Source organism: Sabethes cyaneus, chromosome 2, assembly GCF_943734655.1.
Source record: "Sabethes cyaneus chromosome 2, idSabCyanKW18_F2, whole genome shotgun sequence".
Classification (NCBI taxonomy): domain Eukaryota; kingdom Metazoa; phylum Arthropoda; class Insecta; order Diptera; family Culicidae; genus Sabethes; species Sabethes cyaneus.
Window position 1 is genome coordinate 134,765,662 of NC_071354.1, and position 105,394 is coordinate 134,871,055.

At 38.5% G+C, this 105,394-nt stretch overlaps 1 protein-coding gene, 1 long non-coding RNA gene and 1 pseudogene across 2 annotated transcripts; all 3 read right to left on the reverse strand.

Annotated features, from left to right (window-relative positions):
- Positions 1–2,824: 2,824 nt before the first annotated feature.
- On the reverse strand, positions 2,825–59,019 carry LOC128737049 (uncharacterized). The gene is made up of 3 exons (XR_008412022.1): positions 58,758–59,019; positions 47,712–47,807; positions 2,825–3,703 (listed from the first exon to the last, which is right to left on the reverse strand). It is a non-coding gene; the product is annotated as an uncharacterized LOC128737049 (long non-coding RNA).
- Positions 59,020–64,202: 5,183 nt separating this feature from the next.
- On the reverse strand, positions 64,203–67,742 carry LOC128736035 (G2/mitotic-specific cyclin-B). Its single transcript, XM_053830520.1, has 6 exons — positions 67,698–67,742; positions 66,924–67,439; positions 66,692–66,871; positions 66,522–66,638; positions 66,140–66,466; positions 64,203–64,487 (listed from the first exon to the last, which is right to left on the reverse strand). The coding sequence occupies exons 1-6, from the start codon at positions 67,731–67,733 to the stop codon at positions 64,203–64,205; spliced, it is 1,461 nt and encodes a 486-aa protein (XP_053686495.1). The 5' UTR covers positions 67,734–67,742.
- A 5,830-nt stretch (positions 67,743–73,572) lies between these two features.
- Positions 73,573–75,689, reverse strand: LOC128736036 (ATP-dependent zinc metalloprotease YME1L-like; annotated as a pseudogene).
- Between the last annotated feature and the right edge of the window lie 29,705 nt (positions 75,690–105,394).

Below are 105,394 nucleotides of genomic sequence, written 5' to 3' on the forward strand. Positions count from 1 at the left end.
GTTTTACCTTTGTTATACTATATAACAAAGGTTTAGAAATTGGTCGAAAAACGCGAAATAGAACCAAGGCCCGGAGGGCCAAGTGTCATATACCAATCGATAGGGTTCGACGAATTGAGCAATGTCTGTATGTGTGTGTGTGTGTGTATGTATGTGTGTGCAGCTCATTTTCAATCGCCTGTTTCTCGGAGATGGCTGAACCGATTCAACCGCTATTACTTTTGTTTGAAAGGTATTTATGCCTAGTATATCACTATTTAGTTGTTTCACGGTACGACTTTTCGTTTAAAAGTTATAGGCAAAAATGTGAAAACTACGTGACACGGTTTTTTCCGAAACTACACAACCAATTTTAATGATCTTAGTACCAAATGAAAGCTCTTGCTATCGCTAAACTTTTTACCAAGTTTCATTGAAAACCAATATGCAGTTTAAAAGTTACACTTAAAAAACCAGTTTTGACAAGGTCCAAATGATCGCCTGTTTCTCAGAGATGTCCAAACCGATTTATGCGCTATTAGTTTCATTTGAAAGGTAATATAGCCGGATAGATCACTATTGAATTGTTTTTTGATTGGACGTTTAGTTTGAAAGTTATGAGCAACTGTATACACCACACCAAAATTAACTGTAATATATAATGATTTTAACTAAGTTAGTTTCCCTAATTTCAACTATTTTAATGTCAAACGAGAGGTTTTGACACTTCAAATATATATGCAAAATTTCATAAGAATTGGTTTTTCCGATCAAAAGATATTAACCCTCGAACACTCGCGCCAACATTTGTAACACGGTTATTCGCGTGCACAATAGCCCAACACCAAAGAAAACGTGCGCACTAGAGTTTTGACTAGGAAAAATTGGTTTTAAGTTTATCGAACCTTTGGAAGAGTTTTTTGAAATTGAAAGCTCTATCGTCTGGTAGAATTTAAATTTTGACTAATCCCCCTAAAAGTGAAATAAAAAAATTATTTTCCTTCAGTTTCAATATAACACATTAATGTGTTCTGCAAAGTTATAGGGCATATTATTGCAAGAAATTTTGCTGAAGTTAGTAACCTTCTATCTCTTCAGCGAAGATAGAGAAATCTTATATATTGTACATGCACTTGTAAAATTAGTTTTTTTATTTTATCTCTTTTTGTAATTGTTGTATGACTTTTTCATGCATTACAAAGTTGTGCAAATAGTAAAAATACACAAAATTGCTGAATATAGTATACCTATATGTCTGCTTGTTTAGGATCTGTAGAACTCTGATTATAAAAAACGCCCTAATTTTGACTCCGAATTATTCGACTACCAACACACGGATACATTTTAAACATTTCATATTTGCTGATAGTTTTGCTGCATACAGACATTTCTATATGAAGAAACGAGAGAAAATGCCAGTTGAGGCCAATTGCGGTACACCTCACGTGCTGCTTGCTTCGTTTCTGTGATGTCGGTTTATGCTGATGTATTTTCCTAACAATTTAAAGTATTAATGCGTCGAATAATTCTGCCATTTTGCTCATAACAAGTTTATTGAAGAACATACGTTAGTTAAATAATGATTTGTAACTATATAACTATATGGTATTCAAAAACCTACACATGTTGTATAAAATACAACAGCGTGAGTAACCGAAGGTTAATAAAAATTGATGAAATTTATTCAAGAAAACTTTATTGATGTGAATCAAATAGAATGGCATTACAGGAAATTATACATAGTTCAAAAACCTATAAACTAGACCTTTACTACGCATTGAAAAAATAATATTTCTTCTTACAACTTACTTTTACTTGTACTTACCCACATTAGTAACAACTTACTCAGCAATTTCATGAGAAAAGGAACTATCAAAATTTATAAGTGCTTCTATTTAGTTCAAATTTTGTAAACTTATTCCATTTCCAAAAATTTTATGTAAACCAACGCACAATGCAACGTTAACCAATAGATGAATTATTTTCCGAAGACGTGGCGATTTCTATCTCAAATAGCAAGTAATACCGTATAACAAAGGTTCCTTTCACCACTAGGTGGATTAAATCAGGTTTTTTACATTAAAAATGAATATGAATATACAACAAACTCGCTGTAATTTTTTCTTTTTGAAAATAAGACTCGTAATTTTTAATTTGGCGCCTAGGGTAGCGCTTTCTGAGAAAGAGTGCTCCCAAAAAACGCGATTTTGATTGGGTTTCACATAGAAAGGAAACCAAGGGAATAACTGCAGAATGCTCGCTGCTATGTGTCTTCGTGTGCGTTTGTGTGTTTTCGTGGAAGAAAGTCACATTCTACCGCCAGGTTCGCTAGTATCTGTAGAAGGTAGCAAAAACTCGAGTATCACACTTTTGTCATTTCTGGTTGCTGTAACCTATTTTTAACTGAAATTAGTCATTATTCGGTTACCACAACTAGTTTAGAACAACTGTGCTAGTAGGAAATCTCATGTTTGGATTTTAACTTCCACTGCTGTTCTGTGGAATAACGCAAGCAACTAGCGAATTTGGTCCACGTTAATTCTGGAAGAATTTCCAATCCGGATTGAATAAGCGATGAATTTAGCGAATTTGCTAAAAGTAGTACAACCACCCCATCGACATCTCTATATCGAGCTGCAGCGACAGCATGTCCTGGGCTCAAAATTTGACAGCGGGCCCAAATCAATCTGCTGGCAGTCGAGTGAAACGAAGTGATGAAATGCTATCTCATGTTCGCACACACGAGATGATGGCGGCGAAAACATGGTTGCCTGCCGATGGGGTGAGTACAACGGTGATTTCTGATACCTAATACCACAGAGAACAGACTAACAGGCTCGCAGAAAATAATCACGCGCATTTATTTTCCAAATGTTTGATTTGATATAATACTTAAGAGCTACGTTATAGAAATCCCTTGCATGTTGAATAATGTTTATGTGAAAGCTCCTTACCATTCGAAATATTTTTACGACTACAGCAATCTTCTTGGCAATTACAGTATTAACTGATTTGTGATCATTGGTTTTTAATCAAATACTTCTAACATTAAATCTATTGTTTTAATCCTAATTTTTTTTTAATAGGAAAGCAATAATCGGTTGTGTAACTTTTAGTTCGTGCAAAAGTATTGCGTTTTTCAAATTACTTATTTTCTTTAATAACCCCTTTTGTTGTACTTATCATGTTCCCGTTTAACCAATCGGTTTCGGGAATTTTTCACAATCTTTTTTTCTCATGAACATAACATTTCTCAAGAACAAAACATTTGCAAACTATCAATTTATATTTTTCGACTTCCATCTGATAGTGTTGATGAGATTGCAATGGATAGTGTTTTTTATATGAAGTCGAAAAATCTAAGTTCGACTGTTTGAGTATATTTCTAGAATTCTTTGTGACCGTGAATAGTATCTATTCAACTTCTTTTAAATACCTACTACCAATAACACAAAACAAATATCACGAGTTGGAAAATGTATTGATTCTATCATCAGAACGACTATTTGATCCTCTGTAGAATTATAAAAATCAATAATTCACTAAAGTAGTTGCAGCATTGTTCAGCCGAAAACGGAAAATAAACGTTCAAGAATACAATCCCATGTTTGCTACTGACGGGCTCTTGTTCCGTCCGTTTTAGGTTGATCATCGTTACATTTTATCGGCAAATCGTCCCTGCGGTAAAGGATGAATAAATCGTAGCCGCCTGGATTCTCATAGTCTGAAATAAATATAACAATAGCAAGTTAATTCAATTTCACAATTTACTTCTTCAAATTACTAAGAATTATAATTTTTATCCTAATATAAGGCAAACATATACTCTTTCTCAAGAAATAAGTCATTTTTAAATAAAACCTATTGCATTCAACGGGAAAATAGTTCTAGTTTTTCTGAAATATTTGGTTAATCAAGCAAAAGGAACCAAAATTGGCATGTGGGGGTTTTTGGAGGTAAGATGTTTTTCTATGGGGTACTGAGACCCCTTCTTCTTCTAAGAGGGCGGGCTTCCATACAAATGAAATACAAATTTCCTCATAACTCTAGAACTAATCAAGCAAATGGAACCTAATTTGACATGTGGGGTTTTAGAACGCAGAAATTTTTTCAATGGTATAATGAAACCCATCCGTCTTTTAACAGGGGAAGGGGGAATTTTTTCGCTGGTGAATAAGAACCTTTTCTTTCTTTAAGAAGGGGAGATTCCATACAAATAAAATACAAATGTCTTCATAACTCGAGAACTAATCAAGCAAATGGAACCAAATTTGGCATGTGGGGGTTTTAGGAGGCATGAATTTATTTTGAATTTATTTATTTTATGATGGTTTGAGACCCCCCACCCATGTGGTAGGTGGATAAGGACTCTCAAACAAATAAAACAGAAATTGGTCATTTATTACCATTTCAACCTTTATGATGCACACTGATCGGAAATGCGCGCATAGTTTGGTGTCCTTATCAGCTGGCATGGAATTTGCGTATGGAACGGGTGCAAAAACCCGGCTTGCGGCTTGCGCTACGAGATTTATCTTGGCATTATAAGTTCAGTAAGTTGTATGTGCAGCAAAGATCCTAAATGGCGAGATCGATTCACCGACAATTCTATCTGTCTATTCTATTCTAGAGTGAGGTGAGTGAGATGACTGTGATAATAAGGCCCCTGAAATTACTCTGATTGGGACCCGAAATGATCATAATATAATTGGCCATCTATAGTACAAAAAAAAAATCAAATTCATTAATTTATTTAATTTACTACCAAATTACAAATTATGAAATGAGCTGTTTGTGCGTTTTGATGACGTAATTTTTACATTGACCCCTTGGTGCCCAACGCCGCCTTTTAGCGGCATGTGTGTAAATCTCTATAACTTGATTCTAATTGTTGATACTTCTTCCTGTTAGGTTAACATATACTTACTTTTGCCTTCTTATTATAGTGTATTCTATCCAAATCCAACATAGTTTTGTTTACATCATCCCAGTATTATGGGCCAGATAAGCATGATGATGCTTCAAAATTATAGATAGAAACACAGATTTAAATAATTTACAGTTTATTTAGGGTAATTTGCCAATGATCGCACAGCTAAGCCCCTGAGTTTTGAATTTTAACGGTATTTTCTAAACAAATAATTACAAATAGACAGAAACATAAAAATCTGAATCAGATACAAAATATGTTTACATTACAAGGCCATTTTCACGAAAAACATAAGCTTTTCGTGGAAAAATATGCGATTTTTTGACAACGCTTGAATGCCCAATCGTTGAACACTTCTGAAACCGTATTGTCCTATAGTTGGACACTTATAGTCCAATGGTTGGACATGCAATATATTGCACCGACCTCAAAGTTAATTTGATAGCTTACTATTAAGAATGAACAAACTTTAAAATATATCCATTAAAAATAATCAACAATTAGTTAACATGTTACTAATTATTAATATAGTTCTTAAGGGATGGTAAATTCCACTTCTAATCTTTGATGCTCTTCTCCTTCATTTCTGTTGCTTTCCTGCAAATTTTTCTCTCTTTACGGTTCCCTCGAAGCATACTTTTCCCTATTCTTCTATTTCCTGCGGCCTAATGGCAAGATCTTTTTTACTAGGGAAACTATGTTTGTTTATCTCCTGGTTACTCGAAACAAATTTGTTAGCAAGATAATAATCTGAAAAACTGTGAATATCCGTTTCCTTACAATTAAAAAAATGCACCATTCATCTTCGTTTCATCATCGAAACTTTATTTATAAAAGAAATAAAATTATAAAATTTAGAATGTTTCAAAAGTAATGATAAAAAATTATTTAGCTCTCAAAAAATATGAAAAACTTGTTCGCCATTGTTGGCGAACATCTAGAAAACAAAATATTTTCAATGTTATATAAAAAATTGTTTCAACCCAATATTATTCTACAATAGTTATAGAATTATCTTACGTGTGTTGTCAGTACCATCAAAACCGTAACGTTTCGGTGATTCAAACTTCTTAATTTTCTTCTAAAGTCTTTATACTAAAATGATGATTTTTGTGATTACCCTAATTCAGGAGCAGGCACTTTTAGCACCAAATCAATTATAATAAAATTTCTCAGATAAGTTACAAGTACAAATAGTTTAAAAAAATCTGGAGTAGCTTTAATTTGCAATAGGACTATTTTTCTTGGAATTGTTGTATTAGAACAAAAAATCAAAAGCATGTATGTATATAAAATAAAAAATTAATACCATTACATAAATTTTCATCGGAAAACTTTTGCGTACAAATGAAAACCATTTGTAAACAGTGCCATAAACATAAAAACTGTCAAATACACACGCATAATGAGAAGTAATGCGGTTTTTCATGCTATTTCAGTTCTTGTGCAACCTTAGGACAATCGTTGCTTTATTGTCCAATGATTAAACAGTCAAATTTTAATACTTTAAAAACTATAAAAAAAAAATATTTTGCTTGCAAATCAATATCTTTAGCTGTGTACAGCTGTGATATGGTAATATAATTGTTTTAAACGTTAATTAGTGAGACATGTTTCTTATCTGAAATGCTAACAAAATTGAGCCCATATTGTATATGACAATGTTTAACTTGAATTTTTGTTATTAAATCTTGCCTTATGTAACGTTATTATTACATGAAATGATCCACAACTGATCAAAGTGAGTAATTCGTGCACTTCGATAGGGTTTGAGCGTATATGAATTCTAGAATTAGCGTTTTATTGGACGCTGTCCAATCATTGGAATCGTTCAATGATAGGCAAAATACCCTATAACTTAATTGATTATAAATATATCATAGTTTGATAGTCGGTAGGTAATCTTGTTTCAAAATCGCACACTTTTTTGCAAAACAACAAAATGTAACCATATTCCATTCCCAGTATTATGGGCCACTTTTAAACCTGGTCAGAATTATGGGTCAATGTTCCCAGTATTATAAGTCAGTGAAACAAAATTGGTTTTATTTCAAGAAAAAACGCGTGTGTGTGTAATTCTCGCGATTTAGGGATCTTGTTGTATTTTGTACTGAACTCAGCAACTGTCTGAGTGAGGTAAGATTAGATTCAATTTTATCTTCTTCTTCTGGAAGCTCATCAAACTGATTCGATCTATGATGGGTGGTACTAACTTCTGTGTACGGATTTCGAATGGATTGTCAAGTTCATTCGAATCACACAGAGGGCTTCATCAACGTGATGGTCTCTATGGTAAACCAAGTATACAAAAAGCGACAAGCCAGAACGGATACCATAGGCAGGACAAGTTGCAAGAATGCCGGACAACTATTCTGTAAAAATGGTATTTTCTTCAAAACCAGTAGGAATAAGATGACCAGGGGCGCAGTGAGCAAGATGGTCAGACAAGGTGGAGCGAGATCTGGCGGAGAGTACACGGTGTCCGAAGAATTGAAGAGCGTTGGCCCGCAACCGAATGCATTGGAGAAACTTTGTTCATCAGGCTTTGTCTTAGGACGGCTAGCCAACTAAGTAAAGTAAGTAAGTTCAGGAAGAGGAAAAGTATTTGGTCCTAGCGTATTAGTTTTGGATGGTTTCCAAAATTAACGCGGAACTGTACTGTACGGTAGATTGTGATTCCTTGCAACTTCCTGAACTTTTTCTTGTTTGTCTTGCTAGATCAAGAGCGTGATGCAATATATCAGGATCATAGTGCTTCGATTTCTGTCTATTGATTTTCCGTGCCCGTTTTTTCGTTTTACTGAAAACAAATTACAATTTTAGTCAAAAACAGCGTGTACTGTTGATCTATATGCTTGTCCCATAATACTGGGAAAAGTTAATTTTGCTCCCAGTATTATGGGCCATTGTTTAACTTCGTATATTGAAGCGGAAAATGAGTTTTTCTAGGTGGTTTCACCGTAATTCAATGAATACATACCTATTCCTTCGATTCCCATCCATTTTGCGCCCAGACATAAAAATTTACGCCGCTATTCAGCTTATAATTCACTACCGACTTTTTATAACAACCGCAAAAATAACAACAAATCGACGGTCGATTGGAGCCTACTGACAATTATCGGAAAACTAGGAAAATTAGTGCATTGGAACTAAGTGTATTGCTGTCAAGCATGCAGCGGAATGTTACTTCTGTCTATTAAACTCATACTCGATGGTTAAATATTAGTTTTCTATGTATAAAACTAACGTAAAGTATAGACTGGCCCATTATACTGGGCCGTAATACTGGGGTGACTGTATCTTAAACATCTCAAACATTTTTTTCTCACTTCTGTTGGCTACTCTTAACACTACGTCCAGCATTTTGAACTATTGTGGTATGCCCCGTTTGTTACTTTTACTGTACGCTTCAAGCCGACCTATCACTTATTGAGGAAATGATAGGGTGGTAGCTGTTGCGAGACAGGTGCCAATCAGAGGTGAGTTGGTTTTTGAACCTTGTTACCCTGTGCGGCGACGCAGACCATATCTCCCCTTTTTGACATATTGTAGTCTACGTGCTATTTGTGCTCCACAATTGCAGAGCAAGTGTTCCGAGGTTAAATAACATCTTGTACGAAACCGAGATTCCGATCATGATATTTACTGGGACAATGTCCTGTCACAAGACCGGTAAGCGTGCTGAGATCTCTCTTATTGAGACTCAGCAATTTAATTTTTGAGTAACCTTAATACTCGACGTTATAGATTTTTAGATTGTTTGAGCGATTGTACGGCCATCCAATTGGCCATGACTGTTCGGCTCTCCCGTTGTTTCAGCTCACTCTTCAGAGTTGGAGCCACCTCGTCTTTCGACTCACTACGAGTCGGCGTGTTGAGGATAGACGAGTAGCAGGGCTAGGATGGTAAATGGTTGAATAATGCGCTCCAGAAACACCACAAAGTTCCACAGCCTCTTATTCAGCAATTCCTATCTCTACCTGCTCGTGGTACTATCCGGAAGACGTTCCTTAGTGGAAATCGGACAACCGGTGGAAACTAGGGTCGTATGCGGACAGAGAAGAAGGCACTCAGACCATAGCGTAGGATGGTCGGCCTCCCAGCCGAACATCCAAATTAACGTGGACGATGGCGATTTAGAGGTCGGGGAGGAAGTGACGGTTACGAACGAGGAATTCATTGAGATCGCTAAATCCCTAAAGGTGAGCAAGGTACCGGGGTCAGTCGGAATCCCGAATATGACCATTAAAGCAGCTATTCTAGAGGCTCCCGAATTATTCGGGGCAGACTTCACTAAGGCAGCCGAGGTGGCAATCCAGCCCAAGAGGACAGGTATCCAGGCTTGGCATACACTTTTAGCTTCGATTTTACTCTTTTGATTACTGCATCTCAGCCAAGCAAAATTTGAAAAAGTGATGTATGGGGCGTTTGTAGAATTTGTTATTATCTACAATATTGCTGAAGTAAGTATTACTGTGCATTATGTATTTATGACGCTATAAGGCTGCTACCCTCTTGGTAGCAAAAAGAGCGCTCTTTTTGCTACCAACGGCATTGCTGCAGTACACCGCCGTAAATACTAAAGATAAAACTTCACTTTCTTCAGCAATATTATAGATAATCACTAGCTCTACAAATGCCCCATACACCACTTTTTCAAATTCTGCTTGGCTGAGGAGCAGTAATCAAAAGAGCAAAATCAAAGCGAAAAGTGTATGCCAAGCCTGCAGGTATCCGTTATTGCGCAGTTGACACGCTCGATGTGAGAAATGCTTTTCATAGCGCTAGCTGGGACTCCACAGCCAACTCGCTTCGGAACGTCCAAGTGCCGGTGTCGTTTGTACAAAATTCTGGAAAATTATTTCCAGAATCGTGTGCTATGCAACAACACAGAGGAGGGTCAGAAGTGCGTTCCAATCACCGCAGGGGTTCCGCAAGGTTCCATACTGGGCCCGGTGTTCTGGAACGTCATGTATGATGAGGTGTTGAAGCTATAGTTCCCGGTAGGGGGGGGGTGATTGTCGGCTTTGCGGACGACACCACCTTGAAAACCTACGGTGAATCTGTTATAGAGGTTGAGTTGACGGCTGCCCACTCTATAAGCATTGTTGAAGATTGGATGCGATCCAGGAAACTCGAACTAGCTCATCATAAAACGGAGCCTAAAAATAAAAAATAAGAATACTTATCCAATTTAATTCTACTATGTGTATTTTATTCAATGACAGATACGTATTTCGCATACGACTTGCAGGCTTCCTCAGTGTCTGTTTTCGAAAACAGACACTGAGGAAGCCTGCAAGTCGTAGGCGAAATACGTATCTGTCATTGAATAAAATACACATAGTAGAATTAAATTGGATAAGTTTTCTTATTTTTTATTTTTAGGTTTCGTATTCTACTAAGACGCTCCAAAAACTTCAGATAAAACGGAGGTGATCGTGGTGAACAACCGTAAGTCGGCGCAGCAAGCAAATATCAGCGTCGGGCTGCACTATTTCGTCAACGCGGTCCTTAAAACTCCTGGGAGTCATGGTCGACGACAAGCTCAAGTTCGGGAGCCACGTCAACTATGCCTGCTAGAAGGCTTCCACAGCTATTTCGGCATTGTCTCGTATGATGTCTAATAGCAGTAGAATCAATATATAGAATGCCAGTGTCGCTGTTTTACTACAGGACTCATTGTGGTAAACATGATGCTAACAATCTGTATCAAGTCTGTGAATCGGGAACTTCATTGTCAAAGTTGCTCTTTCCCAGCAAACATTTTCGTACGTATATCAAAGTAACAAATATGATATATGTACCGATATATATCTAGAAAAATCGCATTCGATGCACGAAACCAGCATATGCGTACTGTTATGGAGGCGATATACATACTGCAAATTATTCGAGCGGACGAACACGCGTGCTTCAACGACACGTTATACTTAATAGCATCAAAGGCGGCCTCGTCATGAAGCTGCCCGTGGGTTAGAACATCGATTGAGCATTACCGCTCGCTTCACATTAACACACGCGCTGAGACATAAAAAATCATAACTTCTAAAGTTTTCATTTCTCCATTTCCAAATTTTGCATGCTTCTTCGAGAAAGATGAACAAATATTTTAAAGTAAAAAAAATCGAGAAAAAAAAGTTCCAACTTTGAAAAAATTGCAATTGTTTATAAAAATGCACTATTTAACTATTGAAAAACAATCGAGAGGAGGTATGGTATACCAATTTTGAAAGCTTGTGGAATAGTGAACACATCTGGTAGAAAGTCATTTTTTGATATTACAAACTACGTTTACAATCAGTATTTCAAAAATAGTGATTTTTTCGGATTACAATACTTTAAAAAATCATATCTTGCGAATTCCAACAGTAACATCGAAATACAAAAATACGTGTCGATTTTTTTTAACAAAGAACGCAAGAAAAATATTCCGAAGAGAAAAAAAATTTTGACTGTAAATTTCCCGTGGAATGACCCATATATATATTGATTAAATAGCCTGCGGTATAAAGCAGCAAGCGAAGGCTTTTAGCCAACGTGGTTCAGTCCATACTCAGGTATGGCGGGCCGGTGTGGTCATCGGCGTTCGGTACCAAAAGCAATCTATTCAAGCTGGAAAGCACCTATCATCTCATGTGCTTGAGAGTGGCGAGTGCGTATCGCACAGTTTCGCATGACGCAATCTGCGTCTTAGCGGGTATGATGCCTATTGGCATCATCTTCAGCGAGGACGTAGAGTGCTTCAACCAACGTGGAAATAGAGGCATACGGAGCATGGGCATGGTCTAATTCCACAAAAGGTCGGTGGACACATCGACTTATCCCGGAACTATCTGGGTGGGTCAACAGGCGCCACGGCGAAGTCAACTTCTACCTGACTCAGATTCTGTCAGGGCATGGTTGTTTTAGACAGTATCTGCACAAGTTTGGGCATGCGGAGTCCCCCGTGTGTCCCGAATGCGTGGATGTTGAGGAAACTGCAGAACATGCTTGCTTCATATGCCCTCGTTTCACGGGCGCGAGAAGCAACATGATGGCAGTGAGCGGACAGGACACTACTCCGGATAACTTAGTCCAAAGGATGTGTTCCAGCTCGAACGTCAATGCGGCTGCTACCCAGATTGTAGTTGAGCAGCTTGATGCAGCAAGAGAAAATTACTGTGGAGGGCACCCTGGTACTCCACAGGCTCCGTCACGGCAGAGAATTCATAGAACCCCCTCCATCATTCATCCCTCGGCACGGGTCGGGTCACACCTTGGATTTATCCATTCAAGTCTTTACGTAATAGTCATGGATAACGGCTATTAAAACCATCCTCCTTTTGGGGTCTTTCCCAACAAACATTTTTGCTGTATAATTGCTTGTTTAGCGCTTGATTCCTAAGCACTGGCTATATAACGGTTGAATAATCTACTGTTGAAATAAAATGTTTATTGGGTTGGACACTCTGCTTTGGTTCTTAGTAATCATACCTTCTATAGAGAACCGTCATTGCTGGCGGAGAGTTCACACTCAGCATTCACATGTGTGCCTCCTTCTCTGTCCGCATACGACCCAAGTTTCCACCGGTTGTCCGATATCCACTAAGGAGCATATCCTGGATGGTACCACGAGGAGGTAGGGATAGGAGTTGTTGAATAAGAGGCTGTGGACCTCCGTGGAATCTATTTTATAGCTGCATGTATAAAATACACTGCGAGGTTCTGGAGCGCATTATTCAGCCATTTACCATCCATCTTAAACATTTATTTCATACGAAATTTCTAAATTTCATGAAACCTAAAATAAAACATGAGCATCAGACGGATAATTTTTGATATGGAAAGATTTCTAATGAAGATTTTAAATGTTTTTAGGCTTAGTTTATTGCTAACCAACAGTTCTACTGTGAAGCGTAAACGCTCGCAATCCCTACTTAGTTCCGATCTCTCAATCACAGTACGTAGTAAATTTGTAGCGATTTGATTTAAAAACTGTAGTCAATGACAACGATCACAATTAAAATTAGCTTATTGGCCATGGTTTTTGATTTTATCTTCTAAAAATCGACTACTTTGGTTCAACGACCAGAATTATGACCCGGAACCGATTATAAGGATGTATATACGTTTACTGTACTAGTGATTTATTGATAATTACTACAGCGAAAAATTCACAGGCTCAGACATGCTTTCTGTATGCAGTGTTTTATCTCTCTTTTTCCTTGAGCGTACGGTTCCGCACACCTACGCGCTGTCATAAGCTCCAAGACTAAACCACACATATCTCTTATTGCGTATGAAAGCTAACGTAGCATTATCAATATGATGATGCCTGATGTCGAGAGATATCCTGAAGCATAAATTAAAGAATTTTAACAGCCTGCACTGGTCTCGTATTTTTCACACACACTCTAGTAAACAAAGTCAAAACTTTAATAAGCGAGAAGAAAAAACTCATTAACTTTCTGGTTGAAACTAAATTATTTTTCAATTTAAAAGAAACTCGTGCGTGAATTTTGTACTCTGCTTTGGTTCATGTTTCATTGTCATGACTTAAAATAAGGGGTTCGTTGCTGCAGAGAGAAGAATGATTGTTCAATTCGTGTTGTGACCACAAGGTTGATCACAAATTATTAGCAATATTTATTATGTATTCTGTAAAATGGATTACATTGCGTCGCGTAAGGTTCAGCCAACTTAACTTCTTTTTTTTGTGTGACTTAGAACTTTGTTATATTAACCATTGTTCATTTTAACGACTTAGTAGAAACCGTAGTAGAATTAAAGGATAGCAAGAATTTTTCAATATTTTTTGAAACCGTAGTTCTACAATTGATGAAGAGATGGTAGGGGAAAGTAGGAGGTAGGAAACTGCAAAACCCACTTATTAAGGTAGAAACACCGTTTCAAAAAATATTAATATATATGAGTGACCGCATCTCAAGGTCAAGACAAAAAAACATTAGATTAGCCAATAATTTTTTATTTTCTTTTTTACCGTTTTGTTTGTTATACTAGATAGCACTCAAAATATGTTTTAATTTTTAACGTAGAACTATGCCGCCGCTTTCTATATAACTGTGTACTTTAGAAGTTCGAGAAATAAACGTATAACGAAAAGTTATTACGTTTTGTACGCTCATAACTCTGCCATTTCCGATAGATTGTAGAGATAAAGCATGCATTAAACAATGGACTAATTTCGCATGGCGATAAAAAAAGGGAAATACCTAAAGTTTTTATAAGCGTGCGAACAGAAAATGAAAGAAAAATCAAATTAAATTCTATTAAATTCTAGCACATTAATCAACGGCATATAATTATGTGAAACATATATTCGTTGAATCCTGCGTTTATTAAGCCTATACCAAAAGAAAATGAAACCGTTATTGGTTGATTTGCGACAATCATATAGCAAAAACAGTCAAGCAATTACGGTGCTTTGTTGCTATGTTTCCATCCCGGAGCGAACAAGTTGAAAATCGTGAGGTGCATCCCCTAGCCCCCCCATATAGACCGATTTGGGATTACCACATCGTCTCCCTTCTGGATGGTGAGGGCGTCGAATGGAAGTCTGGTGGAAGCGTCTGGTGTTGCGCGTGCTAGTGAAAAACATCTTTCCGGTGAAATGACACATCGTAGTCATAATGGATGGCGAGACATATCATGTTGGACGGCAACGACTGGCAGGGGTTTAGGCACACTACGTTTCTCGGTAAGGAAGTAAGCGATGACGTCAAATATATGTCCCACATCGAGCTGCAAAGTATAGCTGGCAGTACGAACAAAACGTCGAGCGTAGTTTTTTGACTGTTTTCGCCCTTTCGCCATTGCTGCCGGCAATCAACTGATAGCGCTGTCAATTTTTTTCTGCACAGGCTAATCGCGGAATTCAAGCAAAATTTGTCTCATTGAATTATCGTTCGAAGTTTTTATTCATCGTCATTTTTATGCATAGACTAGCTGATCCGACAAACTTCGTATTGCCACAAATTAAACTGTGTTGTACATAAATCGTAAATCTCGGATGACCTTTGTCCCAATCTCGAGTTTTGCAAGTTTCTGAGGAGTTCATTGGTGGTGGAAAGTACCATTTCGCAAGAGTGATCCTCTCCTTACTCGCTGTCGCTCGTTCGGACCCAACTGAAAGAAAATAATAGAGGCCAGTAGACCTAGGAAAACCAATAAACCTAGATAGAGGTGATCTCTGCGGGGGTGGGGGGGGGGGGGGTATGTACTGCCGCCGCGAGTTCGATTAGTTTGAGTTACGCGAAAATTTCCGTTTTATTTGTCTGTAAAACCCCCCACATGCCAAATATGACTCCATTTGCTTGATTAGTTCTCTAGTTATAAGGAAATTTGTATTTCATGTGTATGGGAGTCCTCCCTCCTCTTGTACGGGGGAGGGTTCATAATTCCTTTCCTAAAGAGGGAAGGGGTCTCAATTCACCATAAAAAAATTTGCCTCCAAAAACACCCACACGCCAAATTAGGTTCCATTTGCTTGATTAGTTCTAGAAGTATGAGGAAATTAGTATTTCATTTGTATGGGAGCCCCCCCCTTCTTAAAAAGGGAAGGGGTCCTGATTCATTCCCCACATGCCAAATTTGGTTCCATTTGATTGATTAGTTCTCGAGTTATGAGGAGATTTGTATTTCATTTATATAGGAGCCCTCCCCCCTCCTAAAGTGGAGAGGGGTCATAATTCACCATAGAAAAAATCTTGTCTAATCTAATCTAATCTAATCTCACACTGACGCAGCCAATACTTGAAGGCATCCTGGAAAATGGCGATTGTCTGAATCGGCCAACTGCGCAGCCTGTATCGCAAAGAGAATTTCAAAGAATCAAGTGAAATTATAAATAATACCGTTCTGATTCAAACTTAAAACAGTCTCAAACTTCGAACACTTCAGAATAAAATGCTCGTTAGTATCGCTAATATGATAAAATATTATGCTTATTGTACACCACCGTGTTCGTTAGAATGTCCTCTATCCGGTGAGGTATGACATTGAACTGTAGGATTCCTTGTAAGAAAACAGCAGGCGCTGGAAAAAAGGGAGAACTTAGATTTTAACTTCTTTCGCATACTCTTAGCGTTTCGTGCAAAAGTAGCTGTTTTTTCGTTTGCATTATTTTACCAATTTTAGAACATTTACCTTCCCACTTCGCGATTATTAGGTAAGTGCAAGATATATATGTACTAAAGCATAGTTTAAATACAATATTTCAAGCATTATTTCAAAGATATTAGATAAATAAAAAGTGTTCGAAGTTTGAATCACGTTTTGAGGTGTGATTCAAACTTCGAACACCCACGAATAATATCGGGTTTTTCCAGATTTTCCTTCGGTAAAATGAATTATCTGCATTGTAAAACTGTACAAAGTTAACTTGCTTTAGATGTGGTACATAGAGTTTGAATATATTAGCAATTGACTTCAGAAGTACGGATTGAAACTAATTATGTGTGAAAAATTTAAATCATACTGTTAGGTGGATTTAAAAAGACAGTGTTTAGTAAAAGGATGAAATTACACTTATTTAAGTTGAATGACACTAAAAACATTAATACTTTTCAAAGTATCTGCATTGATATCCCCTCTTAGTGAGGAGAGGGGTCTCTAACCATCTATAAGAACCAGGGGGATCTATCGGTAAGGAATTGTGAAACTCACATGTGAAGGGGCAGGCAGGTGACCATAATTTTCAATGCCGCTCTTGCTACTTTTTTTCTTACCGATTTGCTGCTCTTGCCTGTTTGTGTAGCTTCCGAAAAGTTTCTTAGTTGGTTTTATTTACGCTAAAAAGCAAATAAATGCATTATCGGGATCAAAACAATACAAACGACAATTGCGCTGCGTGTTTGGGTTTGAGTTTCTGTCAACTGCAGCAGACGAAAATAGAGGTGCGAGTCCCCTGGCTCGAAATCAATCACAAGCCGTTTGGTCCATGACAGTACAAACGTCATGGACCAAACACAATCTGCGGTAACGCACACATGTAAGGAATTTGACATCAACAGATCCCCCCTGATAAGAACCTTCCCAGGACCCAAATACCCCTACATGCAAATTTTCACGCCGATCGGTTCAGTAGTTTTCGATTCTATAAGGAACATAGGGACAGATAGACAGACAGACAGAAATCCATTTTTATAGGTATAGATTATTTACATCAATCATCCGCTATCTTGAATTTCAAAACCCGTTTTATGATATTTGGCATTTTTGACGGTAGATCAACCAATGTAATTTTCCCTGCTGAATTCCCATATCTTGCGATGTGTATAGATTAACCAACTTATTTCAGACCAATGAGGTTTAAAAAGATGTGGAAAAAGAAGACATTTGATGGTATTAGTAGCGAAAATCAGAAAACGACGTCAAACTACAAAAACAAACCGCGTCGGACAATGGGGTTTGTTTTTGGAGTTTGACGTCACGCTTCATCGTGTTTGGTCGATTTACGATTCCACCCACACCATGATGAAATTTCTTCATTGCACTAACACCACTTAACCAACATTGCCACACCTGTATATATCACATTGATTTCAGACCCCATCAGCAACTATTCGCGTTGACGAACGTAAGCTGCTGCCACCTCCAAAAGTTTACTGTAGGGGTGAAGCGGAATAGAAATCTCTGGAAGAGCGCAAGAGACCGAAACATTTTGGCAGATTTTCACCCACACGTACATACGGGAATTTCTATGAGTGTGCAAGAGATCGTTTAATGCCGTCAACGCGAATACATAATTTGGACACTCCCTTTTGATTTTGCTGTAAGCATCAAATTGTCGCGGTCAGGGGGCTGATATGACGTCACATTTTCGTTGCTCACATGAAAAAGGCGGCAAACGCAAAGCGATTTCCCAAAACGAATTTAAATAACCATTTTCACAGCTTCTTTTGTTTCGCATCAATTGCCTGCCTGGCATTAGCCATGTGACACTAAAATCTTGGCTAAAATCAAACTAAAACTAACAAAATTTAACAATTTACACATCCGATTCGGTTGTCAGCTTGAGCCCATCTATGAAGCTGTCAGCTTGGGCCCGCTCTATGTTGGCTACGTTTTTTTTGTACAGGTTGGTATTGGAAGTGTCATTCCCGTGGTCGCGGTAGCCTTTTAGCCAAATGCGCTTTTGGCACACACAAAAAAGTACAGCTGCTTATGGGTATCAAAATACGTTGGTTACCCAATTGCATGTTTTCGAACTAATGTGGTATAATTTTACTGGAAAAATGAAAATTAGCACCTTATTATTTATTATGTCTCATAATTGACAGAACTATTCAATGAAATGATGTATTGACAACAAAACTAGTTTTACCATTAATATACCTACATGCATTCTTATTCCGCATCTACTAAAAAATCTTGCGTCCTTCGTAATGTATGTTTGGATGTGCAGAATACAATCACTAAAAAATCCGAATGTCAATCAACAGCTTCTTCGAAAGTGTTAAACTAGCGGTGCATCGCAGTAATTGCTGCTTCATTTTTTTCCATATATAACAAGCATTGAAGATTATCTTCACCGCTGCATTGAAATTTTGTGAACTCAAACAGTCAGCAAAAAATTAATCCTTTAATTTTGCATTAATCTCATTCAATCTCCTCCATTATATGGCGTTTGCGGACAACCTTAACAAACTGGCGCAGAAATAAATTATTCCGAAACCATATACGTATTCAGACCACTACTGTAAGCAACCTTTATTATTGTCTATTTCCTTATTCTGTCGTGCTGGATAAATCAGGTTTTACGTTGTGTTTACTCAATACGTACGGTGGCATCCATCAACTTCTTACTTATTTCAAAATTATTGTAAACCGCTGCCACTCAAGGATTGTATGCGTCCACGTTGCTTTGCTATGTCACAGTTACCTGGATCACTCGATTTCACGTTGTCAAAGTGAGTTCTCTTTGAACAATGGCTTTGACTCAGGAAAAACAATGTTAAGGAAAGACTGTCTTGCAAAACGGAGAATACGAAAGATAAACAGAAATCAACAACCCTGATGAGATGAGGCTTGAACACCGATTGAATAATTTTAAATAATCGAATTATTTTATTCTGTGGTTTTTCTTCGATTTGCTTTTTGATCTACTTCTCATTCAAAGCAATTGCATTTTTTGTATTAAAAATTTAATTTAATTTCTTTTAATTCGTTTCTCGTCTTGCGCCCGTGCTTCTTCCATTTATTTTTTTAAGCTGATGATCAGTTTTATTTCGTTTTATCCAATGCGTGTATTACCCATCCTTTCCAGTATTTGGCTTCCTTCGACCCCTGGACGGTCTGTTGAAAGAAACTAGCGAGTGGAGTGAGAATCCCATTAAAGAGGTAGGTGTACGTGTACTGAAACGAGAACGACAGTATTTCGTACTATTTCCCTGAAAATGCTTGCTTTCGAAAGAACCATGAAAAAGTTATTTAATTTTACCAGGATTCTTGTACAAGCAACATGTTCTTAGTCAATTTTACTACCTTTCATGATATAGTCTAGTAATTTTAACTATGATTCTGTTGTTTTACTATGCATTGCGGGAACACCGTATTCTAATAAATCTTATAATCTGAACTGAAACATCAATTAGACAATGATATTTTTATTTTATTCAAAATGGCAGTGTGGTGCTAATTTATTTACAGTAGACCCATGTAAGAAAAAAGAGGGTTTTTGCAGCCTATTAAGCGGTACCCTCAATAATATTCATGAATTATGGTGAAACTCTATTTAGTTATTCACACCAATTGGTTGGATAACATTTACTGTATATCGGAGTGCTATGTAAAATTCTCTTAAATTTGGGTTATAGTCGCGATAAACGATGAGGTTGCTGCGACTATTTAAGGCCTGTGACACTATTATTAAGTCTGTGTGCTTTGAATTTCCAGAAGTGCCATATAGGGTTGAAAGCGCCTGTATGGCACAAACTATAACACTTATAAAGCAATCCCTCGAATAACTCAATAGGTGGTGCTACGCATGCGCTCTCCGTACTTCCTTAGTTGCTCAATAAACAATAAAGCTGATTTTTGGCATATGGTTCGTGCTTATCACCTACCAAAAATCAGCTTTATCCAAACCTGAGAAAATGTAAAATGTTATTTTTTAACGAAATATCGTTAAGTTGAAAATAATATTTACCGTAAATTTCGATATGAAATTCTTCCGAAAACGAAAATTTAAGTTAGGTGTGTAAATTTATCACTTCAAAATAAAACAATTTACTAAAAGCAAAAAACCTAAAATATCTATTATATCTAAATAATCTTCGGTATAACTTTCATAAAATACTAATGTGTTTTTAAATTTATTGATAAAAAGTACAAAATATAACCACGTGGGCCAAAATTTGCTAGTGGGCTAAAATACCTCCAAACCCTACTAATAAGTAAAACGATCTAAAAAGTAAAATTTTCACTAAATTGTTATTCCGTTTTCCTCACATATTAATAATATCTCACAAATTATACACATTAGCGTATAACTATGATAAGTAATATGATTAGGATATTTTTGTCAATATTCGTGGGAGTTGGATAGGAGACAATAGCGCAAAATCTGCCACGTCCAACGATTTGCATTGCCATTCAACTCCAAAGAATGAAAGTGATTCCCAAACATATTCACTCTGGCAAACCTCGTTTGTTACACAAGTTTCTCGCTCGCTCTAAAGTGAATCATACCAGCATGCGTCTGCATTTTACTTAGTTCATATGAATGTGGTTCCATAAGCTAATGTATATTATCATCGTTGTTAGCGCTGCTATCGAACTTCTTCGGATCCGTAAACTCTTACATTCCCTCAACGGGATTATTTGCTTGTTGTAGCAGGAGCGCTTTGAGGCTTTGTTATTGTTGACCATGAAAAAGTTATTTAATTTTACCAGGATTCTTGTACAAGCAACATGTTCTTAGTCAATTTTACCACCTTTCATGATATAGTCTAGTAATTTTAACTATGATTCTGTTGTTTTACTATGCATTGCGGGAACACCGTATTCTAATAAATCTTATAATCTGAACTGAAACATCAATTAGACAATGATATTTTTATTTTATTCAAAATGGCAGTGTGGTGCTAATTTATTTACAGTAGACCCATGTAAGAAAAAAGTATAAGGGTCCATGCCTAATGGCACGGTCGCAGGCTTGAAGTAGGACTACGAATGTAGCGCAATTCGTCTCCCAATGCTAAAGCCGGTGATTTTTGTATGAATTTCATATATAGATGCTCAACTTGCGCATTAAAGAATTGTGTTCTTACATGTGAGAAATTCATAATTTCAACTCTTCAGCTAATTTATATGGTGGACCTGAAAGGTCCGTTCATTAATCTCTAATTCTCAAATTTCTGACTCGTAGTGTCCATTGTCAACTTTCGTCCTTCAGATGGGCTTAGTGATGTCCGTTAATCATTCGATTAATTCAACTAATCGAATAACACAAGGAATATTCGAATAATTTTTAATCGAATAATGCCAGCACGAGTAGTTGAATTAATCGAATAGTTCAATCAGTACGTATAATCCCCGAATAATGCTCGGTAATCGTTCATAATCGTTCGATTAATCGAATTATGCAAAGAAATATGCGAATATTTCTAATCGAAGACCACTAGACCTTTCCAGTTATGTGTGTATTGATGTTTGAAAATGAGGCAAACAACAACAGTAAACAAAAGAGATGCATTCCTTTGTCACCAAGGTACAGAATGAGTTTCGTCTTCCGCTGGCTTAAATACCAGCAAATTTTCAAAATATGTGCTTGAATTTGGAACAGGATGAAAAATTTGACCGAAATATGTGCTCTGCAGTGTGGCAAACGGAGAAACACAACTAGTAATCGCTATTTTTCGGTTTGTTCCTCCAGCATCAGCTGTTCCCCAAAATGAGGTAAACATCATGTATATACACGCGTATTTCGTGTTCGCTAGTGTGGGTGCTTGAGCTGTCAGAAAGCTCTCTAGCACGAATAGTTGAATTAATCGATTAGTGCAGACAAGGCTCACCGATTAATCGGTAATCGAATAATTGAAAATTTCGGACATCACTATTCCCACCAATTTAAACCCTTTGCTTCCGCGACCAAACTTTGGGTTTTCTAGCATATTTAATATTCTATTATAGCAGCTTATTGTCAATTGCAAGTAAAATTGTACCATCCAAAGTGCGATATCGCTCATAAAGTGCTATTTTGCATTAAATCGTTTCGATCTTCGGCGCACTTTTTCGTTATCTGCCAAGCAATAAGTGCGCCGAACAGACCGAAACGATTTAAGCTAAAATAGCACTTTTATGAGCGATTGCGTACTTATTGATTGGACAATTTTCCTTGCAATTGACAATAATAGATCGATGTTTCGAATCCAACACGGTCGGCGTAATTTCCACTCCACACCAAACAATAATTGGCTGCTGCCGAGTTTTACCATCTTTGCCGCGTCCGGATCCGGACAGGGAGATTAAATCGTAACTCTCATTATTATTTGTAACCCAAACAACGCGAAAATGATGCCGTTCGCAAAATCAATTCAACTGTTTCATATACTTATTCAGTAGTTCTTAAAAGAACTGATTGTTTTCTACCAGCTGTTAATAATACAAATCGAAGAAATTTACTGCTTGGCAGCAGCTTTTTTCGAACCGCATTCTCCGTTAAAACAACTTCTTTTGGCTTTGGAGTTTTCGGTGCCTTTGTTATGGCCTTCTTTGACTTAGTAATCTTGCTTCTCGCTAGCAAGTTTGGTAGGCGAAGGAACCGGAAGCGCCAGTTCTTTGTTTGGACCAGCTTTCTCTTGTTGAAAACTAACTTCAAAGCCTTTTTCACGAATGTGTCCAACCTTGAAACGTCACAATTGTAGCTGGCGGCGATATACTTCTAGACGGCTTGCAACGAGGATCCGTTGACTCTTCGGTTTATTGGCGTCTCGCTTAGTGAATTTGGATGTCTTCGTTGCCTTATTCCGGGGAAGAACAGCTGAAGCTTAACGATTTTCGAGCGGATTCTATAGAGCGTAAATTAAATACAATCAAACTTTGATTCCTTTGACTCAAAGGGAATTTAATCCATAGCTCTTCTCCTATATATTTCTGTCATCCGTGTTAGGGAAGCGTTGGGAAGGCAAAAATTTTTAGCAAAAATAAAATTAAAGCAACGTGCAACGTCATGAGTTAGAAGACCGCATGGTGAGTCACCACATATTTAACGTTTTATAGATCAAATCAGAAGAAATTCTTCATGATTGAAAGAATCAGCGACATTTGGAAATTTAGTATAGAAAATTTTCATCTCTTCATAAACAAATTCGTTCGTCCTAAAAAGGACGGGTTGTGGTAAATTATGTGGTTGAAAATCCGGCCAGCAGAATGGCTTGAATGTTTGAAACAACACCTCCCAGGGCAATGGTGACAATGGTTACCGAACAGAGCATTTTCCATTGATTTAAGCTCTTCCGCTCCCGCAACCAAATATTCTAATACAGCTGATAATAGATCGATGCTCCGGTACCAACGCGTTCGGCGCACTCTACACCAAACAATGATCCGCTGCTGCCGCTGCGCTGCGTTTTACCAGTTTGCCGAGTCCAGTGAGGGAGATATAACCGCAACTCTCTGCTGTCTGCTCTGTACCGTACCGACCGATGCCAATGCGAAAATGATGCCGTTCGCCGGCTTACTTCTGATTATATACCAGAGCAAACGGCAGCAAGTTGTAACAAAGGCGGATCAACGTAGGGCAGAGAATCATAGACATGAAAGAAAGGCGGTACAACGAAACCGTACTCCGTACATTGTTTGAACAAAACCGGTGTCCGGTGCTTCCTTAATGAAGAGCTACCAGTTTCTGCAGAGCAACCTAATATGAAGCATCGTCTTCATGCCACCGAAAACCAGTGGAAAGGCCGCAAAGCACGATAGGAAAAAGAAGAAGAAGCCACGCCACTAGGAGAGCAACGCTATTTTCTTTCATTTATTGCCGACAGGGATGGCACGGCAACGGGCATGGCAGACGTGCACTCACAGTTGTGTGTGGTTGTGCCGGGTGAGTTTGCCAAGCGCGCCGTCTCGGAAGGTACCAAAGTATACCGGCCTATAGTAAAATCTGGTCAGGCTTCTGTAACTATACAACAATTAGCCCTTTTTAGGGCCTAATTTATAAATGAAGATGCAATTCGATTTTCTCACTAAACGCTTACAATTAGTCTCGAATTACGAAGTGGCGCAGTTTTCTTTTGCCAGATAATGTGGCTTATTCGTTACATGCTTTTAGAAAGAATCTTAAATTCGTAGGTATATGAACAATTTTGTTCAGAAATATTCTTCGGAAGGTTTGTCTTAATACAGTTTAAACATGTAATTTCTGACGGGCTCGTACTTCGAACGCTCATACTAAACTGCCAACATCACTTTAAAATGTGAGAAAAATCAATTTTACTGCTTCGTATACTTTTATTCAGTAGTTCTTAAAAGAACTGATTGTTTTCTACCAGATATTAGTAATGCAAATCAACGAAATTTACATCTAGGCAGCAGTTTTTTTCGGGCACCTTCTCCACTGGAACGACTTCCTTTGACTCTGGGGCTTTCGGTGCCTTTGCTACGGTTTTCATTGGCTTAGTAGATTTTTGTTCGGGGGCACCATCGCATATTTACTAGTACAGCTTTAATCGGAGCCGCCTTTGCAGCAGTTAGCAAAGATAAATTGTTTTCGTCCGTTTTATCAACCTTGAACGAATCGGAATCACCTGTTCTTTTTGTTTGGACCAGCTTTTCGACAGCTAATTTCAAAACCTTTTTCACAAATGCGTCCAACCTTGGAACGTCACAATTGTGGCTAGCGGCGATTTACTTCTAACGGCTTGCAGCGAGGATCCATTGATTTTACTGGGTATTGATAGCAGCAAAAACCATATCGTTCGCTGGCGGGCGAGTCGGTGGCTTCTTCGGTTTGTTGGCGTCTTGCTTGGTGAATTTGAATGTCTTCGATGCCTTATTCCGAGCAAGCAGCACCAACTGAAGCTCAACAATTTTCGAGCGGATTCTATAGAGCGTAAATTAAATACAATCAAAACCCATAGCTCATTTCGTATATATTTCTGTTATCTGTGCTAGGGAAGCATTGGCGTGGGAAGGCAAAAACATGAAATTAATGAAATAATGAATATAGTCTAATATTTTCTCAATTATTAAACGTCTGTTTGGGAAACATGGAATCTATTGTATTGTTATGGATTTTTTGAAAAATTTCCAATCGATTGATACCAATATCTCTAGAATCTGTTGACGGATGACTGAGTTATAGGCGTGCAAACCATAACCACTTTTCGTTACATGTTCCCTTTTCGTTTTTCTAAAGTGCACCCCAATATAGAAATCAAAGAAGTAGTCCTACTTCAAAAGAGGGTTTTTGCAGCCTATTAAGCGGTACCCTCAATAATATTCATGAATTATGGTGAAACTCTATTTAGTTATTCACACCAATTGGTTGGATAACATTTACTGTATATCGGAGTGCTATGTAAAATTCTTTTAAATTTGGGTTATAGTCGCGATAAACGATGAGGTTGCTGCGACTATTTAAGGCCTGTGACACTATTATTAAGTCTGTGTGCTTTGAATTTCCAGAAGTGCCATATAGGGTTGAAAGCGCCTGTATGGCACAAACTATAACACTTATAAAGCAATCCCTCGAATAACTCAATAGGTGGTGCTACGCATGCGCTCTCCGTACTTCCTTAGTTGCTCAATAAACAATAAAGCTGATTTTTGGCATATGGTTCGTGCTTATCACCTACCAAAAATCAGCTTTATCCAAACCTGAGAAAATGTAAAATGTTATTTTTTAACGAAATATCGTTAAGTTGAAAATAATATTTACCGTAAATTTCGATATGAAATTCTTCCGAAAACGAAAATTTAAGTTAGGTGTGTAAATTTATCACTTCAAAATAAAACAATTTACTAGAAGCAAAAAACCTAAAATATCTATTATATCTAAATAATCTTCGGTATAACTTTCATAAAATACTAATGTGTTTTTAAATTTATTGATAAAAAGTACAAAATATAACCACGTGGGCCAAAATTTGCTAGTGGGCTAAAATACCTCCAAACCCTACTAATAAGTAAAACGATCTAAAAAGTAAAATTTTCACTAAATTGTTATTCCGTTTTCCTCACATATTAATAATATCTCACAAATTATACACATTAGCGTATAACTATGATAAGTAATATTATTAGGATATTTTTGTCAATATTCGTGGGAGTTGGATAGGAGACAATAGCGCAAAATCTGCCACGTCCAACGATTTGCATTGCCATTCAACTCCAAAGAATGAAAGTGATTCCCAAACATATTCACTCTGGCAAACCTCGTTTGTTACACAAGTTTCTCGCTCGCTCTAAAGTGAATCATACCAGCATGCGTCTGCATTTTACTTAGTTCATATGAATGTGGTTCCATAAGCTAATGTATATTATCATCGTTGTTAGCGCTGCTATCGAACTTCTTCGGATCCGTAAACTCTTACATTCCCTCAACGGGATTATTTGCTTGTTGTAGCAGGAGCGCTTTGAGGCTTTGTTATTGTTTGCTGGTATGCAGGTCCATGGTTGGCATTTACGGCATTTACTGGTAAAGGTTCGTGGTTGGCACTGCAAGTAAAGATTCATCCGTTCTCGCGCGCTTGCGATTATAATGAACTTCATTAGGTATTTTCTGTATTCATAATTCATATGTCTTTAATCTGATAATATAACAGATTTTCATTGTCTCCTTGTTATGATCCGCTCTCGTTTGTTGCTTGCTTAGCTGGCGTGGCATAGGAGAAGAGTAGGTAAAATAGTTGGTTGGTTCAAGTTTGGCAAAACAAGTAGTGATATTAGCGGGAATCTCAGGAACTTGAGATTGAGATAATCTGAACTCGCGAATTTTGAAATTTATGCGTTTAACCTTTGTTATACTATTACAAATGTTTAAAAAATGGTCGAAAAATACGAAATTGATCCGAGGCCAATCATTATGATATACCAATCGATAGGGTTGTGTGTGTTTGAAATGTATTATTGTCCAGTAGATCACTATTGAGTTGTTTCGTGATACGACGTTTCGTTAAAAGTTATAAGCAAAACCCGATTTAATCCACCTAGTGGTGAAAGGAACCTTTGTTATACGGTCTTACTTGATCTTTGAGATAGAAATCGACACGTCTTCGGAACATAATTCATCTATTGGTTAACGTTGCGTAGAGCAACGTTGGTTTACAGAAAATTTTTGAAAATTGAATGAGTTTGAAAATTTTTAACAAAACAGGAGCACTTAAAAATTTTGATAGATCCTTTTTCCATGAAATTGCTGGGTAAGAATAAGTAATTTGCTATTAATTTGAGTAAGTGCACGTAAAAGTAAGTTGTAAGAGGAAATATTATTCTTTCACATATACATTGCCTAGTAAAGGTCTAGTTTATAGATTTTTGAACTACGCATAATTTCCTGTAATGCCATTCTATTTGATTCACAACAATAAAGTTTTCTTGAATAAATTTCATCAATTTTTGTTTAACCTTCGGTTACTCACACTGTTGTATTTTTTACAACACGTGTAGGTTTTTGAACGCCATATTGTTATAAAATTACAAATCGTTGTTTATCTAACGTATATTCGTAGCGTGTATTCGTATATAAACTTGTTATGAGCAAAATGCCATAATTATTCAAAGCAGTAATACTTTAAATTGTTGGAAAAATAGATCGGCATAAACTGGCATCACAGAAACGAAGCAATCAGCATGTGAGGTGTACCAGAATTGGCCCCAACTGAAATTTTCTCTTGTTTCTTCATATGGAAAAATGGAGTCTGTATGCAGCAAAACAATCCGCAAATGTAAAATATTTAAAATGTATCCGTCTGCTGGTAGTCGAGTAAACCTGGGTCAAAATTAGGGTATTTTTTATACTCAAAGTTCTACAGTTCCTAGACAAGTAAACATAGAGGTATACTATTTTCAGCAAAGTTGTGTATTTTGACTATTTGTACAATTTTATAATACATGAAAAAGTCATACAACAATTACAAATAGAGCTAAAATAGAAAAAATGATTTTACAAATTGATAAATAAGCTTTTTCTATCTTCGCTGAAGAGATAGAACGCTACAGTCTTCAGCAAAATTTCTTGTAATGACATGTCTATAAGTTGGCAGAACACATCAATGTGTTATATTGAAATTGAAGAAAAATAATTATTTTATTTCACTTTTAGGGGGATTAATCAAAATTTAAATTCCACCAGACGATAGAGCTTTCAATTTTAAGAAACTCTCCACAAAAAATTTGCAGTAGCAAAAAATTTGATACTAAAATTGTTGAAATCGGTTGAGCGGTTCCGGAGAAAACCATGTCACGCAATTTTTACATTTTTGCTTATAACTTTTAAACAAAATGTCGGACCGCAAAACCATTCAATAGTGATCTACAAGGTGATAACACCTTTCAATTAAGCGTAATAGCAAACGAATCGGTTCAGCCATCTCCGAGAAACAGACGACTAAAGTCAAGCGTCAGCGTCAAGTGTGTGTGTGTGCGTGTGTGACTGCGTGTGTGTGTGTGTGTGTGTGTGTGTGTGTGTGTGTGTGTGTGTGTGTGTGTGTGTGTGTGTGTGTGTGTGTGTGTGTGTGTGTGTGTGTGTGTGTGTGTGTGTGTGTGTGTGTGTGTGTGTGTGTATGTGTGTGTATGTGTGTGTATGTATGTGATGATTTTTTCTATCGCCTGTTTCTCAGAGATGGCTGAACCCAATTGTTTGCTATTACTTTTGTTTGAAAGGTATTATTGCCTAGAAGATCACTATTGAATTGTTCCGTGGTCCGATATTCCGTTTAAAAGTTATAAGTAAGAATGTAAAAATTACGTGACACGATTTTCTCCTGAACTACATGACCGATTTCAACGATCTTAGTATCAATGAAAGCTCTTGTTAACACTATTTTGTTCAGGAAACAACCTGACAACAACAAACAAGTAGTTTAAAAGTTATGCTTAAAAAACCTGTTTTGCCAAGGTAATAATTATCGCCTGTTTCTCAGAGATGGCCAAACTAATTTAAGCGCTATTAGTCTCATTTGAAAGGTAATATATGGTAATAGATGACTATTGATTTGTTTTTTGATTGGATGTTTAATTTGAAATTTATGAGCAATCGTATACAACACATCAAAATTTACAATAATTTATAACGATTTCATCTAAGATAATTTATTTAGTTTAAAATATTTTGGCATTAGAGGTTTTATTGCTGCAAATATATCTGCAAAATTTCAGAAGAATTGGTTTTGCTGGTCAAAAGATATTAACTCACGAACACTCGCGCCAACTTTTGAAACACGGTTACCACTCGCGCGCACAATTGCCTAAACCCAAAAAAAAAACGTTTTAACTGAGAAAACTTGGTTTTAGGTTTATCGAACCTTTGGAAGAGTTTCTTGAAATTGAAAGCTCCATCGTGTGGTGGAATTTCAATTTTGATTAATTCCCCTAAAAGTGAAATAAAGAAATTATTTTTCTTCAGTTTCAATATAATACATTGATGTGTTCTGCAAAGTTATAGAGCATATTATTACAAAAAATTTTGCTAAAGACAGTAATCTCTGCAACGAAGATAGTAAAATCTTATTTATTGTATATGAATTTGTAAAATCAGTTTTTCCATTTTTGCTCTTTTTGTAATTATTGTATGACTTTTTCATTACACAACTTTGCTGAATATAGTATACCTCAATGTTTGCTTGTTTGGGAACTGTAGACTTTGATTATAAATATACATATACATACATTTTGAATATACATACATTTACATACAATATACATACATACATTTTATGCTTTTCTAGTCGCTTAATCAACGTCTCATCAACCTTTATGCAGCCAAAACAATCTATTTTTAAATTTAAAAAAATTGAACGCGATATTTTCGGATAACTTTAATTCGTATAAGTAAGCTAATTAAAAATGCATGTGTTTTTCCGGGAATTGAACCCGCTACCCGCCACCTTCTGGTCCATAAGCACTCACCGTATGATCCGCCCCATCTGCATCTGCAGAACAGACAGTGGGAATATCTTTACACCTGAAAGCAGTCGATAATGTCGATAACTAACAAACTTTTGCTGTTAGCCGAATTGCGAAATTTTATGATCTGACAGTATGTGTGCTGTGCACCAAATGAAAACTTGATAGTAGTTTGTAAAGCCACCTTAACACCTTTAAGCAGCCTTAAAGTAGTTTGAAAGCTGTGAGCCTAATGAAAACCTCTACTCTACACTTTAACATCTTTAAGCAGCCGTAAAACGGTTTGATGTTTATGGCTGTTTAGAAGCGGATTGTTTAGCAGAAAAATCCGCTATTAAGCCTGTTTATTAGCCTTTGAAAGAGAGCTGGTTTGAAGAACTTAAAGTAGTTTAAACATCGCTTGTTCAACCACCATTTAAGTGCTTACTTTATGCAGCTTTGATCGTCTTAAAGCAGCCAGTAAACAGCAAGTGCTCTTGCAATTCAGCTACCGTTGTTACTTGGGATTGCATTGGAAGTGTAGTGAAAAGATGTGCTGTTGATAAAATTGGATTGAATTGGTAAAATCCCTTCAACGTAGAGGAACCATTGGTAATAAAAACAATCTTTAATATCTGTAAGGTAGCAGGAAAGCAATTTGTGTTCTTGATTTTGTTAAATCGTCTCTATATGCACATAGAAATAACTAACTTGCTACTTTGATAAATGTTACATATAACGCATGTAGCATGCATATATGCTGCATATAGTATGTATACATGATGAATCGAATGATTACATGCATGGATAAATGCTGCCATCACTACAAAGAGATTTACGTAGTGCTGCGTCACCTGCATATACGGCCGTGTCTTGTACACAACCCCTCAGATTTTTATTGGCGATGGAATGAGGCTTCAGTGTTATGTCTGTTAGTCTGTGCATATAGTATCAGCAGTAATATTTCGTGCTTCTTATCGATGTTATTATCCTATCTAATATTTTGTATGGATAAAAAAGTATAAGCGTACATTATCTAGAGACGAGGGCGGGCTTGACTAAGAATTCGATTTATTAATGCTGAAATTGATGCATCTATTGACAATTCTTGTTATTTTAGTTTTTAATTTCAACAATATGATCTTACTGTTAATATTTAATTTTTTTCAATCAACATTCATGCGAATGTGATAGTTGTGTGGAGCATAATACATCCCAAGCAATAATTTGAGTTTTATTGCCCTTTAATAATGATATTTATGTCCAATTGTGGTCATAAAAACCATCATAAGAGTGTCATAAAACCTTCAATGTTATTTAGGATGCAGACCCCTCAGTTTTATCCTAGATGCCATGAAACACAAACTGAGTGTAGATATCAGTGATAGACTAGTAGAAGGCTAAATTTAATTTATTCCGAAAAAAAAACTAGGGATCATAATCTAGTTAGATTTATTACATCCGTTTAGATAGGTAGAAAACAACTGACACGATATGCTAGTCTACTGCTACAATCTCTAACGAAGTGATGACCGCGGCTTGCTTTATATTGTACGTATATTTTATGTGTGTTTAAAATAATAAATATTGGAATCATCATTATCTCCCGATCGTGATCATGATCGAAGCGGTTCGTACAGACTGGCAAAGCAGACAACGCTCTTTTTAACTAGAATTTTTTTATTGTTTAAAATTATTTATGCAGATATAATACAAACAATACAGAGGAAGACGGGGACGCTCTTTTGCGGTCTTCTGAGTGGATTCCACTTTGGTTGGACGAAAGAAAATAGGAAGATGAACTGAGAGCTCGAGCTGTAAGAAAATGTGTTTCTTGCATTTTCCTTGTTGATGCTGGTTTTACTCTTTTACACCCAATGCAGCATAAGACATCGTTCTGCAGCTAAACCGCGTGTGGAGATCGCTGAGCAATAATGTGAGCAAGCATGAATCGACATACGATGATCTTTTCGGTGGGTGGGTGGCTAGCTGCATGGTTGACCAGAAAGTAGGCTTTTTATAGCTAGCAGGTTGAGTACAAACGCGTTTGGCTCAAGAGCTGCAAAACACCACACGAATGAAAGTTTTCGTCGTGTTTTGATACGACCTCACTCGCATTCGTGCTCTTTGTCATTGTACTATCTCAAGATTCGGATGTGGGACGAGGCGGGAGCTTGACACTTTGGATTGAAATTCTTTTCTTTTGCTGTTGCCTTTCTTCAACACCTTCAGCAGACGATAATCCATGATAGGAGGGATAATTGGATTGCGATATCACGTTGGAATTGGCCATAAATTGATTTAGCTCATGGTGCACATTTATGATGAACCAAACAGAATTTATTTAATTAATAAACAGTAGGATTTCGAATTTGGCAACAAATGCGGGTCGTCTATGTTGCCAAAATCGGAACCGTGCCAAAATCGAAACGCTTTCTTAATATGAAAAAATTTAATGTAAATGCGTTAGAAACTGACTAAATGTTATTAATCATCGATTGCAACCTTTTTATGTTTACAATATCCGCCAAGAGCTATCCGTGCGGTACAAGTAAGTTTTTGGCGACCTAAGGTAAAACGTACCTACTAGAGGTGTGCGCCGCCGCCGCCTATACTTTTGCACGCGCCGCCGCTGCCGATGATTTAGAACCGGCGCGCCGCCTAGGTCCTTTTTCCCACGCCGCCGAAGCCATTTACCCACGCCGACGATATAGTCCAACATTGACAAAAATGCGGGTCAACCTGTTGACAGCACATAGTGAACCCGTTTTGTGAATTCATTCTTATAATGTACCTTTAATTTAGATTCAATTAAACTGCTACCATGCGTTCAACTGAGTGCGAATCGAAAAACCTAACGTAAACGAACTTTAGCATGACGTTTTCTGTCAAACTTCTGTCTTGCTTCCCGGTGCTCATTTCTTTTGAAGTAGGACTACTTCTTTGATTTCTATATTGGGGTGCACTTTAGAAAAACGAAAAGGGAACATGTAACGAAAAGTGGTTATGGTTTGCACGCTTATAACTCAGTCATCCGTCAACAGATTCTAGAGATATTGGTATCAATCGATTGGAAATTTTTCAAAAAATCCATTACAACACAGTAGATTACATGTTTCCCTAACAGACGTTTATTAATATATGTTTCCCTAAAAGACGTTAAAAAACAATTAAAAATTAGAAAATATGAGTCGAATATTTAATATTTCATTATTTGCATTTTTTGCCTTCCCACGTCAGTGCTTCCCTAGCACGGATGACAGAAATATATACGAGATGAGCTATGGGTTAAACTTCCTTTCCTTACCTTCTTCGGTCACCGGCTTTCGTTGGCGAAACATCAGCCAGCACTCCAGCAGCAGCCAGCTTGCGACGCATCGGACAGCCAGTTTTCGAGACACATCGGTGGCAAATTGGCAATTTTAAAGGTTGTATTTGAAACATTGTTTGCCTTTGCCTCGGTGTGCGTCATCAGTCGGTCGTCGACTTTCGTTGGCGAAACATCAGCCAGCAGCAGCTAGCTTGCGACGCATGGGACAACCAGTTTTTTTCGAGACACATCGGTGGCAATTTTAAAGGTTGTATTTGAAACATTGTTTGCCTTTGCCTCGGTGTGCGTGATGAGTCTGTCGCCGGCTTTCGTTGGCGAAACATCAGCCAGCAGCAGCAGTGTTGCCACATGTACAGATTTATCTGGAAAAGTACAGATTTTTCCGATTTTTTTGGTACAGATTCTGTACGGTACAGATGACAGATTTTTGTCATAAAGTACAGATGGGTACAGATTTTTTTGGGTGTCAAAAACTAATTTTTTTCTTTCAGTTTTGTTACTTGAAATCAATAGAGAAGCACCTCTTGACATGAATGCAAACAAAACAAAACATGTCTGTCTTTATGGTTATGTACCAATATCATCAAAGAAATCAGTAATTTGCGATTTTTCTATTTTTTAAAGCAAACAAACCAGGTTTACCTATGTAACAAACCAATTTTGTGGTACAGATTTTGGTACAGATTTTTGAAAGCAAAAGTACAGATGAAAAAGATTTTTTTACCTTCCAGTACAGATGAATATGTGGCAACACTGAGCAGCAGCTAGCTTGCGACGTATCGGACAGCCAGTTTTCGAGACACATCGGTGGCAAATTGGCAATTTTAAAGGTTGTATTTGTATTTGAAACATTGTTTGCCTTTGCCTCGGTGTGCGTCATCAGGTATCAGGTATCAGCATCTTTGGCTCGAGCAGCACGTTCCTCACAATCATGTGGAAGATTTGTGCCTAGCCCATCTTGTCCGTGTCATCATTTACCTGATGAGGACGGGAAGGAAAACAGGAGGAATAGGAAGGGCCGGGTGAGGAATTTGGACAAACACAAACATATATATACTGAGAGATTTTTGTACCCCCGAGGGGATACTGCAATCCTTGGTAGTTAACTTATCAAAAGTACGCCCCCTGGGGGGTATACTCATGATAAATAAGAGCTTATAGCTCAATACCGCTTTCGGTAAGGAACATCAAAATGTCTCGTAATTTTAGTTTCCTAAAATCTGATTAATTTAAGACGTAGGATCCAAAGATCCTATGACGCAATTGTGCTACTGCAGGACAGTTGCAAATTACGTGATATGGTGTACCGTAGTCGGATTCACATAAATTACAATGAAACGATTCAGCTCGCTGAATCGTAGCCATATGATAATTTAGTCTGCAGTGACTAGTGTCAGTGATCTGACAAGAATACTGCAATTTACCTTTGAGTGTTGCAAAAGAAATTTCGCAACCTTCTCACAAGGCTTAACAATGAAACTTTTCGTTTGACGACAAGTTTCAAGATTTTCCCAATAACGTACATGTTCAGATGAAAACCAAGATCGAATCTTTTGTTTTATCCAACATGCCGCAATTGGTGGTTCCGGTCCGAAAACCGACTTTTCTGCTCCAGATCTTGCTAGTTCATCAGCCCATTCATTTCCGATTATACCAGAATGGCCAGGAACCCAAACCAGATGAACGGCATTTAGAATGCTTAGTTCTTCTAATTGGGTGTGGCAGGCGATGACTGTTTTAGATTTAGAATTAGCCGCACAAAGGGCTTTTATAGCGGCTTGACTGTCAGAACAGAAGTAGATAATCTTGCCTATCAGTTCTTTCTGAAGTGCAAACTGAGCTCGGCACATAATTGCAAAGATTTCAGCTTGAAAAACGGTGCAGTAACTACCCAACGAATAGGATTCCTCCAATTCCAGCTCACGGCAGTAAACACCAGCACCCGCGCGACCTTCGTACAAGGAACCATCGGTATAACAGACCACATAGTCGGAAATTTTCCTTTCGATGTAGCCTAACATCCAATCCTCTCTAGGAGGAAAGTCACTTGAGAAAGTCCTATACGGGAAAGTACGCATGAGCGTTACAACGTTAGGAGCAAGGGCAAACTTGTCCTCAGCAACAATTTGCGACCACAATCGAGTATGACCAGTGGAACCGTCCACAGACTGCCAAAGGCCAATCGCGTGTAGTCGATAAGCACATATTAGTGCCTCTTGCTTCAGGTGGAACTGTAGAGGTTTAATATTGAAAATAGCTTCTAGGGCGGCAGTAGGAGTTGTAGTAAATGCACCAGACATTGCCATTAAACACATCCTTTGAAGATGGTTTAGCTTTGTCTGGACAGTCACAACTTCCCCTCTCTGCCACCATACAAGACAACCATACGCCAGTATTGGTCTGACAACGACCGTGTATAACCAGTGTATGTATTTGGGTTTAAGCCCCCAAGAGTTGCCAATTGCTCTTCTACATTGCCCAAAGGCCGTGCACGCTTTTTTAATTCGGAAATCAATATTTGTGGACCAGTCAAGCTTGGAGTTGAGAATCAACCCCATGTACTTCACTTCGTTCACAACATCAACATCCGAATCGTAAAAGCGCAGAGCGCGAGCTCCATTGGTATTTCTACGTCTTGAAAATAAGACGATAGATGTTTTGCTCGGATTTACCGAAAGTGCAGTTTCTTGGCACCACGTTTCCACGAAGCGTAGTGCCTGCTGCATTAAGTCAAATAATGTGCTTATGCACTTTCCAACTACTAGGATGAGATAGTCATCCGCAAAACCATATGACGGATAGCCTAGACCATTGAGTTTCCTCAATAGGCCGTCCGCCACAAGATTCCATAAAAGAGGCGAGAGAACGCCACCTTGTGGACATCCACAAACACTTTGCTTCCAAATGCTTGCTTGCCGTAAGGACGAAAAAAGCAATCGGTTACTAAGCATTTGTTCTATCCACTTTATGATTATTGAAGGCACATTATGATAACGAGCAGCCTCCAAAATGGAAGCGAAAGATACGTTATCAAACGCGCCTTCAATATCCAAAAAAGTTCCTAAGCAAGATTCCTTTTGTGAAAAAGCAACCTCAAGTGTATCCACCACATCATGTAATAAAGTGGTTGTAGACTTGCCACTTTGATAAGCATGCTGTGCTGAATGAAGAGGAACTTCTACTAAGCTTGTTTCGCGGATGTGGTGATCAACAATCCGCTCAAGTGATTTAAGCAAGAAAGACGTTAGACTGATTGGTCTAAAACTTTTTGCTTGCTCGTATGTCGCGCGTCCACCTTTAGGAATAAACTTTATGGTTATGTCACGCCATTGAGTTGGGATGTACCCAATAGCAATACTACACACAAACATCCTTCTCAGAATGTGTTTGAAGTACTTGAATCGTTTTTGCAGTAGAATAGGGTATAGTCCATCTGTTCCAGGAGATTTGTATGGAGAGAAGCTGTTCACGGCCCACTCAATCGCTTCAGTTGTGACAAGTCTCCGAGCAAAAGCCCATGATTCTAAGCCACCTAAAACGATTTCTGGATCGTTTCGAACTTCAGGTTCCACACAGCCCGGAAAGTGACTATAAAAGAGACATTCCAGGATTTCATTGTCATTCGAACAGTATTCACCGTTCGAACTTCGAATGTTATTAACCTGATAATCTTTCGATTTTGACAGTATTTTATTAAGTCGACTTGCCTCGCCGAAACTGGAAACGTTGCTACAGAACCTGTGCCAGCTCTTGCGTGCTGAAGATCGTAGAGCCTTTGCATAGGCTTTCCGGGCCTGCTTGAAAGGCTCCACGCCATCCCTCCGACGTCTTTTCCAGGCTCTCCTGCATCGTTTCTTTAGTTCCGCGAGATGAGAGTTCCACCACGGTGTTCCTCTAGTCGTTTTAATAGTTTTTAGCGGGCAAGCTACTTCAAAAGCTTCCGCAATAAAAGATGTTGTGACATCTACAGCCACATCCAAGTCGATCGATGACTCAATCGTCGGTTCGAATCCTTGAAATTTCGTCGCCAGTTCCTCCTCAAAGAGTTCCCAGTCAGAAAATCTCGGATTGCGAAATGTTGCAGCGTTCAAGGAGACACCCAAATGATCAAAATATATAAAGCAATGATCAGATATTAGTGTCTCATTTGAAACATGCCATTGTGCCAACTCATGACTGATCCTGTTAGAGCAGAGTATTATATCTAACACTTCCTCTCTACCAGCTCGTATGAAAGTTGGACAATTGCCAATGTTGAGTATTCCAAGGTTGGTACTACTCAAATATTCCATCAAATTAGAGCCTCTCAGATTGATATCCGAGCTGCCCCAAATGATGTGATGGGCATTGGCATCACTGCCTACAATGAGCGGAAGCCCATTAGATTGGCAGTATCTCACCACATTTCTGAAATCGTCGCTGGGAGACGGTTCATCGTGTGGTAAGTATGCAGAACAGTAGACATAGCGCCTATGGACATCATCCACGACGAGTTCTACTGTGACTGCACAAATATCTCGAGTAGTCAACTCAGAGATAAGACATGCACTAATTGACCTATGCAACAATATGCATGCACTGGGCATCAAACGAGGATTTGTCATACCAGTTTTGCTGAAAACAGCAAAGTTCTGGTTTCCAATATCCGTCGAATGAAAGTACCCCTTGCGAAAATATGGCTCCTGAACCAATGCGATGGTGACAGAGCCATTAAAAAGTTTTTCGCATAAATACAAATTTGCTGCCCGTTTGTGTTGAAGATGAAGATTTATTTGTGCGACCCTAACTATTTGACTAGCGGAGTATATGCACAAACAATCTCCAACACAGATCAGACAGCAAATTGTAAGCGAAGCCAATTATATTGGCCAGAACGCACTTGGCGTAAAACCCATAAGGGAAATTGGGCAGGACTACTATGCTGTTCCCACGAAACGCAAGGGACAACAAAGATCGACCGTACCAGAGCCCCGCATGGCACAGTAGGGGCAAGATGCCCAAAGCACTACGTTCGCGACTGGCATGTTTTCACCCCTCCAGCCATTCAGTCATCGGCACGGAGATAGACCTTGACTTAGGGGCACCTGATTTGCCGACTCCCGGCAGGATCAGGTCCCGTGGCTCAATTTTTGCCCAAACGTACAATTCGGCACCAACCGCCAAAGGGCGTAAGTGCAGATTGTGTGAAACAGACCGATTAAGAGTCTCTCTCTCTCTCTCTCTCTCTATGTGCTAAGCCAGCTGAGAAAATAACTCTCTCCTGGTGTGCTCACACCCCGCAACCGCGTCCTCCGAAAATCCTGCGCCGAACTGCATGATTAGGTAGCCGGAAACCACACGGCGAGTGTTCCACCTTCTCTGTCTGCATACGACAACCAAAGTTGCGTACCACCAGGTGCGCAACTTTGGCTACCGTACCCCAGCCGGCACCTCGTGGAGGTAGAGATAGGAGTTAGAAAACAGAGGTGATATATTTGCACATGTTCACTCATTTGCCAGCCAAAGTCGGTCGCCGACTTTCGATGGCGAAACATCAGCCAGCAGCAGCTAGCTTGCGACGCATCCGCATGGGACAACCAGTTTTTTTCGAGACACATCGGTGGCAATTTTAAAGGTTGTATTTGAAACATTGTTTGCTTTGTCTTGGTGTGCGTGATCAGTCGGTCGCCGGCTTTCGTTGGAGACACATCGGCAGGCAGCTAGCTTGCGACTCATACCATCATAAACATAAAACTTGATTACAGATCCTACCAGTAGCGTTTGTCCCATAAACAGTATTCTCACTATTAATTCACACACCAATAACCTATCTGATGGACGAAAATAGACAATGGACACCACGAGTCAGAAATTTGAGAATTCGAGAATAACAAACGGACCTTTGCAGGTCCACTATTTAAATTAGCTGAAGAGTTGAAATTATGAATTTCTCACATGTAAGAACAAAATCCTTTACCTTTCGTTACTCGCGTCAACCCCGTTTTATAGGCATGCTAAAACGTAACAGAATTCTCTCGAATACTAATGCCACTTGGTGAAACACTTATGGAACTTTTTCCACCATTTGTCTGCGGATCAACCTTACTGAAAACAATAATTTTATTTATTGCTAGATTCCCGAGATATACCGAGATAAAGTCAACGGTTCACAGGTGTTGTACAAAATACAACCGCGCAAGTAAACCTTCCGTTACTGCGCAACTGGGGAATCTATCATATGAAATTCGTACAAAAATCGCCGGTTTTGGCATTGGGAGACGAATTGCTCTACATTCGTTGACCTACTTCAAGCCTGCGCCCGTGCCACTAGGCATGGACCCTAATACTTATTTAAGGAGACATAAGCGACCAAAATTTTTGAAAAAGTCAAATTTTTTATTTCAGATATTATTTTGCAGTCTTTTTTGCTTATTTTGATACTTATTTTGTAATGATCCGACCACGGGAAGTGACTGAAAAATGATCGAACACATTAGCATTCCACTGCGGCGTGGAACAACCTCGCTGGAATAAAGCGCCGTTCCAGTAAACACACGATTTTCAAGCTTTATGTACCTTTCTCTCAGAAACTACACATCGTATTGCAAAAAGTTTTGACGTAGGACTACGTCTTACGGCAAGTTTTGAGATAGGGTGTCATTCCAAAAAATCGAAAAATGCGAGCGTCACGAAAAATAAAAGGTTTTGAGCGCTAATAGCTCAGCGGTTTTCCGACCGATTTTCAATATTCTTACACCAATCGATCGGAAAATTTTCTAAGAATTGACCCAAATGAAGAAAAGTATGGATTTTTGATGTTGAACTATTGAAAAATTGAAAATAATGAACCTATGTTTTACCATAATTCTCGTTTCGTGATTGGTTGGAAGATTCTTTACGATGATCTACTAAACCTATACCAATTTGATATCTGTGCTTGGGAAGTAAGCCAAAACAAGTGACAAAGCTTCCTCGTTTCAACAATATTTCTTAACACCGCGGCTAAACCTAGACCATTTTGATGTCCTTGCTTGGGAAGTACGCCAGAGAGAGTGACAAAACCCCTCGTGCCAACAAATTTCTTACGGACTCGATTAAACCTAGTTCAATTTGATGTCTGTGTTAGGGAAGTGTGCCAGAAAAAATGACACAAGTTCGTTGTCCCAACAGATCGCAAATTCTTTACTGCGTGACGATTAAACCTCGGCGAATTTGATATCTGTGTTGGAAAAATGTGCTACAGCTGTAGTGTACAGTTATAATGAGACTCTGTATGAATACGCATGCTCGCCGTTTCATTAGAAGTGTAGTGAAAAGATGTGCTGTTGATAAAATAGGATTGAATTGGAAAAATCCCTTCAACGTGAGGAACCATGGGTAATAAAAACAATCTTTAATTTCAGTAAGGTAGTAGGAAAGAAATAGTTTGTGTTCTTGATTTTGTTAAATTGTTTTCAAATGTACAATCTTTTGAGAATTGAACGTATGCAATGTTACTACTTTGATAAATGTTACATACAACGCATGTAGCATGTATATATGTTGCATATAGCATGTATACATGAAGAATCGAATGATTACAAGCATGAATACATGCCACTATCACTACAAAGAGACTTACGTAGTCCTGCGTCACTTATATATGCGGTCGTGTCTTGTACACAACCCTTTGATTTTTTCAAAAATTTTAGTCGTTTATGTCCCTTTGACCGCTAAAAACAATCTTACAGGCCCTTTCGTTGTTCGTTGTTTTCGTTTCTTTTTCGCTCGTTTTAAATGTTCGTTTCTTTTTCGCTCGATTTAAATGTTTTCTCTGAATTATTTTACCACTGACAACTTAGGAGTTTTTAAAAATAGTGTAATCTTTTTCGATTTTCTATAAAAATTGTATTTTAGTAAAGTATAATTTTGCTCACGCGTTCATAAATTTTACCTTTGATTGAAGAAAGATACACATTACATATGTATGTATCTCATACATATGTATAGATAGATTATAGAAACTAGTGGAGCTGTATAATCTGCATCAAATATTGTCATCATCGCAAGTGAAAATCTACATTTACACAGTTCTTAATTCTTGTACGAAACAACAACTTTAAGCGAAGACCTTCCTGCGTAGCCAGCCTCCCATGAAACTTGAATGATCGGCATACTTAATACAATAATAAGCCTCCGAAAACCAGAGAAAAGAGAGCAAAGATAATACTAATGCCCCAAGATGATGTGACTAGGCATCTAATCATTTTAACAATTTAGCTTGAAGAGTAATTATGTTTTCAACAAACCTTGATATTTACGCCTCTTGTTTTCAGTGCTCATCAATTTGGAAGATAAACGAAATTTTTCCACCGTTGCGTTGAGGCTAACACGTAATAATTATCTCAATTAAATTTGTTCCCCCGAAGATTTAATTACTGGTGATTTTTGTGGATACTTATTTCCACTCATAATTTTAGTCTCGTTCGTACTTTTTATATGTCTGAATGATTGCGGTGTTTTTGTGATATTCTCAACAATCGTTAATTATTGTTTCCTTTGGCAGTTTCCACTAAAGCTTGGGAAAAATGTATGTAGGACTCACTATGGAAACGGGCATCAGGCAATTTCTAAAATAACATGTTCGATCAATGAATTTACCGTACATCAAACAGTATGAACAGTGTCATGTAAATCATTCATTTACATATGTACATATTTAATGATATTAAATCTTATTGGATACAATCTAGCCGGAAAAAATCGTTTACAATATTCAAGCTTAAGTGATTCATGTAAGAAAGTGCGATGTTCTTGTCTGCCTTTCAGCACTTCGAAAGGATCGACTTCCGGTCGGCTTTGAGAAAGATAGGCAGCTTTGGCTGGTCAGCCTACAGCCAGGCCAACAAACAATGGGCAAAAACGAGCTCGTAACCCAAGAATTAGAAGCCGCTGGTTTGGAATTTTACAAGATACTTGTTCCTATGTAAAAAAGGCAGGAAATCGATTGGTGATGGTTTGATCCTGCTCAGACTTCGGGAAGTGGTCCATTTTGTCCTATTATCCTCAAAAATCATGAAAAAAGCTAATTAAACAGTATAAAAACTTGTTTGCCGCTCGTAAAATGAAATCAGATAGCTTTCAAATGTTGTCGCAACATCAGAAGAGTCTGCACAAACCCCCTTATTAACGTAGCGACATGGGTTGGGCTATTTTAGACACAAATTGTGCCTCTTCCTCCACCTACTGTAGAGACCACCGACAGAGAAGTTTAATCTAACTTTTTGTTTACTGGCGGGACTTACAAGCAGGGTTGCCACATGCACAGATTATTCTGTGTTTAACAGATATTTGAAAGAAATCGCCTGTACAGAATCTGTATGCATAGAATACAGATTTTCGCCGAATTACACAGATTAAACAGATTTTTGAGCTTTTACATGAGAGTGAAAGAGACGGAAATAGTCAGCAAAATGACTCTCTATCTCTTTCACTCTCATTGTTTTGCATTGAACAGATTTTTGCACAGATATTTTTCCTCGTCGTACAGATTATCAGATTTTTCCAACAAAAAACACAGAATTATATGTGGCATCCCTGCTGCTAGCCGCGGTTCTCAGCGCGGGGTTTCGGGGGAAGGCCCCGTTCCTGTGAAAATTAACCAAACCTCGTGACTAAAATCACGAGGTTTGGTCAACTAAGAAAGACGTTTAAGCCCAAGGCATAGGTATCTTGTAAGCTTCCAGACCAGCGGCTTCTAATTCTTGGGACTACAAGCTTCTTTTTGCCCATTGCCTTCAATTAAAAATCGTCACGCAATGATAAAGCAGTAAAACTTAAAATTTATCTGATGTGGCGTCGTCTCGATTATACTTTAAAACTGGGTATTCTATAAATGTCAGTGCAACAGGTTTTATTTAGTCAGGTTTTAATTGAAACATTAGAAAGTTCTGTTCCAAGTTATAATTTGTTGGCTGCTTTGGTACCTTCCGAGACGGCCAACTCAACCAGCAGCAACAAGCGAACAGGGCCGTGAGAGGTGATCGGTTAAAATTTTTGATAAGAAGCGAACAATTAGAATCAATCGAATTAAATAGAATTAAAATCAGTGAGCGAAAATTCCTCAAATCTTCATGAACATTATGTTTCGTCTTTAAAAGAACATTTTGTTGACGTGATATGTTGGAAATTTAAGCCTTCTTTTCCGTCTTCTTGAGCAGCAACAAAACAGCTTGCATGTTCGGAAAAACATTTCTCTGAGCAATGGTGACACCGGACAGCAATTTGTTCGACTCTTCGTTGTTGCGGATGGCCAGCTGCAAGTGACGATAATTCTGGTCGTTTTGTTGTCGCGAGCAGCATATTTACTGCCAATTCCAGAACTTCAGCAGTCAGATATTCCATCACTGCAGCGAGACGAATGCTCCAGCTCCAACACGCTCAGTATACTTTCCTTTCCTCAGCAGCGGATGAACACGAGCTGCTGGCCGATAGGTCGCCAACGAAAGCCGCTAACCGACTGACGAGTGACGATGCGCAACGTAAGGCAAAAACAAACAATGTTTCAAACACAACCTTTAAAATTATGCCGGATGTGACTCGAAAATTGCCTGTCCGGTCCGATGTGTCGCAAGCTAGCTGCTTGCCGATGTGTCGCCAACGAAAGCCGCTGACCGAATGACGATGCCATGCGCGGTAAAAGGCTAGAGCCAAAACCATATCGTTCACTGGCGGATGAGTCGATGGTCTGTTCGGTTAGTTCGCTTGGCGAATTTGGATGTCTTCGTTGCCTTATCCGGAGAAGCAGCAACAGCTGATGCTCAACAATTTTCAATCGGATTCTATAGGGCGTAAACCCATAGCTCATATCGTATATATTTCTGTCATCCGTGCTAGGGAAGCACTGACGAAGGAAGGCAAAAATATGAAAATAATTCAATTTTTCAATGGCGCGCATTGAAAATCAATAGTTTTCTATATTTTCAATATTTTCCAAATCGATTTTCTGATCAATGGGTGTAAATATCTTTGAAATCTATTGAAAATTGACTGAAATATAAGCCGAAGCGTGAAAACGCGTTTCTACTTTGATGACGTCATTTCCAACAACCAATCACGAAGCGAGAATTCTGGTAAAACATAGGTTCATTATTTTCAATTTTTCAATAGTTCAACATCAAGAATCCATACTTTTCTTTATTTGGGCCAATTCTTAGAAGATTTTCCAATCGATTGGTGTAAGAATATTGAAAATCGTTCGGGAAACCACTAAGCTATTAGCGTTCAAATTCTGACCACTTTTCGAGAAATATTTTTTGGAACTACCAGCTACCTTCCTGAAAGACGTAGTCCTACGTCAAAAATCGAATACGGATAATGGGTAGAGTGAAATACACTAAAAAAAAACGACACGTCGCATCCACGTGAAAAATCATGTGAACTTCGGTACAGCAACTTACGTGAACTTCATGTACTAGTTAATGGGAAAATTGATAAAATTTACTGGGATCGCACGTAAACTGGTTAGTATGAGTGCGAGTTACCAACAATTCACGTGAATGTTACATGAAAAGTGTGATGGATCAGAATTACCTATGTTTTCACGTAAACGACGTGCTGATTTTTTTGAGTGTAGAAATAATCGGTAGAGTTTTTCTCTAAACCATTTGATAAACATATACATTTTTTTTTCGAAATTATATAGGTACCTAGGTACGCGAAAATAACTTCTAAACAAAAATTTCAATATTCAACATATAACTGTTTTTTGAAGTTTCGTGATACAATTCAAAAGCTTGCTTCAGATAGTATTGGAACAAAAACTATTGCGTATATTTCAGTTATTCATTATTGAATTCAAGATTTTTCTTACACAAACGTTCATTTTCTTCATACTTTTAAGAAAAAATACGGATAAAATTATTCGTCACGTTTTCTAAGGAATTCTCGAACTTTTCCTGTAATATGGATCATCAGGCGACGCACACTTTCTTCGTTCATCGTTTTGGCAAGCTTATTCCACCAGGTCTTCATCAGATTGATGTCTTTGACAGCTTTTCCCTTTGCCTTGAGTCTCCTCTTCATGATTGCCCAGTATTTCTTAATAGGGCGGAACTGGGGGCAATTGGGTGGTTAAGGTCCTCCCCCTTTTCTGCATACCATTCTTGAACGACTTTGCTGTAATGACAGCTTGTCAAATCTGGCCGAAATATCGCGGGATGGTGGCGGGATCGAATGAACGGCAAAAATTCGTTTTTGGAGACACTCCTTTTAGTATAGTTCCGGCGTCACTGTCTTATTTGTAACGAAAACTTTCGTTTTTCTGCCACTGCTTCAAATGCCCTGCCAAATCATAAATGTTAGTCGGCAAAAAACAAATTTAAATTTGCTTGGAACATCATCCCGAGCCGTTGCCAAGTAAAATTTTTGACCTGGCATTGGCCCGAAGTCAGCTTTGACATATAGGTTTTATAGTCCATCAGAAGACATCCGTCGAACACGGATTTTGGTCACACTATTCTGTTTCATGGTTCGGTTTGGCTGTTTGCTAGCTCGATACGACTTGATTCTTTTTCGGCGTCGAATTCTCCTCACGGTCCTATGGGCAGCGCCGAATTTTCTGTCCAAATCACGGTCCGACAGATTGGGATTCCTCTTGATGGTCTTATAAATCTTACCACGCAGTTTCCGGTCGCCAGTTCAACTCCGATGATTAGCTTGAGGCTTCCGAATCGTCGTCAATGTTTCCTTATACTGTTTGATAACGTCCCATACGGTATTTCCGGGCAATTTCAGCTGTTTAGCTAGCCTACACTTATAAAATTTTAAACCTAACAATTATTGGACCTGAACACATACTTTTTATGTTACTTGAAACATTAGTTTTATATGTTTAAATTTAAATAACAAAAGAAATTTCTTATTTATTATGAGGCAGCCAGGCAGCCCATAAAAGGTATATGACTTAGAAATTATATTTATGTGTGAACTACCATAAAAATTATGTTTCATATCCTATAGTCGAGAATTATGTGCTCATGTACATATTTTTAACGGGGCCATAAATGTTATTCATGGCGATACAAATGATTTTTATGTGTCACACACATAATATGTGTATATGTTATTTGTCAGATCAAATTGCAAAAAAATTATGTACATAGTTTCACACATAAATCACGGAAATTTGCCTCAGTGTAGATGTAGACCACAATGGATTTTCCAAATATTTTCCATGCAAAAATCTACGAAAAAAAAGACAAAAACGAAAGAAAATTTTTTGGACGATTTTCGGAAATTTCATTGTTCGAATATCCATTTCTGTTTCTGTTTTCGTTTAGCGGTGCCCAATACTGTGTGTAACCTTTGAACCATAGTGGATTCGTAAAAATACCATTTTTTTAGACACATACTATGCCGTTCCTCGTCGTATCGTACTCAACTACCCACCTAGCTGTTTAGTCTAACCAGTTTTCCTAATGGGACTACCAAACTGTACAAGCATGTATTTTAAGTCAGATATTTGAATAGTTTTTCGAATCCAGTTACAAACGGATTCCCATTATAGCTTTCTTCAATCCACAGATCTTCCAGCTTAATAAAAAGGGGATGAAGTACGAACCTGTTGCTTCAAAGACCCTCCCGAATTTTCTAATTTTCTGCTCTTTCTCCTTCTCGTCTTGTCTTACGCTGGAGCTACTATCAACATGAATGACAGAATGAAGAGCTGACTGGGAGGGAGAGAACAGGGTGGTACGAGGAACGTGAGAATGAACGTATATTCTGTCATGACTCTAGAACGCCTGGAAGGTTCTTCACCAAACTTGGTACTCGTTTTTTGACATGAAAAAATCAGCGCAGAGAGGTTGACAAAATGACGAAGACGGTCCTGTACAAAAGGGGGAGGAGGGTTCAAATGGGCAAAGTGGCTCGATGGTAAAGGGGTGGGATCTCTGAAAGGGGGATAGGGTGGTCATTAACAAGAACCTAAAAAAAAATTTTGTCTCGCTTAATAGGGATTACCGAAAAAAGACAAATTTAGAAGTGGGAGGGACAATAGGGGCAAAGCTGACAAGGGGAGACACAGTCAAATAGAGAAAAATGGTTTAGTTTTTCCTTTTTGAGAATTTTCGTTACAATAACAGATGTACAAGCGACTGTGAGACAAACGGGCCTCGAGTAAGATAGGGCAATCAGTCTCTCATAGAAGTGCTATTTTAGCTTGAATCGTTTCGGTATCTTCGGGGCTCTTATTGCTTGAAATATAACGGAAGAGTGCGCCGAAGATACCGAAACGATTCAATCTAAAATAACACTTCAACGAGCGATTGCGCACTTCTCAAATTAAAATTTTTCAATACAGTACTGAACAGGTTGCAGGTTAAGTTTACCGTTTTACAAGTGACAGCAATTTCTTTAAATCTTAATTACTTCCCACTATTACATAATAAAACTTACCTTGGGAAACCTTCTTTTAGGTTACGATACCAAAGTACAGTAGTTCAGTAGGAGTTCGTAAAGAGTGATTCAGACTACCATGGTGGATAATCATTGCTATATTAAATAAAAAAATAAAACAAAAAAAATCTTTAGTACTTCCTGACAAAAACCTATAATTTTGTTACAGCTAATAGTAAAGGAGAGCAGGAAAAATGGATTTACTTTTAATTGGCAATCCGTGCAATTAAGACTTTTTCGAATTCTTGATTTCGTTAGAATTAGAAAGTATAAGCAATTCGTATTCGTGTTTTCGTTCAAATTAACTTAAGGTTTCAGGCATCATTTGAATATGAGAATACACACTCCACATTCTTAAATGATTCTACCTGTAAATAGGTCGGATTTAGCTAAAACTTGGTTGAAACTACTCAAAGTGTCCTTAAAGTGTACAAACTCAAATTTCGGGTTAAAAATTCAACCAATTTCGGCTACCTGCAACCGATAATTGGATTATTCTCTGTGACAAATAACGGACTTTTAAGTTCCTACTACCAATTTTTTGGTTGAAAAACTACTCAAAATCTGAGTTTGTAGGGCATTTTGAGTAGTTTTGACCAAGTTTTAGCTAAATCCAACTAATTTACGAGTAAACTCATTTAAGAATGCATATATATATACCGTGGACCCCCGCTGATTTGAACGATTCCTCATGCAAACTAACGGGGTTAGTTTTTAATTTGAGGAATTGACAACCCCAAATAAGCTGGTGTGATTTCGTCCTTACTCGCTATCACTCGTTTGAACTAAACTGAAGGAAAGTAACAGAAGTCAGTAGACCTGGGAAAATAAATCAACGTAGACAGAGGTGATTTCTGCGGAAGGCTGCCCACCAGACCCCCCCTCCACCTAGGAGTCCATGCTTCCGACGGCGGGTCGTCGGCAACACTCGCGGTCTGCGGCTGTCTCGCCCTGAATCTCCTAGTGTTCCTATAGGTAGTTTTTGGTAATATTGTTTTTAACTATTGTTTTATGAAAGAGTCTAAAATTTATCGAGTTCGATTAGTTTTTGAATTATGCAAAAATTTCTATTTCATTTGTATAAGAGCCCCCCATTCCAGAAAGGGGTCGTAACAACTCAAACCACCTTAGAAAAAAAAATCCTGCCTCCAAAAACCCCACACGCCAAACTTCGCCATACTCACACTATATCTAAAACAAATTTTATTAAAGTGCACGAACATGCGTTACAGGCGGGTTTGTACCTGTTTTCACTCGTCGTATCGTTTTCTCTACAAAACTGATTATATGTATTATCTGTTTTACGACCTAATCCATTCCCGATGGATCAATACAACTCCAATTTGATCACATTGTGATGACTGAACTAAACCTATCCATGCATGTAATTCAACAGAACGATTAGAGAAAAAATTAGCGGATTGGATTGAAATTGAACACAGTTTCCTTTCCAGTTCCGCCAGTATCTGGAAATACTGATTAATTGGCAAACTATGCCAAAACATTCACTGATCACTTTAATCGATTCAAATATGATTTCCCAAACCTACCAACCTATAGGGTAGAAATCCATTAACTTCATTTTGCTTGTTTATTGAGGTACTAGCTGACCCGACAAACTTCGTATTGCCACAAATTAACCTGTGTTGTACATAAATCATGAATCTCGGATGATCTTTATCACAATCTCGAGTTTTGCAAGCCCCTCAGTGGGCTGCGCATCCGACGGCGGGTCACCGGCAACACTCGCGACCGTCTCGTCCTGAATGATCTAGTGTTACTATAGATAGTTTTGTGGTCTTGTATTGACTAATGTTTTATGGAAGAGTCTCGAATTTCTTGAGTTTGATTAGTTTTTGAGTTTCGCAAAAATTTCTGTTTTATTTGTATAAGAGTCCATATCCCCCTACCACAGGGGTGAGAGGTCTCTAACTATCGTAAAATAAATTCAAGACTCCAAAAGCTCCCACATGCCAAATTTGGTTCCATTTGCTTGATTAGTTCTCAAGTTATAAGGAAATTTGAATTTCATTTGTATGGGAGCTCCCCTCTTAAAAGGGGAAGGGGTCGTAATTCACCATAGAAAAAATTTCTGCCATCTAAAACTCCCACATGCCAAATTTGGTTCCATTTGATTGATTAGTTCTCGAGATAAGAGGAAATTTGCATTTCATTTGTATGGAAGCCCACCCTCTTAAAGGGGAGATGGGCCATAACTCGCTTTCTAAAGAAGAGAGGGGTCTCAATTCACCATAGAAAAAAAATCTTGCGTCCAAAACCACTTACATGTCAAATTTGGTTCCATTTGCTTGATTAGTTCTCGAGTTATGAGGAAATTTGTTTTTTATTTGTATAGGAGCCCCCCCCCCCTTTAAAGTGGGGTAATCCATAGAAAATATACCATAGAAAATATTCTTGCCTACAAAAACACCCACATGATAAATTTGGTTCCATTTGCTTGATTAGTTCTAGAGTTATGAGGAAATTTGTATTTCGTTTGTATGAGAGCCCCCCCTCTTAAAAAATTAAGGGGTCCTAATTCATCATAGAAAAAATGGTTGCCTCCAAAAACACCCACATGCCAAATATGGTTCCATTTGCTTGATTAGTTCTCGAACTATGAGGAAATTTGTATTTCATTTGTGTAGAAGCACCCCCTCTTAAAGTTGGGAGGAGTCCTAATTCACCATAGAAAATATTTTTGCCTCCAGAAACCTCCACATGCCGAATTTGGTTCTATTTGCTTGATTAGTTCTCGAGTTATGAGGAAATTTGAATTTCATTTGTATAGGAGCCCCCCCTCGTGAAGTGGGTAGGGGTCCCAATTCATCATAGAAAAAATTTTTGTCTCCAAACACACCCACGTGCCAAATTTGGTTCCATTTGCTTGATTAGTTCTCGAGTTATGAGGAAATTTGTATTTCGTTTGTATAGGAGCCCCCCCTCTTAAAGTGGGGAGGGGTTCTAATTCACCATAGAAAATATTCATGCCCTAGAAAACTTTCACATGCCAAATTTGGTCCCATTTGCTTGATTAATTCTCGAGTTATGAGGAAATTTGCATTTCATTTGTATAGGAGCCCCCCTTCCTAAAGTGGGGAGGGGTCCCAATTCATCATAGAAAAAAATTTTGTCTACAAAAACACCCCCATGCCAAATTTTGTTCCATTTGCTTGATTAGTTCTCGAGTTATGAAGAAATTTGTATTTCGTTTGTATAGGAGCCCCCCCTCTTAAAGTGGGGAGGGGTCCTTATTCACCATAGAAAATATTTTTGCCCTCGAAAACACCCACATGCCAAATTTTGTTCCATTTGCTTGATTAGTTCTTCAGTTATGAGGAAATTTGTATTTCATGTGTATAGGATCCCCCCCCCCCTTCTAAAACGGGGAGGGGTCCCAATTCATCATAGAAAAAATTTTTGTTTCCAAAAACACCCACATGCTAAATGTGGTTCCATTTGCTTAATTACTTCTCGAGTTATGAGGAAAATTGTGTTTCTTTGGTACAGGAGCCCCCCCTCTTAAAGTGGGGAGGGGTCCCAATTTACTATAGAAAATATTCTTGCCCTCTAAAACCTTCACATGCCAAATTTGGTTCCATTTGCTTGATTAGTTCTCGAGTTATGAGGAAATTTGTATGGAAGCCCCCCCTTTTAAAGAGGAGAGGAGTTATAATTCCCCTTATAAAGAGGGGAGGGGTCTCAATTTACCATAGAATAAATTCTTGTCACCGAAAGCACCCACATGTCAAATTTTGTTCTATTTGCTTGATTAGTTGTCGAGTTATACAGAAATTTGTGTTTCATTTGTATGGGAGCCCCCCCTCTTAGTGGGGGGAGGGGTTTCTAACCATCACTAAAACCTTTCCTGGCCCCAAAAAACCTCTACATGCATATTTTCATGCCGATTGGTTCAGTAGTTTTCGATTCTATAAGGAACATACGGACAGACAGACAGACAGACAGACAGACAGACAGACAGACAGACAGACAGACAGAAATCCTTCTTTATAGGTATAGATATGCTTCAATTAATGCTTGTGGGATATAAATTTATCAAATACAAGGTATTTGTCACAAGGCAAGACAATTGCTTTCGTTGTACGGGAAGCTTTATAAAGAAAAAATGAATTTTCCGATTCAATTATATTGTACCAACAGTTACGCTAATGTTTCTTTAATTAAGTTTGATGTTCCTTTAATTGTGGTATTCCATATACATTGCTAGGTTGCTAAGTGAAAAAACATCGTAGCAAAACTATAGATGAGCGCCTATAGTTGTGCGCTCCAACTGCGCATTGGATTTTGGAAAATTGGCATTTTAGCAAATAATGCTTTAATTTTAAATGGTGTAGTCTAACTAGCAATACTTCTAAAAACCTGTTTTATATAATGAATGTAATTGTTTTATCTAAAATGCTACGGTGACGAAAATATGCATTAATAATGAATAGTAGCGCAACTCTTGGTACTATCACAACTATTGGATCAACTACCCTATAATAAAACCAAGTTGGTGCGTTTGTCTGTAAGGGATAAACGTAAGAACGGCTTGACGGAATGGCATGATTCTTTTTTCAGTTGTGTTTTGGTCTGCGACAGGTTTATACGTAAAAAAATAATGGAAATCCACGCTGGAAATTAGTAAAAACCGATATTTTACTTTTTCTGCTATCCAACGTATACGAAATATTTTAGGCTACTGCGATTATTATCAGGAAAAGTAACACACACCGCATTCAATATCAAGCAGCGTTGTTGTCATGGGCATTGTAAGGTGGTAACCAGGGATGGTTCGATCACTTTGACTCAATTTTGATTCATTTGACAGTACCGTCTTAACGGGGCCAAAGTTATGTATGGGATATTTGTAGAACAGGTTATTATCTATAATTTTGCTAAATAAAGTTTTGCTGTATCTTTTGTAGTTACGACGCTACAATGCTAGTATCTTATTAGTGACTAAATGAACGTTCATTTAGTCACTGATGAGATACTAGCGTTGTAGCACCGTTACTACAAAAGACACAGCAAAACTTTGTTCAGAAAGATTGTAGATTAGAACTAGTTCTACAAATGTCCCATACATGACTCTGTTATATTTGGCTCGGCTGAGACGGTACTGTTAAATGAATCAAAATTGAGTCAAAGTGATCGAACCATCCCTGGTGGTAACATGTGTTTGGTTAATGATGTAACTTAGACCACTGAGTTTTCACAGAACACGTGTTGCTTACAACTGTGCCAAATCACCAGTCAGGAATGGCAATTCTTCCGAAAGCCTAAAATTTTTGCAATTATTTGTAAAAGGAAACTCGCTGGCTTTAAATATCGCCCCATTTCGTCTGCCGCAGTTGACCGTCAAAATAACTTCAATACATATTGAAAAGAAACCATTATTTTTGCTATTAACCAATTTTATGAACTTGCAAGACTAGCAAATAATACATATTATATAACGAACTCACAATAGTTCAATTTACATAACCTATTGCCAGCATAGTACGACTGGAACTTTCAGTACATAACATTTATTATCTAAAATTATTTTATTTTCGTTGGGTTTTTCCATATGGTATAATGGATTATTTCTCAAACCATAGGAGGCCAAAAACTTTCGCTGTGCCGCTTTTGGCCATACGTCAAAGCGCTTTCATATTTCATATGCCCGTTTTCGCCATACGTAAAATCTATTGATATTTAGTTCTGAAATTGTGGTCGTCGGGTTCCAAAATTTGTTCTTTTCTTACCGCTGGAAGGCACAGGCAGTGAATTACTAAATTGATTAATTTATTAATAAAGTTATTGATTATTTGATATTCTTTGTTCAAAATATGATGGCTTCATCGAAAAATATTGCCTGTCAGGTGTACAATCAAAGTATCTTCAGAATATGCGAGCCGTAAAAAATACGGTATCTAAGTGGCAAGTGGCAGAAAACCACAATACGGAGTACCGGAACGATACTGTCCAAGGAGAAGGAAATGATTGTTTACTGGCTTATTGAAATGCTACGTCGCGACCGTACGTAGTTATTCAATGTGAAGGATTTTCTTACCAGAAACTCTCGTGATACTCCATCATGAAAAGAAGATTTCTCTCTGCATAAGGTCTTGGTCAAAGAGAACGGGGTTGGATGACCACTAATAATTTGAAAAGCCATATGAAAGCCATGTAAACACTGGAATATATTGAATAATACATTTAGTTTTCTCAAAGGAAAGTTCAAGTTTTGCTTTCATATCTCGATAGGTTCTAATGTTCCTCGATTATATAAGAATGTACTACATCAGACTTTAACATAATGTTGGAATATAATCTATTTCTAGAATAGCATAAATTTTTTTGTTTATTTTCGCTGTAAGCGACGATTCCTCTAATCTCTGGGATTGAGTGGTTCAAACAACAGCATCTTCAGAAAGGCTAATTACTTTTGGCCTTACGATACCTAGTGATAATTATTCTTCACGATAACAATTTTTGAAGAAAACTATGTTTGAAATCCAGATATCAAAAGGTTGTTACACTCTTTTCAAATGTTTGAAGGTAATTCATCAGTATATTACAATATCTCAACAATCTGTCCTATGTAAAGCTGAAAGTTGAATGCCAATTTTTGCAGTTGTGGTTTATGATTAACGCTTTTGTTTTACAGTATCGTAAATCGGATAACATTGTTCCGCTGATTGCATCCGTAGCAAGCAATCAAATAAAACAGAAGTTGTTGAATCATCGGTCATGAAAATTATCCAAAAGATTTCCCATACTTGTTTATATTACTGCAAAAACGGATTTATAACTGAAAACTGCTTAAAGGATTAGAAATAATTTCAAATAAACTTAAGCATAAAGAAAAAGTGATTCTTGTTTTGACTTCTTTTTCTCGAACACCAATTTTTGCAATCTTGCACAAATAATGACAGACAAGAAAACGTTAATATTCCGGAAGTAATGCTAATCCGATGCAATTGTATATTTAAAAAATAAATAATTCAGTAAAATAGATTACATGATAGTTTAACTTGTTTTGCAATACTTTTTCAGCAGGGTGGGCAAAATAGGAACACAGAGTGGCGAATAGAAGAACACTATGGCCAAAACAGGAACCCAGCAGAGGTTTTTCAATCGACAAAAATTGAAACAAAAAAGCATATTTCCATCAAATAAACCTATACATTACGATGATTAAGACTAAAATTATCCGTTGATGATGTATAAACATATTTAGTTTATTAGAATTTTATAAAACATGATCAATATCCTTGAAAGTTTGCCAAACTATGGCCAAAACTGGTGCTTTTACCCTAATGTTCTACGCCGGATGCATTTTTACAAACTTTGAAATGTTTTGAGCAATAATCGCTAGCCAGACTGAATATTTTACATGAAACTGCCTGATCGTCAAGTACAGTATGCAGTTACTTTATTTATTATTATGCTTGGTTTGTAGGTTAAAAGAATGTTTGCTGTAATAAATTGGCAGTAAAAGTGTATGTAAGAAAGCTTTACAAAAGCAGTGAACCATTAATATTTAATTAACGTTAATAACATAGGTCTGCATAAAAAAAAACTGCATAGGATTTTTCAACTGATCCTTATAGATTTTTGTCCACTGAATTCTGAAAAAATAATAAAAATTGTCCATCACGTCACGTTTTCATGTAATACTTGTTGAAAAATCTTGAAAGTTGGTTTTAGACATAAACCAGCAGAAATATCCCAGATGTAAATTACATTAAAAAATTGATTTTTACATCAGAATTGTATTTATTAATGTAAACCCTTCCATGTTTTGGAAGAAAATCATACACGATGGAGAAACTATGGAGAGTATTATTTTAAAGCAAATTTGGTGCTCTCAAATACATCCACCTGCGCTCAATTAACTGTACTAAAAGCAAATTTGATAAAAGTCATGTGTGAAACATTTGTAGAACTGAATGCAATCTACAATATTTCTGAATTGAGTACTCCATTACTTTTGTATTTACGTGGTAATATTATTGCAACTTTATCCTTAGCTCAAACAAACGTTCTATTTATAAAACAAGGCTTAAAGGCCGTCTTTATTACAAATGGGAAAAATAATGCACTACTCTATTCAACAAAATTGTAGATTATATTCAGCTCTACAAATGCTTCTTACATATCTTTTACAGATTTTGCTTCTGTGAGGCACAGCAGTTGATTTTGCGTAAGTGAGCGTACCTGAGTACATTAACCCAGTGTTGAAGGGCAAAAAAAGAGTAAATATAAAAATTACAGTCCAGTAGTATTTGTCCTGTATTTATTAAGTAAAAATTTACTGAAATAACAGAAAAGGTTTTATTTAGGTTTTTTAATACGAATCTGTGATAATAAGTTTTCCATCTAATTTGTGACTTTTCCATATAAGAAGCATTAATTTGCAAAAAATCTGAACGTGATGGAGAAAAACGGAAATCAGTTTTGGATTCGGCACCCCAAAAAACATATGATTCACCTAAAATATCTGATGCATCTGAATTTTTTTTTATTTTTGCAGACCTGTGTAATTTTTGGCTCGCGTCACTTCACTTCACTTTTTCGTTGAATCATTTGGCGCATGAAATACCGAAGAAATAAAGAAGATTATGGTTGAAACTAAATATGTACATTTATTTGAACTATCGTATGTTTGAAGAGCCCAGTTACAAATGCAATTATTGTTAAATCTAACATTTAATTCATTTTATTATTCATTTCATAAATTCTTTCGGGCCGGTAATAATATTGTAACACAGTTAGTTGTTTGAGAATAACAGTTATTTAACTCGATAGTGCAATTATTAGCAATCGATTAATGAATCAAAATTAATTATTAAGAATTTATATATCAGAATGTCGAATTTAGACTTCATAATTACCGTGAAAATCAAAACGTAGCTTTGTTTGTTATACAGAAAATAACCTCAAAAGCGTCAAAAAATTAGTGGTTTAAATGCAGACTAATGCAATTGCAAATTGGCAAATTGCAAACTAATAATGGGCCGAATGTACAAAGGCAAAGAGAATAAATTTTGATGGCATTTAACAGAACAATCGGGGGGCTCCGTAGCCGCAAGGTTATCGAGTCTGCTATATTCGTTGGTTCGATACCCACGGGCACCCGGGTGGTATTACAAAAGATCAACGATACTAGTTGCAGTGATGAGTCCATACAGGAAAAAAAAACAGAACAATCACACATATCGGCGGCAATTAGAATTTAGTTGGTGGTGTCAATGATTGTGTTCTCAGAAAATTTTGAATGTATATTGCAAATCATTAAACATCAACCGCTGCAGACGGTACTAGGCGCTGCCAAAAGCGTTTACAAAAAATAAACGACTGTTCGGTACTGGTAATTGAAAAATCATCATTTCTGCATATTTCCAACGGATATTCAGCAACAAATTTCAAGATCTCGGAAAAATCACCCCCTTCAACCACGGTCCAGTACAGTTTGCAGTTTGCACCTTAACTATATGACACAAATTGCAAACCTCGGCCGCAACATCCAACAGAATGACTAACTGACTCCCGGATTTTCAGAGAACGTCGGTTTTTCTAAAGTCCAGAAATCAATCATTCCATCAAATGCCAAACCTCTCAAAAAAGTGCAAAGCCCAAAACACATCTTGAGCACAACCGAAATCCACAACATATGTCACTCAATTATAAAGCCTCCCAATTGGCGTCAACACTAACCTAACAAGCCTGTCGTGGTATGTTCAAGTCTCGACTAAGAGGGGTTGTAGAAGTCAATAAGATCGTAGCATTAACCACGCAATTATCCTGTACTTTAACAGTTGACTGCGAAAACTGTCGAACAAAAAACAAAAAGTCAAGTTGCAAATGCGAAATGTAGTACCATGGCTAAGCTTTTTCCACCTTTTTCTACCGTAAACGCACCTAATTCTGCATATGGTGTCTAATTCGGCGCACCCCACATTTCAATCAAAACTTCCAAATTCCTACAAATTTTTATCTTAATTAACACCTCTAGGAAAATATGTGTACGTAGACCTACTGATTTAGGAATGCTATGATTTTTAAAGAAAATATGTTTACGGTATTTAGTACAATTTGTGGCAGTACGATGTTTGCCGGGCCCAGCTAGTATAGTAATAGATATAAAAAAATTTAATGTGGGTGCGTTAGAAATGGACTAAACGTTATTAATCAACGATTGCAATATTACCAGTTTTGGTATATTTTTCTATTAATGAGAATTTTTATGTTTACAGAATCCGCCAATTCGTGTGGTGCAAGTTTTTGGCGACCTGCGGTAAGACGTTGTCCTACGGCAATAAAAATATTGTTCGAATCATTCTATAACCGCAAACATTTTTTCATGAACCACTTAGGGCAATATTTTTTTCGTCATTACAAGTATGTATGCGGAAACTGACTGATTTTTAAGCATATATTTTTGCAAGTAAAATATTTTATGTTGCCAAAAGCGAGGCATGTCAAAATCGAACCATTTTCACAAAACGCCAAATTCGAAATCATACTGTATATTCTTTGCACTGGGTTACATTTAGAGCATTTTCCACTATTGACACAATCATACTGCACATCCCATTCAACGCTTTTCTAACCTGCACTGCCGTTTCTTATTTCGTGGTGAATGACCCTCTGGGTTGAAACTACGGAAAAAAAACCTTATTCCTCTTACATCATACGAAGCTGAACTTTTTCTGATTCAGCTGATTTCAGCATAGGGTGTTTTCCAAGGTTAAATTTTCTTTAATAGTTATTGAAATGACTGCAAAATATCATTAATATGTCTCGATCACAATGCACATTAAACACATCTCTTGTTATCACAAAAAGATTATTATCACAGGTGCTCTTTAAACGGGTTTTACCAGGCATGGTGTATTTGGATATATACTAGGTATTTCATATCAATTTCTTTTGTACATCAGGATTCATAATTATAAATTAGTTGTGCCCCTGTATAATTCACACGTTTTTTTCACAAAGTAACACTTAATTACACAACACACGCAGAACATTTTTGGTAACGTTTATACATACCAATTTAACAAAGTATTACGGCACGGGTCAATCATTTTTGCCGAGATTACAACAATGAACCACATTTGTTTTGGTTGTGCTCATTACGTACTCCTTAGCTGAACACATTTTTTATCAGCATAATCCAACAGAAACGAAAAGAACCTAAATCAAATTGTGGTTTCGTATATAATAAAACGGTGTATGTTCACGCGTCACGGTCGATTACGTACACCCCCGCCTCGCACGGGGGCGCGCTTTGCGCAAACGGCACAACGCTTACACCAATCCTCTTCCGACGAAGGTTTGTTTATGAATGAAAATAGTTCCATAGCAACTCTGAACCCCACAACAGATTAACGTAAAGAGTGAGCAAGAATTGAGAAATTCTGTACGAGAAATTATCGCGCCCAAAGTATGAGCGACGAAACTGCCAAAGCGAGTATACACTTGATAAAAGAATAATACTTCAAATTCATCTCAGCTATAGGGTGCTTGCAGAATGCATATGTATTGGAGATCTGTTGGGCAGGCAAAAGTGACAGCTCCTTATAAAACATACGGGCTGGAAAGAGCAAAATTTTTTAAATGATTTATTTTCTTCATTTAAAACAAAAATTACAAATTGCTTCATGCATATGGCAAGGTAATATATCTGTTTACTAAATAAAAAAAATATTTTCAACAAATAAGCTAAGACGCGGTAGCAATGATCAAAAATGTAACTATGACCTAGGTTAACGGGATAAAAATAAACAAATATCAATAGCCAGTTCGGCTAAGACAGCAATTTATTATGCTAAAACCAATTTTATATTCTTTACTTTCAACTTGGCCTATGCCGTATACTGCTTCAAAAAACAGTATATTTGGGACACCGATTTAACGTGAATTCACCGAAACCCAAGTTACCAAAAGTCAGCATATATTTCAGGGAATATTTGTCGGTTACTTTGACTGTTAGTTGCTTTAAAATGATGAATAATTTTAGAAAAAATGATAATTTTATGCAGAACGTTTTTGCTGCATGGAATAGGAAAATATGCAATGTGTGCCCAACAGATGTCTTGCATGTGTGTGTAGCAAAAGCCCTATACGTGGTGAAACTGAGAACAGAATACGCTTTCTGCTCACCTGTTACAACGAAATTTACAACCGCCTTCATCGTTTCGTACCTAGCAATAATCTGAAGTTACATGAAAAAGTTTTTGTTGATGAACCTTTTTTCCCTCAAATATGCGCATTTCGCGATAAATTGTAGGCCACATAATAATCTATCTTCAAAAAAATTTCATCAGTTTCTGAGATAGTCGATATTGGAAAATCGATTTTTAGTTTTTAGTCTACCCCAAGATTTATTTTAAGTATTTTTTTTATGAAAATTCAGGATATTTTCTAAAAGTTACCCATAGGTCATTTTTTGCAGGTCCTATAATTTTCGAGCTATATTTTTCATAAAAAATTGATTCCTTTGCAAAAGTTAGTCTAGACATATTTTGGAAAAAACAGCATTTTTGTTTAGGTTTAGGAATTGGTCGAAAAACACGTTAAGTTGATCCGAGGCCTAAGGTGTTATTGCCTAGTACAGTCAGTTCACAATCATGAGTCACACACAATTATGGGTCATTTTAGCTTTATCTACCGATTAATGCGTGAATATTATACTAATTGGTTGATAAAAACGTTCCTCATAAGTAGCACTGATAATTTGATCAAACAGGTGATATTTAAACAGAAATTAGCAGCTAAAGCTAAAATTACCTACAATTGTGTGTGACCCATGATTGTGGACTGACTGTATATCACCATTGAATTGCTTTGCGGTCCGACGTTTCGTTTGAAAGTTATAAGCAAAAATGTGAAAACTACGTAACACGCGTATTCCGGAGATACGCAACCAATTTTAACGATTTTAGTACCAAACGAAAGCTCTTTCTATTGCTAAACTTTTTACCAAGTTTTATTGAAAACGGACAAGCAGTTTAAAAGTTAACCTATTTTGACTAGGTACAAATGATCGCCTGTTTCTCAGAGATGGCCAAACCGATTTATGCGCTATAGTCTCATTTGAAAAGTAATATATTGTAATAGATCACTGTTGCGGAGGAAAGCTGCATTGTAATATTGCCTCGCTGCCAGATTCTATTGTCCAGCCGAATCTAGTCACAAAAGGCTATTGTCCGTTCAACCGGCCGTGATGCACAAAGGCTATTGTGTATGAACGTGGAATAAATCTATTTACCGCAAGTGTATAAAAGGCGATCAATAAATAGCAATCAGTATTCAGTGCACTAGCAGCCACCGCCACTAGCGGATGGTTGCCGGCAGACAATCTAGCGTTTTATTTTACTGTGTGAAGAAGCCAGTCCCGTCAGTAACCGGAGTAACCTAAAGACGATCACGAACAAATAACTATTGATTTGTTTTTTGATTGGACGTTTAATTTGAAAGCTATGAGCAATCGTATACAACACATTAAAATTTACAATAATTTATAACGATTTCATCTAAAATAATTTATCTAGTTTAAATTAGTTTGGCATCAAATTAGAGGTTTTAATGCTGCAAATATATCTGCAAAATTTCGGAAGAATTGGTTTTGCCGGTCAAAGGTATTAACTCTTGAACACTCGTGTCAACCTTTGTAACACGGTTACTCGCGCGCATAATAGCCCAAAACCAAAAAAAAACGTGCGCATCAGAGTTTTGACTGGGAAAACTTGGTTTAAGGTTTATCGAACCTTTGGAAGAGTTTCTTGAAATTGAAAGCTCTATCGTGTGGTAGAACTTAAATATGGATTAATCCCCCTAAAAGTGTGTGACATTAAAGTGTTCTGCAAATTTCAAGAGCATATTATTACAAGAAATTTTGCTGAAGACAGTAATCTTCTATCTCTTCAGCGAAGATAGAAAAATCTTATTTATTGTATATGAATTTGTAAAATCAGTTTTTCCATTTTAGCTCGTTTTGTAATTGTTGTGCGACTTTTTCATGTTGTACAAATAGTAAAAATACACAGCTTTGCTGAATATAGCATACCTTATGTTTGCTTGTTTAGGAACTGTAGAACTTTGATTATAAAAAATACCCTAATTTTGACCCCGAATTTCTCGACTATCGACAGGTGGATACATTTAAAAATTTTATATTTGCTGATAGTTTTGCTGCATACAGACACCATTTTTCCATATGAAGAAACGAGAGAAAATTCCAGTTGGGGCCAATTGCCGTACACCTCACATACTGATTACTTCGTTTCTATGATGTCAGTTTTTGGTGATCTATTTTGTCAACAATTTAAAGTAATTATGCATTGAATAATTATGGCATTTTGCACATAACAAGTTTATTGAAGAATATACGTTAGTTAAACATCGATTTGTAACTTTATAACAATATGGCATTCTAAAATCTACACGTGTTGTACAAAATACAACAGCGTGAGTAACCGAAGGTTAATAAAAATTGATGAAATTTATTCAAGAAAACTTTATTGAATCAAATAGAATGACATTGCAGGAAATTGTGCATAGTTCAAAAACCTATAAACTAGACCTTTACTACGCAATGTATATGTTAAATAATAATATTTCCTCTTACAACTTACTTTTACTTGCACTTACTCGAATTAGTAACAACTTACTAATACTTACTCAACAATTTCATGAAAAAAGGATCTATAAAAATTTATAAGTGCTCCTATTTTGTTCAAATTTTGTAAACCTCAATTTCCAAAAAAAAATTATGTAAACAAACGCACTACGCAACGTTAACGTAGATGAAGACCGTATAACAAAGGTTTCTTTCACTAGGTGCATTAAATCGGGGGTTTTAACCTGGATTAGTTCTAACCCGACTGCCAGGGCTGCCCTGCACTCAGCGCACCGACTTTGCTTATTTAACTGTAATAACTGCTTATTCTTATTCAGAATGAAGGTATTTTCCGAACAGCGCCAGCGCTGCGCAACAATCACATTTGGTAATTTTTACCTCGAATTCCAGTTGATTCCACAAAAGTGGTCTAATATATTAATATTTTTTGAAACGATGGTTTTTACAGTTGATGGAAAGTAGGGGAAAGTAGCGAAAAATTTTTTTTTTGGGAAAGGAGGGGAAAGAGTTGAAAGGAAGGGGGGGGGGGGGGGAATCATCGTTTTAAAACAATATTAATACTAATGCCTGACCGGATTTCAAGGTCAAAGACTAAAACACGAGTTTGGTCAAATTCTAATATATACCCTTCAACAGAATCAGTTTTGGAAAAGTAACATCCGACGAAAAGCGAAAACAAATTATGCCACAGTTTTGTAGTAAATCTTGTGCGAAAAAATAATTGAGCTAGCCTATAAAAGTTTGAACAATCTAAAAATCGGGCGATGACGGCAGATTAGGTTAGGATTTAATTGAAAATGTTCCATTATTTAAGTGGGTAATTACATTTGTAAAAACCTTTCACCGAAAGAGTATGGCTTCTTATCTGATGTATTCTTACTCGTCTAAATCGTTCGCAAACTTCTCTGAAAGTCTGTGCTGAAAGGCATTCTTCGAACCAAACTAAGCAGAAGTAGCCTTAATTCACACTCCACTTGAGATTTACCCGCAGCATGCCAGCTCACCTCGTAGAACTGGTATACGATGTGACACAACACCCAAGTAACGTGTGCATTTGTACTACTTCTGCTGATACATCCCTCTAATTAGATACACATTTTTAAATGAGATAATGACGGTAATGGATGACAGTTTTCGTATGTATGTAGGTATTAACTATATAAACGGGCACATACAGATTTAAGAGTGTGAAATGTATTATTGATCATGAATGGGAATATGCGACTAAGCGTTCGCATTAAATGTAATAAAGGCATGATCAAGCCATGTGAATGCGACCACTAAGCGTACCAGACATAGTTCAGAACTGGGAGACAACCGAGTGTTGATTATTTAACGAGTAAAATTTTACGGGATGTGTCCAATGAGTGAATAAGTTTACCCTAATCTGTGGCAATATTTAACATTAAGACTCATGCACGCGTAATGATGATCATCGAGAGCGAAAGTGATTTAGGACGATAATTCTTGTTGAAGTTTAGGCTGAATCCTTCATACTATCACTTTGCAGTAGAAAAATTACACGAATATTCGTTTCTTTCAAATGAATAACACTGAAATGCGGATTTTACAAATTGTCAGTCTAAAATGTGTATTAGTTGTATGCGTCTACCCTCAGACTCATAATACGTTTTTTACTAGCAGTAGAACTGGAAGCGGGTTTTTGCGGGATGGTTGAAATTTGTTAAATACTAATCAAAACACTTCCAGTATCACTAAGGCTAACAATAGTAGTAGCGGTATAATCTACAATAAAGCTCACAATAAAAAAGATACAAATCAACATTGGGTCGAGTCACGCCTATCTTTTATAAAAAAGAATAACTAAATACACATGTAAAAGTAGCTAAATTTCAGGGCGTCAATTTTCCTTCTGCTAGTTTACCAATAGCGGATCCTTGAAACTCCGGCTGTGTAGAAATTTTCTCGAATTTGCTAGATCGGTATTTGGAATATACTGCTTGCACCTTTGAAGTCGGTGTGCTCGCTACCACGTTTGCCATTCGTTGAACAATCGGTGTCAGATATTCAACAGTATATTGGGTGTAATGTTCAAGTGTTTTGGTCCACACTAATGATCCGGCGTTGGCAGGTAATGGGAACAGATACAGGGAAATGTACAAAGCTGCAGCTGCGATCTGTGATAAAGAAAAAAGAAAAAAAAATTAGAAATACAAATTCAATTCAGGAATGTTTTTTGACCAGCATGCGAAAATTTTACACAATTTTACTAATACGGCTACTGAATATTTCGCAATTTGAATGACTTAATTTATCAATACCTGACTTCTATTATTTTAATAGCAAAACATATTAAAAACATTGCTATCGTTTGGACTCGTTAATTCTTCAATTTCTGTTTCTATATTTATTTATATATGCCGGTTAATGGGGCAGTGCATTAAAGGGTCGTATTTGCCTTCAAATTGAGATAAACATTTAAAAGTGATTATTCAATGGATCCATACGTTAGCTGCAATGTATGGAACGTGACCTTTCTAAAATTCACCAATCGTTTCAATGATCCACTTCGTATATCAGTCCCATGTTTTTTGGTTCTGTTATTTTCTTATTGAATTTATCTGCAGTTGAACCAATCAAAACAATCCAAAATTTATTGATCTGTGGAAAATAAGCCGATCATTTTCCCACTGAACAAAAGTGACAGGTTTTCGCTACTTTCGCCAAATTAAAAAAAAAATCCGTTCGAGCGTTTTTCGCAGAGCTTCTAATTCTTTGAACTCTTCGTTGTCATATTTCTTCGTTTTAAGTAAAAACTTATCAAAAACCATTAAATCTATCTACCTAGCTTTTTAGCAGAAGTATCATTTGATACTCATAAAACTGAAATTCAACACTCTCACATTGTAGCTGATATTCTATTATTAAAATCGATTTTAGTGATAATGGAAAATCGATTTCAATAGTAGAATCAGGAAATAATACGATTCCACTCTTCTACATAAATAAAAGGAGGTAGAGCGGAGCCGCGTTACACTCTGATAACAATAAAAAATTGTCGTCAGTTTGCCGATTATATAGTTTCCTTAGCTGCCCATTAAACTATTAGCTTCTATTAACATTCTATGATTTAGTTTATTTTAGGAACGTTGTAGATAGTGCTGAATTAGAAACAACTTGAAACGAAATGAAAAAAAAACTGAAGAAATAGGTAGTCATTTTCGTCACCGGTTGTTTTTCTCATGGGCCTATTACAGGCTATCTGCCACTATCGTTTTATTGCAGGTAAATACAAAACACTAGCATCTCCGCCGCGTATTGATAACTTTATTTCTCTATAAGAATATATAATATTCTTTTCTGAATTTTTAATGTCATGACAAAAATTCTGACTTCAAAAAAAAAAAAAATATAAAATATGACGCTCTTTCTGGCCTATACTCAATGACAACACTAAAAAACGATTATCTTCAATATTTGCGATTATCAAACTCTAGATCAAGTCCTATAATTTTCCTGAGAAGCTTATTTGCCTTTTATTTGATGCCAAAATCTCTCAGTGGTTCAAATGTTGAATTTTTAAAGGTTAGCAAAAATGACGATTTTTAGAACCACATCTACTCAGAAAGTGGCACCAGCTATCATATAAAATTTTCTGAAAATGGCTAAGTATACAAAATTTGAAGGGAATTGGAGCACTTTCAATTTTTGATGTCTTTTTTGTGGAATTGCTGTAATGACTCTTCTCTACAGAAATACAGTATTATAATGAATTAAACTAAATTTAACCTTTTCTGTTGAATAGTGGACCATGTTATAATAAACTTACCTCAGAGGGCTTAAAATGCGCCATAGTATAATCGACGCTGGCTAATTCGACGAGGTACTTCGCTACCAGGTGATGCTTATCATTCGCGACTGCTGCTTTCGAGAAGCGTCGCAGAAAATGGGTCGGCAGCGGTTTACCCAGGTGAAAACCCAGCACTTTAACAATCTGCTTTTCCATCTCAAGAATTTGCCGTTTCTTATATGTATCGTCAGTAATATATACGAAGTCACTTATATCTGGTGGGAACAATTCCTCATATTTCGAAGCAATAAACATGGCTGTCACACCCACAAGTTGCAGCTCTTTTTTCGGTGTGCCAGTGACCAACTACCAAAGTATAAAAATGAGTCATTCACGAAACTAGACATAATGAAATACTTACTTGTAAATATCTATCAATGATTGAAACAGTCATGTGGTAAGTATCAATCTCCAATTTGAATTGATAATGAACTTCATTAATCCAGTCAATAAGAATAGTGCGCATTTTATGATTAATCTATCAAAAAAAAAGATTATTATTTAGTACAGGATTGTATGTAGTAAACAAACCTGCTTGTGCCCATCGAGGAAATTCTCTCTAATAGCAAAAACATCTTCTAAATCGTTAAGATATCTGTAAATATCATTAACATATTCAGATACTAGCATAGGATTCCAGGCATCATTAATATCAATGTTTTCGATTCCTTCCAACAATTTATGAGAATGGCTATCGGGCGAGTCGTGTTTCTAAAACGGTAAAAATCAAATATTGTTCAAGAAGTTAGTTACATTACTTTACCTCCTGTATATTAATATCTCCATTGTGCGAACCGCTTTCAGATGATGTAGATGACGCATTTGACTGTTTCCTGATTTGTTTCAGTTTAGTTAAAGACCTCCTAGTAAGTTGACTTTCCTCTCGTTTTAGGTTGATTACTTTTACTTTCTTTATTTCGGCTCCCTTGGTAATGTGCACCATTTTCGATTTAACGCTAACGTTTGATTTAATCGAATTGGTTTGTTTGCCCACTGTGACTCCCAGGCCGGCATTATGTAAGGATTTCAAAGAATCGGACCGTGTGACAGGCTTACTTACAGGTTGCACATTAACAGTATCATTTTTCTTCCAATGGGTATCAACGCGAGCCTTAACATGTTTAAAGGAAAGATCTGTATTCTTTAATGCAACGGCATCTTTTCCTTTCCCAATATCAACATTTTTTAGGACTTTATTGCCAAGTTCTCCTAACACAGCTCTTTTTCCCAAGGTCGGTTCTTTGAGCATTTTTTTTGCCTGAACACGAACGGCATCATTCTGTCGAAAAACATTTTCAATTAGTTGAAGATGAATAAAAATATTAGTAAAGCGATATGTATAATTGAAACTCATGTGCGTTTAAAATATTTAAAAGAATGTCTAGCGTCGTAGCTCATTGTGGTTTTCTTTACGATATACCTAGCTATCAGACGTTGCTTTGAGTAAGAACAAAAGATTTACAATCCTTTTAAATTGAGATGGCGTCGGTTGGGTAAACTGTTGTACATAAATATTTATTACAATTGTTTTTCTTACCTCGTCTGTCTTAGCAATCCGGAAATGAGTAGCCATGATATTGACAAATTGTGTTAATAATTTGCTATTCAACTGCAAATAAAACCTTCGTAACTAAACATTAAATCACTTCAACCAACGGCAAATTATGACGTGCGCGCGGAGAGAAAAACCGTTTAAAAAACGAATCCGAAGCGGCCAGAAGAAAATGAAGAACTGAGAAGATTCAGAGCTTTCGCCTACTTCAAAGAATGCGTTTTTCAATTTCAAGCTTTACCGCCAGCTTTACCGATTCGCTATGACGGCACCGCATCGCACGACCTCTTTTCCTCTTACAGAACTGCCCGTAGCTGAAGGCGTGAAAATTATTTCCGACATATTTCTATCTTTTGCACTCTTTAACAAATCGCTATTCTGCTTGACGCATACTCGAAACTAATGTAGGTGTCTCCACTGTTGCGCCGTCATAGCGAATTGCCATTCAATGAGTGTGCAGAGGTGCGGAAAGGAACACAAATTCAATGATTACACACTTTTTTGACTAAATGTGTATTTCTTGTTTGTTTTTATTTCTTACAATGTATACATTTTTAAGTGCTTAGTAATGATTACACAGACTATGCGTTGCTTTTAAACAAACTTTTGAACAAAATTTACCTAAACGAGATAAACATTCAACTTCATGCACATTTGAAACTAATACAGGTGCCTCCACATACGGGGTGAAGTGGTTGTCAAATTCATACATTTTCGATGTCCCACGCATACACGCAGAAAAATGGTGATAGTTTGAAACAACAATCCCCTGTTGTTGAGTTCAACTTGTATCATATTTTTGAATCAAAAAAATATTGTTTAAACTGAATTCGTACTTCTTTTACTTCTACTAGATCGTTTATAAACCCAAAAGTACTTATTTTTGATTCTACAATTTTTTCTTTGATAGAAACTAGCAATTATTTGAAATAACAAACCTTATTGTTGAACTAAAAAGTCAAACAGTTAGAATCAAAAAAATATCTGGGTTAGCCTTCAGTTAACAATATTTTTTGTTGAATTTATACAGATTTTTTTTGCATTTACAATATTTTTTTCTGCGTGTGGGTACCAAACTGTTAATTTTGACAGGAACCAAAAAATTTGCTGGGAATTCCCCTTTACCGAGGACCATTTGAAAGTTGCTCTCTTCACTCCTACATGAGAAAGAGATAGCAACACACCATGCTCTTGGTCTCCACTGCGGTGCCATCATAGCGAATTTTGCCATCATAGCGAATTTTAGCATCCCTTTTACACTCATGGAATGGCGCATATATGAAGATAGAATCAACATAAGGGCGAATGCCGCAAGCGTAAAAAACTATTTGAGAGTTGATTTTGCTCAAGGGGTCGGTCACTTGGCACAGCCGTTTTTATGTTAGGCGACTTGAAACGAGCCGAACTGTGCCGATGCTGTACCGAAAGTGCCGAACTGCAAGATTTGATAAATTCGTTATAATCTGATAGATCTGGCAACCGTGCGAGATGATTTTGACAACTGGCAGTGCTCCCTTTTCATATATGTAAAATTGAACCGGAGGTGTGTAAAGCGCTATAAATGTTATTTTTATAAGGTTTTAGAGGTGTGCCGCTTGATATCTCTGCAGTGCCGCGGCACTATGTGCTGAGTGTCCGACCCTTTGATTTTATTACTGTTTTACCTGACTCACTGCGAATATGCGTATTATTGAAATAAAACGTAACCGTACGTTTTGTTCGTTTATAACGCGTATGCAGTTAATATCGATAACAAACGATTTTTTATAAGTTGTGCTTTTGTTATTGCATTTAATTTGTAAAAGGTTGCATAAATAACCATTCAGTTTCACTATACAATTATTGCGTACTACTGGCACATGAAATATAACGTTTAAGTACGTTATTTTTAGTGATCAAAATTAACGATATTTTCGATACAAGGACGATATTTATCGAAACCTTTCGAACCAACACAATCCCGCGAATACAACGCATATTCGCAGTGAGTCAGGTAACACAGTAGGTATCAAACTGTTAATTTTGACAGGAACCAAAAAATTTGCTGGGAATTCCCCTTTACCGAGGACCATTTGAAAGTTGCTCTCTTCACTCTTACATGAGAAAGAGATAGCAACACACCATGCCCTAGCTGTCCACTGCGGTGCCATCATCGCGAATTTTATCATATTTGATACATACATACTTGATATACATACTTGATTGTGCTTGCCCGCATTAATTGGAACCGTATTCTAATCGAAATTATTATCTACAAATCTAGAACCATTTGTTAAATGGTTGGGTACCATATCGAAGCCGTTGCCTGGTATAATGAATTATTAGTTATGGTTATTCGTCAAGTAACCACAGACTAACAGACGTAACACTGAAGCCTCATTCCATGGCCAATAAAAACGATCATTGCACATTTTCACTCAAGCCAAGACTCAAACAACACTCGCTGCGCGAGAACGCCGTTCACTTGCACTGGCGCTGTTGTTAGATAATATACAAGTAAATTTATAGTATTGCTAAATTTATAGCGAAGACTACACCAGGTGATGCAAGTGTTTTTTCCAAAATTTAGAGGTGTCATTGAAACGATGTTTTGTTAGAAAATTTGTGTTACGTCTGTTAGTCTGTGAAGTAACCATAAAACCATAAGCATAAAAGAATGTTCACCATACGAAAACGAGCGATTTTCCCTCGGATTTTCCATATACATATTCATATAGTGTAAGCAAAGCAAAGCAAAGCCTAGGTGCTACATTACGCTTTCAAAACTTGACATTGTTTATATTCGACAGATTTCCTTCCAACTGTAGGCCCCTATACACGTACGAACATGTTGACCGTAAATGTTGATGAATTCATGTTCGGCTAACACGCTCAGCTATGTGTTAGCGCCACAAACCAAGCCGGCAAAAGGAGACTGTTCCGTGCTCGTCGTAGGGGGGCCGGTTACCAACGGGACTGTGATATTATTGTGCAATATATGACAAGTGTTGCTCTTTGCACACCACCGCCAGCGGCGGTGGCTGCGAACGGATTGAACTACAAGACTCACGTTTATTACCCTATTTATAGGTACATCGTTTGATAATAGCTTATTGTTCCTACATCTAGCCAGAACAACAATAGCGCTTTGTCTCATATTCGACCGAGTACACCGATTGTTGTTCTGCTAGATGTGAAGGTCAACGCGGTCATATTGCGGCTTTGTGCCGCAACATACTCCCGCACCAAAACCGAAGGTTTTACACTGCGATGTACAAAACGAGAATGATTCTAGGGCTTAGCAGGAAGGCAAAAATTTAACTCGTGAGGTGTTGTCGAAGTCTCGTAGCCTGACTATCACTTGAACTGGCGCAGAGCGGCCGGAATAACGTAACTGGACCGTGTGTCCCTACACAATGGCGCGGAGTGGCCTGAATAACGAATCTGGACCTGGTCCTCACATGGAGCCGAGTGGCTGGATCATCTAAAACGAATTGGCGCTGGGTGGCCGGGTTATCACAACTGGACCTGGCGTCCTCACAAAATGGCGCTGCGTGGCCGGATTATTACAACTGGACCTGGCGTCCTCACAAATTGGCGCTGATTGGCCGGATTATAACGATTGGACCTGGCGTCCTCACAAGTTGGCGCAGGGTGGCCGAAGGTTACAACTGGATCTGGTGTCCACACAAATTGGCACTTAGTGGCCGGATTATCACACATGAATTCTCATTACGATGTACCAATGAAACGAAATGGATGAACGACAGAATGCCAGCGAGTTAGCTTCCCTCTGGCGAACGACCCAAATGAAATTTCTATCCGCAACTGAGCACTTGCTGATAAGAATACACCCTCGGATGCTGCAAGCTTCGGTGCTGTACAGCCCTCCTACTACTAACTGAATCCAAAACCGGGGATTCAGAAGCTGAATGTATTTACCTAGGCGGCTGTGATTCGCCCACACCGGTATAGCTCCGCTCGGGGATTTGTTGCTAAGCGGCTGCGAAGTCACCCACACCGGCCTAGCTGAAGCGTAGTGAATGAAATCCTATTTCGACTATCGATATGCCGTAATTCCTCTGGTACGACGAGCACAGCAAGGTTCAGCGGCATCATCCCACTACGTGGATGCCAAATGTAATACACTCTAGTAGCAATGCAGCAACACGGTCGATGGATTTGATGTCCCGTTAGTAAACTGTTACTGTTCTAGTCACTATCCCACTACCGAAAATATCACGTGTTACTGTGGACCGATAACACGATCGATAAAACTGAAGTCCCGTTGGTAAAACGTTGTCAGTGCCAGGACAAATCCTGGTCACGGCACCAATGTTCCGTGCTCGTCGTAGGGGGGCCGGTTACCAACGGGACTGTGATATTATTGTGCAATATATGACAAGTGTTGCTCTTTGCACACCACCGCCAGCGGCGGTGGCTGCGAACGGACTGAACTACAAGACTCACGTTTATTACCCTATTTATAGGTACATCGTTTGATAATAGCTTATTGTTCCTACATCTAGCCAGAACAACAATAGCGCTTTGTCTCATATTCGACCGAGTACACCGATTGTTGTTCTGCTAGATGTGAAGGTCAACGCGGTCATATTGCGGCTTTGTGCCGCAACAGAGACTACTTAGGTCGTACAATTACTGTTTGATTTTGACATCGTGCTTGATCGTGACTGATGGATTTTTGATTTCACGTAAATTCAGTATTTATATGGTAATATTTACGCATATAACCGTGTACGCACCCGCATTTACGCACCTATGTATATACTCATTGGTTCGCACATTACACTGAAACCAAAACGCACGTTGCTATAAAGTGTTTTGCACATGAATCCGCCCTACTAGTCGAACCACATGGAATTTATGTGCAAAACACTTCGTTTTTGTTCATCGTGCACTACTTCATTTTCAATAGCAAAACACTTTCGATCAACGTACTCGTCGCATAGACATGAAGTGTTGGACATCATGAATCTTGAATGAATTTTTGTTGAAAGTTAGATGTTTTGCATTTGAGTTTAAATAAGAATCATACGATGTTCTTACGTGCTTTCACATAGAAATGAAGTGTTGACATCATGAATCTTGAATGGATTTTTGTTAGATGTTAAAGGTTTTGCATTTGAGTTTGAAATAAGAATCATACGATATTCAATCGGATTCCTATGATGTAATTAGTACACATTAAAAATTCGACAGCAACTTTTCAAAAAGGCCAATCTGCAAAATGTGAACAAACCAAGTAAGGGTTTTCTTTTCCTATGCTAGTCCAGCAGAAAATAACCCTCACTCGCTTTGTTTACATTTTACAAATTGGCCCTTTTGAAAAGTAGGTGCCATGGTTTTGAAAAGTTATATACGCCATGGTTGCTTTATTATCGAAAGAAATAAATTTATAACAGTGCAGCTGCAGCGACAGATTTGGTTTTATAAATAATTATAGATGTACCTCACGGTTTGCTGGTTTGAATAAGCAAGTATGCTACTTATAACTAAACATTTGTCGTGGACGCCACCTACAGATACAAACTTCAACGTTCATTACTTACTCGTACTCATTAAGACTTCATTACCTAAACGCTAAAAGTACAATTTTTACAACGATGCAAGTTTGTTTTCAGCCTAGTCGGCAAATTAGTGTATATGTTTTTACTCAACAGTTTATAAACGATTTCGTTATAATCCTTTAATAGATTGTTTGCTTTGCTGCTTATCGGAAGCAGGAAGCGTGGATTAAATTATACACTAACTTTACAATTTTAGCTTATTTATCAGCCATTAGTACGCTAAGTATGCCAGAGTGATAGTTTATACACAATCACAATAAGATTTAACCCTTATTTTCGCATTTTATTTTTGTTCAACCGGCTCGTTCAAACCGGAGAATTGCCTTGATGTCCTCGACGTCGAGTGTTTCGTACTTAAGCAGATTTACCCGTTCATAGCTATCATTAAGAATTTTCTCTATCTCAACATCCACGCTTTCTATTGTCGATGGCGAGAGCATATCCGATGGTGCACTGAATCCCTTCGACGATTCGATCGTACGCAAACCTACCTTATCGGACATGCCACATTCGCGTACCGTGTGCGATGCAATGGATGTCGCCTGTTTCAGATCACTGCTTGCTCCTGTTAGTAATGTCATCAGAATAAATGGTTAGGAATGTGGTATTGTAGTGATAATGCAAAAATACGTACCTGAAGTAATTTTGTCTGCTCCGAAAATCAATTCCTTTGTTGCTCTGCCACCCATCATGGTTGGCTCATAGCCAGTAGTTGTGGTTGGGTGACATGATAACGTTCTTTTTCCGGGATGTACGCAGTATGCCCTAGTGCGTGTCGTGAAGAGGATGATTCCTGAAATTAAATTTTTCGAAAAGTTACTACCTCTTGTAAACGCGTGTTCATTAGATGATTGATACCTTCTACTATAGGCCACTATAGCATGTCCGCCTTCACGATATGCCGTGAAGCTTCTTCGTCTGGTAAACGAGATTTACGTTCCGGATACATAAGTACCTTATCTCTTGCATTTTACAAATGCTTCATAAAAACAACCATCGATGGCAGCTCTAAAAAATTAACCACTCGTCAAAAAATCAATTAATAAAAGCTAGTACTTACCGTAGTGCAACTTGATCCATATTTTCAATATCGGCCCCGGTGAAGCCCGTCGTTCCTCTCGCCAGTTGGACTATGTTAATTTCCTTGCTCAAAATTTTACTCAGATAGTAGGTGAGAATTTCCTTTCGACCAATATAGTCCGGGGTAGGCACAACCACTTCAACATCAAACCGGCCCGGTCTTAGCAAATCCTGATCCAGATCATCCCGCCGATTGGTTGCACCCAGTACGAATTTCAATTTCCAATAGCAATTGATTGACGGTCTGGTTTGCGTACGGATGCAATACTGAGTTAGTTCGCCGACAGAATCGATTTCATAAATGAAAATAACGCAAAGTGTGCGTTCCTTCGCTGCTTCTGTATTTTAAATAAACGAAAGAACTAATATTTCCGAATCATTCACATGCAACAAAAGCCTTACTGAATGAATCTCGCACTCGTGTGGCCCCCTGACCGACCAGTACCTCATCAAATTCGGGCCCAGCAGCGTGGAAAAATGTAACGCCCGCTTCACCGGCCACTGCCCTAGCTAGCAGTGTTTTGCCGGTACCGGGTGGCCCCACCAGCAGTACGGCCTTCGGTAGCTTTCCGCCAAAGTTGCTGAATTTATCCGGATTCTTAAGAAACTCAATTACCTCCTTCAGCTCCTGTTTTGTTTCGTCGCAACCCTTGACATCCTCGAAGGTAACCGAGATATATTCGGGATCCACCTCGATCTGGTTACCGAATTGTATTCTACTAAAAAGGGTAAAAGCGTTTGCCAAAAATTGACATCACCGGTTCAGCATTAAACGAACAAAAAAAGTATCAAAATAATTTGAACCTGCTTAGCGAAGCGTCGCAGATAGCAGACTCGTTGGTCGAGACAAACAATTTGATGAAAGTTCCGATGAACACGACGATGATAAGCAGCTGCTGGAGAACTTTTATATCGCATTGCTTTTCTTCCCGACCGATTGACGTGATTCGGGTGTGTGGCAGTTAGATAATCCTCAGCGAAAGCAACCTTCAAGCGTTGATCCTCCGCTATCGACGGATTGTTAACCTCGCTTGAAAGCTTATTGAATGGTTCAGTATACTGCTGAGGGCTGATGGCTTGAGTATTAAACGGAACGGGCTGATATTTATGGGAGATTTGCGGTGCAACCGGAGTAGCTAAAAAAAGGACATAAATTGAGTTTCTTTCATTATGGATATTATACCACATGCTTTCACCTATTGTATCCTTCACATGTGAACAAGCCAGGATTCCTTTTCTGCTCGGCATTGCACTGATCAGTCTCCTCGTTGTAGCAGCAGTGACATGACACTTGCTGAGCCAGCAAACCACGGATTAATTTTTGAACCATCTGTCCATTGAAGAAAACGGTTTCCGTTTGCTGGCCGGCTCCCCTCCCACGACGAGCCTTAGGTCAGAGCTGAAAACTCCATGACATGTCATCGCGGAGGCTTGCCACAATTTAAACGCTTCTGAAGTGCTTGAGCAAACTGCGCTCAACCCGACGAGGCAATTTCAATTTGAACAGACTGGCGCGTCTGGTTTCGCATTGTTTGATGCAGTTAATGGCTGGTCCACCGACTATCGAAAGCTATCGACGTAGAACTGAAAAAGTGATACTCGAGGTACGAAATGTTACTGCGTCAAGAAGGCAGTATCCTTTCCATGCTTGGTAGACGAATGATTTTATGCTGCTTTCTGAAAGCGATATTTGGTGATGTGTATTTACTGTTAACATGTTACACTCGGTTTCTACAACTTACGATATAAACCAAATAATGTTAGCGACCGAATTTTATTTAATAAGTAAAATAGCGCGATTAGAAGTGTCTGTTTTAGTTTTACGTTCCTAAACAAGCCGGTTTTCTGTGCTTCACATTCAAACAGCAAAATTTATCTCGACCGAGCATGGTCAGTGAAATATCACGCGGTTTCCGCAAAGACTGCTCATATTCTCGAACGAATTATCTAATACGAATCAACGGATTTTAACTGCTTCTGCACTGCACGGTACACTGTACTGTTTTTCTGACAACCGACGGGTCAATTCGGTCAATTCAGCAAAATCCGCGTTGCCCCGGAGGATTGGCGTGAACCGTGAACTGAAACGATTGTTCGCTATCGCCAACGCCATTTCACTATCGTCAATATAAACGTCACTTGACATTAAAAAACAAAACAAATGGATCGAAAGTGTTTCACACTTGCAAATCACTGTACAAAACCAGTGGGGTGAATTCAAATGAATTTCACTTCAAAGTGATGTTAAAAAAATATGTAACGAAAATGCTTCTCGTTGATTCGTGGATTATGTGCAGGATCACTTGAAGTGAAAGTGAATTATTTCAGAATCTGATGAGAAACGTTCTTGAAATCATGGTGCAGTGCTATTCCAAAATCCATATGCCGAAACACTTTAATAGAACGTGCATTTTAGTTTCAGTGTAGCACACACTAACCAAGACACAAACCTTTAAGGCCCAGACACAATGCATACGGATTTTACTACGTTGCGGCAATTTGACAGTTTTTCCATGGGTTTTCTGTCAAATTTCCGCAACGTAGTAAAATCCGTATGCATTGTGTCTGGGCCTTTAGGCAAACCAAGTGCGTTTCTCAATTTTTGCGTTCCACTGACCCGTACTATAGAGTGACTATATACAGAGTGGCGACAATGTCAAAATTGGAATGATAATTATCTGTCAGTGTCATTCCAATCGAGCAGACGACCTATCCAACGCGTATGCAGGAAAGAGAAAGAAAAACCTTGGAAAAACCGCATTGCATACATTTGGGATGACTTGTCGCCACTCTGTATATATTCACTCTAACCCGTACAATTCGTATAATTTGCAGCCCTGCTACATTGAGGGATGTAAGACGATATGGACTATTCCACCACACACACATCAAGAGCAACATTTCAAATAGGCCGATCTCAAAATTGACAGTTTCGAGAAAATCGCTGATGAAATTTGTGCAGCATTATTTAACTCCTCATTTGATATAAACAGTTATGCGTAAAATTAAATATCGCATTTCGATGCAAAAACGTATCAGTTTATTGTGTAATGTAACAACTAGCAGCAAAAATATTATTTTGCCTTGCAATTTGCAAAAATGTGCGTAAGGCCCTTTACGGAAATCTTTCGGCAATACGACTTTATCATAAGGCCGATTTGATTATCCATTGTTGTTGTGCCTTTTGACATAAGGCTTTTATTTACTGCCAGTGGTGATATGATTTTGCTGTTCGGCCGGTGTTAGTTTGTGCTTCGCGTGCGGCCCTTTTTTATCATAATATTTTGAAGCACAGTGACTTGAAAAAGTAAAAAGTTCTTGCCCAGGACACCGATTAGCTTCATTAGTTGTACTAGAAAAGTTGCGGTTTGATTTCTCCGGTAAATCTGATTCCCCGTTGAGCAGATTTCTGAAGCGAAACGTGTTACCCGTGAGGTGCGGAAAATGTGTCAGTCCGTTAGGAATTAAATACAGCATTAACATTAAAAGTGTTCTATCCCAGTTAGGAATATAATGCTGACCTGGATCTCGGAGTAAGTTTCAATCAATTAAACGCATAGCAAGAATCCCCTGTATGAGTATTCATTGCTCGACTGTTTCAGATTATTGACGTCAGACAATCATAAAAGCGAAAACTACGTTTTTAGGAGCAGAACCTGCTTAATGATTAAAATTGGACTGTCCTCGGAAAAAAGAAAGTGACCGAAGAGCAAAAAGCTAGCAGAAGTAGAAAATAAGAAGCAGTTTCACGATGATCCCGACTCAGTAATTATTCTCGTTGATATCGTACCAGCTAAGAAATCAAACTACGATCCGAATAAATGTGTAACATTCTTAAGTAAGCGTATAATTTTCTTGCTCTTTAAGAGAAATTGATTATTCGGCTAATAGTTACAAAATAGCTCATTTAATGAAATAGACAATTTTCAAAACCAATCTTTTCTGTCTAATGCCAGAAGCTTATGGTAATCACTATTGGTAGTTTGAAGCGATGCAGTGGGTTATTTACTAGCACTTACACTAAGTAGATCGTGTAACGTTCAGGTATATCTCGCCTTGGCAGTTCTTCGATAGTAGAAATCTCATGGGCGCAACAAACCAGAGAGAAAAGTATCCTCTACCGGTGATATATATGTATAGCGAAATAACATTTTTCGTGTGACCCGGAAAGTAACGTAGATATTAGTTGTCGCGCAGGTGAAAGTACTGGAATGTGTCGTCTACATTAGTAGAGCTATACGAATGACCATGCAGGTGAAATGCATTTAATCGTCGTATTTTTTTTAATTGGCCTTCCGAATATGGGTCTTCCTTGCAATTGTACGGTACGGATCATCTACACGGCAGCAACTGCAAATCTGACTGTTACTAAATTATACGATTGTTTACAGTTAACTGCCTTCGGAAACACAAACATTATTTACAAATACTTAAAACTTCTGCCAGTGATCATCCGCGAATCGCGATCCGCTCATTATGTGCGGAAATCCGTGGGAATCTCACATCAATCAAAATGGGCTGAACGCCAAACAAAACACAAATTGTGGATAGGCTTTTTCATGAGAAGGGCCAAAGCACAAATTGAAAACTTGGTTGCCAGTTTTCCCTTAAGACTTTTTTCAAATTTACTTTTTAAGACATTTAAAGTTTTCAAATAACTATGATGTTTTGTATTATTATAGATACTTGTTAATGCTATAGATATAACCAAAAACCCAGTTTGGTTATATTTTGCACTTTGGCCCTATTGAAATGTTGCTCTTGACATATAAAATTTTTTGACATTAGCTGGGGCCCTCGCTGAGCAATGTGATATATACAGGTGTGGCAATGTTGGTTAAGTAGTGTTAGCACAGAGAACAGACTATACCAGGTAATTGACAAAAAGTGTGTATTGCCCAAGGGGTCGGACACTCAGCACATAGTGCCCCGGCACTGCATCAGAGATGGCACACTTCTAAAGTCTTATAAAAATAACATTTATAGGGCTTTACACACCTCCGGTTCAATTTTACATAAGAAATGGGAGCACTGCCAGTTGTCAAAATCATCTCGCACGGTTGCCAGATCTATCAGATTTTAACGAATTTAACAAATCTTGCAGTTCAGCACTTTCGGTACAGCATCGGCACAGTTCGATTCGTTTCAAGTCGCCTAACATAAAAACAGCTGTGCCGAGTGACCGACCCCTTGGTATTGCCGGATTTGCACCAATAAGGTTTTGCAAGGTGACGTCACGAATGAACCGAAATGAACGCAATTCACCCATTTGACATCCACTCGTGGTTTGTTTACTATTTGTTAGGCGAACGCGATATGAATAAATTGAAATTAATCGTTTTGAAAGCGTATTATCCAGCAGTGTCAGCCTCCAAACTACTCGGAATGACAGTTTATGTGCTTTTCTGACTTGCGGTTAAGGCCTTAAGCAATATTCAGTTTCAACCATGTTGACCCATGTTCCAAGTCCATGTAAACAAACCACTGATAGACGTCAAAGAAGTGAGGTTATGCTCGCCCGTGCAAAACCTTATGGATCATTGAAAAAGCTAAAAAAATTCAAAGATGGCTCCAGCATAGATATGTTCTGTCAAACACACTCGACGAACGTCTATGACCGACTGTCAAACTGCCTTACAATCTGATTGGTCCACCTAAAAAGACCGTCAACAACAACGGAACGGCAAGAAATTATAACGTGTAATCTGTATCAGCCTTAAAGTTTACTCTAAATATGCCACGTGGGGCCTTAGTGTCCATCTAGCGGTAAGCATGAGCAAAAGCTACCTACAATGATCCATTTAGAGTCTAACGCGAAAATTATTAGCGTGGTTATTTTCTGCGTCTTCCACACATGTTTGCAATTTAGCAATTTGAACCATCAGTGTTTCATTATTGCCTCCCCACTGCACCCCTCCTTGCTTGACAAGCATATTTTCAATGTATTTAGTATTAAGTACCGCCCCGCTAATCCGACAAATTTATAGCCGGATTAGCGAATGTTAACTCGATAATCCGACAGTCAAACTGACGTCAGTGTGAATTTGAAATGTGGTTTTGTTTACATCCATACGTAAACAACTCCGGAAATTTTAGAAAATATGTGTCGTAAGTACACAATAACTACGTTTAATAATAGGGTAACCAACGTATTTTGGACCCCCTCAGCAGCTGTACATAATTTGGACACTTACAGCAAAATCAAATGCAAGTGTCCAAATTATGTACAGCTGCCCTACTCAGTAATGCTCAATTTCGTCAACAAAATACTTTGAAACTCTTAGTTAGTGTCGAAATAAGCGCAAGCACATCAGTCTATTGAGAATAGCAATGAAAATATTATGGCCATGGCAAAAGTTAACATAGTTAGAAATTATAATCAATATATATAGAATGCCAGTGTCGCTGCAGTGCGCGTGGTAAACATCACACTTGTTCAGATAATGTATTTACCAAGGGTAAGTCGCTTAGAACATTGAGGCAGGCTCAATTTAGGGAACAGCTGACCTCATTGATTGCAATTGCGGTACACTCATTTCACAGTTTATGGCACACTGTGGCCCACATTTTTGACATTTAAATTTTGAAATGTCTGAAATTGGCAGCCCTGCCAATGTTTGTTAATGTCAAAACGATCAAACGGTCAATCTGAGCGCTGGCGAATTTGACAGGTTTCACATGATCAGCACCTCGGCAGCACAGTAAGGCACAGACTGAACAAAATTTCCATGAAAGAGGTGAACGGAATGTTCTCAGTGACTTACCCTTGGTATTTACAGTATATATGCATATGTGTGTGTTCCTGAGATTCATCAAAAAGGAATCTCATTGTCAAACTTTGACAACCAGTTTAAAATTTCAAATATGGCTGCCAAGTAAGGCGTGGTACACAAATTACGTAACGCAAAAATTCCGGATTTTTAACCCCCTCTCTCCCCCATGTAACGATAAGTAACGCTTGGTATAACCCCCCCATTAAATTACGTAACGTTGACCAACCCCCTCCCCCCTTGACATTTAAAAAAAATACATAAATCGTATATTTTTTTATTTTAACGAATTGAAGAAAATCATATTGAAAATAACAATCGGGCACTGATCCATGTTGAGGTCAATGGGTTTTCAACCATAATATTGTGTCGCCAGCACTAAATTGAACTTCCGAAAAAAACGGCAAATGATTTTTCTGCCGGTACGGTACGTAGGGTATGTTGCTGCTTCGTCGTAATTGCCTATTCCCGTCCTATCCAACACAAATTATTAAAAATATCAGCATTTTTATGACACACAATGCAAAACTAGTTATTCCCTAATATTTTAGTTAGTTGTCTATCATACGCAATCAATCAAAGTGAGCTGAGATCTATTTAAATGCTTTTTATCATTAAAGAAGTCCTACCAGCCAAATTTTCTACGTTTTTTCGTGCGACGAAGAAGACAATGTCGACTAATCGTGCTAATTTCCGTCATTCATAAATGAAAATAACTCACGCAAGGCATTGTCGTTATTCTACAGCCAGAAAAACTTGCCTGACCTGCAGAAATTTTGTAGAATAACATTTGTCATGCCGTCCTACACAAATACATGCGCGTTAGCTTCGTAAACATTGTTGTGATTTTTAGTTCGGACGATGAAAAATTTTGTTGGACGGATTTTAAAACGGTACGACGAATTTTAGCAATAAAGTCAGTTGCGTAATTTCAATAATATGCTTTAATAGTCGCTTTTCAGTGATTTGAAAGTTCACGAATCGGAAGGTAAGAGTGTTTTAGTCAAATCAGTACAAGAACTTTTGGAGTATTGACTAAATCCATCCAGCAAATGATGAAAATTAGAATGGCTTTTCTTATTACGACGGGAATTAGAAAAAGACCCTACATTAAACCTAGGGTCGGAGGTATTGCGCGGTATAGCAAATGAGACGTACTACACAGCACAGCGCACTATTTCCGACACTATAGGTTTAATGCACGGTACGGAAAAAAATTGTTGCCGTTTTTTCGGAAGTCCAATTTTGTCCTGGTTACACAATATTCGGAAATGTAGTAGGAACGTGATCATCAGCTACAAACTAGAATTTTGAATTTGAATCTCCATCAGTCTAAACCAATTCACTATTTCACGCCATCAACACGTCCTTTCTTCGTTTTGCAGCTATTTTTTGGTATTCATAATTTTGTTACGTAACTGTTCTTCTGACTCCCCCTCCCCCCTATGTAACAAAAAGTAACGCATACTCGACCCCCCTCCCTCCCCTCCAAGCGTTACGTAATTTGTGCACGAAGCCTAATGTGATTGGAAACTTCGCTTGCTGCAAATTTCTGAGAAAATCGGTGCAAAAGGGCGCAGTTGTGGGATTCAATTCATCCGGACGGAAAGAAAAAGAACGTTAAAAAACATTTCTCTGGCATGAAAACACAGCGGTGAGCGCACTGATGACGGCACCAACGATTCACAGACTTGATATAGATTGTTAGCATCATGTTTACCACAATGAGTCCCGTAGTAAAACAGCGACACTGGCATATATATATATATATATATATATATATTGATTCTACTACTGTTTTACCTGACTCACTGCGAATAGGCGTGTTATCGATAACAACCGATTTTTTATAAGTTGTGCTTTTGTTATTGCATTTAACTTGTAAAAAGTGGCATAAATAACAATTCAGTTGTTCACAATACAATTATTGCGTACTACTAGCACTTGCAATATAACGTTTAAGTACGTTATTTTTAGTGATCAAAATCAACTATATTTTCGATACAAGGGCGATATTTTTCGAAACCTTTCGAACCAACAGGATACCGCGAATACAACGCTATGCGCAGTGAGTCAGGTAACACAGTAGTTAGAAGATGTATCCGCAGACTAACAGACGTAACACTGAAGCCTCATTCCATCGCTTAGCTTAGCTTAGACTGATTGCACATATCAATGGTTGCACTCAGTGATTGACCCGAACCAGTGAAATTGCACAATGAATCAAGTGAATGAGGTTGGGAGTGACCGATCATCCTCACTGTGCAAAATTCAGTGACTCGATATATAAAGGGTCAATAACTGCGCCGGCCACGTCCTTGCAATCAGATGGGATTGGGGAAGGAGTGTTAGTGTAATCTTTGCTGTTTTTGGGACCGTGTTAACCTCTGCATCCCTGCAAAGATTACAGGAAGGAGTTGCGACTTGTTAGTAAGGCAGGTTTCGTTGGATCGGGATTCACCTTGATAAGTGATGTGATCGTTATTCTTTAAATTTATTTATTTTATATAAAACGATTAGAATTATTACATATTTATGTATTTTTAAGTCGACAGTCCAGATAAGCCTGTTCAAGATATTTTAGTTTTGCGAACAGATTTATACAAGAGATTATTTTGCTAGACTTGCTAGATTGTCGACTTTGCACGATTGATAATGTAGTTAGCACCCGCAAAGTCTCTGCGCACTAGATTCAACATCCCCTCGCGGACCCAAAGTAGCAATATCGAGGACTTCACCAAAATCACGCGTTAAAACTCGTTTAAGAACCGTCACGTTAAAAAATTCACATCTCCGTGATTGTACCGTGCAGAACAAAAATCACGTATACTCGGCTCTTAATCTGAGACAAACATTATTGCAAATTACATTTAAATTTCTGCGCGAATTAGTGCACCTGCTAAATATTTGAAACTGCTATGCATTCAAAGCAAAATGAAATTGAAAAAGTTATGGATTTTTTCAAATGTAAACACAACATTAATATTTAAAATGGTTAGGCAAAATTTACTTAAAAAATTAGATAAATAATGCATAACATTGATAGACCGACAACGCGCAACTCTGGGTTAAAAATATTAGCCGCCTATGTACCTATCATCTTCAAAACAAAAATGCAATATTGCATTCCTGAATTTTAGTTGCAACACCTTACGCCTCCAAAAAAAAGAGAGAATTTTTGATCAATTTATGTTATGTTTTACCAGCAGTTTAAAATCTGCGTCAAGCGAGCTAATCCAGGCTGAATAGACATGTTCACGATATATTTGCAACACGAATATCCCGTATATTCAAAATAAATACTATTGTGTGCAAAAGGCAAAAACGAGAACATCCCCGTTACTTCTCCCTCTCATACAAAAGCAGACACAAATTAGTAGCTTTGTATTGACCTGTTCGACAGAAACTTATGCGCTGACGGTGGTGGTCTTTGGAACTAGCCGAACGGTGAGAAAGTTGACAGTTTGCTTGAAGAATCGGAAAAAAGTTCACTTTTTTAATTTTCTTAATGTAGTGAAACAATGTACAAGTAAAATTATTATTGCAAAATGTAAGAAAATTGAGTACTTTATTTTTGGTATATACTTTGTCAGTGGTTTGTTCACAGTATATACGAGAAAATAATGTTTTTGTATATTTATGCGACAACAAACAGGTTACATATCACGCTAAATTATAAAAATCCACGTGCTTGAGTGGTAAAAAACTTGTTTTTTGTGAAATTAATATAATCCAGGCTATTGCAAGCAAGATACAGGATAACTAAAGAGAACATTCATATTTTCATGTAGTGCCGGAGCAACATGGTTCGATGAGACTGAAAGATATTCGAATCTCCAGAACTTTGACTTGAACCGATTCAAAACAAGCATAAGGATCTTGTAAAGTAGAAAAACATTCCAATAATATGCAAAAACCGCTTTAGGATCACTGCTGTGTTCGATTAGTTAAGTCGCCACACTAACTTTTACAGTATTCTTCACATTTATGCTCTTTCAATTCACTATTTTAAAAGTGTTTTTAAAATATCTTGTAAAACAGCAAATTTCTTACAAAACCTGATAAAAATTTAGTAAAGTTTTCAATCGAAAACCAGTTAAAAATTGAATTTACTGAAAATTTTTTATGAAATGTACCGCATCTGACATTTGTTTTCGTTTTTCTCACCATCGCAGCAGGTAGCGACACGCCGGCAGTTTTTACTCAAATTTGTCAATACTCGATTGAATCCTTGCATACCTAGCGACGACACCAGCTAGGATAGGAATTAAGATTATATATCCGCATCATTCCAAACGGGCAAATGCGTATAAGATAGAAAGAGAACGAAAATATGTGTGTACTGCCCGCTGTCGTGCCGCCACTCTGTATATTAGCGCATCAGTATTTGTATTTGCGCATACGAAATAACTGGGAAAACGGCTTGAAAGGAACGAGCTGGAACGGAACACAATCAAATAAAATAAAATTTTTTGATACTTCCTTTGGCGATAATCCCGTTCCTGATCACTATAGTGGCTATATCTCAAAATATTACTAGTCACCGTAAACTATTGCACTTTATTAACACTTATTTTCTATTATAGAACACTTAAAACACATTGAAAAATCAAAAATATTCACGAGCACACGCGACTGAGTTACCGCTCCGACGAACCTATCGCAAAATCTCTCTGTCAAAATTCGAAATTCTTACAATATAGAAACTCATTAGAGCAATGCTACGCGAAATCGACCAAAAAAGCTGATTTGATACAAGAAAAAGCACATCTTTCACAGATTGTGACATTATTTTAACTTAAGCATCATTTTAAAAAGGGCGCATTTATTTGCATGGATACTAAGTTTGAAAAATCTTTGAAATATCTCGCAAAACTTTCGACTGCTGCAAAATTATGTCTAAGGATCCGTAACACTGAAGCCTCATTCCATCGTCAATAAAAACAATCATTTCAAATTTTCGCTTAAGCCAAGACTCAAACAGTCGCTGCGCGAGAACGCCGCTCGCCTGCGCTGGCGCTGATGTTAGATATTATACAAGTAAATTTATAGCATCCTACTCTGCGTAGTGCGAAAACTGCACCAGGTGATGCTATAGTGTTTTTTTTTCCAAGTTTTAGGGGTGTCAATGAAACGATGTTTTGTTAGAAAATTTGTTCGAAGTGTGACGTCTGTTAGTCTGTGATGTATCATTTCCATTTAGTTAGAAAGAGTACCATTCTGACTCTAACGGAGACGCTAAACGAAGGTAGTATTCGATTGAAAGAAGTTGAGAAGGAAGTTAAGAAGGATTAGCGAGTTCCGGACTATTGAGTCGTCGGATTATTGGGTGTTGGATTAGCGGGGGGGTATTAACATTATTGTTACCCGTTGTTTTACTTTTACTTCGTTTATTCACGACCTCCGCAAAAGTTGCGTCGTCGTGAAAAACATCATCATCATCATTTTTATCACAGTTATCTATTTTTCGCTTTTTACCAATCTGATCGGATTCAGAACGAATCGTTTCAGATCGTACGCAAGCATTATTTATTGCAGCTAAATTCTGTTGCGCATTGATTTCAAAAATCGATTTAGTGAATGATTCCAATTTGTCAGACATTAATTTTTCAAGAGACCCATTCAACTGTTCCATAGCGTTTTTCAACGCGTCGCTTATCTGAGCAGAAATTTGTTCTCGCATACCAACGACAGAGTCGGAGAGTGCAGAGATTCTCCGCATCTCCTCTTCTATTCTCTTGACGTCCGAGATCAAATCGCTCTGCTGCCCACCAGAGTGAACAGAGACAAGACGAAAAAAACAATGATCGCCGCCGCAACTGCTATAGTGGCGCGCTTTGGGGATATTAAATAAAACAAAATTTAACAAAAACTGGCTACTGTTGCAACTGTTTTTCTACTTAGCTCGATTTAAAAACATTACGGTTACACATTAGAATGTTGCTACAGCAAAATACAACACTATTTCACACGTTAAATAGTAAATTTATTGGCACCACAAAATCACATCAACTACTGTGAGTGTGTTACACAATTACCATTGGACCTCATCAGAAGCTGCGTGCGTAATCGCTGGGATGATTCCCATCCCATCGACATCACCCTGATGCAGGACTACGAGTGCTATAGGCAAAAGGAGGTCAGAGGAATCAGAAAGCTGATGAGAGCAGAATCATTGGCTAAGTGACAACAGGAGTGGAATACGACACAGAAAGGTAGATGGACCCACAGACTCATATCGACTCTCTCGGTTTGGGTAATAGGAAGCACGGGGAGGTGAACTTTTACCTAACGCAGTTCCTGTCTGGTCATGGTTGCCTAAGGCAATGCCTGGCAATTCGGGCACGGCAGGTCGCCCTTATGCCCGGAATGTGGAAACGTGGAAGAAACAGCAGTGCACGTGGTTTTTGACTGTCCCAGATTTGCAGCATGGAGGGATGAATTGCCTCGGTCTTAACGTCGTAAATATGGTGGAGGAAATGTGTCGCAACGAGAGCATTTGGAATGCCGTTAATAGCGCAATCGCATGCATCATGTCTGGTCTGCAGCGTAAGTGGAGAGCGGAACAGCGAGCTAGCATCGTCAGTTAAGTTATTTTGGATAAAAGGTGGCCTACTGTTTTACCTGACTCACTGCGAATATGCGTATTATTGAAATAAAACGTAACCATACACTTTATTCGTTTATAACGCATATGCAGTTAATATCGATAACAAACGATTTTTTGTAAGTTGTGCTTTTGTTATTGCATTTAATTTGTAAAAAGTTGCATAAATAACAATTCAGTTTCACAATACAATTATTGCGTACTACTGGCACATGAAATATAACGTTTAAGTACGTTATTTTTAGTGATCAAAATTAACGATATTTTCGATACAAGGGCGATATTTTTCGAAACCTTTCGAGCCAACACGATTCCACGAATACAACGCATTTCGCAGTGAGTCAGGTAACACAGTAGGGAACAAACCTCTCTGAGCCGCATATGACGCCGCAAAGCAACGCGATCCGGGGCGCGGTAAAACCCTGGGGTGGGGATGAGATTTATCCCGAAATAGCATGAGGTTTTGGTGGGCGATAGTCCCACACAAGGTCCGGGTTGGCTCCGGATAAGAACATTAGTTTTCCGAAACCGTGTAAAAACACACACACACACACACACACACACACACACACACACACACACACACACACACACACACACACACACACACACACACACACACACACACACACACACACACACACACACACACACACACACACACACACACACACACACACACACACACACACACACACACACACACACACACACACACACACACACACACACACACACACACACACACACACACACACACACACACACACACACACACACACACACACACACACACACACACACACACACACACACACACACACACACACACACACACACACACACACACACACACACACACACACACACACACACACACACACACACACACACACACACACACACACACACACACACACACACACACACACACACACACACACTTGATGTCGCTGTCATCACTATATGCAACTCTAGCACAAAGTAATATTGGTAAAGGTGCATGCATATTTTTTATGCGTTTTGCAAATTATTTCTGGAGGGCGCCACCGGCAGACTTTACACACAAAAAGTCAATTACTTTCTTCGAGCCTGTTAATCTGTTCTCTGTGGTTTAATTTAGTTAGCAGTTACAAGCAGCGAATATTTCATTCTTCGATCGAATTTCTATCAGAATCATTGGGCAAACAGAATATGAAACAGATTAAACTAGCATGTTTAATGAGTCGAACCAAGCTATAATCTGAGTTTATAACCGACTCATGCACCTTCCAGCATTGGACAAAAGGTAGGAGTCAAAATGACTACTTGTCAAGCGTAGCTACCAATACCCCTCTCTCCTTCCTTTCCGCTCTTCCCCACCTTCACCAAAAATTTTCATTTCTTTCCCCTACCGTCCCTTCATCAATTGTAGATCCATCGTTTCAAAAAATATTAACACATGAACTGTTAGTGAAAACAGCTCAGCTTAATTAATTAACCTTCCGTTACTCGCCCCAACTTTTGTAACACGGATACTCGCGCGTTGTATTTTGTACAACACTCTTTATCTCGGAATATCTCGGGATCCTGGCTATATAGAAAGTTACTGTCTTCAGCAAAGTTAGCCAGTAGGTTAAGGCCTTTCGTTTGGGGGATAGAATTTTATAAGTTTGTCACCAGGTGGCGCCAAAACCCGCTGTAAATTGTACATCTTACAATTGCGGCCATATACAAGTTGCTGCATTTGGAAATATCCTTTTATCGTTGCTAAATGATGTAACATTCTATTGATTAAATTTTTTTCAAGCCGTTATCATGTTTTCTTAGATGTTTTTCATATAAAACATCTCATCACATGAAGTATGACAACATTTCTGCTGTTGGCTGATGGCATCTATGGCATTCTGTGGTTAAAAAGTAGGGCTGATGTGGTGTTTTGATTTACTTGGGTAGGATGTTTAGACAGTTTTTATTGCACAGTGATGACACATAGTGTGAAAATTGGATTCTTCCGTTCATCAGCCTAGCATTTTTGGTCCACTAAGATATTTTCTGAAAACAGGATCTTACAAATAAACAGCTTCCGTAGATAGAATACATTCAGAAAACTAGCCCATACACTAGCGCCATGAAGTCACGAAATTATGAACTTTTGCACACCTGCGGAATGACCATCAACTGCTAAATAACTTTCCTGTATACAGAAACCATTTTCCATTATGAAGAAATAAGAGAAAATTCCAGTAGGGACCAAATGCGGTACCCCTCACACGTCGCTTGCATCGTTTCTACGATTTCGGTTTATGCTCATCTATTTTGCTGAACAGTTTAAAGCATTAATGTATTGAATAATTATGTCATTTTGTTCGTAATCAGTTTATTGAAGAATACATTTTGGTTTGACATCGATCTGTTAGTTTAAAACAAAATGGCATCAAAAAATCTATGTTGTACAAAATAGAACAGCGCGAGTAACGGAAGGTTAAGGTTTTTGTCAGAATCGGCGATAAGCTTAGTGCAAATAAAGAAATTTGACTGTAGTAATTTTAGTTATTTTAGCAAACTGTTTTCATCCAATTTAGTATAACTAATTCACTTTTAATTTTAACTATACATTTAAGTATTAATTCACAAGAACGAGAGCGTGAAAGATTTTAACTGGCAAAGATTGCTTGTTTTTGTTTACAATTCGATCCGTCACTGGCGCTCCCATACAAATGAAACACAAATTTCCCCCTTAGGAGAAGGGGGGGAGGCTCTAATGCAAATGAAATACAAATTTCCTCGTAACTCGAGAACTAATCAATCAAATGGAATCAAATTTGGCATGTGAAGGTTTTTGGAGGCAAGAATTTTTTTCAATGGTAAATTGAGACCCCTCCCCTTTTTAGAAGGGGAATTATGATCCCTCCCCACTTCAAGAGGGTCTCCTGTAGAAATGAAATACAAATTTCCTCTTAACTCAAGAATCACCAAAAACTATCTGCAGCTCCCCGCAGAAATCACCTCTGTCTAGGTTTATTTGTTTTCCTAGGTCTACAAACTGACCTCTATTACTTTCCTTTAGTTGGGTCCGAACGAGCGACAACGAGTAAGGAGAGGTTCACCCCGAGGATCGAAATGGTACTTTCCACGAAAAGGTTTTCCGTGAAATGGTATTCGGCGAAATGTTATACAATCACGGTGAATATTTAAGTGCTATTCGCTTTATTTTAACTGGCTAAGTAACGGGTGGATTGTTTTTTACTTTACTGTGAGGAAAAATTGAAAATTTATAAATTAAACTACCCATGCTTTCATAGTGACGTAACTGCCAAAATGAGTTATCTAAGGTTGAGCTCCTCAAAAACTTGCTAAACTCGAGATAGTGACAGATTCACGATTTATGTACAACACATTTTAATTTGAGGCAATACGAAGTTTGTCGGGTCAGCTGGTAATAAATAAAAATCACTCATAAAGTAACTTGATTTTCTCTGTCTCCGCTAAATATATGCGAATCGAAATTCTGGTGAAATAGCATTTGGCCATAGGAAACTCTAAGCAAAGCGGCAGTATTTTATTCAAGCCAATAAAAAGAATTCAAAATATTTTCTTCTGTGTTAAAGCCATTCATAAATTAAAAAAAATATTAAGAATCAAAGCACCTTGGATCTATTTAAGCATAACTTTCTCAGGAGAAAAAGTTATTACTAAAAGAAATCGCTTTATTTATCCATTTCTGAATTGCCATGGTCTTTGATTTCATTTTCTTGTAGATTTGTTTTATGCTAAAGGAAGAATTTTGTTTTATTTTGAGATTATTCCGTACCGATTACTTGACTGTGAAACTTATAGCGAATTCATAAATTAACCTGGGTTCGTGCTAACTCGAACCCGAAATTTATGAACGATACGGGCAGTTTGACAGATCGACCTGTAAACCGTAATGCTAGACAGTTTTAACCTGCGCTTCAAACTGAATGCTGTCAGTTTAACCGAGATGCAATCTCGTTTAATTTATGAACGCTTTGACAGCACTTCGATTAAAACTGAGTGCTAATCGACCTGTGCCAGGTTAATTTATGAATTCGCTATTAGCCACGCTAACGTTTTCTTGGATGTTAACCTTTCATACCTTTATGCTTAAAATACGAGTAATGTTTGAACATGAAAGTATACTGATTGTGCATGATCTGATAGACAGAAATACTGAAGTGCAATTTCCTGAAAATAACTTTTCTTGAGCATAAAGATTGTTTTTGAAATCCTTGAAATCAGTCTTGGCATATCACTGAGGTGCAACTAGAGATGCCAATACCGGAAGGTATTTTGAAAACCGGTTTTTCGGTATTGATAAATGCAATACCGGTAAAACCGGTAAAAAACCGGTAAAAGTTAACTCTTGAAAACTATCGTTAAAAATCATATGATTTGAAGAAGATCCTTCTATAATCAACGATTCTCAATTTCTGTCGCATAGTTAATTGACTAGTTCATTAAAAAATAATATTTACCGTGTCATCTTTTAACCCTTTATAAGGCCGTGGCAATTATTTTGCCACTAACGAAAAATATTTGTTTTGCGTCTATATAATGACATCAATATAATTATAGAAGCAAAATAAAAATTTTTTGTTGGTGGCAATATAGTTGCCACTGCCTTATAAAGGGTTAAACGAGAACACATTTTAGTGAAAAACTTCCGGAGGCAGAGAATCTTCATTCGGTCTCCACAGAGAAAGAAAGAATAATTCCTAGTGATAAATTAGAAATGTAGCGTAGGAAAACCCTTGTTCAAGAGCTTTTAATAAGTTGCTTAGATACTGACAATTATGATATATACCTGAATAACTGAAGGTTCAGTTGATTTGGTTCCTCTGCCTGCTCGGCTTCTGAGTTTATTCCATTGACTTTTAAAATATTAATAAAACCTTGCAGAATTTCATTATTAAAACATCCTTCATGTCTTGAAGAATATTACAAAGTAATCACGAATAGTGCGGCTAATTTTAAAACGAATAAATTTAAATATACCAGATCTCTCTCTGAAATTCTACCGATACAGTAACTCGAACAGCAGTTGTGCGATACTTGCAAGGTGTTCCGAGAATAGTTTTAGAGTTCGTAGTTCGTAGAGTTTGCAATTTTTCCAGTACAGCAATTCGACAGCAGCCAAGGCTGGTTCTAGCGCTGCGACAATTTCTTATTTCTTCATGAATTCCGCAGTGGTCAAATCTTCCGACAAAAAAAAAATGAATTCCTCATCGCTTAAGTAAAGCGTATCCTTGTTTCTCAGCAACGAAAACAGTTCTCTTCGACGACCCCATCGACACCAGCTCAACATGCAAGATGGCATGATCAGATCGATAGTGATTAGCGACTTCTGAGATGACTGAGAAATTGGCGACGAGTAGCCCATGGATTGGAACGTGTTGAATGGAGACGACTGCTTAAAAAGCATGAGGCACACCGGCTCTATGCTGACAGCGGTGAGGTATTTCAGGGTTTTCCCTTTGGAAGAACTACATAATTGAGTTATTATTTTTAGAACCTTTAATCATGAATTTAAGCTTTCCCGTGCTTTAAAGGTTTTACCAGCGATTCAGGCTTCTTGAGTTGTTATTTGATCATGCAAAAAAATACCGAAAATACCGGTTTTTGGCCTTGGAAAAACCGGTAATTCGGTATTGGAAAATAGCCCGGTAAAACCGGTATAGCATCCCTAGGTGCAACACCAATATGTAAGTGTATTTCTTACACTGCGGAGATCGATACAGTCGCACCGGCGCGAATAAAACGAACGCTTGCTTAAAGGGATTAGCAAGCAAAGTGTATAGCTGTGTATGCGTGAAACAACAGCGGTGCAATTTAGAATCACACACCCAACAAATACGCCACTCAAGAGCCCGTATGTTCTCTCACCACAAATCGCACTGGTGTGCACTACTCTGCAGAGCAGCTTTCACTGGCGCTTCGTTTTCGATGCAGCAGAGCATTCACATTCTGTCTCTGCAGAAAAAATTCAAGTTGTCTGTACACACAGAAAAATTTCATGGTAAATTCTACCATTTTAGGGGTAAGCTTGACCAGAAAAGTATGGTGGTTTTCAACCGACTGGGAAAACTGGTCTAGACAACATTTTCATGGTTATTTCGACTATAAGCTTGAACAATGGACGCATGGTACGGTTGACCACGCATAGTAGGCATAACTATAATCTGTATACCATAAAATTGTCATCATTACAATGCTTTAGTTATCTTAACCACTTTTTGTATAGTTTTACTGACAAGAAAATAGTCATCTTGGACAAAAAAATAAACGGAACTAGCTGGTTGCAGTGACAATTTTATGGTAAAAATGACCATGTATGGTTGGGACAACTATAATTTAAAACTATACAATTGTCATCATGACAATGGTTTTGTTATCATGACCAGGTTTTGTATGATATTGCTGACAAGAAAATAGTCATCTTAAACACGCAATGAACGGAACGAGTTGGTTGTCGTGACAATTTCGTGGTAAAAATGACGTTATTAACTATTGTTGAAATAACCATGAACGTAGTCATCTCAACTATAAATTTTATAGTTTTTATAATCATTCACGTTATACTTACTCCGAATGAATCAAACGAATCTTTTGCAATAAATGAATGTGGTGCACCTGCAGGTATACTTGCAGAGAAACTTTCAAGTATACTTGCAGATGCACCACATTCAATTATTGCAAAAGATTCATATGATTCTTTCGAAGTAAGCATAATGTGAACGGTAATATATAAATAAATTAGACGGATTTCTCATTATTTCACAATCCAAATAACAAACAATCGGTTATGTCTATACATATATATCGTAGATTACTATAATTTTAACAGGAATTTTACGTACGTTTTTGGTGTGGCTCTGCAGTGTAGGTTTGCTGACTGTGGTTACCTGCATTGCGAGTATAGATTCATCCGCGGCTAAAACCACAATTTGCGATGCTCAGCCTGCAGCAGAGCCGGTCAGATCTGGCATATTTAGCTGGAATATACTGAAGTGAAACCACTGGCTACCTATTAGTTTGAACTGCCTGAACATTAATCGAATGTGGCATAGACTTCACGTTATCCTATTTGGGATGAGAAGCGGTTTTAGACGTGTGCTAAACTAACACATACCAATATTTACCTCAAAGTTGTCGAGCCCGTGTAGCTACTACTCTAAAAATCCTTATCATGATGGCACATCCAATGACGATCATCGGTTATTGGGACTTCGAATAAATTGGAAACATCTCCCGGGGGCATTATGCAGCAGAATCCTGTACGGATGGGAAAATCGATAATCCTGGAAATAGTTTTCTGGACATATGCCGTATTCTTGACTGCAGACAACACGTCTAACTTAAGCCTATCCATGATGCCAATTAACTACAGGATAAGATTCTCCACCGTGCACCATGCATTGAAAATATTGTTATCTCAACTGTTATAAACGGCAAGCAAAGGTGATCTCCGTCAAGTGATTTAACAATTGGTTTCTGATCAATTTCATCAGAACAGGTTGGTACAACCGACATAATTAGCATTTTATATATGTTCGGTTCTAAGGGAAAGTCTGTCATACGGCAATCTAATCATGCCGGCTGTCTTTCGTTGTCTAATGCAGATAAAGAGTGCAATAGGTCTGAAGCAGGCAACAGTAATTCAACTAGCGGAGCATCCATAAAATCAAACTGCAGGAAATCGTTAATTCCCAGCTGAAATATCATTGTGGTCAAATCGGTACGCTAAATTTTTGGAACCAGCATCGGAAGCGTTTTACGTTCCATTCTAGTTTTTGAGATGAAGACTTTTTGCTCAACAAATCCTGGATTAACCACATAATAAATACCATCGACTGTGAGCGATGTTTTCGTTATGTCCGTTCGTAGTGTGTCAGCAACTTGAATAACAGACGACTGAAATGAACAAAATTGAATAAACATTGAAATACGACAAAAATTAAATACTCACTTCGTTCGTTCGTTGCATATGCCGTAGTTTCGGGGTAGTTTAAAGGCCGGCCGAAATCTTCCGATCAAGTAGGACGTCATAACTGCTGGTAGAAGTAGATTTTACGATTGAAATATTTCAAAGTCTCGGAGTTGCTAATTGTGACTCTGATCGGTTTTAGAAGTCTATTGTGCTCCAGTGTCTGCTGCCGGAAATAGTTTGACGATGGTCTAGCTCAGTGGTGGCCACGGTACAAGCATATTGCGGGCTAAATCAGATCTCCCCAATAGATTCGCGGCCCTAAATGACTTCTGACATTAATAAATTCAACCTATAGTGTCCGTCCGCCATCTATCAAACCAGTTCGCGGGCCGCAAAGGCCAAATTCAAGAGCCGCAGTTTGGCCATCACTGGTCTAGCTGGTGTTACATAGGATGTCATTTTGAATTATTCGACTGAAGGTACCGAAAGTGTAATCCTCAATTCCCGACACGAATCAGCCATCGTTGGCAGTTCCAGAACCTGCTTTTTGTTTGTACGTGTGGCAGGATGTTCGAACTGGTTTGTCTGATCATCTGGATGCTACGCTTGTTCCGCACCTGCCACTCTACCGGTCAGGAAAAATATGTACTAACTTTTGATTCCTGTCGGTCTACTATATTGCCGCTTTCCTCTGTCGAAACGTATTTACTTCTGTTTTTTTTGCTGAAATATCCAGTAAAACACTGTACCTGGAAAACAACATATTAGCCTCAACCGTTTGAAACAGTCCTAATCGAGTTCATTGCTGGTCCTAAAAAGAGTTAATATGGTGTATTTGAAGATAATAAAAGATGATTTTTCTATTTCTTTACCTAAAGCACAAATGGTGCTTCCTGTAGTCCGTACGGTATGGAGTTATGATGACGGCGATTAAAACTTTGGATTGATTCTTTTTTTTTCACTGGCCTAATAAAATAAAAAGTTTCACTGGCCTGTGGATTCCGATATAAAACATCTGTTGGTGAGCAAACCGTGATCATTGTATTGTATTTACGACGAATCAAGAAGATCTATGACGTGGATCTTGGACCCGGCAACAATACCGTTCGCACAATAGAGGCTAAATGTTGTGATTGCTGGATGGTGTTGGCTCATTCCTAGTTTTTGTAAAGAGCTGCAATCCGGTTATGTTCGATATTTCGGAAGCAAGCAGGAGATGCAAATTTTCTTAAAAATATGTTGCGGAAAATATAAAGAAAAAGAAAATATTGTACCCAACAAATACTTTTGTTATATAACAACTTATCAGGCGTTTGCTACTCGGTATTAGCTATACAATGGTTTTAATAAGGTATACTATTAAACAAAAATGTTTGTTGGGTATACAGAAAAATGAATTTTGTCTGTTCTGCATGTGCCTTATAGACTAGGAAACTACTAAACCGATCGGAGTGAAAATTTGTATGCGGTTTTTAGGGCCAGGGAAGGTTCTTATTGTACTAGCTAGTGCTGCTAATGAAAATACGTCTTTGCCGCCCAGTTGTAAAGTTTGTACTTCCCAGTATGTATATTAAATAGCATATCCAAGAATCTATGTTTACTAGATCAACGGATAATAGAGTTTATAAATATTTTACTATACTACACAGGGTGGCTCCCATACAAATAAAACCCAAATTTTACATATCTCGAGAACCAATCAAGCAAATTGAACCAAATTTTGGATGAGGTGGGGTTTTCCCTTCTCTGGAAGGGGTTGTACTCACACAAATAAAGCGGATATTTTTGCAAAACTCAAAAACTAATTGAACTCGAGAAAAATTCTTCCATAAACATTAGTCAATATCAAGATCACTAAAAACTGCTTATATACACTAGATGATTCAGGGCGAGACGGCCGCAGGTCGCGAGTACTGCCGGCGGAAGCGCTGACCACTACGAGGGGGGCAGTCCCCAGAGAAAACACCTCTGTCTAGGTTTATTTGTTTTCCTAGGTCTACTGCCCTCTATTACTTTCCTTCAGTTGGGTCCGAACGAGCGACGGCGGGTAAGTGTGGAACGCACCCGCGAAATAGTACTTTTCGCTAAAAGGGTTTTCGCGAAATGGTATTCCGCTAACACTATGTTCCGCATTATGGTCAACTGAGAATTAGTTTTCCGCGAAAATTCGGCGAAATGTTATATAATCACGGTGAATATTTAAATACTATTAGCTTTATTTTATCTGCCGTAATAATAATGGTGGGAGCAGCCACGTAGCCAGGAGGGCTTGGCGGCCTTGGCCCCTCCCCCGAAATATTTTGGCTCACATTTTTATCGCGGCACTGCAAGAGATCTGTCGCAAAGGCGAGAAGGTGTGGAGGATCCGTGGCGGTAAAGCCAAATTTTTCCAGAGCGGTGGAGCGATCGACGAGCTGGGAACGGGCTTCGTAGTATTGGGAAAAATGCAGGATCACGTAATGGACTGGAAAGCGATCAACGAGAGGATGTGTGTGTTGAGGATAAAAGGCCGTTTCTTCAACTACACCATCATAAACGAGCATTGTCCATACGAAGGTAGACCCGACGACGAGAAGGAAGCGTTCTATGTGCAGCTGCAGGCAACGTACGACAGCTGCACACGACAGGACATCAAGATCGTCATCGGCGATATGAACGCCCAGGTCGGCAGGGAAGCAATGTATAGACCGGTGATCGGGTCCCATAGCCTGCACACCGATACGAACGACAACGGCCAGCGATGCATGATCACCAGCGATGGTGATCAGAAGCACTTTCTTTTCCCACAAAGATATCCAAAAAGCCACCTGGAGATCACCTGACCAATGAACTTCGAACCAAATCGACCATATTCACATCGAGGGCCGGTTTTTCTCGAATATCACCAACGTACACTCCCTACGGGGTACGGATACCGACTCGGACAATTACCTAATAGCAGTACACGTGCGCTTAAAGCTAGATGCTTCGACCCTCGAAAACGGGTGGAGTATGATACGCTCGGCCGTCAACGGGGTCGCAACCTCGGCGCTAGGAGTGGAAACCTCGAGCGGAACCAAAAAAGTGGTCTCTAGGAAACTCCGGTAATATACGTGGGAAAGGCGAGACCACACGAAGCCAGCTCCCCCTCGATCCAAAGTGTGTTCGGCTACTGGTAGTAAGAAAACTACGGCCTCCATGAGGCCAAACCTCCGGTAATTCCGTCTCTCCTAAATGCCAGTGAGCGGAAAAATCACAAAAATACAGTGCAGATAAACCTTCCACTTGCGAAAGCTGTTTCGGGCGTAATTTTCAGGAGGTTTATCGAACACGGTGTGGACCTGGCCCTGGGGTGACATTGCGATTCTCGTTTCGAGTGATTTTGGTTCGTTTCGACCACGTTAAATGAATGGGCGAAACGAACTAAAATCACTCGAAACGAAAATCGCAATACCACCCCTGATTCAAGAGCCCTGGGTCTACAAAGGAAGAATACAAGGTATTCAAACAAGAACATGTAAGTTCTTCTATGATGACAAATATGATCCTCCGAGAGCTGCTGTCTTGGCCAACGCAAACATTAATTGTTTGCCCATTACAGAGTTCATCAAACGAGACATAGTGGCGATCAGAGTTGAGGTATCAATCGCCAAGGGAAATCCGATATTATCGTAGCATCGCCCCATTTTCCTGGAGACGTTCCTAAGGTTGCAACTCAAGAGGTTGCGGCGTTCGTCAAATTCTGCATAGAAGTCAACAAAGACTGTATTATCGGCTGTGATGCCAACGCTATCGCATTTTGTGGGGAAGCACCGACCAGGGGTGTGAAATTGTCAAAATTTTGCGGACTAAACATCCATGAATGGCGACAATTTGGAACCAGCCAGCGTATCGAAAATAACAGCTAATAGTAGTTAAATTATAACTAAAAGGCTACGTTTAACTGCTTTCTAATTAATTTCAGTTGTTTTAAAACGAATCAACCTTTAAGTAGGTCCCAGCACCAAAGGTATTAAAACCAATGAGTGGGACATGGACAATGTATGTGATTTGACAGCCACACCACCTCGCTGGCACCGACATCAACAATCGAGATGAGTGCCTTTTAGAATTTCTCTCGTTAAACAATATCGACATTGCTAATAAAAACAATGAACCTACATTCATGAATGCTATGAGGCAGGAAGTCTTGGACCTGATCTTGTGAGAAGCTAAGAGGCAAAAGGCTTCGAATTTGTGGGTTTTGCTGATGATTTGGTCATCATGGTTCTTTGAAAATTCGACGACGTGATATCGGATAGAATGCAGAGGGCCTTGGTGTAGTAAAGAAGGCCTGGGCATCAATCCCTCTATAACAACAATTTTTTGTGTTGTTTCACTAGGAAGAAGAAACTGAAATTACAATCTCTACACCTTAAGGAAGAAATTAAATGTAGAGTCTCGTCTCAGGAGTAATCCTATACGCTAAACTATCTTGGCACGCACACTTAGATTTAATAATTAGCAAGGCAGACTGCCTTATGGGTATGTTCTAGACTGGTAGGAAAAAAATGGGTCCTCAAACCAAAAATGGTGGTGGGTCTATACCGCCGTTGTGAGACCTAAGATAGCTTATGCCTCGTAGGTATGGTGGCCAAAAACTAATAAAAGCCACAGCTATTGAAAATTTGAACAAACTTCAACGATTAGCATGCATGGCCGTAACTGGAGCAATGAAAAGCACACTTTCAAAGGTTCTAGAAGCTATCCTCCACTTACTACCCCTGAACCAACATGTTCAGTTAGAGGCTAAGAAAAGTGTCCTAACACTTAAACGATTGAAGACAATACTCGACGGAGATAAAACCGGTCACTTGAGTATCCTGAATCTTCTACCTGTTTGTCAGTCCAGCTGCGGAAATGAATAGTGATTGGATGGAAGCTAGAACCAACTATGACATCCCATACACATTAAACGAACCCTCACGTTCGGTATGAGTTGGGGAGGGACCTAGCCTCCACAGTGGTTCAATCAAGTTCTATACCGACAGGTCAAAAATGGAAGTCAAAATGGGTCCTGGAGTGTACGGTCCCAGAACAAGAATATCTGTAGCTATGGGAGACTGGCCCACAGTCGTCCAGGCAGCGATAACAGCTATAATAGAATATAGGGTCAGGTGGAGCAAGACGGGTCACCTAAGGAAAGTACCCGATGCGTTTTTCTACGAATTCAATTTTAAGCAGCTTATCATTTATTTAGATAAATCACTAATAATATAAATCCAAAAATAACCAAAATAAATAAAACGAAACAAAATAAAAGTTATATCAGACAAAAAGTGAAATGTCGGAAAACTACCCTTTTGCCTTTTTTAACTGTTTTGTGGATAAAATATATGCCGGGCCAGCTAAAAACTTATTTAATAACAACAATAAATAAACTCAAAAATATAGATATATGGACAAACATAGAGTGCCAGTCAAGTCTTTTTCAGTCTAACCCATCTTGCCCCTATTGAGCTGGTAGAACAAAATACATGTTTATTTAAAACTTTGTAGTATATAACAAGGTTGGTAAACGGCTGGATAATGCGGAATATAGACCCCATAGTGGTCGTTAGCCTCTTATCCAGCCACTCCGATCCCGACCTCCTCGTGGTACCAGCCGGAATACGAGCAACCTTAGCGGAGATCGGGTAACCAACCCCGGTGGAAACTAAGGTCGTATACTAACCGGGAAGGAGGTAGTGAGTCTCGGCACTATAAGATGGCAGCCCCATCACGAGACTCGGTAGTGTTGCCCCAGTACGGCTACACACCTAACACAAACTAACAACATTCAAGCATATACGGAGCGGAATATTCGGCATCGACCTAGGCGACGGAATAAGGACGACGAATGGAGACTCGGGACTTGGAACTGCAGATCGCTAAATTTCGCAGGTTGTGAGCGGGTGCTGATTGAACAGCTGGAACCCCGCAAACTCGGCATCGTAGCTCTGCAGGAAATCTGTCGCAAAGGAGAGAAGGTATGGAAGATCCGTGGCGGAAAGGTCCAGTTTTACCAGAGCGGTGGCGCTACCAACGAACTGGGGACGGGCTTTGTAGTGCTGGGCGGAATGCAGGATCGCGTGATTGATTGGAAGGCGATCAACGAGAGAATGTGTGTATTGAGGATAAAGGGCCGTTTCTTCAATTATAGCATCATTAACGTGCACTGCCCGCACGAAGGTAGACCCGACGATGAGAAAGAAGCGTTCTACGCGAGGCTGGAGGCAACGTACGACAGCTGCTCGTCACGGGACATCAAGATCGTCATCGAGGATATGAACGCCCAGGTCGGTAGGGAAGAAATGTATAGACCGGTGGTAGGACCCCATAGCCTGCACACCGACACAAACGATAACGGCCAACGATGTATAAACTTCGCAGCTTCCCGAGGCCTGGTGATCCGAAGCACCTTTTTCCCGCGCAAGGATATCCACAAAACCACCTGGAGATCACCTGACCAACGTACAATGAACCAAATTGACCACGTTCTCATAGAGGGCCGGTTCTTCTCTAACATCACGAACGTACGCTCCCGTCGGGGTGCGGATATTGATTCTGACCATTACCTAGTAGCAGTACATGTGCGCTCAAAGCTGTCCACCGTATACCGGACACGTCAAAGCCGCCCTCCTCGGCTGAACATCAGGCAGCTAGACAACCCACAAGCTGCCGAGAACTACGCGCGAGTACTGAATGAGGCACTGCCTTCTTCCGAGGAGTTAGGTGCTTCAAACCTCGAAGACGGTTGGGGCAGAATACGCTCGGCCATCGGAGAGGCCGCTACCGCGGCACTAGGTATTGAGCCTCGGAGTACACAAAATGATTGGTTTGATGGGGAATGCCAACAAGCGGTGGAAGAGAAAAAAAATGCTTGGAGAAATTATCTAAGTATTGCCACTAGAGAGAACCTGGCCAAGTACCGACGAGCTAGGAACCAGTTGACCACGATCCTGAGGAGAAAAAAGCGCCAAAAGGAGGACAGAGATCGTGAAGAATTAGAGCAACTATTCCGAGCTAATGACACGCGCAAGTTTTATGAGAAGGTGAACCAAACTCCAAACCGAAACCTGACATGTGTAGGGACGAGGGAGGGAATCTAATTACAAACGAGCGCGAGGTGGTCGACAGGTGGAAGCAGTTCTTCGATGAACACCTCAATGGCGAAGTCGCAGAAGGAGGCGGAACGGAAATTAACCTAGGAGCGCCCATGGAAGATAGTGATGTCCTAGCACCTGATCTCCAAGAAGTCAAACGAGAAATCAGGCTGCTGAAGACCAATAAAGCCGCTGGGAAGGACCACCTACCGGCAGAGCTTTATAAACATGGCGGAGAAACGCTAGCAAAGGCTCTACACTGGGTTATTTCTAGGATTTGGGAGGAGGAAAAGCTACCGGAGGAATGGATGGAAGGAGTGGTTTGTCCCATCTACAAAAAGGGTGATCGGCTAGACTGCTGCAACTATCGTGGTATTACGCTGGTAAACGCCGACTACAAGGTACTCTCCCAGATCCTGTTACGCCGGCTGTCACCGATAGCACAAGGTTTCGTAGGGAATTATCAGGCGGGTTTCATGGGGGCTCGCGCAACTACGGACCAAATTTTTACTATCCGACAGATCTTGCAGAAATGTCGGGAATACAACGTGCCCACGCATCACATCTTTATTGATTTCAAAGCAGCATATGATACAGTCGATCGAGACAAGCTATGGCAGATAATGCACGAATACGGTTTTCCGGACAAACTGACGCGACTGATCAGAGCTACATTGGATCGAGTGATGTGTTTCGTACGCATCTCTGGGACACTCTCGAGTCCCTTCGAGACGCAACGAGGGTTGAGACAAGGTGACGGTCTATCCTGCATGCTGTTCAACATCGCTCTTGAGGGGGTGATCCGACGAGCGGGCATCGAAACGAGAGGCACGATTTTTACCAAGAGTAGCCAACTTCTAGGCTTTGCAGCTGACTTCGATATCATTGCCAGGAACTTTGCGATGGCGGAGGCAATCTACGCCAGACTGAAAGTGGATTCTAGGAGAATTGGGCTAAAAATAAATGCGTCGAAGACCAAATACATGAAAGGAAGAGGCTCAAAGGAAACAAATGCGTGCCTCCCACGGACGGTAACCGTTGACGGCGACGAACTAGAAGTGGTAGAGGAGTTCGTGTATTTGGGATCGCTGGTGACCGCGGACAACAACGCTAGCAAGGAGATCCAGCGGCGCATCCAAGCGGGAAATCGGGCCTACTTTGCCCTTCGTAAAACGCTACGATCAGGAAGCATACGCCGCCGCACGAAGCTAACAATGTACAAAACCATTATTAGACCGGTAGTGCTTTATGGACTTGAAGCCGTGACGCTGCTTACGGAGGACATACGCGCCCTTGCCGTGTTTGAGCGGAAAGTGCTGCGGACGATATTTGGCGGAGTACAAACTGAAAGCGGAGAGTGGCGGAGGCGTATGAATCACGAGCTTGGGGAGACTCCCATCGTACATCTAGCGAAAGTTAGCAGGCTACGGTGGGCCGGACACGTCGTAAGGATGCCGGACGACAGTGCGACGAAAATAGTCTTCTTCAACAACCCCACCGGCACCAGGAACAGGGGGGCCCAACGTGCACGATGGCTCGACCAGGTCGAAAGCGATTTGCGACTTCTGAGACGACTAGGAAATTGGCGACGAGTGGCCCAAGACCGAGTTGAATGGAGACGAGTGCTTGAAACAGCACGAGCCACCCCGGCTCTATGCTGCTGAAGAAGAAAGAAGAAGAAGTATATAACAAACTAGCTGACCCGACAAACTTCCCCCATTGCTTAGCCTGATAAAATAAAGCGGATAGCATTTAGATATTCGTCATCATTACAAACCATTTAGCCGAATACCATTTTGCGGAACACCAATTCTCGGTTGACTATAACGCGGAATATAGAGTTTCGCAAAATACTATTTCGCGAAAAACCTTACGCGGGATGTACCATTTCACGGAAAATCTTTTCGTAGAAAGTACCATTTCGCAGGGGTGACCCAACTGAAGGAAAGTAATAGAGGTCAGTAGATCTAGGAAAATAAATAAACCTAGATAGAGGTAATCTCTACGGGGGGCTGCCCCTCACAGTGGCCGGCGCTTCCGACTGCAGGTCGCCGGCAACACTCGCGGCGTGTGGCCGTCGCACGCTGAATTATCTAATGTTACTATTGATAGTTTTTGGTGGTTAATCAATAACAAGATTAATGTTTTATGAAAGAATCTAAAATTGCTCGAATTCGATTAGTTTTTGAGTTACGCAAAAATTTCTGTTTTATTTGTATGAGAGTCCTTATCCCCCTACCACAGGGGTGAGGGGTCTCAAACCATCATTAAAAGAATGCTGGCTCCAAAACCCCCCCACATGCCAAATTTGGTTCCATTTGCTTGATTACTTCTCGAGTTATAAGGAAATTTGTATTTCATTTGCATGGGAGCCCCCCCCCTCCTAAAAACCGAGAGGGGTCCAATTTCATCATAGAAAAAATTCATGCCTCCAAAAACACCCACATGCCAAATATGGTTCCATTTGATTAACTAGTTCTCGAGTTATAAGGAAATTTGTATAGGAGCCCCCTCTCCTGAAGCGGGGAAAGGTTTCAATTCATCAAAGAAAACATTCTTCTCTCCAAAAACACCCATATGTCATATTTTGTTCCACTTGCTTGATTAGTTCACGAGTTACGAGGA

Bases quoted from the DNA above. Each gene is read 5' to 3' on its own strand.
- LOC128736035 (XM_053830520.1), bottom strand. From the start codon at position 67,733: ATGGCTACTCATTTCCGGATTGCTAAGACAGACGAG. The intron at 66,467-66,521 runs GTAAGTATTTCA...ATACTTTGGTAG, and splicing joins TCATTGATAGATATTTACAA to TTGGTCACTGGCACACCGAA. The intron at 64,488-66,139 runs GTAAGTTTATTA...TCTTTATCACAG, and splicing joins CGCATTTTAAGCCCTCTGAG to ATCGCAGCTGCAGCTTTGTA.